Source organism: Megalops cyprinoides, chromosome 6, assembly GCF_013368585.1.
Source record: "Megalops cyprinoides isolate fMegCyp1 chromosome 6, fMegCyp1.pri, whole genome shotgun sequence".
Classification (NCBI taxonomy): Eukaryota; Metazoa; Chordata; class Actinopteri; order Elopiformes; family Megalopidae; genus Megalops; species Megalops cyprinoides.
Genome location: NC_050588.1, coordinates 10,545,001 through 10,670,219, shown reverse-complemented (window position 1 = coordinate 10,670,219; position 125,219 = coordinate 10,545,001). Strand labels below are relative to the sequence as shown.

Here is a 125,219-nt window from a genome sequence, read left to right as displayed (position 1 = left end):
ACAGGCTGTTTAGCTCTTTTAACAATGATTTCTAAGGACTGTTATAATTAGTAATCATGTCTGTTCTGAACAAATATTGAAGGCGCAATACATATTAATGCATAAGTCAAATCGCATCTTAGCAAGTGACTAAGAGCTCAACACTGATGAAGCACTTAGGCAAGTGAAAGGTGAACACAGGGGCTGTGGGGGGGACATTCAAAATGCAAATTTGCTTTCTTGCAACAAAATGCACAGATTGCAACCACAGAACAAATCGGCTTGATGGTAGTTTAACATCAGGCAAAACCCTTTTGGTACGTTGGCATTGAACATTTCAAGCAGTCCCTGGCTACTGACTTTCCATTACCCGCCGCAGCAGTGGACAGATGTTCAGTTCTGCTGAACGGCTCTCCAACTGCAATACAGCTCTTGATTGCTTGGCTGCATAAACACATAATATTTTTCCATAACCGAAGGTGACACGCATACAATGAAACGGTAATGAGATGTCAAAAACAGTTCCCCAAATGTATGATTTGTACATTTTTTTATCATTCCAGTCACGTCATTGCACTTTCAAAACTGGTGTGTATTAAGCTGAAATTTAACCAGTGGGGTTTTGTCAAGTTATCAAAGGCATACCCAGGCATGTAGGCTTTCATGGTGTATTAAAGTCACTGTGTGGTCACTGCAGAGTCCTGTTTTAAAAGACTGCAAGTGCAGTAAACCATGGCTTTGTCCATGGCCACAACACCTTGTTGGCTGTGTGTAAGCATAGCTAAATTTAAGATGGCGAAACATTTTCCGCATTCAACCCGCTGTCCTGAACTGTGTCTCTGTTCCCTGCAGAGGCCGTAGCAATCCCAGGGCAAAGAGACTGAGCATTCGTCGCGCTTGGGGTCGGATTACAGTCTTCTACCTCTCATGTGATCTGCTCCACACTGTCAGTGTTACAGCAGTGCTACCAAAGATGGTCGAAAAAAACAAGATACAGAGGCTTTGCTGTGGAGCACAGGGATTTCTGCCCCTCTGTTACGCACTCCCATGTTTCCCCACAATGCATCGCTCCGCCATTCGATTTTAGTTGCTAAACTGGAACTTTATAACAGCATGGTACTTGGGATTTGCGTATTTTGTAAAATACCTTACTCCTGTGTGAGAATTACAACAGATGTTGAAATGCTTTTTCACTCTGCGAATACTGCCGAAATTACAATCTCATCTTATGCCAGGTGTTATAGGCACACCCTCACAGCTGACAATGGTAGTGGGGTGCAAGCCAGTAATCTGACGTAAATCTAAAATATGATGCTCTTAGTAGACCGTAGCAGCCGTGATGTGTTCTCACTCCCTGAAAATTCATCGACCATAAGCAGTGTGCTTCCTCATTGTATCTACCAACACAAAGCACCACTTTGCAATTAGGTAATTCCCAGCTCAGATTTCCCATTTTGTTTTTAAGATTATGTGAAATTTTGACTCTGTCTGACCTTTACACAATAAAGACTGTTTTACAGTGTACTGTACTCTGCAACCACCGTGTTGGTCATTATTTACACATTAAATTTATGGCTCAAGGAAAATTCAATTTCAGTAACTGCAGTTCCTACTCATTAGGGTCTGTTCTGTGGTATCTGTCTTTTATACATTAATATTTACAGTTTTACATAAACTTATCAAAGTAGTCTGTATAAATAACAGTTGAGAGCATTTCACCATATATCAAAGCAAAACTGTTCTGCAGCAGACATGTCAAACCATGCACTCAAAATGTCATATCTAACAAACAGCACATCTCAAGCAGAGATAGAATATCTTACACAAGCAGAACAAGGAGACACACAACTAAGATGGTCTGACTTGTCTGAGGTCAAGAAATGCAGAAACATGGTAAAAAGTAATCACTGTTAAGTGAACAAGGTCAGCGTACCACACCAATGACATCAGCTACATATCTGTAGATGATTGCCTAGGATTCTATATTAATTTAATCAACCCTTAAAGAGTCTGGTATGACATCACCAATGATATGTAAGCCTTCTGCATACCACAAACATTTTCTCCTTCCAGCTGAACCCCAGAGCAGGCTTCCAAATGAGAACACCATATGGCATGTTGACCTCATTCACAGAACCAAAGTTGCCTTGGTATTTCCTTTCAGTTAGCATGCCACACCACAAGATATCAGGGGGTAGGCAGTGGGCCCCAGAGGGCCTTCTCCGTGTAAGTGTGTCTTCTCAACTTTTCTCTTTTTGACTGTAAATGAACAAATGAGCAGCCTTAGACTTAGTCCATCCAACACTCACAGGTCTGCTTGGTAAGTGCATTGAATAAAATCTAAAATGTATGTATAATACCACAGTAGTGTTGTCTGTCCAGATCACTACACGCTACCCGTAAATCATTGCAAAGAAATACCATTGGCCTTTATGGACTGCTTACAACTCAGGCAGCTTTATACAACACCCTGTCCGCATGAGGCTCCACACACCCTGGAGGGACCCCATATCTTGCAGAGTGTTGTGTCAGGGAAGCATCGAGTTTGCCCTTGAGAGCACTGGCTCCAGCTGGAGTCCTTCATGAAGGCTGAAGGTAGGCTGACACCAAGCTGTCAAACTGCATTTGGATTGTTTGGAAATAAACATAGTTCTGGCCCCTTTGCTGTTGAGGTTGGCTGTCTGTGCTGTGAACCACTTCTGTATAGGGCACAAGTGCACTAGCCTCAGGGGAGACACCTGGCCAACCATCACTATGAGGCCCAGAAGGCTCTGACACTGCCTCACCATCACCTGACTTTTCACAGTGATATAAGAAAGATCAAAGGAATAGCATGCATGGAGACTGAGTTCAGGACTAGGCCAAGAAAGCTAATTTTTTGCTGTTGAATAAGGTGATTTTTCTGTTCATTCCACTGTTGCCCTAAATTGTGAAGGTGTGAAGGCACTACTTCCATATAACTTCAGGTTCCAGGCTTCCAATGATGTGCAGACCAGCAGACTGTCGAGCCAGTTTGCAATTCAAATACTTTGGTAGTACTTTTACAAAATACACAGAGCTCCATATGGACATGAGAGAAAGTGTGAGTGACTGGAACAATGTTTCAGGTAGAAGTTAAGGCATTACACATTTAAGATGGGATGCAAATATCCAGCATAGAATAACTATTACCCACCCCCCCCCCTCCACACACACACACACACACACACAAACACAGTACAATTAGATCACTCTTTTCTCCATTAGAATTGTGATCTGTATGGGGAGGGTCAATGACTGAGAGCCATATTTCACCACAGTCAGAAGCATCTTGTGAATCCGGGGAGCTTTGTGTTAAACTGCAGTCTGGATGCCGCCTGCAGGAAAGGCATTGAGTGAACTGGCACCAGTGGAAAAGCTGGAAACCTGAGAAGGCCGAAGGCAGAGGCTGCAAACCGCCAGCATAGGGGAAACCCTGCAATGGTGCCAGCCTTACAAAAATGCCCAGAGGGTGCTGGGGTGGTCCTAGGCTAGTAATGTCTGGCCAAGACTTTGCTCAAGGACAACCCGTGGTTTCTCCTGCCATTCTTCTAAGATACAGCAATGACTCAGGACCTGCGTGGAGAGCAGGGGTTCACTTGGGGAGACAGAGAAGACCAGGGCCAGTCTCTCATCACATGGGTGAAGAGGTTACTGTTGCCTGAGTTCTGACAAAACCAAAATGCATGACACATCTGCATGACACACGTGCATTCTAATACATAACAGGAAGCAGTGTGGCTCCTGATAAGCGTCTAGCAAGAGTCTAACAAGCTGTCCTCACACAACAGCAAATCGCAGAATGACTCCCAACTATGAGGACTAGTTTGCTGGGTGTCTTGAGAAATTAATTTTCTCACAAAAATCAATCCTATTTGTTTTTTCTTTTCATTTTCTGTTTTTTTTTTGTTGTACTTCAAACAAGGGCTTGTGCAATTCACACATACTTACTAGGGTGCTGGACTTAAATTCAGAGATGGGTGTTAAATGTGTATTCTGTAGGAGGTACAACTTAATGACATCACATTCAATTGGCAAAAGCACACTGTTATAGTCATTGTAAATTGTTCATGCTAATATAGAGACATAATTACACAAAATACGACAAAATCTGCATTCACACTCCTGCAAAAGATTTGTGTAGACTGTGTCAAGTTGGAGGGTCTATGTCCCTAACTATGTGTTGACTACGTGTATTACATTTACATTTATTTATTTAGCAGACGCTTTTATCCAAAGCGACGTACAAAAGTGCATGCAGTAAGTATAGCGTGTATGTTTGTAGGGGGGGAGGAGGTTCAAATGTCTTTTCTCATCCTCTGACTTTGATATGCTGTATGCCCATGTTTCATTGCAAACAAAAAACATGGAGCACTTCCATTTTTTCAGCCTTCCACAACATAATAGCTGACATCTACTTGTTCGTAGTCAAAGTGGGATTTTGGCAAGTGTAATGTTTTGCCATTTCTCCATTGCAACTATATGGCAATCTCCTCACTGATGTGAGATGGTAGCAATGTTTTTCCCAAAAGTGTGAATAGATGGCAAATGCTGCCTAGCCCTCCATGTTCATGTCACTGTCTTTAACATGTCAACAGTATTACAGCAACACACAGTACAAAGACATTGTGTTGTTACTTCTGTCAGTGGTAACTTCTCCTAGATCACTGGCCCTTGGTCCTATTCAGTCTGAAGAGACACCACATTTGATTAAATGAAACTTTATCCTTTACTTTGCTATCACGCTGCAGCACAATGTGCAAGACAGATGTCAAAAACCAAACTTAGTACCATCCCTGATATTACAACATCCAATAACGTATGACCTATAGCTACAGTTTCTTGAAGAACGCTTCTTGATTCTCAAACGTAACAAGTCCTACAGTGGAAATGCATGTGGCTTTACCTGGTTCCCCCTCACGCCTGGGTATGCCACAGCATCTTAGTGGACAAGATGTAACAGGGCACCATCATTAACTGCCTGTGGGGGAAGCAATAAACAGCAAGAAAACTCGGAGCAAGAAGTTTCCCTCTTTTGTGTTAGGTTGTTATTGCCTGGGAAGAAAGCCACAGCTATTCGTGGACAATATCACATCACACAGAGAAAAGAGAACGATGCTGATACACAAGTCCAGGGTACTGTTAATGACATGGTAACACACGATAGATAGGCTGACACACTGTCCTGGGCAGTCACATTAATAAACGAAGCTGATCTTATGGGTGTGGCATCTTGACCTCGTGGCACGTAGACAAGTTGTCAATGTGAAATAGAAAACCTCTTTTTATTCTCTGCCGCAGTCGAATTGTCTTCAAACCCTGACCCAGAATCAGATATCACTTTTTACACAAAACGCTTGGGGTAGTGATGACGGGGGTAGGTCGGGGGATTCTGGATCTGCGCTTGGGGGGCACTGTCTACCCGGAGCCTTAACTGACCCGAACAGAGGCAGTCCCGGCCAATCAGAAAAATCAGCTGAGCTGCAGCCAATCACTGCTTCGGAGATGGTTTGCCAGAAGGCGTGGTTGTTCTAGAAACAACAACGGGCGTCCACAAATGAAATAAAAAAACGAAATCCCACGGCTCTTACTTGGTCATGGTAGACAATTTGCATTTGATAGATGCTGCAGAAAGCCAATGAAATGGCACAAAACATAAACACAGCCAATAGTTTTTCCGTGCTGGAAATCAAGGCGGTTTGAAGAGGCGCACCCCCTCTAAACGACTTTGCTCTGCATTTGGTGAGCATGATTATACCGCTCGGTGCTAAGGGAGCGGAATGTGTGATTGTGTCGCCAGGGGACGCGTTGTAGTGAGCAACAAAAAGGGATTCGTTTATGGACATTTAGCATTGCAGTGAACCGACGACGCACAATAAAATGAGTCTCTTGCACTGCTGCGCTATAGTTTTAGTGTTCCCTTTAGTGCTTGCTTCAGATTTTCAAGAGCGCGCGAGTCTCACGGGCAATGCACAACAAATATTTGTGAAGAACCCAAAATTAAGTAGTGTCCGTAATATCAAAGAGAGATCGCCGGAGAAGTTGCACGTCTCAGAAGGACACCACAAAGTTAACAGGAGAAGCGCCGATCCCGGAGGAGACGCATGCAAAGCTCTTCATGGATATGATTCGAGGCTAACCAACAACACACACACAGTAAGTACCATTACGGCCGCTCTTCCTACAGACTCGTCTTTCCAATGTCATATGCCGTGGCATTTCCAGTGCCCAAAATTGCAGTTAGTGTACAGTTACTATACATCAATATACAGCTTGGAAAATCATATAAAATAGTTCCTCTTTAGCATTTACAGATTTAGGACAAGCCTAAACCTATACATTGTGCAGCAATTTGTGATTGAATTTAATTGCAGATCACGTGCAAGAGTGAGTTTTTGTTGTTGTTGAGCAAAGGACGTGCTTTAGGTTGCTAACTTGCTTTAACTAAATCATTTGGTGGTTTTGCAAATAACCCCACATCATATTAGACGATGGGTTTTCAAGTTCCTGCTCTGCGACTTATGTTGCTTGTTCATTTCTGGCACCTCTCAGTTGTATTGAATGAAAACAATGACGTACTTCGTAGTTCATTTAACTCCTCAATTACACACCGCAGTGTTATTTATTTTGGTGTTTTCTACAATTTAATACCTTGTTAGCGCAGAATGGGTTGCTTTGCCCTTTTGGTATGCACCACTGACTCATTACCTATGGATGAGAGCTCTTCTGCAAACAGCCACGACCGGTAAACAGGTAATTGAGCAAAAGAATCAACAAGCGCTCGACCCGATGAGGTCAGTGATAAAACTGGTACTTAACTCAAGACCGCGCAGCTTTATTGATGTTAAGTTTTGCATCCCCGGTAACGGAGGTTCCACGGTAACGGAACAGAAGCTGTACGCGCTCGACGGTTATGCAGCTGCATAAGTTGATGTACCATAAGGATACCGTAAGGTTCTTCTGATGGCTTTCTCTCCCAACGTTGTCCCGCAGTAGGTGGAGTAGAATTCAAAACTTTGAACCCTTTTGTGAAACAGGGAGTGAATTTCTATTTCAAGCAGTTAATGTTATTTTCTTGTTGTTAATATCTACAATATCTGAAGAACAGCAAACCCGCATAGCGCCGTGGCTGTATGGTCCTTTTATTGTCTTTAATTCAGTTGCATGGCCCCATAGACTGCCAAGAAAGTGATCTCTTGTTTCTCGTAATGCGTTTGTGATGGATAGAGGAGGTCGCGTTTTATCATCTGTCCATTAGCGGTGCTCTGAACGCTGGGCCACGCAGCAGATTGCACTGAAGCAGCAGAAGGTTAATGCCAACAACTGTTTCTCCTTAAACATCCTCCACAGTCCATTTTAAATTTAGAGGAAGTGGTATGTTCAGCATATTTCTAGTGAGTTGGATCTTTTTTACCTCATGAACCCAGAGGTCAGTTGCAGTGTCAGAGCCATGCAGTAGTTGAGCCTTCCTCCAGCGTCTCCAGTCTGAGTTTCCTGGAACGCCTGGGGGCCCCCGTGTTTCGAATCTGTGTGTGTGGTTGGGGTGGGAAGTAGGTCAGGATTGCACAGGTCGTGATGTTGTGAAATATGGAGCACCTGGAACGGGGTTCCTGTTAGGAACAAGATGGCCTGTCCCATGCCAGGCTTGGGGAAGGGGCAGCTGAGAGAGCCACCCGTTCTGCGCCCCTGCTTCTCCACCAGTGAGAGAACTTCACGGGTTGCACTTTTAATGTTGCTGTCTGGGTCTCCAGATGGGAGATGAGAGGTTTGCCCACCCACCCGGTTTGTGAAGTTTGGCGCTTCTCATGTTGCTGTTCTGTGTCTGTGTCTACAGCAGCTTTCAAAGTAGCACTTAAGTGTGGGGAGAGTTCTACAAGTCAAGAGCTGTTCCTCATATGCTTACAGATCTGGCTGAAAGCTGTTCAAAAATGCAGTGGAGTCCTCTGAAAATGGGGCGGCGGTGTAGCATTGTGGTTACGGAGCAGGACTCGTGACCAAAAATTTGCTGGTTTGATTCCTTGCTGGGGCACTGCTGTTGTACCCTTGGGCAAGGTACCTAACCCCAAATTGCCTCATTAATTATCCAGCGGTGTAAATGGATAACATTGTAACTGATGTTAGTCTCTCTGGGTAAGAGTGTCTGCTAAATGCCAATAATGTAATGTAATGTAATGGAAAAACATCAGGAAAATGTCATGAGGGGGAAAAAAAAGTGCACGTATAGTTGACACCAAATCTTCGATTTCTGGAATGTGTTCATACAAACCATCTTCATCAGTTGTCCTGCAGCGTAAATATGAATGCAATTCTGCAGTTGTAAAAAGGTGGTGTATAATATCTGTTCATACTCTCTTCAAGGTTAAAGCTTGATCTAATTGTGATTGCAGTCCGTGTCTCAGGAGAGCAGCTGCAGTATTTGTGATGTCAGTGCCCCCATGCTGGGCCCATGTCTGTTCTAGTGAGAAAGGAAACTAGCCAGTCCTTTCAAAACAAGCTTAAAGGTCAGAGCCGCTGTAAAAGGGCACTGACCTCTTCTCCGCTTTTTTAGAACCATTTGGGCCTGTCAAACTTGGTCATATAAAATGCAGCCTTGCTGACCTTTTGCGTTTTTTATGGCGTACATTAATATCGCTGAAGTCGCTGTCAATAGAAGCAAGGCAGATAACTATTTTTATCTGCGTTGTTCTGGTGAAGTACTGAGCCCCCTTCTCTTGGGGGTTAATCCAGGTGAGGACCCCCCACACTCCAAAATTTTGGATGTGCACCTGAGTAGTTGGAGATCAGCACCATATCTACAGATTGGTGGCTCTATCATGTTACATGAGATTATGCCTCCTAAAATGGACTTTGACTTGTGTCTGTATGTCTTAGATTAGCTGTGTTTCGAGTGTCCATTGCTTCTCTCTCACAGTGCAGCTCTGTGGCATGTATTTAATGCATTGCTTTAAAGTCTGTATTTCAGTCAAATGAATTCACATTCATCCACTGTCTCTGGCAAGTACATGTATGAATTTAATGGACACCGAGTGTGTGAGAGAAACTTGATGTGGTGGATCAAAGGCTTCTTCATTTAGACTGCGGTCGCGTCAATTCCTGTGTTGATATTCCGTCCATAACCTCTCCACTGTCTCACTCGCTTCTAATGCCACTGCATTTTCAGAAACCCTCTTATTATTCACCATTTTTCCCTCTAGAGAGTCTTCAGATGGTATTTCCTTCATGTAACTGTGCGTTCAGATGCAGGGACGAAAACATTAATGCAGCCTGACTGATCCTGATGGTGTTTGGCATTCATCATATTGTGAATGGGATCGCTGTAGTTCGTGTCCCCTCGGTTGGATTCTGATTGCTTTAGCAAATAGGCAGCCACAGGTGACACCGCCACCCACAGTGTATATTCAACTGCGAAAGTTAATGCTGCTCCTGATAATGTCAGCATCTTGGATCCTGCTGGATGAAGGAGATACGGGGTGTGAATACATGCTCGGAGCTGGCCTGAAATGGGAGTCATTTCTGAAGCTGAATGTACTGGCTTACAAAGTAATAGTGAGGGTACCGTCTTGATGTACATCTGTGATGAGTTCACTCCTAGGGCATTTCAGAAACCATGGGGAGAGAGGGTTACGTCAGTTGTATTTAAAGCCTACTATTAGCTGATACCAGTGGCTGCTGACATGTCGATTATAAGCTCATTCTCTCCACCTGGGAATCGATTGTTACAAAATAAATAAATAAATAAATAAAAGCCGCGCGGCTGCCAATGAGAGAAGTGCCTCAAACCCAGATGACGTGTGGATCTTTGGATGGGGTCATGTGGTTCAAAGACAAGAGCTGCTCTCGTGTAGCGCCCCAGTGCACTGTAGCATGGTGTCATTCCCCTGCCCCCCACCCCCTGATTCCAAAAGGGGAAGCCCAGAAGAACAATAGGTTCGCTTGTTGACCCATTTTTGGGGACCATTCCTGGAGCTCCATAGCTGAGAGAGGAGTGCCGTCGAGAAAGGTGAAGCGTTCATCCATCGCGATGGGATGGAAATGACATTCTGAATAGCAGCTTGATCGGGTTACCGCCATGTGCTCCGTTTAACGTGTCGTGCTAATAGAGCAACACTTGTGTGAATTTGGTTACAACGTGGCGGACATAATTTTACGTTTTTTTTCTCTGGGCTTGACTGATGATGGACAGAATACATTTGTCTTCATTAGCTGGTGTCTGCTTTCTGTCATCCTTTCGCTGGTGGGATTTTGGAGTAGGCTCAGACATAAGGGAGCGATTAGGTATTGTCAGGGTGCTTTGGCAAGACCTCGACCGAATGCTTCTTCCATTGGTGCGCGAAACAGCAGGAATGTCAGAAATGGCATTCTGCAGCAGTCATAACCAGGATGGAAGCCGCCCGCACGCTGAAAAAAAACATTTTCTCGTTATGGTTATTTATCTTAGGAGGAGTGCAGCAGTAGGATATATTTTCCTAGTTTTTCATTCCTTAATAAGATTTCATGTCCTAATAAGATCTGTGTTTCTCAAGTTCAGGATTTATTTTCTAATGTTAAGAAGAAATATCTTCAGAATGGAGGTAAAAAGAAGATTTCAGAATTCATGCAATGCTGTAATGAAAGAAGATTTTTTTACTAAAACAAAATTGCTGAAGGTTGTCTGTTTCTGCAACACAAGTGTATTGGTCGATATAGCAATATTGGCAGCATTTCTAAAAAGTCAGGTCCCCTGACCTTTTAAACCTAGGCTACATTTTATGTATTGTGAAGGCAAAGACTGCACTGTTGGAGTGTGTAGTGCAATTAATTTGTATCCCATCACAATGTTACTTTATCAAGAGCAGAAGTTCAAGTGCTCCTTCTGTTGGTCTCTGTGATTGGTGCATTAGTCTAGGCCAGCCTTTGAAGAGACCGATTTCCCCATAGCTCTAACAAGTGATTACTCCTGAGAGCCACAGCGGCTTTTTTACAGTCTTATTGACATACTCTACATTTGCTGTTACCTCGGACAACGTAATAGCTTTTTCTTAAGATGTGCTCAGAACTTCTTCAAGGGCTTCTGCAACCATTTTTATTAATCACCCAATAATTATTTTTTCCTTAGGTTGCACATTCTGCCACTTCACCAGGTTACACATCGTGCTTTCCTTCTGATAACCATGTGCCTCAGCCCAAAGTACACAAGGCAAAGTTAAGATCAGCACAGTTTTTGTGTGTACACAATCCCAATCAATACACATCACCTCAGGCTTGCCTCTGCCCCAGAGGAAAAGAAAGAGGCTGACAGGAGTAAGTTTCCTTCCTGGTTGCTCTGTGACAGGGCAGACACCTGATGGGTGGGCACCAGTAATACTAGTTTTCTGACAGCCACCTGGGGAAATCATTAGTTCAGACTTTGCACATGATGGAACTTGCATTGCTGTGCAGATCTATACAAAAGCTTTATTTGCTAGCTTCTCAATTTCCAGACATGCACAACTACTTCCCCATGTTGGTTGGTGTGCAGTTACAAATTTTAAATAATTGAATGCGAGATCAAGATGTTAGGTGACTGAGAAGGCTTGGTGAATCATTTTTTTTAAGAATGACAGGGAAGATGTCAGACATTGTAGACAAAGGAATATTGAGTGGCATTTTGAACTGACATAAAAGACTGTCCTGTTTCTACCTCTCAAAACCAAGATTTAAAGGAATGGCTATTGTATGAACCAGTTAGTCCGAGAGAGTACCAAGCAATAAGGAGCAGGGTTTGTGAAACCTGTAGATTGGGTAGGGACTGTTAATATTGTGAGCGGATTTAAGGTACAGTGCAGTAGTTAAGCTGGAAGCTCATGCTCTTCTACAGAGCACTCTAGCACAGAGCAACTGGGAGAGACACAGGAAGACACAGGGCAGTGGGGGAGGTTAGATAATTGGATACTTTAATTGCAATACTGTTCGGTAATAAGGCAAACACCGTGTCAACCAAAGCAGAACAGCCGTGACAAACAAAATCATCTTTTAACACAAATAAAAACTCTGAGAAAAAGTACGTGGAGGGGAAGTGAGATGGTTCTCCTTGTGCCAAATTGGAATTTCTGACTCAGCTGGTTAACCACAGAAGTATTTATTCTGTGTCCAGATCTCCTTTCCCTGGAAGTAAAGAGTGGAGCCAAGGGCTCCTTCTGGCTTATGAGAATGTTCCGGAATCTTGGAGGAAGTGAGGGATAGTGCAGTTAGGGTCATAGTCAAAGCCCTGCATTCCATGCCCTTAGAATAAACCCACTCCCCCTTTGGTCAGACCAGACAGGACCAGAGGGTGATTGATTACCACACCGGTCACCATTGACACACCTCAAAATATTATTCATAAGTTATTCATGGGATTGATTTCGGTGTTCCAATCTAGGCAGCGTGCAGATAAAGGGCGAGCGCGTCTGCGCTGGCAAGGACAATGGAGCTCATTTATGTGTTATGTTCCCGCCGAGCATCAGATAAGGCCCTCAGAACCGCCTCCGCAAATCTGCCCTCTGGAATGTAAACTAGTCAGTCACTTGACCCACAGACACAACTCTGCCACGGCAGGGAGAACATTAATTCAGATATTTTGGGGGGCGCTTGCTTTCCTCTAAAATCTTTACTAATGCACCAACGTTTGCAAAAAAGTAAAAAAAAAAAAGTTTGAACATTTGCATTGGTTTGTCCTCTGCCCTCCTGCCCTGATCTCCAGCTTTTCTCAAACCAGAATGCTATGGCTGCATGCAAGACTTCACCAGTCACTATGTGACATGCACAGAGCAACCTGGCAAAATAAACAGCAAGGCAGTTGTGCCCACAGGAGATGCACAGGTTTCTGCTTTTAATTCCCACTCTTAACTTAATAACATAATGGGACCATTTAATTGGATGTAGACTTGAGTCACCTGTGCCATATGCCAGCTGAAAGGCACCTCTGAAGTGGCTTTCATGCTTGGTTCAGTTGGGGACATTTGAGGGGATAGAATAAGGTAAGGTATAAGGTATAATAAGGTATCACCAGAGCCTGCTCTCAGACCACAAGAAGCCGTGACTTTGCTGAATCCTATTTGGAATAATTTTGTTTGCTGTGCATTAGCTGTGGTCGTTGGTTGTATTTCTTTGAATGGGATTTGGCAGCAGGGCCAAATCAATCAGAGATAAATACCTTGACATAGAGGTCTCTGAATGTTTATGCTTGTTAAGCGCCGCTTCAATAAGTTGATCACATTCCTTGATCTAATGAGCAGTAGTCTGGTTTTCCTTGCACACGCTTTCATTTACACACAAAATAACTTCTGCCGAGTCTCATCTGCCGAGTGCAAATGAAATTTGGAACAATCATATTTTTGTGTTACGGAACCAAATGAGCCAAAATTAAAAACAAGTATTCTATTTCCTTCTTGTGTAGACTTGTGCAAGTGAACTGGATGTGAAATCCAAATGAAAGACATCAGTAGAGTTAATGATATTAAACATTCACTGCTACATGCACAGGGCCCATGTGATTAAGTGTGCACTATGCTACAGTCTGCTGAATTGACCTTGCAGCCCTCTGTTTCAGGAATGCTGAATTTTACATTAATGTTCATTTTCCATTCAGACGTGCCAGCATGTATTTGCGCAATGAAGACAAAGCAAATGGAAATGGAAAAAAAAGAATGATTCCAGGAATAATGGGGGAGCGGGGGGCTGTGCTTTTAAATCCCTGCTGTTGAATTTAGAAGATTTAGAGCAGAGGATATTCCAACGCAGCAGCTTTTGTGATCTGCTTATTGTGAGTAAATGCAGCTCGCTCCCCTGGTGCACAATAAGCACAGAGGAAAGTGCAAATTCATGTGAAATTGCACTTTTCCCCTGGTGCTCTCGGCAAGGTGATTCTCACCTGCGTTCAGTGCAGGGCGTGCCCGCACGGGAATCGGGTGAGGCAGTTCAAGCAGGACTAAATGGGCGGTTGTTTGAAAGCATGTTTGCTTGATTTAACCCCCTCCCCACCAAGCTCCTAAATGCCAAACGGCAAGGAATTGCTGGGAGTAAGTTTGTTAGTGCCCTGTGAACTGCTCTGTAATTCTCTCCTTCCAGCCTGGCAGTTACGAAAGCGGTTACCCCCTCATACCAACATCTTAAAGTGTTGCCAACCGAGGGATTGTGGGCATAAATTATAAAGTGTTACAAAGATGACATAATGCAGCAGCTAAGAAATTCTGCATGTCTGGGCTCCTGACAGGGCAGTCCCTTATCTTCCACATACTCGCACTCCGCTCACATGGTTCGGTGAATTCAGACCCGAGGATTTGCTGGAATAACTCCCGAGCAGAGGCTGACCTCTGCGGTCAGGTCACCTGGATAAACCGAGCCCCTGTGATGTAAAAGTGACGACTGGGAGCTGGAGTGTCTCTCGCCTCCCACCGCTCTGGCCAAAGCTTCTGGGTTAACTCTGTTTAGATGCCGTTCTAGCCTGCCAATTAAGGGTTGTACGGTAGCCATTTTTTGTCATCAGCTATGAATGTTATGCAATGTAACAGAGCTTTACTAACCTCTCTTGTGCATTGTGGTAATGTTTTTTTTTTTTTTTTGTGGGAATTGGACAAGGGATTTGCGTTGCGTACATTTTAGCCTTTTATACTGGATGAGATGTTCAGGGATGGTGTTTGGTTATATACCGAGCGCATTGGTTTTATAGCAAACCAAACCAAATCAGCAGGGAATGTTTTATACACCGTTACGTTTCAGAATCGACTTCATGCAGGATGGTCAGTTGCTTCCATCATCTTTATCACAGTGTTCATTGCAGACTGTGTGGCCTAATTAGTTTAGGCCAGCAGAGAATGCTACAAAAAGTTAGGCTGGGGAGCAGTTAAAAGAGAAACAATGTTTCTCTTTACTTCCAGGGAAAGGAGATCTGGACACAGAATAAATACTTCTGTGGTTAACCAGCTGAGTCAGAAATTCCAATTTGGCACAAGGAGAACCATCTCACTTCCCCTCCACATACTTTTTCTCAGAGTTTTTATTTGTGTTAAAAGATGATTTTGTTTGTCACGGCTGTTCTGCTTTGGTTGACAAGGCGTTTGCCTTATTACCGAACAGTATTGCAATTAAAGTGTCCAATTATCTAACTTCCCCCACTGCCCTGTGTCTTTCTGTGTCTCTCCGAGTTGCTCTGTGCTAGCGCGCTCAGACTTGCTTCCTGCTCACTTCTTTGCTTTGTTCAGTTTTTTTTTTGAGCTCTCTGCTGCAGTGTGAGCGGAGCACCGCTGGAGAATGAGCCAGATCTCGCCTGCGTTACCGCCTGCTAAACTGCAGCATTAAAGGTGTGAAAGTCGTGCTGTGAATGAGTACAAGCAGGACGGGCCTTTGGCAGCCTTCAGGCCTCCAGCTCCAGGCTGCAGACTCCAGGCTCCAGGCTCCTTGTTCTGGGCCTAGACGAAACAAGCGGGTGTCCTGCCAGGGGGAGAGAGAGGGAACAACCTAATCATTCTTGAGCCCAGAAGAACTGCTTGGTTTTCCCCTCATTCACATTCCCCAGACATGTCTCCCAGTCAGAACATGAAGTCCAGTACCTCTGAACCTCTGGAAAATGGGCGCTTCACTGGCATTCTTTGTGCTTTGAGTTTTTCATGTGCTTTGTGTGTGTATGTGTGTGTATGTGTGTGTATGTGTGTGTATGTGTGTGTATGTGTGTGTATGTGTGTGTGTGTGTGTGGGTGTGTGTGGGTGTGTGAGAGAAATATGCTGTAATATACATACTGTATATACTGTACACAAACTTAAAGTTAAGGGCTTCTAGTATATTATGGGCCCTTAACAAGTTTAGTTAATTCCTCACCTCTCCAGCTGCATTTCTCCTGCCACCATTTGTTGACCCACTCAGTCTGTGTCAGACTCCCAGAGGAGAACCTATACATTCTGCTCAACTCCTTAACCAAACATTTTTGAGCGGTAAAGGGCTAAGGAGGAAGTTGCCTCTCCCTAATAATTCTTGTCAGTCTGCCCACGCGAACTCGGTCGACTGCTTTGGGATTTGTCAGTGATAGCTTAATTTACTTCTAAAAGTGTGTACATTAACACTGCATAATAAAATAAACAAAAAGGGCTGAACCCAGCCCTCAGGCTTCCAGCCTGTATGTTAGAGCAGCTTAGTTGCCAGCAGAAAGTTCTGGAATCCAGTAGAAGGCAGCTGGGGATTGGAATTTTGGAATTTTTATGCTAGATTCTTCCTTTATCTGTTAGAAATGTCTGGTGTGGTCGGCGATGTTTGGGTGCTTTTTAGTTTTTGAGTTTTTGTTAGTACTGTTCGTGTTAATAACTTTGACCCCTTTACTTTACATAATATGTTATTTTTCATGATCCCCAAGCCTTTTTCTTGGCATATTTTGCTTTGCAGTGGTGTTGGATCAGGTAGGTTGATGTCAACACAAGGCATGTGGGTTGAGGGTTTTTTTTAGGTAAGATATTTGGCAAGGCTGTATCACAGTGGTAGAACATAACTGCCAAAATATTGCAGGCTTCTTGTTTTTCTGTTCTTTATATGGGCTTTGCACATTTTCCGTTGGCTTTCCAGGGAGCTATGATATTTATAGTTAGTTGGAATGTCCCCTCTTTCTCTCATGTTATGTCCTCGTAAGTATTCTGTAGCTCTTGGGCCAGGGCGTCTCAGAACTTTATTTTTTGAACATCCATTAAAGAGGAGAAAAGAATGGAAATTACTGATGTTATTTCGCTGTCATTGCCTGTGGGTGCAATATGGGCTGTCTGATGCTTTGAATGGGTGACATTTACATAGCTCCTCAACACCCATTCATTGAATTGATTTTCCAAAACCTGGGGTCCTTATCTTGGCAAAATACACCATTAATGTCTGCTCTTTATCCCCTAGCTGACAGGCAGAGTCACTTTTTTCAAATGTTTACTTACCCATGTTAACATGGAGACAAAAGGCTTGGTCACATGTAAGCTACCATTTCAGATATAGTAATCCCTTGCAAATCCATCCTTCATGTTGATAACATTGTGTAGATAAGGGGCTAATCTAATAATTCTTGGTCATGTGTGTATATTTCAAAATGTTCTTGCCTGTAATAAATGGTTGAATCTTTGAAGGGATATTTATCATGTCTGGTAAATAGCATTAACAAAATATACTGGTTATTAAAGAAGATGGTTCTCCCTGACGTTAATAAGTATCCTGTGTTGTTCCTTGCTAGTTCTGTGTTGTGAGATGTTAATCAGTAGCTATCTAGCCAAATAAGTATGTCAACTTTGTCTTCCCTTTTTTCATTGTCATCTAAGGCACCGAACTCTAAGAAATATGCATTAGGAAAGAAAATATGCATCACCTGACAAGATTAAAGCATTTAAGTTAAACTCTTTCCTGCATTTTTCCTTTCTTTAATCCTGGCTATCGTATTGATGATGAAAATCTGACTTCGCAGAAAACGTTTGACAGGCAGCCACAGGACTATTGGCTACGGCAGCGCTGTCGATCCCACACGGATGAGGTAATTGGGTCCCTTGCTTGTGCTGCACGTTTGCAATCACAGTGGCTAAGATGAGGGCCCAAAGTCCAAATGCTGCTGAATATCCCAGCAGAATTTTACGGCACACTCATTATTTAGCTGTGCCTCTGCACCATGCCTGTAAAGCGTAGAAGTAAAGTTTGAAGTAAGATTAGCCGTCTGCTGTTGAATTTTGGTATTTACCTGTAACATATTGTAGATTTAACTACCTAAAATACCTAAAGTAATTTTGGTGAAACTGTAACCTGATTTCAGCAGTGTGTTTTTGGGTGAGGCGGTTTAACTCCCCAATCAGGCTGAAAAGGATTGAGACAAGTATGAGGGGGGGGGGGGGGGGGGGGGGCGTTGGGCCAGGTGGGTGGTGGTGGTGGTGGTGGTGGTGGTGGTGGTGGGTGAGGGGTGCCATACAGGTACCTGAGATGAAGTGCTTAGAAAGGATTGTTAAAGTGGCTGAAGATGCATCCAGAGCCACGCTGTTTTCCGCTGGGTGCTTCTTTCTGCATCCCATGAATGGCGGGAAAATAAGTCGCTCCCTCTTCTCACGGAAATCGAAAATACAGATGGTCTCTTTGAATTCTGGATGTCGAAGGGTGTGTTTAATCCAAACCTAGCAAACGGGACCAGCTGGGAGCCTTCCGCCAGGCTCCAAAACAAATGATCTTTCTATCCGCTGAACTTTGACCATTTTGACAGGATTGGCTCAAGAGGTGAGGTGCAAATTTTAATTAGAAGTAGTCCCTCCCTACTTATAAATAACACAGATAATATTTGGTAATAAAAAATGTAAGAGTTCATATTGCGGAAATGAGGTTCTCTAATATGAACCCCAGGTTCCATGTGGGGGAAATGAAGGGTTTTGTTTGTGAATGAAAGATTGAGATCTCTTCTCTATGAGTTATTACATTTTCATTAAATGTCATCTAATGGAATGGGACCTTTATGAATAGTGTCTTCATCCGTCCAGTGCTGTCTGAGCGGGGTAAGAAACTAGCGCGAGGATTGTTATGCTTTTGCTTGTAGAGGAGGTCTGCATTTTTTCCTGAGCGCCTGTCCAATAAACACAGCAGAAACCTCTGAGATACATCCCCTCACTTTTCCATCACAGAGGCTGAAATTTACTCAGAAAACATTTTCTGTTCTCTTCATGTGGTCCAGTTCTGGTAGCATTCCAGCAAGAGGTAAAACCAAGAAAAGCACTCTAATGATGCATCTGGTGTTGTTTTTGTGTCTAGTGGAGAGGTCAGGAATTAGTTGACATTTGTTTGTTTGTTATTCTTTCTGAATATTCCTAGTTCTCATTTGGGTTTTGCGGAAGGAGGGGCAGTTAGGCATGTCACTTCACCTTCTGCTCTGGAGTCAATAGAGAAAGATTCAGAATATTTCTCTGTCTTTTGATCAGGCACTTGGTAATGTTCCGTTTCACTTAAAAGGCTTAAAGGCTCTGCTGACACACATCTTTTAACTGCATTTTTGGCCCGTTGGAGCTCAGAGTTTAACATGGCCCCAGATATCATTTAGCTGACAATGTGAGGGATAAACCTCTCCCTAATTAATCTTAAGCCTCAAGGGAGGCACCATTGATCACATTTTATATGGGGAACAGCATCTAAATGATGACTTTGTCATTTAGACATTGTTTATTTTTACATTATTCCCAGTCTAATTCCCAGTATAATGGATTTTTATTCACAAACCATAACAAGTTTGTTCTTTTGATGAATTGATCAGTCAAATTTAATGTTTTTAGTGATAAAAACATAGAGTCCCATCAGAGAAGGTTTTTGATTAAATTAAAGTTCACCCTTTGTGGCTTACTTATATTACTTAAACACTTTGAAAAGCTGTGCAGGTAGCCGTGTGAGGCTGCCAGTAAGAACAGCAGTCATCTGATAGTTGCCCGCTATGAATATTTTAGATTTTCCGCAGTCCGTTGACACCCTTTCTTCCCTGGTGAAGCCCCACAAGCAGGAAACAGGGTTCTGACTAACGGTATAGGCAGCGTGACTAGGAGCAGACGTTATTAAATTTCTCACAGATTTAATTATGCTGCAGCAAAGTACGTTCACTCACAGCCCCGACTTTATCTGTACACAGCCTGAAAAGGCTACTGTAGTCTTTCGAGTGTCAGTACACCCCAGCTGAACAGTCAGGGCTCTGACATGGCCACCTTGTTTATTTCATCCTGGGGAAAGGGGTGGGGTGCAGCGGGGCTGGATGTGTCCCCCCCCCCCTCCACCCTGGGGCTTTTGAAGTGGCGTAAAGAGAGTTTTGTATCCTGTGACTTGAAATGTGTGTTGTCAGGTTATGAGGTCATGTCCTGTGTAATTTAGTGTCCATTTAGTATTGTGTATCTACACTTCTTGGTTGCCAGACAAAACACTGGGTGTCGGCGGAAGGTTGTGTGTGGACTGTGGGTGGGGTGGACTCTAGCTCTGCCTCATTGCTGGGTGCTGGGATTCTCCCTCTTCTCCTGTTGTTACATGAGCAGCCATTGCTGGTTCCCTGCGGCTTATCTCGGTTATTGCCAGATGCTCCGAGGATGATGAGGGCAGAGTAACCAGGGTGAGACGAGGCCTGTAAGAGCAGGGGGAAAAAAAAAAAAAAATCTACAGAGACTGAGCTGTTATGGCACACGTTAGAATCCCCCCACAATTCCCCCCTTTTCTCCTTCTCAGTCATATGTTTTCATCTAAAGCGGGAACAAAACCTGCCAGTCTGGTCGGCTTGGCTCTGCCAGGGCTGTGGTAATGATTTCGCGGGGTTCTGCCAAGCGCCCCAAGTGGGTGTCAAACTGGATTAAAGCACAGACACGTTGAGCTCATCCCAACAGAATTTAGGGAACTGCAGGAAGGGGGTGGGGTGTGGGCGGAGGGTGAATAAGAGGAAGCCATGCAGTAGATTGGCACAGAAGCAGAGATCCCCCACCCTCCCCTTCCCCACCCCCCCCCACCTCGTTTTACTCTGCCCCGGAGCTGAAGTGTCTGTGTCAGCCTGTGCTTGGCAAGCCCGGGCTGGGTTGGCTGAGGAGTGGGTGTAGCGTTGGGTCACGTGACCCCACTGCGCGCCTCCCAATTTGCTGTATAAAAGGAGAGAGGGTGGCCAGCTCTTGGCTGCACCTTTGAAGAGCCTCGAAGTTTGTGCTCCGTCCATCCAGACTTGGAAGGGAATGTTTTGGAGCTGACGCATTTTCCGTAATTGAACGCAGGTGTGATGCGAAGCCTGTCGAAGGCGACATCCCGAAAGCCGCTGTCTCAGGCATGGGCACTTTTTTTTTTTTTTTTTTTTTTTCTTATTGGATTGGATCTGGTTGGCCGTGGTCGGTTCCCACACATGACACAATGCATTTGGAGAGATGGAGATTTCTGGAAATCTCACCGGTTTCCACAATTCGGTGCAGCTGGGAGGATTCCACTGGGTTGGACTGCCAGCATTACGAAAAGAACAAGTGGTGCCTTTGCAGCATCAGGGACAAACTCAGAGTCCAGGCTGGAAGCGGCTGTCGATCGGCATGCTTTTCTCCTCGGGAAAATAAATGAATGGCAGTGTTCTCTCCGACTGTACTGTGGCCAACAAGCCTGTTTCTCACTCTCCCACCCTCACATGAAGCAGAGCAGCAGAGGCTAACCTCTGGTGTGGGTTTTGTGTCATTCTTTGTGACTCTGTGTGGACGTTGTCCCTCCTTTCCACCCTCTCTTGCTAAAGTTTAGCAGAAGTGGCTTCCCACGTTGACACTGTCTGCGATCTGAAGCGGGGCTCAACAGCAGAAAAAGTGTGTGTGGGGTGGAGGGGGGGGGTGGCTTTGCAATTGTGCAAGAGGAGGGTAAGCCATTAGGGTTCTTTTCATCCACCCCTGGGACACCAACCTCTCTCTGCTGTCTTCGTGCTCTGGCAGCGTGTCAGGCAGCCAAAAATGTGGGTCACGCGCTGCGCCCCAGAGTGGTGCCACATTCTCTGTACATTCTCCGCCGCGTTGCGGGAACAGGGGAACTATGCACCCCCCGCGGGGAGCAAGAACATCTTTTCAGGCTTCAGTTATTCAGCTCGTACCCAACACAAACCAACCGCCTCCCCACAAAATCCCAGCTCCTGGACAGGGCCCCAGCCAGTGCTTTCTTTCTATAGCTCTACCTCCACTGACTCGCCTTCTCTGTCATTTAGACAGCCAAAGGCACGTCCACAGCAAAATGACCTGGGGTTGCTGTAGAGTGAAGCTGTAATATATGGCAGTATTGGCCAAACCCCAGGCCAGTGAAGCAGAAGCTGTTTATCCTGTGTAAAATACTACAGCCAGTATTTTTCAGTGTTTACTCATAGCATGGTTATGTTCATATATTGTCAGTAGGTCAAGCTAGAAAGCAAACAGATGTTTTGCATCCAGAGCTGTGCACAGGATCTGAACATATTTGGCATCATTTACTGCAGTTTGTTTTGTTATGATCTCTACAAAACAGCAATAACGAAAATCACAAACATGAAGATTTTTTCCTCTGTAATAGGCTTGCAAGCAGCTGTGCAAATTTAAGGAGTGATCTTGCTGAATTGGTGCGAAAAGATTGTGCCTCTGAAGGTGGTCTGGGATTCGCAGCAATTGTACAGTAAACGAGACTTGTCAAAAGGTCTTTAAGGTCATAAATTCACAGCAAACAAGTTCTGTGGTATGTTTTTTAAAAGAAAAACATAATAATTTTGCATCAGCTCCTCCCAAATCTTCAAACAAGTTTAAGAAGCCTGCCCTCTTTGAAAGCAGCAGCAGACACCCTGGAAAAAACTGTGGGTGAATGTGTTCATGCATGCTATATTCCTCAAAGGTGCTAAATGTCTGGGAATGTGTTTATGCACATGCACATGGACAGGTGCAGGAACGAAGAGAAAGAGCAGGAAGGAGAGAGAGAGAGAGGGGAAGTGAGAGAGTGAGCCAGAGATGAGAGAGGAGAAAGCTGACTCAATCAAATGCTTCTGCTCGGGGGCACTGCGAAGGCCGAAGGGTTTACAGAATGCAAACAAGACCAGCTTCGTTGCCGTAATGAGGTGTGAGTGCGTTCTGATGAGTGTCTTACCCGCCCCGGAGCGCTGGCTTAGCCGGATCACTTTCCTAGCGCCGAGTTATTTATGGTTCATATTAAAGTCCAGGAAGAACATTCCAGACAGGCTAAAAAAAAAAAAACTAGCTATTAAAAGAAGATTTGGTGCCTAATGATGTGGGAGGTATTACGGAGAGGAAAAGAAGAGCGGCTAATGCAGTATTCTTTTGGCATCGTCAGACCCAGTGCATTTACATTTGCAAGGTCTGCCGAGTTTCATTTCATCCAAAGCAAAGTCGGCCATCAATCAGGCCGAGCCCTCATTACCGTTTCGCTTGTGTCATTTGTTTGCATTATACTCCCTCTCCGAAACTGAAGCCGAAATACGTCTGCTCTTTGTAGAGATCCTCATTGATCTTATTTCATGCAACAGCCTTCACTTTTCTGCTGTATCCCCCCCCCCCCCCCCCCCCCCCCATGACATTTCAGGCTCATCTCAAAACAACTTTGCCGTGAATATTAATGCCTCCTCGCATTGTTTCTGACATTTTAACAGTGAAAAGTCTGTTGACGCTTTGTTTAAGAGGGGTGTAGAATCATTCTGCAAATTTGGTTGTGTAAGTGTCTTACAGGTTATGGTGAAGGAAAGATAAACTCAAAAATTAATGTATATCTACTGTGCATTTATTTTAAAATGATGAAGAATATCATTGGAGCATCTGAAATTTCAATCTTTATGCGCTTCTTAGTCTGAGTCTAGGTGGTATGTATCTAGATGTATCTAGAATATCTCAGTGAACATACATATTGGACACTCCCTGTACTTGTCCTTGTCTTCATGTGTCCCCATGCCACACTACAGCAAAGATCTTTAACTTCAGTTTAACAGCTTTTGGCATCTACGCCCGCTGTTCAGTAACTGCTGTCTGTGAATCCTGAAACGAGGCAAAGTTATTCCACAACAGAATCTCTCAGGGGGCTTTAATAATAGATTCTGTCAGCGGCTTGGTTTCCCTCCGAAGTGGTTTGAAAACGGCCTTCACGGGGAACGGAAATGCAGAAGGACTACAGGGTAGAGTGAGTCAGCGTTTCTGTCACTGTCTGGGGGGGGGTTTGGTTTTTGGCAGTGTGCGTTTTTTGGCACACATGATTTTACACATGGCACACTGGCCTACTGCGGGGCACCGTATCAGTCCAAACCCTGAGCGTACCCTGATATGGTTTAATGATGCCCGTACAGATAATTTTAGGCACTGAGCATGTTGGTATAATGCAGGGTGGCTTCAGTGGTTGAATATTGCAATAATCAAACACCACTTGTCTCCACCAGCTCTGTGTGTAACCCCAGGTGTCATGCTGTTGAAGTAATGACTCCCTCCGAAGAGGTCTGCGCTCACTCTCACTTTCTGAGGCAGGGGAATGAATGCTGATTCATTTTCTGTTTATTTATGCAGGGCTCATAAGCTCTCCTTCATGAATATTGATGAGAAAGAATGAAACTAGATTTTTTAGATTTTTTTTCAGATTTTTTTTTTGGTCAGTTAACAAGCATTTGAAACCTGATCCAGGGTATCCGTTAGTGATCTCATAATCGAATATTTGGTTGCTCCCCATGTTATTGGACTGAAACTGTCCCGATTGTCTGATCAAGGAGTTTGTGCAGATGTCTCTCACAAAGCAACCTCACGCAAAGCCCCCTCTCAAATCTTTGTCCTGGCCAATTCTATGCCGCTTGTGACAAGAGGAGTACGAACAAGATCTGCAGGCATTTCAGCCTCTCCAGAGACAATGCAAATCCCTGGCACTGTGTCCAAGACCAGTCGCTCAAACGACGGCCTGTCTCCCTGAGGCGGGCGACTGAGCGACCAATTCTCCCCGCAGGTCTTCCAGCGAGGAGTGCGCTGTGTCGTACCCGGTTCATGAATGGAAGCTGTGTGGTGATGGATGGGAACGGAGATGCTGAGCACGCTTTAAAGCCTCTCTTTGCTTTCCATTCACAGTATGTCTTCAATGACCTGAGTGGCTCGGTGTCACTGGCCTGGGTGGGGGACGGCACAGGGGTGAGTACTGCATTTTTTTTTGTTTGTTTTACATTGCATGTGATGTGTCACTTTCTTTTCCACCTGGCTGATGTCTAAAATTGAGAAAGGGGAGAGGTAAGGCAGCGCAACATTGGATTATCTTTTTTAACCCTTTCGCGCGTACGGTCAAAGGGGTGTGACCATTTTAGAGTGGTCCCTACAGCGTACGGTCAAACTGGTGTGATTAGAACACTAGATTAGAATGGCTATTTACAAGTGACGCAGCAAACATTTGTTCTAAACCCACTGCTTTTTCCACATAAAACGTTCCACAAATGCAATATGATTATTTGTTTTTCAATGCAGATTCACATAAGTTGCAGCATAACACAGTTCTGACTCCCAAATCAGAAAAATTCTAGCTAATGTTAGCTTTGAGGAAACAGCAATTTAACATTAGACAGCAAATGTGGTGGTGAAACGCTTAATAACGTGTGAGTTATTACAGTACTGAAATCCTGTGTTTCTGGGTGTGATTAAATATTTCAGTACATCAAATTTACTTGCTATTTGAGTCAACCAAGCAGCGCAGTTGCACTGATGTATCCACGGATAAAGCAAGCTTATTCATCCTGAAAATACTTCAAACAAAATAAGGTCAAAGGAGCAGTCTTACCCAAATTCTAGAACAGCAAGTGTGCACGAGCTGAAATAAGTCATGCTGGGGGAAAGGGTTAAACTGCATCCGAATGGATTGGCTGGATGACTGGCTAGCTCAAAATGACATTGATTGGAAGTCCAGAACATTAACAGATGCAGAATTCAAGAAGGATGGGTGATGACACAGGTATTGTTCAGTAAGACATGCTGGAAGCAGAGACCTTAGAGCAGAAGAAATTATGCAGTAATTAGTCTTTAATGCAGCTGCTTTTTATTGTTTTGGAATTAATTAAGCCCATCAAATCTGGGCTGGACTGTATTTCAGATATACATGCCAGCTTTTATGTCAGTTAAAATTTAAGATTAACCTCTCACTTAACATTTTTATCAATTTATCACCGTGTTATTTTCAGTGGTGAAGGATGCTGGATTAAGTTTGAAAACACCAGTACCACCAGCATTTCCAGAAATAAAATACAACAAAGAAATAATGCTACATGAACTAATGCACATTTCATATCATCGTAAAATAAGAAAAAAGGCACTGGAATGTGTAGGCTATAAATGATTTGAATTAACATTGTTGCTGTTGCATGTTATGTATTCAGAGTGTGCATAGTCAAATGTGTTGATCATGACCTATCTGGTAATGACTGAACTCTTTAGCTGCCCGTTACACACAACTTTTAGTAGCGGCCAATTTACCAAGCTTGTCACCACGACAGCGACAACCATGTAAAAGCATGGGCCAAGGAGTGTCTCCTTCATATGCACTAGTGCCTAATGCAACGACTTTTTACACTACAAGTGCCACCAGGAGGCAAATGCTGCTGTAAGGTAGGCACGTTGTTCTGGCTCTGAGTCCATAGGTACCCGTACGAGACGCCGGGTGCGGAGAGTGGAGCAAAGAGGGCGGCCCTTGCCGACCTACATTCCCCTATCTCTGGCAAAATTCAAGCAAATATGTTCTGCTGATGCTGGCTCATGGTCACTGTTGGGAAATGACACGGCTGATTTCAGACCTAGGGTGTAGGGCCCTGCCTGTGCTTAAATCGAGCTCCTTTACCATCTGAACCACTCGGCAGCCCATCATGACTGAAAACGCAAAGCTTTTCAAAGAGGAAATATTACTATAAAAACACAAATAACGCATATAATAGTTCCCTCAATTCTTCCCAGTTAAACTGCCATTTACTGTTTACATATTCTTCATATCTTCTGAGGTTGCTCAACGATCAAAGTTTTTGTTTCTTTCAAAATCGCCAACAGGAAGTACTGAACAGCAAATTGTGTGATTATGTTGAAATAGTGACATTTAAACAACAGACTAATGTATGTGTCAAGATAATTATCAAGAGGAATTTTTTCTGTTTTTAATGGTTGACTAAAGGTGTCACTGGGCTTAATGGATCCACAGGCTTAAGAATTACATTCACCATCATGAATCGAAATGGTAATCAGTGGCTACATCACCAACGCATATATTATGGTTTTTATGGGAACTCTATGTAGGGATGGGTATGTTATCATAGAAACAATTACCCTGATTAATGTTGGAGCACATCCCTGTCACATTCTTCCCTGTTCTGCCCTGTGTTGCCACTTCTTGGCTGATTAGAAGAAATTGTCTTGCTGCGTCTGAACACTTTGTTTTGGTGTTTTTACAGTTCCTTCTGTACTTAAGGTTGTGGCTTAGCTATTCAAAGAGGTGCAGATAATGGAGATTCACCCGGTTAATATCCCTATCCCTGTCAATGTCACATCTTTTTGAAGCTCTTGTCATGTCCCAATGGTTTCAGTTTCAGTGTAAGTTCAGAGCTTCAGTGGGTCTGAACTTACACTTCACAGACAGGACACAGAAAACTCGTCCTGTTTAAAAGCGCGTCTTCCCTCGTCGCTGCTAGAGGCCCCTCACGTACAGCATTCACCCCCGGTGGTCGGCAGAAGCGGCTGACGAGTGTCGCTCCAGAGCCAGCCTCCAACCTTTTCAAAGACAGCCTGTATGCGCCGCGGTCTCCTTCCCGGTGGGAGAAAATAGCAAATGCCTTCCTGCAGTGCAGGAACTCATCCCCCCCCCCCTCCCGCAGAGAAGCGCCAGTGTTTCCCAGGCTGTGAGTCTGACCCCTCGTTTTCAGGAATGCAGCCCCCACCGCTAACACCCCTGAGAGTGGAGCGAGAGCCGCAAAGGTGAGGCTCCGCGGGGCCGCTCTGTGGCTGTGTCTTACAGAAGGGGAGGGTGATGTTTGACGAGCGTGGCTTGCAAAGGAGAAGTCACACATGATGACTTGTAACCCTGCCTGTTAGTGCGTCGGTCCAGTCATCAGGGGTTGGCAGCTCACCACATCCGCCGTCCACTCCCAGTTCAGATCGCGGCCTTCTTCAGAAACTTGGCAGAAATATAAACAGAAAACGATAAGTACAAGATGCGGAAAAAGGCAAGCTGCTCTCAAAACTAAAAGAAGGAAACTAATAGAAAAGGAAGGCATCGATTGGAGACAATATAGAGGAGCTTCAGGTTTTGTAATAAACTGCTCTAGGCACAAAAAATTCCCTCTACCTACGCTCAGGTTATTGCGAGGTGTTTTGATATTAGTCCTCTTGGGGCAGTACAGAGGTATTGTGGGAAACCATTTCTTCAGACAACCACACACAGATCTGGTTGACAGTAGCTGAATCCAAAAGGAGAGAATCCAGGCATTAGGCTTTTTTTGTTAGTTTTTTTTTTTTTAACAAGTAATGACTTTGCTTTTGTTTAAGTGCTATTAGAGTGTGAAAAGGAATGCATTTAAGTGCATACTTCGAAAAGTATGAAGGCATTCTAAAGCACTCAGCTGCCCATTTCAGGCAATTTGCGGCTCGTTTCTACATTGAAGTTGCCCATTCTTGAGTTACATATTAAAATTCCACAGACTAGGTCGGGCTGAAAATTATGAGTTTGAGCAGTGCCCCTCACATGATGGTATGCGGTTCTCCACGGAGTAAATACTTGGAAGTGTGTGTCAGACAGAAGAAAGGGAGGGAATATGAGGCAAATGGAGAGAGAAGGCGCACCTCGGGCTCGGTGCGGCGGTTGAGCTTCGGCTCTGACTTGTGTGCGACCTTCGGCAGCAGCGCGGCTTGATTTTGATCCTAATTAAACGGCACAATTGTCATCTGGTCGGGCCCTGTGCCAGAAAACCAGCCGTGCCCAGCTTTTCTCTCTCTCTCTCTCTCTCTCTCACACACACACACACACACACACACACACACAGTCTCTCTCTCCCTCCCTCCCTCCCTCTCTTGCTCTCATTCCTCTGCTCTCTCGCTTTCTGTCAGAGAAGTTCTTGCCTCATCCACCCCCCCCGCCTTTCCATAGCTCTGTGCTCCTGCTGTTTCCTCCTGCAGGCAGATGGACCGGGGCAGGCAGACAGCTGTTCCACCCCCCAACTACTGCATCATCCCATCCTGAGATTGTGTGTGTGTGTGTGTGTGTGTGTGTGTGTGTGTGTGTGTGTGTGTGTGTGTGTGTGTGTGTGTGTGTGTGTGTGTGTGTGTGCGCGCGCGCGCGCGCGAGATATCAGGTTGTCCTAGCGCGTTGCTGTTAGCCAATGAGACTTGCCGCTGTAGATGATCAGAGATGCCCATCAGGGTCATGTATAATGTAAACAGCGATTAGAGCCCTTGCATAAAGAGAAGCTTAAACTGGGGCAGCGGGGTTGGTCGCCTCACACAGCGAGGCTCCATGTTTGGCCACCTTGACTCGGGGTCAGTGCATGGCAGCTGGGGCGGTGACCTCCTTCAGCTGACCTTCCATCAGTCTCTCTCTCTCTCCCTGCTCACGTAATCACTAATGCTTATTTTCTTCTCCACCGTTAAAGAAAAAAAGTCGGATGAATCCCAAGGAGACAAAAGAATGTGAGTCTTTAAGTTTGCCTGTTGGTCCTTGCTAACGTGTTCTCGAAACAGGTCGTGCTGGCCCTGACGACATTCCAGGTGCCCTTTTTCATGCTGAGGTTTGGCCAGTCCAAGCTGTACAGAAGGTGAGTGCCCGCCTGGTGTGGCTCTCAGCAGTCAGGGAGAGAATTCACTCTGAAATGTAATAGTAATAGTCACTCAATCAATATTTTCCTCACAGCTGAAATGCTTCATGGACAAATTGTGTTTGTCTTGCTAAAAAAAAAAGCAATGCACAAGTCATTGGGAATAGAATGAGAACATTGATGTAGTTGTCAAGTAGTTTCAGTTTGGTGCATCATGGAGTACGATTGATTGTTTTTCTTTTTCTTTTTGGGCCAGTTTGGCAGTATTGAAATCCATGTCTCATTTGTTTTTTCCTCTGTCAGTGAGAACTACGGGAAGTCTTTCCAGGATGTTACAAACCTTATCAACAACACCTTCATCCGCACTGAATATGGCATTGCCATCGGACCGGAGAATTCTGGGAAGGTGGGTGGAAGACCTGCTGGAGATCACTGTAACTGCCTTATTCTCTTTCCACACTTTTCAACGGAGCCAGGGTTTTAAAGGAAAGATGGTGTCTGAACAATGCTGCAGTGGTAGTCTGTATGACACAGCTATTTCTATACTTTGTATACAGAGTAACGCCCATGGCTATACATGCTGCGCTCCCTTGGTGTTGAGCTAAAGTAGGGATCCATAATTAGGCCTTATTATAGAGCCTTTGCAGTACAGAGAATGTCCTCATGCTGTTTAATGGAGAATCAGGGCCACAAGCTTGCTGCACTACAATGAATCTTTTGCACAGGAGGCTGTGTTGTGACAAAGGAGAGATGTATGTGTATGGGATTCAGAATGGGTGCGGTCGTGAATTGTACCCCCCGCCCCACAGGTGATCCTCACAGGCGACGTGTCGGGGAACAAGGGGTCCCGGATCTTCCGCTCGATGGATTTCGGGAACAGCTTCATGCACTCGGACCTGCCCTTCCACCCGCTGATGCAGATCAGCTACAACCCCCGCGACGCCAACGTGCTCCTGGTCATCAGCATCACGGTGAGAGAGAGAGAGAGCGAGGGCCCGTTCCCGCGCCTCCCACACCCGCGCCCACACGCTGCCGTCCAGATCACGCCCTCCCCCCACTCCTCAAAACCTCTGAATCACTCCTGTCAATGAGATGCCACTGCATCTGTGCTGCCCCCGCAACCCCCCCTCCCCCCATATAACTGTAGCCTTTGATCAAGGCAGCATAATGTACTTAACTATGCATTGATCGTGTTGAGAGCAGCTCAGATATTGTTTTTTTTTTTTTTATCTATCATGAGCACGTAGCTGAACGGCCTCAGAAGGCCTCTGGGTCTCTCTCTCTCTCTCTCACTCTTTCAGTATGACCTGTGGGTGTCCGTGGACTTTGGTGAAAACTGGAAGAAGATCCACGACATGGTGTGCCTGGTGAAATGGTAAGGCCGTGCGCCAACGCACTTTATGACCTTGGACAGAACGGCACGGGGGGGGCAGGAGGTCAATGTGATCCCAGGAGCTTTAGTGTACATCGAACACTAATCCTGCCATCAGCCACAAAACACAAACAAGAGCATATGCTCAGCTCCCTCAGGGGGGAAGAGCCAGGGGTCAGCTGCCTCGCTTATCAATGGACATCTGTCCACTTAATTTGGCAGGCAGGTGAAAAGGTCCTGTTTTTTTTTTTTTGTAGATTGCACTTGCTTGACACGCGCCCCCTAGTGGTCAAAAAGGCCTGCACTTTGTCATCTTTTTTTATATGGCTTATTATCCAAAGGCTGAACTTCAAACTTCCATCATAATTATTAACCTAACAGAATGTGATTGTATCTGCAGCTTCTAGGTGAATTTTCAACCCTAGTGTCATTTGTTATGCAAAAAAATTCACAAGGTCCTTTATGAAAGAAAATCAAGGAAATCAACAACTGCTATATTTCTGCCAGAAACTGCACTGCTGGTCCCCAGCATCCTTATTTGGTATTATTTCTCATAGCACGTAAATAGTTAAACCCTGTAAAGCCCCGCTGTAATCATTTACACACACATCCTAGCCTCCGGTAGGGTGTGATAGTAAACATTAAAGCCGCAGCAATTGCCTGAATGCTGCAGACCACGGCCTCTAACTGCACATTCAAACAATGTAGGTCGGATTCCGCAATCAGGTCATGTGTGCACTTTTAATGTGGTTAGTTCCAGGGGTTTTTGCTTGAACCGCTTTCAAAGTGCATATTTGTGTACTGTAGCTGTGCCTGGTTGCGCCAGATAAACTCCTTGCATGCATTTGAATAACAATGGTTCGAACAACGCCAAAGAAATGTTTGTCAAGGTCAGCCGTGTGTGGCTGTTTCATAAGGCGATTCTTTTTCCCAAACTTTCTCTGTTTAAAGTGCTTTTCTCTAAAAAAGAAAACATCACTTGTTCACATTACTTTCTAGTAGTACACACAGCAAAATACTTTAGTTCTGACGGTTTTGACTAAGTCCCTGATACAGTTCACCAAGTATTAATCCCAGACAAAGTGTTTGTTGGGATTTACTTGAACAAGCATGCACCAGCTAGATGACCCTGAAACAGGCTTGTTTGCAAAGGCTTACTTAGTAAACTAGAGCAGTTTCTCAGAGTTTCACGTCTTTTTTTTCCCCCCAGTGAAGAATGTTTGAAATAACACTCTAATCTCCACTCGTCAGACAATGAAGTCTGCACACTCCGAAGGCAGCTGCATCACTCTGAAAGCCCCACGAAAAAGATAAGAGAGACAACGGATCAAAAGGAGGCGGGCTCAGCCACGTCTCCTCTAAAGCATCTTTCCAGGGGATGTATCGCGTTGCGCTTATTTTAAGCTCCGGCTGACGGGTGAAGGCAGCCAGCGCAACCGCCGCTGCTGAGAGCAGAGGGTACTGTACCGCTGGGTAACCTCGGCTGAACCGTGCGAACGGATTCAGAAGCGGGGCCTGCCTCAAAATCCCTTTAAACATGGCTTTATAAGCCTCCTCGCATCACTGTCCGGTTACGCGACAGGCGCTCTTATCCTGACTTACAAAAAGTGCATGCCGTCGAGCTGGAGGGACATATAGCACACACAGAGCACAGGACAATCACTCAGTAATAATGAGTGATTGTCAATACCGAAGCGCTACGATAAATTTCAGCGAGCGCTCTGCGGTGATCCATAAAAGGAAAGATGTCACAGTTGGATAGAGGATCCGCAGCGCAATGCAGCGAGATGGGTCATTCTGCCCCGTTGAGGCCGGAACAGACTGGGGGGGGGGGGAGCACTGAGAGACACACCTCACGCAGCCATCCAGCACAAACACCACCCTGCAGCTTACATCTGGCAATATAACCTCTGGGGTCCTTATTTATAGAAGGGGACGCCCTCAGACACACCAGACTGCAAGGTGTTTGATCCAAGCTCATCAGAAGAGAGGGTCTTACTGCTACTGCTCAAACAGTTCTGAGCATAATGATTAGTTTAACAGCACGTCTGCAGATGCACCAAATGCAAACTGACAAGCAGAGTCTTGCATGCTCCAGCTGTGGTACAGCCTGGCGTGAAGCGAAATTTAGTGGCTGTATGAAGGTATAAGAGACTCAAGGTTTGAGAGTTTGAGTTTGATTTCTGCTCTCTTCAAAAAAGCTGTAACATCAATTGTAGGCCGCTTTTAAATCGGGCAGCAGTGAAGTGCAGCAATTCAGGAGCTGGGCATGTTAGCCAGAGGGTGCAGGCTTCCCAGTGGGGCACTGCGGTTGAGTACCTGTGTTGCCTCAGTAAACCTGCAGCTGAATGAGGGGGGCACATGTTGAAATGTAAGCTAAGTGGCCCTTGAAAGTGGCCTGAAGCTACTGTAAAAAATGAACTAAAAAAAGAGGTGAACTGGAAAGAGAGCAGGGCACCGATTTGACCACAAATGTACTGCTGTCTCACGTCTGCCTGTGTGTCTGCTTCCAGGGGCACGGACAACACCATCTTCTTCACCACCAACCCCAACGGATCCTGCAGTGAGTGACCCGTCAGTACTCATTAGTGACGCACGCATCTGAAGGCCCGGGGCACAGAACGTCACTAATGCTCCCCCCCCCCCTTCCTGTGTTGCATTGCCAGGTGACAGGGGCATGCTGGAGCTGAGGAAGACCTCGGACTACGGGCGGACCTTGAAGACTATCGGCACCAAGATCTACTCCTTCGGGCTGGGCGGGCGCTTCGTCTTCGCCTCTGTCATGACCGGCAAGGTAAGGGCGCATGGGTTAGATTGGGTGATTATGCATGACGTGAGCATGTGTAAGTGTGTGTCCGATATGACTAGGAATTCAGTAAACTGACTAGAACTGAACTAGCTGTGCCACATGGCTTTGGAGAGGGAGAATGTTATCTTGTTACATTATGTTTGTTATGGTTTAATGGAACAGATATGTGAGTGCATATCCCAAGGAACACCAGATATGATCTGAGTCACAACAGAAGAATGAGAGGGCTGTGTGTGCGTCTGTGTGCGTCTGTGTGCGTCTGTGTGCGTCTGTGTGCGTCTGTGTGTGTGTGTGTGTGTGTGTGTGTGTGTGTGTGTGAGAGAGATGTTAAAGTGTGACAGCAGGATTTCCAAGGGCACTGAAATCAGGTCCTGTTGTTGCCATGGTGTGGGAAGGCCCTAATTTTGTGAGGACTGCCACAGTATTGCTGGGAGAGACTAATTATGGTTCTAAGGCTGGGGACATCCTCATCCCAGGTAGAGTGCTGGGACATACAGTGACAAACATGTACTGAGTAGTCAGTCCCCTGACATCAAGAATTGGTTAGCTCAAACATTTTTTTCTAGGTTATTTTTGATAACAGGTTTTTCTCGGTTAGATTTGTTACTGTGATCTACATATGATGTGTATCAGGACATTGTGTGCATGCATGTGTATGTGTAACTGGTCCATGTGTGAATCTCCCAGGGTACCCTGCGCATGATCCACGTCTCGGTGGACCAGGGCGAGACATGGAACATGGCCCAGCTGCCCCCTGTGGGACACGAGCAGTTCTACTCCATCTTGGCGGCCAGTGATGACATGGTCTTCATGCATGTGGACGAGCCAGGCGGTCAGTGCCCCCTTAGCTCCCCCAGGGTGCCGGCAGAGCCCCTTTTCACTTTACCCGACACTACCAAGCACTTTGTCTGGGGGGGACGTGTCCGTTTAAAAAAGCCGTCCCTCAGTGTAATCCGAGATGCGAAATACAGTTCCTGCGAAATACAGTTCCTGTGAGGCAAACAACCAGCTGTAATGGATAGAACAGCAAGCTGGACGATGAATGGTACACTTTAATCAATACTTACGCATCTGTTCTAATGTTACAGACGATTTGCACATACATTATTTATGACTCACTGTGAAAATGAAGTGGGGGAAAGGCTGCTTCACGGTGGCACGTTGTGTACTGGAACTGATGTGTAAGTTCGCTCTGAGGTCTGAATGTGTCTGACCGTTGTGCTCTACGCCTCTGCCCGCAGACACGGGGTTCGGCACCATCTTCGTATCGGACGACCGCGGCACCGTCTACTCCAAGTCCCTGGAGCGCCACCTCTACACCACCACGGGGGGCGACACCGACTTCACCAATGTCACCTCGCTGCGGGGCGTCTACATGACCAGCGTCCTGGCCGAAGGTGAGGAGCAACGCACAGGCCCGAGAAGGGTGACTGGGACGAGGGCAATCTGCCTATTGGGGCGTCGGCCTACCTCTGTACATGACCGTGTCTGGACGCGTGTCAGCCACCTCCGGTCATATTGTTCCATCCGAAGCCTGAGACGGGGCCGAGTTACTGCAGCGTAACACTATCTCAGTTTAAGCCACGCGACTCTTTCCAGCACCGTCACGTTAGCACGTAGCAGGCGCAGAGCAACAGAGACGTCTGTGCCTCCGGCGGCACTTCTAATCTGCCAGCTGAGTAATGCAGGGCGCTGGTGAGAGTGCCGGGTGGGAGCGCCAGGCGAGAGAGCGCTGCAACGGCCGGGACGCCTGGCACGCACCGCGGGGCCGCGTCTCGGCCAAACCTCTGCTGGAAGGAGAAGGGTATCTATCTTCCGCTCCGCGGAGCGAGAGAGTTACAGATAGAGACAGGGAGACGGATAAAACAGTGGCCTCCAAATGCATTCATGCCCTCGGTACACTGTCACAGGGAGATTAATGGAGCAGAGAAATGCAAGTGTGCAAGCAGTGCTTTTACTGTGAGTAAATGACAATGTGTAGGGTAGTAATACTGTCAATGCTGTCTAGGGCAACAGGAAGAGGTTTTACGTGTTTTTCAAAATGCACAATGGTCACTTTGTTTTGAGCTTCCTCCTTTGTCTTAAAATTTGAGCACTTCCTTTACATTTTTTTTTCTTTGTTTTATTTTTTTTATTGTGAACTGCCCTCAGACTACAAACATCCTACTGAAATGAGGTTGGCGACCAGTCCAGAACATGCATATGGTGCGCCCTTCTTTTGTTGACTTGCATTATGGAAAGTAGTCCTCTTGCAAGTTGTTGAGATGCGATGTCTGGAAGATGCCAGTCTTTCTTGATTGAAGCCATTATCTCTAGTCGTTGACGTTGGGTAGAATTAGCCTCCCTGATTGCAAAGGACATACCACACCCCCCCACCTTATTCACACCATGGACGCTTAACACCTCACAATACTCTTACACCTATGGACTGGGATTTAGTATTTTGTATTCAACTACCCTCTCCTCTCCGGGTCTCTGTCATACAGAGTTTTCAAGTCCACTGTTTTGTTTTGGTTAGTGCAATAATTGAATTCAATAGTGCAATAATTTTTTGTGCAATAATTCATAGTGTGTATTTTTATATAGTGTGTATCGTGTGTATTATTCATAGTATGTACTTTTTATACAGGGTGTATATATTACTTATTTTTTATACTGCACTTTTTATTGCCTTTCTTTGCCTGTTTTTTTTTTCATAAAAGCTGACCCAGTGAGCTATGCACAAGAATTTCAGTGTACCTGAACAGTCCTGTACCTGTGTAAATGGCAATAAAATCTCTTGAATCTTGAACCATGCTGCAGCAGAAAAGCTGCCTTGTTATCTTACCTGGTGGAGGATACGCCATTCCACTCTCCTTGAATGTCATCATAACCCTGTGGTACAGTGGAGTTTGAAAAACACGCTGATATTTGTCAATATTATGTTTATTGGTGCAGATTCGGTAGTATCTAATCTGCATTTATATTTATACTGTGTGACGTCTTTTCAATGGTATTTCGTCACGCTTATCAAGGTTCTCGATTGTTCTGGAGGCCACTGGGCATAGAGAAACGAAGACAGACAGAAGTAGATGGTGAGAGACGGAAAGAAACGGAGGGACAGAATGAAATGGACAGAGAGAAACAAAGCAACAGAGAGAGACTAAACAAGGCAGACAGGGACAGAGGAATAGACAGACACCAAGAGGAAAGACAAAATGTGGCACACCCGGTCACAGGCTTGCCTGGGAGAGGAGGCGACCCCTTCTGCAACTGCAGTAGGTGGTACCGTGTGTCTTGCGTGTTTGCCGCGCGATCCCACCTGCGCTCTGTGTCCTGCAGACGGCTCGGCACAGACGGTCGTGACCTTTGACCAGGGCGGGGAGTGGAGGCGCCTGCAGAAGCCGAGGAACGGGAAGTGCGACTCTACAGCCAAACACCCCGAGACGGTAAGATGCTCGCCAAAAAGATGTCCAACTCACGTTAGACTGTAATATTTTAAGTGCAGATATGTTTACTGACCCACGTTCAATATGAAGTACTGTTGATATGTGATTTTGAACAGATATCACATGATGTTATTCATAATGGATGGTTACTGACTGACTGTGTTTTTATAGATACATAGCATTTAAATTTACACTGTGTAGCTTTATATAATACATTTTGTAGTGAGCTGGTACTGTGTGTGTGTGTGTGTGTGTGTGTGTGTGTGTGTGCGTGTGCATGTGTGTGCATGTGTGTGCCTGTGTGTGTATAGATCTGACAGCTGTACGTCAGCCTGATTTTGTGTGTGTGTGCGTCTGCATGTGGGTGCCCGAGTGTGTATGAATCAGACAGCTGTATGTCAGCCTGATTGTGTGTGTGTGTGTGTGTATGGATAAGACAGTCATACGTGTACGTACTTGCAATAGTGTCTCTGCCTGCTCCTCTCTACAGTGCAGCCTCCATATCCACGCCTCCTACAGCACCTCCATGAAGCTGAACGTCCCCATGCTGCCGCTGACTGAGCCCAACGCTGTGGGTCTCATCCTGGCCCACGGTAACCATAGAGCTGGCACTGCTGCGCCAGCCAATACCTCATGCACATCTCACCCCAGTCTCACACTCTTCTCAACCCTTAATATTTCCTGCAGTCATATGTGAAATCTGAATAATGCTGCGTATTTGTAGCACTGGGTCCCATGGGGTTTTGCTCATAATTTTGCTCAGCAAAATAAAGATTTGACTGTAACTTGAGCCTGAGCTCAGTCATCAGGAATTAGCTGGAGAGACTGAATATGCTATGTTTAGCTTCAGTTGAGTGCCTTGGCCTGCCTCTATACAGCCAAGCAAGTGAGGTAAAACAGGGCTTTGCAAGGCCTTTGTCTTCTTTCTTTGGCTGCGACTGAGGGAAACCACTCAATAAATGTTAGCGTCACTCGCTCCCTTGCTGTCTGAGTGAATAGCTCCTCTAAAGTAATGACATTACATTCTATCTCTGCATGGCAGAAGAACCAGTAAAGTAGCCACAGCCCTCTGTACAGTGTGCGTCTGACCTCTGGTCAGGGCGGTGTCCACTTCACTTGTGACTCCTTGCTCTCTGCACGTTCCAGGGAGTGTCGGTGACGCTGTCTCTGTGATGGCACCCGACGTGTATGTGTCCGATGACGGGGGCTACTCCTGGCTCCGAGCCCTCAAGGGCCCCCACCACTACGCCATTCTGGACTCAGGGGGGCTGCTGGTGGCAGTGGAACACACCCCCTCACAGCCTATCTCTCAGATCAAGTGAGTTGGACATGGAAGAACGGGGGTTGGGGGGGGGGGGGGGGTGGGAGGGTCTTGTGAGGTCCATGATACACACACGGTTTTTGTTCACACCCAACAAAGTATTGTGTTGCCAAACATTGCATTAAAAACCAATGTACTGTTTCAGTGCAGGAAAAAGGGACTGACAACCTCTAGCAAACCCTTAACTTTAAAATATGGCAACAATTTGAATGGATGAGCATGAACGCCTATTTACGCTACAGTAACAGCAGCTGTTCACATTATAATGACTAGTCATTGGGTATCAGTCATCTGACTCCTGATTAATCAGTAAAATATTTTTGACCTTATCTTGAAAATATGCAACACAAGAACAACTGTAAAAAAACTAAAATGGCATTCTCTTACAAAGGGGTCTACACTCTACATTTGGTTTACTGCCATCCGCTGCCATATAGAGCAAAGCACCATTAATTCCTCATATTACTGTTTCTTCCAAATATAAGTAATGGCAAGTATAAATTATCAATGCCTGCAGGGAAAGTGCAGGTTCAGTGGAATGAGAAAACCCTCATTGTGATAAACCTTTCAAGAGAAAATCCCGTCTCATCGGTGACCTATAAGTTCATTTTAAGTGGTGCTCTTCGGCTCATCCATGGCTGACTGTGTGTGTGTATGTGTGTGTGTGTGTGTATGTTAGTGTGTGTGAATCCGACTGCAGAATCAATAATTCAGTCTTCAGCACCATTCTCAAGATTGAGTTTAATTTCACCAGCATCCGCAGTGCCTTGGTGCCATTTCTCTGTGAGCGGCAGCACAGGGGGAGCGAATCTCCGCCTGCCTGGAGTAGAATGGGAGACCCACATCAAATAACAAGGTGGCTGTGGTGCAGTGCAATAGAGGACCTGCATGGGGGGTCCATTCCCCGTGGACCAGGTTAAAAACCTCTGCTTCTATTGATGGGAACAGAGTGACATTTTCAGATAAGTGGTTAAATTGAAGTCTGTACTGGTTGGTGGTCATTAGACACCTCTATCCACAAACAGAAGGAGGGGTCCAGGGTGATGGCAGGCACAGTCCGCTTTAAAGAACCGGTTGATGTGATTGTTTTGCTTGCTTTGCCGCTGTGTCCGCCGGCAGATTCTCCACGGACGAGGGGCAGTGCTGGCACGTCTTCAACTTCACCAACGACCCGCTCTTCTTCACGGGGCTGGCCTCGGAGCCCGGGGCCCGCTCCATGAATGTCAGCATCTGGGGCTACCGCGAGTCCCTCCTCAGCCAGTTCTGGGTGTCCATCACCATCGACTTCAAGGAGCTGCTCACCCGCGACTGTGAGTCAGGGAGAACCGGGGGAGGGGCAGTTAAATGGGGTGGTTAAGCATAGTGGTTAAGGAGCAGCACTTGTAACCGAAAGGTTGCCGGTTCGATTCACCACTGGGGCACTGCTGCTGTACCCTTGGGCAAGGTACTTTACCTCCAGTAAAAAGTTGTAAAAAAAAATATTGTAACCTATGTAAGTCCCTCTGGATAAGAGTGTCTGCTAAATGCCAATAATGTAATGTAATGGCTAAACTCTTGGAGGAGGTGGTGGGGGGAGGGGTCCAGCAGCCCTGAGAGGGAGTTAGAGAGAGTGCATGCCAGTTTCAAGAGCAAGTTCAACAAAACTCAATCAACAGAGCTACCCTCTTAGTAACAGCAGCCAGTGTGAGATGTGATGCCTTCGCACGAGCTTATTCAGTTTTGTCAGGTTCTGCAGTTCACTTCCTCTGATTGTTTTCGTCATATCCCTCTAATTTTGAAAATTTCCAAATAAGTTTTTTCTCATTTTTTATTTAACCTTTATGTTGCCAGAATTCCCATTGAAATAAAGTCTTTTACAAGGGAGACCTGGTCAAGAAGGCAGTTTGTGTGTTCCAAATATAGCTTTAAAACAGTTGTTATAACCGACTATAAGATGATAGCTAGTGTTGTAACCTAAAGGCAGGTACACTCTGCCTCTTCATAATCTCTGTTGTGGAGCTCTCTTTTCCTTGGACTTGGCTAATAATGTTCCAGATGTGTACAGGTCACACAGACTCTGTGCCCCCGGATCCACAAGTTGAAGCCATTTTCCATTCAGTTACGCTGACATTTATGTGGTAGACACTCTTACACAGGGCGCCTCACAAGAAGTGCATTCAGTAGGGTTACGTGATTGGCTGCACAGACACTGAATCATTGGTGGCATCCTTGAAATGCAGTGCCATTCTGATGCATGTGGCTGAACTTCTTGTTGCAGAGTGTACCTGAATGAAAAACTGGTGGCATGCTTTCCAAAACAATGACCTTTCTGCATAAGCTGGCCAGCATGAACATGTTGCGAATCCACCCCCTCAGATTTGAGCGGCCTGGCCTCTCTGTCTCCCCCTGCAGGCGGCGAGAACGACTATGTGCAGTGGCTGGCACACTCTGATGACATCAGCGACCCCAGCGACGGCTGCATGCTGGGCTACAAGGAGAAGTTCCTGCGGATGCGCAAGGACTCCGTGTGCTGGAACGGCCGCGACTACGTCGTCAACAAGGAGCCCACGCCGTGCCCCTGCACGCTGGACGACTTCCTGTGGTGGGGCCCTCCGCAACGCCCAACCCCCCGCACTCCTTTTGTCATGTGACACTGACGAATGGAAGCCATCTGTATGCAAAACCATAACGGCACATCAGAAATGAATTTCGCTGAGGTTCCCCATCTGTCACTGAATAGCGAGTGTTCATTTGTATGGATGCCAGCAGCAGGCCCCTTTTATCATACAGAGCCAAGATGGCCCTGTGTCTGTTGATGGCTTGACTGCTGTGTTTTGAACAGGCAGTCCTCAGGTTATGTATCACCTGGCGTATGTAAACTTGACTTTACACAAGCCCCCTTAAAATATAAAAATTTATAAATATTTTAAAAAATCTGAGATGCACAGCACGTATGGAATGAAATTGCCATTGTGAAAAAGGGTGTGGTATTAACATGAGGTTGGTAGGTGTTGGTAGGTGTTGGTAGGTGTTACTTATATAAATGTAACTTGGGGACCGTGTGTGTGTGTGTGTGTGTGTGTGTGTGTGTGTGTGTGTGTGTGTGTGTGTGTGTGTGTGTGTGTGTGTGAGTGCTTATATAAAATTCAGCTAGTGCAATACACTTGCCACATGTTCTTTGTTTGCATGATCAGTTATGCATAAACACTGTGTTTTCTGTAGTCATGGGAAGCACAGATTTGTTCTTTTTTTCTGTGGTTGTCATATGATACCTATTTTCGGGCCACTTTCTCAAGTGTTTGACGATTGGTTTTCCAGTGCTGACAGTCCAGAATACACATTCTAGGGTGATTTTGAACTCCCTTTGGTTATGCTGGTTGTACCCAAACACTCTCTCACAGTATCTGCCTCTCTCTCTTCTCTTCTCTCTCCGTTCCTCCTACAGTGATTTCGGGTACTACCGTGCGGAGAACAGCTCGGAGTGTGTGGAACAGCCTGACCTGAAGGGCCACGTCCTGGAGTTCTGTCTACATGGGAAGAAGGAGCAGCTGCAGACCAGCGGGTAACTCTCAAACCCCTCCCCCTCACCACATGTGTAACACGCACTCCTTTCCCCATCTCAGCTCCAGAGCAGCTGCGGACCACCAGGTAAGGCTCAAACTCCTCTGCTTGCCACGTGTGCTGTATTCTCGCCTGTACCTTTTAAGTGCAAAAGCGGCAGCAGACTAGTGTGCCCTTTTTTTTTTTTACTGTGAGTGTTACACTTTTGACAGTCCCCATTATCTTGAGAGGAGCCTTCTCTCTTCTGTTATACCTGAAAAATCCTGGCTCCAGAGTGCCACAGTATCTGGACAGCAGTGTGGTGTAGTGATAAGGCACTGGTTTTGTAACTCACTTGGCTGAAAGTCCCCGAGTAAATATTCTGCTGTATAAAATGGTTGATGTGTAAGCTATGTAAGTCACTCTGGGTAAGTGTGTCTGCAAAGCAAATAATGTCATCTGCCTGCTCTAATTCCAGCCAGGCACTTAACCACCTAATTTAACTAATAACTGTCATGACTGAACCAATTTACGACCCCCCCCCCCCATTTCTGACAGTGCTTGTGATAAGAGGTGGAAAAGCTGAAAACACATTCCTCCAGGATCACTCATTTCATGAATATGGAAATGTTGTATTTCTTAATAAAACTGCACAGCCACCCCACAGCAGCCTACAGCTGGTATGATGACCAACGTGACAACGTGTACAATACAACACAATACAGAGAGGCCGACCCTCATCTTGTGTTCCGTGTCTCCCAGCTACCGGAAGATTCCAGGAGACAAGTGTGAGGGAGGGACGATGCCGGAGCGCAAGGAGATCGACCTCAGCAAGAACTGCGTCAGTAACCTGCTGGGGCCAGAGCTGCTGGTGAGAGACTTGAGCTGATCGAATGACCGCTGTGGTGTGCTTCACCGCTACCCGCATTCAGCTCTGGGCTGTGCAGTCATAATGTACATAATGTACTGCCCTGCGTCGCTAGTCTGAGCTGTTCTATGAGCGTTTGCCCCGTGTACCAGTCTGGCCCAGAATATTCAAGGGTATACAGAACTAACGAGCAGTAACTCTCAGAAATCCTTTTTATTCCAGATACTGCATCAAGTTCTGATTTGAAAAGATGTTAGGTAAATTCTGTAGTCTGTTCCAACCCTGTGTACTGTAGGTCCTTGCTACTTTTCTCCTTACCTAATATTCCCTCCCTCTTCTGTCTCTCTGTCTCTCGCACTCCCTGGCAGACGGAGGCCCACTCTTTCAGTTCTGTACCCATTGTGGCGGTGGTCATCGCCATCCTGCTGATCAGCGTGGTGGCGGGCGTGGTCTTTGTCAAGAAATACGTCTGCGGTGGGAGGTCAGCTGCCTGGCCGCCTCATTTCGCTCTTTAAGTCGATCGGGCTTTCCCAACTCCGAGTCCTGTGGAAAATCAGGGCCCCATTTGACCAATCACATTGCATCCAAAAATGTCATATAACGTGGTGAAATTAATGGCCAAAATTTGTCATTTTTAAATGATGTCTGTTAATTAGTCAAAATAATTGTCAGGAAGTAATGGCAATTATCTGGTGTGTAATTAACAGTGTACATTGCTATCTAGTTGTATGACAGCAGTTCCCCCCAAACATTAATCTGGCTGTAATTTTGTAATTTTAGCAGAAGAAGAAGTAGAAGTAGTAGCAACAGCCATGGAGTCATTAGTCGTAGTACTAGTAGTAGTGGGAGTCATTATCCCGCTGTTATAACCATAGTAATCATCACTGGAACAATCATTGAAGGCCTTTCTTAAGAGGTGTTCCCGTGTTGTATGAATTTCTGTCCCTCAGATCTGTCTGTCCCCTGTCCTTCAGGTTCCTGGTGCACAGATACTCTGTGCTGCGACAGCACGCCGAGGCCAACGGGATCGAGGGGGTGGACGAGCTGGACAGCCATGCCGCAGAGCCCGGCAAGAGGGAATACCATGACGACTCTGATGAGGTACAGGCAGACTTCAGACTTCTCAGGTCATGTGCAGGAGATGCACACAGAACCACAAAGAGCATGCACGCACACATACACGCACTGCAAGGTTGTTTTCTCCGTTCTCTCCCTTTAGAATAGTCTGCAGATGACGTTGGACAGATAAGCATGTTGAAAATGTTGCAGAACTTTTTGCTGCTTTGCTACTGAGTTTTTTTTTTTTTTTTACACTACTTTGGACTGGAATTATATGAGATTTTGCACCGTCTCTGCATGCGAAGCCAGAGTTGGCTGATACTCTCCCCGCTTTATGCCAGCTAACCTCCTCTTGTGATGTCCACAATGCAGGACCTGCTGGAGTGAGAGCAAGAGAGTCAGAGAGACCAGCCACCACTTGGAGGGACAAACCGGGACGACCCCACCCCCCAAAACCACCCCACCGCCCCTTCAGAACCTCCCTGCAAACCATGCCCCCACCCCCGCGGTAACCAACTCTACAGCTGCTTTCTGTGCCTCCATCCTCTCTCGCCATGGAAACCTCTGGCAGCTCTACCTGTGGGGGGTGGGGGGGGTGAAGGACCACTGATCATTCTTACTGCTCTTACCACCACGATGTCTATCGATTTGTCTTAAAACTCTGGGAGAAAGAGACCCGGCCAGAAGGTGACAAAGCTGGGGAACAAGAGGAACGTGTTGACAGACTCTTGGGCCTGGCCGAGTGTTGTGCGGAGGGCGTCCTGAGGATCTCGCATCGAGCTTTTCTTCCACAGTTACCCCTTTTGAGCGAACGCAGAGAAGATGGCCAGCTGCACTTTTGTAAATACAGACTGGAGAAAGCGTGATGTCAGAGTGATGTTGATGTTGTATTGCAACTTGGCTGCGCTGTTGGCTTGCCGCTCTTGTCCAGAGTTGAAGCCCCATTCGGAGAAAGCCTTGAATGGAGGAATGGAATGGCATGGAATACAACAGAAAGCCACAGTGCTGGACATGGACTTTTCACACATTCAGAGTCTATATGATCTGCTGTAATTTAAGAAAAATAAATTGATACAATCATTGCTCTTTATTTTATTTTTAAAGGCTGAAAAATACAAAAAGCTAAATGGGGTTGTCCTGCTACAGCCGTCGATGTATATAAATGACAAAATAATTTCTGACCATGCTCTGATTTGGAAATTTAAAGAGATAGTCTAGAATTGATTCGCTCTTTTCTTTTCATTTGCTATTCTACATGCTGTGCTCCCCATGTAGGGCTGTGAATTCTGGGAAATGGTGACAGCTGTAAGCCCAAATAATAAGAGTAAATTGTTGGGGATGGAATACATATGTAGAATGTCTTAAGCAATAAAGTTATCAGATGCAATATTTTATTTATCACATTCCACTAAATAAGCTTCAGGTTGACCCAGATCTCAGTTCCAGTTACAGCCATGTTGTTGTATTCAAAGAAAATGATATTTAAAACCTACCACTGTCCAAGCTGCATTCACCCTCCTGTATTACTATTGCGCCAAAACCTGCTGAGGGAACTGGGACTGCAGCAACTGTACAACTGAACCGGGGTGCTGTCAGTGAGGATTCCAACTTTACAGAGATCAGATTCGGTCAACACCATTGAGCCTTCTGCTGCAGCAACCTGGAAAGAAACACAACATGTTGAGGATCACATTCATCATTTCTTGGCTTCAGTGCAGGTCTAACGGGACACTAAAATAGCCCTATATGAAAGATGCCTATCTTTTTCAGCACACTTAATCAGTGACCTGGCCTTGCAAGGAAAAAAAGCCACTGCATACTGTGAAATTTGAGGGCCTTCCCCAAAAGCACAAACTTTGTTAAAAAAAAAAAATAAATAATAACCAATTTTTCTGCTTTCTACTTTTTCCTGTTAACTGGATGCATTTTGCTTGGCTGAGACTGTAGGTACTCTACTACTTTGGGAACCCTACAGCTGAAAATTATTGTTGCAGGGAGGAATGTTTAAGCCATTGCACTTAACATATTTCACAAGCTAATTTTTACATCCACTCATCTGCATTACTTTGCTGGATGGATGGTTCATTATATCCTACTCATAGTAATGATGAGGACCATGCAAATGTGAGATATTATCCTTTAGTTAGCTAGCTAATGCTAACAGAAACAGTAGACACTAGCATGGTGCTGAAAGGGGCAGCAATATTCTAGAGTCTGAGAAGACAGTAGGCAGTGTCATCAGTCCCTCAATCCATTAAGTGAATAGAGAATCAGTGCAACAGAAATGGGGACGAAAATGTGAAGGAAATGTATCTTCTATACATGTCTGTAAGCACTACAGCAGGGGCCACTCATTTGTAGGAACAAGGGGTGCATACGTGTTCAAATGACTGCTCTGTGTGTAATAATTCAACTTAAATGTAACATCCAGGCGGTCTGGTCTCTGAAATGTAGTTTTGCAAATATGTGGTGCATAAGCTACCCGTTTAGAGAATGTTTAGCAGTTTGCGTAAAGCACAAGGAGCTGTCCGCTGTCGGTAAGGAAAAACAAAACCATATTGTGTCACACCTGTTTTGCTTACATTTGCTGATTCAGTTTTTTCTCCTAACACAGCCGGGTACGTTTTTTTTTTTTTTTTTTACCTTTTGGCGTTGAGACAATGCGTAGGAGCTTTTTCTTCTCTGTGGTATTTAACATGTAATGACTTACAGTACTTTAAATACTAGAGACCATATGCAATAGAGAGCATGTTTTTGAAAAGACTCCTTTCATATAGGTTTCTCTTTAATAGGTTTTGAGCTCTTGAATTTCCTCTGAACCAGGGCCATGTTCGATTTCTGTACTCAGCTTAAGGGTGTATATTTTGAAATTGGAATAACTGTAGACTAACTTCCAGTTCACAGGGTTGTCACAAGATCAAATGCATTGAAGATTTAAAGAAATGGGCATTCTATAAATATTATCTTTGGTTCAGTTATAAGTACATACTTTTGCTATGTTGCCGTTTTCCTATTAGAGCTGTGAAGCTGATCTGGTTTACCACTGGAGAACTAAGCTGAGCTTTGTGCGACTCCAAATGGTTTTGGTAAAAACTGACTGATACAAAACAACTGCAAACCATTGCTCCCTTTAGCAAGGTCATTTCTCTAAACTGAAGGGTTAAATCAATTTCACTGTTGGTCTGGCATGAAGATACACATCTGGGTGTGGACCATGCATGTCCAGTGTGTCAAGGTCAGAGTCAACCTATCATAGATGTCCAAGACAACGGAACTTACACTAACTGTAAAGACTGAATTTGACACCCTGATCTTGGCCACATTATACAGATGTACAGATGTATTTTGCCAATAGCTGACTTCCAGACCTCCCTCTCCCTAAAGGGGAATCTATCTCTAGACTTGCTTTGCTATCCTTTCCTTCTGAGCTCTGATGTAATGGAATTACAGTCAACAGCTGGTTAAAAATTCATGAGTCTCATTTCTTATTAAAATTGACGAACAATTCCATTGTGAGGTACGGCACAGCGGATGACACATTTTAGATTTTGTTTTTTCTTTTTCAAATCGCTGTATAAAGATTCAGTGTGGTGGCTATACAGTATATACATAAAGACTTCTAACTTTGTAATGCTATGTTTTATTCTGTATATTTGAAAAAAGAAAAACTACTGTGTGGTTTACAAATCTGCCTTCCACTCCTTTTGGAAGGCAGATTTTTTCTTTTCTTCATAATAAATATAGTAAAGTCAAAACTGATTGGAATTGTGTTGTTGGAATCTGAGACGTGTCAAAGAAGTGCATGTAACACTATTTATTCAGACAACACTTATCATTTCAGTTCTACACTTCAGAAAATACATGCAAATTATAAACACAGAGCATGTGTATAATAATTTAGAAAAATCTTTTGCAGCCCTCATTAATACGGGATGTTAAGTAGGGCTCTAAAATAATATAAAAATATGCATGATTAATTCTAACACCTACAGAACAGATTCGCCACCTTATTTACTGTTTATGTTGTAAGTGTGTCCCAGTTCACTGAGCACTGAGTTCACTGAGTTTTCTTGACACATGTATTCTGAGCTTATCAGTAGTTGTTCATAAACTGCTCTCTTGTGTATAGCCAAATTATAACTAACGTGTAGATTAATAGTGCTGTTTGCGGAACAGCTCTGATCCTGACCTGGCAGGTTCCCTTTTTGCTGTCCTTTCCGGACCACTTGTCCGAGCAGGGCGTTGGCGAGCTCCTCTATCGCGTGTGCCGAATTTCCACTGCTGTCCCAAGCTCTCCGCAACGGCATCCTGGAAAACAGGAGGTTGGCAGTGGGTAGGGCTATCACGCTGGGCTGTTTCCATGAAGTGCAGAAAGGGAAAATGCTGGGGAGGTGGCTAAGTTAGGTAACATGCTGTTTTAGCCCTAAAACACAGATGTCTCCCAGATTTGAGTTACTTTTGCATTAGCAATTGATTTACACCTGTAACACCTGGTGAGTTTGGTTCTTATCCAAGTATCAAATTAATGTTATGTATTAATAAATGAATACATTAAAGACTTAAGAACTGAAGCAGAACAGAAGCCAGCAGAACCTGTGACCCTCCAGCACTGGAACCTATGAAGTTACAAGTTTCCTACCAGCTCCACTGCTGCTGCCAGCCGTCAGCTGCCCCGCCCCCAGGCTCTGACTGAGCCAAGGGCCCTGGGTTTTATTGTTTGCAGGGAGCGATGGTACCTCCAAACAGCTGCAGACTACTTGAGTCCAATTTAGGATCTACAGGTTATGTCCATTTCCTAGTTTTTTCTAAAAAGCAACTTCAGAATCCACTAAAGAAATAGAAATTGGTCATGGAAAAGATCACCAGCATGTCAATATGATGGTTTAATATGTACAGATAGTGGACCATACAGTATGAGCAGCATATTAAGTTGCAAAAGAATGTATATGCAATGTTGTATGGTGCATTAAAGTAAAATGAATTCAGAGAAATAAAAAGTCTTACTTTTTTTAACCCTTTGTCACAAGGCTTACACTATGCACAACTATGGGCAACAATGCCTAAAATTTGGTGTGCCCTTGCTCGTCCAGAAGTGGGAGAAATAAAGATATGAGAATCAAGCAAGGCCGAACAGAATGATATGTAATTGTAGCCAGTAGGTGATTTGTTAATTTTTAACAGGGGGGATGGCAGATGCACATGCAGCACTCTCTCTGCTACTAACTAGGGTATGGAGAGGGGGGTGGCAGGTTAACAAGGGGGATGCATTTTGGTCATTTTGCTCACAAGGGAAATAGCATCCCCCCTCATATTGCCTACTGATTGTAGCTGTAGAATGGGCCACAGGTAAGGTGGTATATTTGTTACACATTTTTGTTATGGGTTGCACAGGTTGGCGGTGTGAGCACCTGAACCAGTGTTCAGACGGTGAATAGTACTCTGTGTATGTGCATTTGTGGTTCTGAGTACAGTATGGGAACATTAGTATGTGTGTGTGAAGGCAACCTGTCAGGAAGGTTAGCATTGCTCTTTCTGTTTGGTTCTGGATGAGCAGACCTGGAAAGTGGGTAGCATATATTGCAAATGTCCCTCTACCTCTAACTCTCCACCCTTCCCCAAGACAGGAGGATGAGATGAACATTGTGCCTAGCAAAACATAATGGAGAGAAAAGTTTTCATTAAACAATTTCCATACTGGAACCAGAGAGAACATCACTGGGAGCAATACATCAAATGAAACAAAACAATAATGGGATATAGCTGGACCTACATATTTAACTGGCCAACCAACACCAACATTCTCTCATGCTGACACTATATGCACAATGATAAAGTCAGCAGGGGGACTCTGCAAATCGCAGCTAGCAAGCATCTGAATTCATATTTTATATGATTTATAAATAGTTATGAATCTAAGTACAATTAACTCATGTTAGATACTATACATTTTCTACTATACAACTCTTAACTCATTGAAAGTGGTTGAATGCAAGGCAGCGAGTCAGCAAGCGGCAACGGGCGTTCAAAATTCAAGACAACAAAAAAAGTTACTTCTCGGTATGTCAACCAAACAACGGCACAGACGGCGCACGAAGACTGTGACTCGCGCCTGCGCAGTGCCGCGATGGGGGCGTGGGGAAACCTCTGGAGAAGACAAGGGGAGGGGAAACAACCGTCCTATTTGTTGGAGGTCTTCTCTCTGCGCCATTTTGTCCACACGCCTTGAGCACGGTGATTGGGTTTTGTGGATCGGTACTGGAGCCAATCAGAGGGGAATCGGGCGGCGGAGAAACGGTGAGAGGGAGCGCGGCTTGGAGGGGAAGGTAGCCGACAGCAGGGGATTGGTGTGTCATTGACCAACCAAATTACTAACGCCACAAAATGCAGGAATTAACAGTGTTTTTACACATACAAGACGCTCACTGATTTCGGCCGGTAGCAGGAGCGTAGCTGCTGTTGGTAACACATTGCAAGCTAAAATGGTCTGAAGCTACCCAAGGCGATCAGATTGTGGGGGATGTTTTCGCCTGCGTTTGGAAAGGCCTTGTGTGCTGGGTGGTGTAATGTAGCGAGGTAGCACACCTAAACAAACTACTAGCCGGCCAGTACTGTTGCTATCTGACCAACTGCCCTGTCTTGGGGGGAATAACTTACTGCTACATGGAAACAGTGGATAAATGTTGGCACTAGATAGCGATATAATTGTTGATTGGGTTGCTATGTAGGCTTAGCTAGTTTACCCGACGCAGGCCTCTGTTTATAGTTGATGTTACCAGCTAACGTTAGCTACTTTAGCTAACTAGCTGTAATACGCCGCGAAGGAACTCACCAGCCAGATGTCAGAAAAAAATAAGTTCCAATACATCTCTGATTATGGCCCTTTCCAGCTAGCCATTTCCCTGTAACTGGTTTATTAATTTAACTAGCTAACCTGTTTAATTCGAGCAAGACGAGGAATGAGCTAGTTAGGTCGTTGACCATTTCACTCTGGCCTGGTGGGCTAACTATCTTACCGCCTCTATTTAGGTAGACAGTAGGTAGTTTCCTTAATGTGACCATGGCGGCTTTTCCTCCTTTTCAGATTTAGCAGTGCACCGGAAAATTGCACATATTACCAAAATTCCTAGATTATAAATCGCAAACCAGCAACCAAAACCATACCCAGAGAGCAATTTATCTCGCACACCCATGTCTGTACACCGATATTAATACATAACTGCAAATCCGTATATGGAACGGGATTCGTTCTCTACCTACTTCTCTTAAATTTCCCGCATATCACCGCTGCATTATCTGAAACTAATTTAATTGAGCTGTCTAGATTAGACTGATCTATATTCGCTAACTTTTCCTCGCACCCTGAGATGCAGAAGTTAGCCAGCATCGGCGCTGGCCAAGGACGGTCTTTGTCTGAATGTTTCTTTGTTCTTACACGCTAGTATTCAGTAAGGACACCCATTACTACCTTGCATGTTACAGGTAAAGACAGTACAGTTAGCCCTGAAACATGCAGCCAACTTTACAAAAACGCTCAGATTAGCTAAAAAAGGCAGATAGCGACAGCGGGATTATTGTTAGCAGGCGCATCAGATACCGAATTTGCCTTTCATGTAGCCAGTTCATCCTAAAATATGGAAAGGTACCTATCTTTGCTCATTAGCCTAGCTTTCCAAACTAGTGTATCTGTTACAAATATACAACCTGCTTGAGATAACCTTGGTTATTTTGCTGTCTGCGCGATCTTGATCAGGTTCCAGATGTAGACTAAATTAGCTAACCCAACCAGCTAGTCATTTGCGTTGCGTAAACGTTTAGCTTCCTAAAATTAAAACCTCAAGTAATGAAACTTACTTTCCCTTAACATAGTATTATATTGCGGTCGTGTTACTGTAAAATATACAGATAGCCGGCGCTACCTGTAATAATTCATAATGTAGATGGTGTTTGTCACTGACTCAGTGACGGCGCACACTGGCCTGCTAGTGTGGGGCAGCTCAGAAAATGGCGTCCGGCGGTTGGTGTTTTTATCATGAAGCGAAATGCTAAATAGACTGCTAACGAATCAGACGGCCCTGCTTGTTTCTAGCGGGTGATACGATTCAGCAAATCATGTGATTTGTGATCGCAAAATTTGCATGTACTCTTTTTTTAAGAGCCACTTACCAGTTTACAGATTACTTTTGTCCTGATATCGGATCATTCTGTTCACTGTTTGCGGTGGCTAAAACTACCCTTCGGGCTAATAATCTGTAAGGTGTTCGGCGAACATTGTTGTATACAATGGTGCACTGTAGGACACCAAATTCTTGGGAAAATAATTGTGATCATATAATATTTTAGACTCATGTGTATCACATCACCTTATAACTACCCCGCCACAAAAGTATTTTTAAGTCAACTATCAGAATAGATCCCTTAAAATTAGTCGTATTAAGGCTGACTTGCCTCCTTGAATAGCTTACAAATTGTAAAAGGAGAAAATAAAAGATATAAACGACTTTAGTAGATCTTAGCAAATTCGTTGCTTCATCTAAATGCCTGTTTCCGCTGCAACAACAGGAAAGGCCATCACCAGTCTTATTCCCCAAAATGGATTGTGTCTGCAGGGAAATATTTCTAGAGTTTGAAGCCAGAGTTTTGAACTGCCAACTGTGATCTGGCCACTGCATACCGTTGTCAACTACTTAACACGTGGATTCGTTAATGGCAGATATTTCAGCTTCAGCACACACACACACACAAACCTTCACACAAGGTTACTGAAGTTAGCTTAGTATTGCATCCTCTTTCCATCTAGCGATGCCTCTGCCCTGTGTGAGTTTGACCCCCCCCCCCCATAGGTTTGCCAGCAGAGGGTTGTTCGTGTCACCTCTCACTAGACCCTGTCCCGTTTGTGCCCCCCAGATCAGCAGCAGCAGACTGAAGTGAGCTGAGGCAGACCACCACCATGGAGCAATACACCACCACCACCACCACTAGCGGGGAGCAGATCGTGGTGCAGGCTGCCAGCGGGCAGATTCAGCAGCAGGTGGGCCCAAGCACAAGGACAGCCTGAGAGCTCGCCTCTGAATGACGTGCTCCTTCCTGCCAGGGCTGAAACCTTTTCTGTCCCTTATACCAGGAGAGGATGGTTTTTGAATTGCTGTGTTTCTGATGATACATTTTTTGATTGGGGGGTGGCATGGGGGTGTGCTTTTTTGTGTGTGTCATTTTTGTCTGTCTGTCTGTGAGTGTATAAGTCTCGGGTTCAGCAGCAGTGGTAGGGAGAAGTATATTCTGCCTGTGTGTGCGTGGGAGAGACTGGGTAATTCCCTGTCTTTGGGTTTGCATGAATGTTGCGATAATGTGACTTTGTGAGTGTGTATGAGCGTGTATGTCTCATGGTCGATAACGCCAGCACTGCATTGTGTGTGTGTGTGTGTGTGTATGTGTGTGGGCGCGCGTTTGCAGAGTATGCATCTATGAGTGTGTTCCAGGGAGGGGCTTTGCGGCAGCAGCATAATGCGTGTGTGTGCGCGTGTGTTCCGGGGGAGGGGGGGGCTTAATAGCGCTGCGATGTGTGTGGGTGTATGCGTCTGTCTCTCGACGTCTGTTCCGGGGAGGGGCCCAGTGGCAGTGGCGGCGTGGTAATGGTGCGCTGTCTCCGGACGCAGGGCACCGTGACCGCGGTCCAGCTGCAGACCGAGGCGCAGGTGGCCCCCGCCTCGGGCCAGCAGGTTCAGACACTCCAGGTAGTGGTGTGACCCCCGAGGCCTGTCCTGTCCTGTCCCACTGCATGACCCCCACCCCCACCCCCCAACCTGTGCTTGCCCGTGTGCGACCCCAGCATGCCGGTGCAGACTGCCGCGCTGTCTCCCCAGCTACACAGCACATCTAACCTCTCGCCGCCAGCCCGTGAATGACCGCGAGGGACCGCTGGGTCAGAAGCGACCGCCTCTGGTTCTGTCCCGTCTCGTGCCGTGCGAGCCCCCCGTTGCCGCGTGAGGCCCGGTTATCCCAGCCCTGTGCATAGGAGACAACGTGTTTGATTATAGCAGTATTCCACTCCAAGCTGCACAGTCCCAGCCGGAGAGACTGTGCAGGAAGCTCAGGTCCCAAGACAGGATTCAGAGGCAACATTTTTGGGTCTTCAGTAGCAGTTTCTGTAGATAGACAGCACATACTGCTGTCTTAGGGACCAAAATGAATCTCTTTAATTCCTCTCATGAAATTCCAATTTCTTACTGCTAAGTGTTCATGTTGGATGCAGTCAATACAGCTTAACCGCATTGCATCTGTTTTATTAAGTGTAAATTTGATTTGAAATTTGTATTTTGAAACAGACTGGGTTGATTTGAATTTGTTTTGATCGCTTTAAGACAGGGTTATTTAAACAGCTGTGTTGCCTAAAGACCCCCAAAGGCAATTTTCTCAGCTACCAAAGGCAATTGGTGTTGTAGTTTTGAGTGAATCCGTATGTGCATCAATTCTAAAATAAAGGCAATGCTTTGCAGTTTATTAAAGCTCTTTACAGATGGAGGTTTTCCACAAGATGTGAAGGCCTTTATGCGTAACAAATCTGGCTGCAAATATTGGGCTCCGCACGATTCATGGCGTGGACTTCAAATTCTGCACGGCGGTTCTGATTCCCCAGTAGCCTGACTCATTCCGGCTCCTACACAGATCCCTCAGCGGCGTGGAGGAACGGCATGGGGAATGTGTCAGATGCGTGTCATTCGTCAGCCCCGAGGCGCCATCACACGCTTTCTGCGGGAGGTTGCATGAGGATGAAGTGTGAGAGCTTGTCGAGTGGGTGCCGTGGCCTGTCTGCGAGTGTTTGTTCTTCGCCGTCCCCTCACTCATGGCCCGTGTCACTCCGGCGCATGGCACTGTGCAACCGTCACATAGCGACGTTGTGACGGTCGACATCGCGTTTTGGCTGCGTAGGCTTTATCCTCCCGTCCCTTGCCCCCCCCCCCCCCCAACAGGGGCGTTTGTGCTCGAGCATGGGTACCCTCTTGTGTGGAGTCTGCAGCGTGTACGCTTGGCTGTGCCTGTTGTTCGCTCACGGCCCTGCTTCAGTGTCCCGTCGCCCCCCTGTGGCGGTGCGAGGTACTGCGCCCGGGTTACGCGGCTCAGTCCGCTAACCTGTCGCCCTCTCCCCTCCCGTTGCAGGTCCAGGGGCAGCCCCTGATGGTGCAGGTCAGCGGCGGGCAGCTCATCACCTCCTCCGGGCAGCCGATCATGGTGCAGGCCATGCCCGGGACCCAGGGGCAGACCATCATGCAGGTGCCAGTGTCTGGAGCACAGGGCCTGCAGCAGGTGAGGGAGATCTGTTCACTGTTCCGCTGGGTGCGGTGGTGATCACAAAGGTGTGCATCTGCGGCGATGATGTGTTTAAATTGAATGTGAACTGAATCTAGCACAGCCAAATGTGCTTAAAGTCACTGCGCAGGGTGTGTCTGGGCTTCCCAGACCTTGCAGTACGAACAGAACAATCAGTGACATTTTGTAGATTTTGGCAACATTTTAACAAAAGTTGTGCGTCAGGCAAACAATCACAGGAATTCCCCCCTCAAAGGCCACGGCGGTGCTGTACGCCTACCAGACACATCGGAGTAGCTTAACCATGTACCCCCTTCCCTCCCTGCCCCCAGATTCAGCTGGTGCAGCCAGGACAGATCCAGATCCAGGGGGGCCAGGCGCTGCAGGTGCAGGGGCAACAGGGCCAGACCCAGCAGATCATCATCCAGCAGCCCCAGACCGCTGTGACGGCCGGCCAGAACCAGGTCAGCCCCACCACGCGCCCAATACGGTCCACCTCACCCACCACACAGCCGTACTAATCATTAACTCTTTACAGCAGTCCAGTAATTGATTCGTACCACCAAGGCCTGCAAGCCCAGCAAACCCAGAGAGTGAAGTTAAAGTAAAGCCATTGTCATTACCTCCTGATGACTCCAGGGACCGGCATTTATTTAAATATTAGCAGCTTAACCACTCATGTGACAGAAGAAAGCACGTGGAGTCTGAACTCACTCCTACATCTACTCCTACTGTACTTGGAATGCTGAAACTGTTAGTGAAATGCTAGCACTGCTTTAATACCAGTGACAGGCTGATAGGGCTTCAGGGGTCTTGCCAGATTGAATCTTTATTTTCACATGGCGGTTTTCAGTAAGTGTTACTCTGGCCAAAATGGAATCTCCTTTAAACCCTGAACAGTACAGTCCTCAAATAAAAAAAAACAAACTCCAGAAATTGAAGCATGTTTTTGAGAAAATTTCATAAGGAGCTTATGTATGTTTGTAGCTGTGTGTGTAACTGTCTCAGGCGAGACTGCGTGTTTAATTTTTGCCTGTGTGTGTGTGTGTGGCTCTCCTGCAGGGCCAGCAGCAGATAACGGTGCAGGGCCAGCAGGTGGCTCAGACGGCAGAGGGACAGACCATAGTGTACCAGCCGGTCAATGCTGATGGCACCATCCTGCAGCAAGGTAGCGCCCTCGTTGCCAACACTCCAACACACATAACTTCCCTCACCATCAAACACTCCCATATAACGCACATATCTTCCTTCACTGTTCCCACACACACGCTCCTTCCATCGATGTCATGTGTGCTCCCCAACAGTTTCCCCATTCCACACACGCAGACCCTCCCTTCCTGTCTTGTTCTCTCTTTCTCTCTCTCTCTCTCTCACACACACACACACCTTCCCTTTCTCATTACCCCACACATACCTTTCCTCACTGTCAGCCAGGTGACTCACAGCCCTTCTCCCAAACCAGAAGGGCAATGTAGGCTTAACCCATCCCACAACTTGTGTAGGTAGTGCTGATGACTTTGTTTGTGTAGGCAGGACACTCTGCTTGTCTTAACGTAGAGGAGAGGGTACTGCAGTCTTTTTTTCTCTCAAATCATATGTACTAAGTGTACTATCAAGTGACCCTTTTCCCCCTTTAACGGCATGTTAAATGGGCTACACCTTTTTGCTGATTGGGTCAGAGGTTGATAAGCGCAGCCCCAACTCTCACAGCCAATAAGAGAGACACTCTTGCATGTATCTTTACTATCTTTATTACTCTCTTAAAGCGCTGCTAATGCTGGTCAGCATGGTGTCGAGCTCTATAAGTCCCCAGCAGGGTGGTCTGATGGAAGAACAGTGAAAATCAGTGATGTCACAATGGCAGCAGGCATTTTATGTTGAAGTCACAGTGTTGGCTATGGAGTGAGTGCTGGCATATGCCCACAGCAGGGCAGCTCACCACAGGCTCCGGCAGCCTTGCCAGGGCTCCCTCGGTTGGATCAGGTGGTCACCAGGACGCATGGTGCAAAGGTCCCTTACATTCCTGCCGTGTCGCTCCCACAGGAATGATCACCATCCCAGCGGCCAGCCTGGCGGGGGCCCAGATCGTGCAGGCGGGCTCCAACACCAGCACAACCAACAGCGGCCAGGGCACTGTGACCGTCACCCTGCCAGTGTCCGGCAACATGGTGAACGCTGGCGGGATGGTCATGGTAAGGCCCCCCTGCGAGGTACCCCACACCGCGCGTCCACACCAGACTGAGCACGGGAGCACAGGGAGGGGGACACGGGCCACCGCACAGCGTCCACAAGCTTTCCACACTGTTAAAACCATATCGGTGTTGGGAGATCATTATGGTGTAGTTGAGAGGGTTACTGTGGGAGTGTTCATGTGTTGTTATTCACTGAGGTGGGGCTACACTTATTCACTGCATTATTGGAAAGTTGCAACAGGAGAATCACCCCAGACTGACACAGAAACCATCTAGGTTTCATTTAATGAAATGAAACCCTCATGCTCTGAACTTATTTTCCCTAACTTTTTTTATCCTCCAAGGATTATAGATATCTATGAAAAATAAGAAATAACACTGTAGATTTGGGATGCATGTAATATTTTAATGGAAGCATTTTTTGTTTGAGTAAAACTAGTAGCACTGTGAACCGGCTGCAGTGACAGTCCTGCCGTTGGCAGCAGCGGCATTGCTGTGCCTGTCCCCGCCCCCGCCGCGGCGGCGCGTCTCTGACCTCTCGCCCCCCTGTTTCAGATGGTGCCGGGCAGCAGCACCGTGCCCACCATGCAGAGGATCCCCCTCCCGGGGGCGGAGATGCTGGAGGAGGAGCCGCTGTACGTCAACGCCAAGCAGTACAACCGCATCTTGAAGAGGAGGCAGGCCCGCGCCAAGCTGGAGGCCGAGGGCAAGATCCCCAAGGAGAGGAGGGTGAGCGTCTCCTCCCGGCCCCTGGGGGGGGGGGGGGGGGGGGGGGGGGGGGGGGGGGACTGGAGGTGGAATCACCTCTCTGTGCGAGTTGTGGTGGGCTCTGTCAAGCTTGCCACTTCACGGTTTTGGAAACTGGCATTATATCGAGCCTTAAATCAAAAGTTAAATTGGCATTAAATTTAGTTTGTGCTGGCGGTCTGATTGGGTTGAAGAAATGAGAGGAAAGCCGTTAATGGGCTCTGAAAAATGCTCCTGTTGCTGTTTGGTGGAGCTCTTGCAGGGGTTGCCGAGGCCAGTGGGGTTGACGTCATGTCTGGAGTGCCCCTCGGTGTAGGCTCTTGATCAGCTTTATTGCCTGTCTTAAAACTGTCAGGGTCAGAGTTGGCGAAGGGTACGCTAATCATGGATCAGCACTTAAAGAGCACTCTCCCCCAGGAACGCAGCGTCAAAGCGGCGTCATGGACGCACGTTTATAGAAACTTTCCTGACTCCGGCGTGTCGTACCTTCACGGTCGCTAGACGTTAATCTGTATGTCACTTTCAGGTCTAGGCTGTAGTTGTTTGAAGGTCCTTGAGACACAGTACGGCATTGCAGTCACAACACCTACAGATTCTGCGCAGGAGAGAAAGGCCCGCGTGGAGAGCAGGACGGGGTGTCGGTTCAGCCAGCACACCCGGGCTGCTGTTTTTACGCCCCCCTCTCTCTGAAAGAGCATAAACGGATTAAACGCGGCTGCGTCCCCGTCCGTGTGTGCGCAGGTGTCGTTTCCACCTGCGTCCGTGTCACACGTCTGTCTGCTGGTCTGTGTTGCTCAGCTCTCGGCGTACCTGCCCTCGCTTTAAACGCGAACAGGTCCGCTGGCTGCCACGAGCATCAAAACTGCTCCTTTTTTCAAAGCCTCCCTTGGTAACGAGCGTAATTCTGCCAGTGTGTGTTCTGCCTGTGCAGAAACATTGAAAAAAGGTTTAATTTTTTTTTTATTTTTGACCCATTGTAATGCCCTGTTCTGTCCTAGAGTTTCTGACCTTGAGATAACAACAGCTGAAATTCGCAGGCAATACGCAGGCGATACGCACGTCATGTTGTCGTAATTCTGACGGTCGACGCGCTGGATTCTGGAAAACTTCCACACGCTCAATGATGTTGATTTGTTGCTGTGCTCCTATGTTCAGATGCAAGATCAGTGTATCGTCACCCATTGCACCGTTTTCATGGACTGTTACAATCCAGAACTATAGGGCATCGTCTGTTGTCACCTCTCTCCTCTTAGTAACGGTATAGTTTCCATGCAGGAGCTCCATAAAGCGGAAACATGAAAGGACTCCTCAGTAAGCTCTGTAGCAGTGTATACGGTTTTCCTAATGTGATCAAAAACAATGCACAATTCTTGCTGAAATATATAAGGATTTTTATCAGTCCTCCACAAGTGGGCGCTGTTGGTTAACAGAGCCTGCAGCACACGCAGTGGACATCCGGAGTTGGATTCTCACATCTCCTCGCGCTAACCTTGAGCATGTCTCTGTCCCCAGAAATACCTGCACGAGTCTCGTCACCGCCACGCCATGCAGCGCAAGCGGGGCGACGGGGGCCGCTTCTTCTCGCCTAAGGAGAAGGAGGAAATGGCGCTGTCCATGCAGGTGAGGGGGCTGCAGGGGAACCTAAAGCAGGAGGCGACGTTTGAGGTAGCGGACCTCAGCTCTCATTGGCCACCCACGTCCGCCCCGCCCCTCGGGTAGCCGACAGCAGCTCTCACACCCCTCCTCCCCATACCGGGCTGCTGTATCCTGACACCAAAGCTCCATTTTAGTCCTTTACTCTCATGCTAAACCCCCACCAGGCTTTATGTTTTCTTGTCATGCTGACTACCTCCACTTATTATATGAGCTGCAATATGTTTATTTTTATACTTTTTTGTAAATTTAGTTCTTTTTTTGCTCAGAAATGTTTTTGTTGGAAGTACCAGATTAAGTTTAAGCCATGGTGAGTGACAGTCAGACTGGGGGCTGGGAAGGCTCTTAGCTGAACTGTTGTTGTCCGGGCCACCTTGTGCAGATGAACTCTGGAGACTCTAAACTCACAGCGTTGGTCAAAATGAAACCATGCACCGACACACCATTACAGAAGGAGGCCCGATCATTCTGGCCGGCACTCCCATGGAGCCTTATTGGCCTCCACTGGTCTCACAGTCCTTATTGGGTTGAGCGTTGGATTTACTAATTCAGTGCCAGATCAGAGTAGGGCAGAGCAGAGGTTTTGCTCAACTGTCTTCAGACCTGTGCCACTGAGACTCCCCAGTCCACAATTCTGCTCCTGCTGCTTGGAGTGTTTTTTGTAATCCTACCAAGCTTGTTTGCACATACATTTACAAATTTAATAGAGACCAAGCTGATAAAGCCAGTGTGTGGCAGTTCTATGCTGAGTCTCCTCACTCAGTTTCAGGAAATGAAGTGTTACCGACACTTTCACAGTGGCTTACTTGAGTTAGTCTAATGTCAGATGGCAAGTGCTAGGTGCTAGGTCAAAGAGAGACACCCCCAAAAACTAGGCTCAGACTTAAGTACAGTGTTGAGCACACTGCGATGGGAGCGAAGAGGCCTTACTGCTTTACTTGAGTCTGTGTGTCCTCCTAGAGCTGCCTGGCGCCTGGCTGAGCTTGTCACTGCTGATTTCCGTGCGTGTCTTGTGCCGCTTGTTGTGTAGCGCTCTCATGTTTACAGCTGGGGTCTGCTTAACCAGAGCTCTCAACTGCAATGTCATTCTGTGGCTACCCCCCTGAACCCTGTGTTTAAACGTATTGTTTTTTTTTTTTCTTCCCTATGTTGTGCTTACTGCCGCTGTCCTGTGACGTGCTTTGCTGTAAACCTCTCTCCTAACACTGTGTTCACTGAACAGATGCAAGGCTAAGGTAGAAGGGATGGTTCAAAGGTATTGTATGGATTTTTCACTATGAGTTCTAAGAGTAATCGGAGCACTTCAGAATATTTGCCGCAAATGGGTGTTTCAGTATTCACTGCCGTGCTGTGCTGCGGGTCACATGCAGACATGCACCCAAGCCATAATTCTAACTCTAATTATAACTTCTTGTGCAGTCGCCCTCGCGGAAACACAAGTGATATTAATATCGCTCATGCAACATTCACCCACCCATTAATTATACATTTGCGGCTATTATTTTAAAGTGTGACCACATAAACGCATTAATGCTGGGATGGAGGTGGGGAAAAGTGGTTTTTAGTGGGACAGGTATGCATAAGGGGATACTGGAGACCCATATTGGCCACACATACTGGGTAGAGAGAGAGAGGGGATTTTTTTCATTACTCAGCGTCTGTTTCATGTTTCCATCTTAATTACCCCACTGCTCTGTGTGCATGCTTTGTATTTTTCGTTAATTTTTTTTTGCTTTTTTTGGTCCACACCATCGCTGTACAGCTCCGCTTGCTCTCTGTCGTAGCTACTCATCGTCGTTTGTTACGCGTTTCAAGGACAAACGAATCCCATGTTTTTTGCTGTTTTAATCATGAATAAATGGATGAACAGTTTTTTAAAAAAATACATTGAGTGTCTCAGAACATTTGTGAGTTCCTTTTTGTTATGGCGAAACCACATATGACAAAATGATTTTTTGAAAAGAGAAACAACTACGAATGACATTGAAATTAGTATAACAAGTCTCCATTAAGCATTACTGTAATTGCATTGTCTCTATCAAATTACCCCTCCATCAAACCTTTGCCTTTATTTCAAAGGAGGCATTCAAATAAAATTAATTTGTCAACCACTTATGTCGTTGACAACCTTTCAAAGTTGGGTGTCTCCAAATGAACCAGAGACAATATAGAAACAAGAACTAGTTTCAGATGATTTCTCAAACTGCTCAGAGTCATGATATGTTGGGCAGAGATTTGAAGGGGAATGTTTTGAACACACACGCTCACACTCCAGTAATATAATGTATGAGGTTTAAAGTAACCAAAGCTAGCAAGCTCAGGTATTCAGACAAATCAAAGATCACCACTAAAAATCTTCATCTGCATGTAACACTGTCAGAAGGAATTGTAAACCTCACAATATAGGTCTCTGGCTTTTCAATATGTCGTACGATAGTTATGTGATATTACAATGTAAGCCTCCTGGTAAGACCAGGAATTGGCATCACTGTACAAATGTAGTGTTTTGTTCTGTGTTTATACAGTACATGTGACCACTTACCTCTTACCCCTCTGCCTCCCCCCCACTCACACCTAGACCCAGGACCAGGCGCAGACCGGAGAGGAGAACGTGGGCCAGATGATTCGCGTGTCGTAACACCAAGCCATCCCTGCGTGTGTATGTGTGTACGTGTGTTTGTTGGAGCTGCTGCAGGCATTGCGTCCAGCCCTGCATCTCAGCCACTCCCTCTTGGTTACCGGTCGCCAAGTGGTTCCAACCAGGGTCACCCCATTCAGAACTCAGAACTGTTCTTCTCAGGCTCCAATCTACCGGAGCCCAAGTCTCCAAGCCTGAGCGCAGAGCACACAGCACCTATGTCCTATGATCCTTTGTGTTACCGTGGAAAGTAATTGGCTATAATGGCAATAGCAAATTCTCAGTGAGATTAATATTAAGGGGACAAAAAGCAAACAAATGAAAAAGAAACATTTTTGCAAATTTCATATTTTAGTGTTTTTTTTTTTTAAACAATCTTTATGTAAACATTGGGCTTTGTATTACCGATTTTCTTACATAGAAAAAAAATACTAAGAAGCTTTAGCCATAGCTTTGTATATTTTTTGTTTTACTTTTTGTGTGCTAGGGTCAGGCGAAGCACTTAATCTGAATTCTGAACCCCAAAATGCTGACATCCTGAAATGTCAAAAGCCTGAGAACGAAAGGGACTTGGCTTTATGTGTGACTAGATGTGTGATCTCTTTAATTTCCCCTCAGTGTAAATGTAAATATCTGAATTCGATTGGCTAGATTTCACCACTGGATTTGCAGAACAAGATTTGATTGTGTTCAGCCAATGGAATTTCTTCAATAGAAATTTTTAATAACAATGGCAGACGTGTATTCTGTTACAAATTGCACTTCCCAATTCTATGCAGTACTGCAGCTTTTTAAAGTTCTTGGGAACTTGATCAATCCCTTAAAATCCCTTACTCTCCCAGACATCTTGTCTCATTATGTAGATGGTGAATGATGTCATACTGTGGCTTTGAACATGGGTCTTGCTGTTAAATAGTTTCTCTTTGTAAAATGCAACTTTATTTTCTTTTACATATTATGTTTCTTGTTGAATTAGTGAGGGGTTATGCATTCATGTTTAACAATTTGCTTTGATCTTTCATTTTAATCTTAGTGACACAAAATGCAGTTTTTTTGTGTAGAGCCTTTAGATAAGGGAAATTACGATTGCTATTGTATAAGACTAGAGCTACAGAGACTCCTGGAGTTCCCCCATCCCCCCTGACAGAAAGACACACACCCATTCGTGGAAAGTTTTCTGACAGTTGGGTTCTTATCCATATCAGTCCCTGCTGGTCCTCACTGTCAGGCGTTTTTTCACCTTGAGAACATTCCAACCAGCATTGTGTTCTCAAAAGTTCCTGTATGACGCATTGAGGCTAATCTAATGCAGAGAGAGCTCTAAACCCAGGGAACAATGGAATTCCACATGAAATGTCACCGTTTGTCCATGCCCTTTGCTGATCTGTTTTTAAGGAAACCGTTTCACTGCAGATTTAGTAGCAGTTGGTCTTTTTGCCTGACAGGCAGCCAGTCTTGGTCTTAATTGGATTGTGTTTTATTGGTTACACATCAATTTGTGATGGAAAGTAATAAGTAGGGAGTGATGGTACTGTTCTTTCACGTGTTGTACCTTTCTACCACATTCATCTCCATTCTGTCTGTGTAGGAAGCCTAAATTGTGAGGATTCCCACAATTGTCTTTTCTATAAAATCCTGTTCTGTTTGTAGTATTTATCTTTCGTTGGAAACACACACTACTTTTGAACCAGTCATGAGATGTCGAGTGTTTATTGCAGTAGTGTCCATTGTTGTACTCTGACTTAGATATTTGCAATACTTTTAAGGGCTGTTGCATGTGTACATTTTTACATTTCTTAGGAAGAGATGGCAGAGGGCAGATTTCTTTTTTGGGGGGGTAATTGTGTACATACAAACTTTTTATATATTGTATTTGTTTTTCTTCCTGCATGAATTATTTCAAAGTAGTTGAAGACTCTGTACATTATTCTAACATTAAACCGATAACCTTTTATTTTACATGTGTTTTGTATGTTGTCACCGAAACACATTATGGGTTTCCATAAACTAGCAAAGGTAGACTGTAATTGTGTTAATAAAATTTGAAGTTCGACACAAATGCGCTGTTTAGTAGCTGTCCATTTCATACACAAATATGTGCACGAGTGAACAGTGGACAAAGACTTGGTGCATTAAGTAGTTGCATGCATGTGAATGTGCTCATGGTGTATTTTATAGGAGCTTGCATTCTGTAATTATTTTGGAGCTAAATATACCTACAGATTTTTGGGGTAGCTTTTGGATAATATATGCTAAACCACAGATAACTCCTTGGTCTGACTCATTCAGTTGAATCCATTTGTAGATCGTGGCAAAGCTCCTCGATGATACACCGAATTTCTTACAGATAACGAACGGGAATTATACAACAGCCTGGATGATATTAATTTCTAGAGCGGGCAGTGTTCCAGCAGACGATTGACTGTTTAATTTTTCAGTCAATATTCTTCATAATATACCTAAGGAAAAAGGAATATGCCATCGGGTTTTCACGCACACATTACCAAAACCCCGTGCATCCACTTACTTTCACGGTCCTGACGAAAGCACAGGCACACGAGACTTGATCAAACGTACACATTTTTTCCTAAGTATGTAGATGTACTGAACCCTGTTCTTATTCACATTCACTCATAACAAAAGTACGGGTGCATTGCCACATTAACCTGAAGTATATTAGATCCTGTAATATCTGCTGAGCCTTGCAGGTCCTACCATACATGAATCACGAGAACCTGACCATGCACGTGCTTTCCTGTACTGCACAATGCAATGTTCAAAAACACACATCAGTGTGAAAATCAATTCACCTGAAACAAAAAGTTTGTCCTAACCCGTTATCGTGATAACGTCCGTGTCCATCTTACATCTGCGCATAAGGAAACGGAGACTACTGAGGTCCAATCACTGAAGAAATCTCAAGCGATTGTGCAAGACGGTATTACTGCAAAACATATCTGACCCGAAATGTTGCTTGAATATGACTTTACTTGAAGGGCCGCCCGCTTCTCCGCGCTGGCCAGGCACCGCCTACTCTCCGCCCACGCTTTCAGGTGACTGCCTAAGCAAACAAATCGCCTGCAGCTGGCTGCTCCGGGGGGGAACTGCGCAGTCCTACGCGGAGGAAACGGGGACGGCTCTTGGCAAGGCAGCAAGTGACAACGTTTCGTCGCCTGTCCTTACCTAATTGAACACGGTGCATGGAAGCAGTGCAAGCATATCGGCGCAAAGACGTATTTTATAGCTGCATGAGTTTTACCGTGAATCGCGAAGGCTAGCGATAAGTAGACGCCTCCGTCTCCAAGAAGCAGGAACAGGAGGAAGAAGTGACAACCCCGTGTACAGTGTGAAATTTCTTTTAGCTAACTGGTTAGCTAGTTTGCGCAGAATCGTCAGCTAGCTACTACAAGTTTATTGCGATGTCGGAGTCTGCGGGGGACGGGAAGCTGGAGATGAAACAGGCGAGTAAAGAAGTCAAGGAGAGCGAGAACGTGGCGGAGAAATACTCGGCGATGACAGTGAGCAAGAACAGCGACATGAGCATGGGAGAGCTGTCCTCCGCGTTCAACGCTGTCACCACTCACAAACCTGTCAAGAAGGTAGGAAGTGATTTACAAACGCGCCTGTCATTGCGGCTAAAACTACGAGCGCCAGCAGCACACCGATCGCTAGCCTAGCTAGCTTAATATTTTAAAAGCTACTTAAGAGTGCGTGCTAGTAGAATGCGTGACCGAAGCATGACATTGGAAGTCTCTGCGGTTTAAAACCCCGGCATAGGCATACCTTGCCGCATATTTTCTGAACTTACGGTAACTGGATACGTGCCTGTATACGTCGTTGCGTTCATTATACAGCTATCTAGCTAGTGTTCAAAAACAAATGTAACTCGACTAGCTATAGCGAGCTAAGTTATACATGTTATGCATCATAGCAGTCTAGCTAGCAAGTGTTGTTAGATATCTAGCCGAGTTACATGCTTTCCGTATCTTGACCTTGACTATCGACTGTACCTAGCTAGCTAGCTAATAAATCCTAGCTATAACTAGCAACGAAGCCAGGTGATCAGTGCGATATTCTTATGATATTTTTTTCTGTAAATAGGTAACCAGCTAATCAACAAGCTGTAGTGCACGGAATTATTGACAGATCAAATGAAGACTTGCCCATATTGTTTTGATCAACAGCCTGTTACTAAAAAACACTAGCCGGCAATCCAAGTTAATTTAAATATGTCAAAGAATTCTTCCTCTACCGTGGCGACATCTCTGAGGCTGTGGTTGTACCTGTGAGTGTGACCAAGGGTATTTTTAATGATGCACATTTCCGCACAGCTAATTTTTGTCTGATTGACACAAATTAGTATAGTACAACGTTACGTGTAACGTTTAAATTTTATCTGGTCTGAACTGATACGAACATTTGGTTGGAATGTGAAGTGCCGCAGCATACTAGGGAAATTATTCTCAGATCCTTGAACACACACCTTGGTCAGTATTTTAGGCATCATCGTAAATTACCTTCCGTAAGGATGCAGTTTCGGTGTCCCGCACGTGATTTGCACCCACTACCGCTCAGTTAAAGCAAAAGTCAATCAGTCGATCAATGCTTTACGTGTAGTACATTTCTCACTAGTTTAATCAATGACATTCCCGCCGCCACACGCTTCCTTGGATTTCCGAATCCAGTGTTTTTGAAGTTTGCCCCTCACGTGCAGTGCACGGCAAGCATGCAGCGCAAGGATTCTGAAGGTCAGATGCCGTTCAGGGGTGATACGGTCTGAGGTCCCCTCCCCTTTCAGGCTGTTTTCCCAGAGGTAGTATCACAAACTCCATAGTGTCCCCTTAACTTCGACAAACTATATCCACACGTTACAATGACAGGATGTCTTCTTCTCAGCTGTGTGTTCAGTTACCATTCTCTGTCAGCTAGTTCCACAAAGACCTCTTTAATGTGGAAAACACCTTAACTCATGCACGAGACATAGGTGTCCACTGTGATGGTGTATTCATTACCGCATCAGTGACCACTTTATTTTCCTAGCTGGCACGGATACGGTTTAGCAAACACAATACTCAACACTGTTGTCAGAGCCTGTAGTCAGGTGGCTGTCTGGCTCATGCACTGTGTGTTAGGAGACATTTTGACAGCTGTCCTCTGGTGGAGACTGGTGGGATTAATTGCTGGGGACAGGTTAGCCCCCCTGGCGACGAGAGAGGCGACCCCAGTCGTGCCCAACCCCCTGCCCTCGTAATGTCCCCTCAACATAAACATGTGGGAAAAGTTTCGAGGACTTTGTCGTGGCGGACAGGGAAGGAACGAGGTGTTGGACTGCCCCGACCCTTACAGTGGGCTTCGGCGCAGAGTGGGGTAACCATGCATGAAAAACATCCCTGTGTTGGCATTAGTAGAGGCGCTGCATTTTACCCCTGGGCTTGCAGCCCATGTCTCAGACACACACGTGTGCGCTCACGGCACTCAGACAGAGCTGGACGAAGTCACACAAAGTGGCGCATTGTGCTCCCCCTCACGCGGTCGCTGTGAGGAAACGGAGACGGCTTGTTTCGGTGGCTCTTCATTGTTGCTGCCTGTGAGGGGGTGCCAGGTTACCTGGTCACCGGATACTCTCAGCAGTGCCCGCTCAGCTCTGTGGGGCTCTCCTTTTTGTCCGTGTCCTTTCTTTCAATGCTCGCCCTCTTTCAGTCCTCTCTCTCGGTCCTCTTGGCAGTTCCGGATGAAACAGAGAGAAACGGTAGAGAAAGAAGTCATCGCAGGAACATCGTCGCTGAGTGTTTGTGCTGCTTTCTGTCTCTCTCTGCCTCTCTGTGTGTCTCTATGTCTGTCTCTCTCTCTCTCTCTCTCTCTCTCTCTCTCTCTCCCTATTTCTCTCTCTTTCTGCTCTTTGCAAGACACATTTGATTTGATTTATTTGACAGCATCAAGTTAAATCAATCATTTATTGACAAATCAATTTATTTGACAAATTTTTTCTGCAATGGCATCACAAAATTATTGTGCAGGTTTGTCTCCCTTCATGTCCATGTTTCACTGGGTTTTATCTTCCCCGTTTTGGTTCTTTATGCGGGTGAAAGACGGACACCATGTGTATTTTCTGCAGTAGTATCACTAGGTCTATGTCCCTCCCTTCTCTCTCTTTCTCTCCCTCTCTTGTTCTTAGATTTGGGCTTCTTAAGATAGAAGTTGTAGAGTTGGACCACTGCTTTCATATATTGTATTATACATGTTCAGATGCTTGTGTATGACATATAAGACCTGATGTGTCCCATATTGTACGTAACATACAGTCTATATTGTCTGTATGTAAATAATAAATTGTGTGATCACAGAATGAGTGAGCCCAGGCCATGCTGTTCACTGTATGGTACGTTTACTCCCTGAATCCTAATGAGCGTGCCCAGTGGGACTGAGTCCAGGCAGGCCGACCAGTGGACGCTGAGTCCCGGGTCGCTCTGAGCATGCCCAGAGTTCTCCTCAGATGGAGCTGTCACCGTGCCCGGTTTCTTGGCAACCGCTGAAGGGCTCTCGAGGAAAGAACGCGAGTAAATCTGCGCTGACAGAGCAAGGGAGGCATGGAGGCTGAGCGTGGCCAATAAGCCGTATGGTTAACACCGCGGTGGAATGCAGGCTCAGACGTTTTGGATTAAGATCTGTGTGGAGGACACCAGCTACTTTCCTCAGCTCCAACTCACCCCCCCCCCCCCTCCCCAGCAGCACAGCTTAATTCGCTGTGACCAGGGAAAGGCAAATGAACACATCAGTGAATTCCTCACATGCATTGAGTAAGGGCCAGAAATTAGATACAGAAACCTTAACCCACTACCCACTAAATCTATCTCTCCACTACTCCAATAGCGATAAGTGTCTGTCTGCCCTGAGAGACCCAGTGTGCTGTCTCTACTACTTAAGCAGGCCACAGTGCCATCAAGCAGGTAGGTCAAGGAGGCCTGGGCTTGGTCATGGTCCAGTTATCCAGATATGTTGCACGGCTAAAGCTACTGTGTAGATTAGAGCCAAGGCATCAGCTTAAAAAGAGTAATGACTGATGCCAAGCATGTGGGTGGGTATAAACACAACCCAATGCCCTCATTTTTATGTAATAACTATGTCATAACTATGAGATTGACAAGATTGAAAGGAGAGCTAAGTGTCTCTCCTGGAGGGTGAAGGCTCCAGAACAGGGTTCTGAGTTTGATTCAGTGTCCAAGAGCTCTTTGCCTCAGTGGTGCTTTCCCAGCCCAGAAAGAGTTAATGATCTCTGGAACCCCTCACCTAGGAGCGGAAGGTTGCCCCCCAGCCCCCTGCACCCACATAGGTTTGGAAGTAAATGGTCTGGCCCACCGCTGCCCATTTTTTGCATGGTAGCCAATCACCTCCATTAACCATGCTCTTTGTGTACCACTGACAAGCTGCCACCTGCTGGCTGCAGAGGTGAAGTGAAAGTCGTTTTGTCTCATGTCAGCAGCCTCAAATCCCTGTTTTAATGAACGCCGGTGCCTGTGATTTGTTTTCCAGTGGACCGTGAAGTGACCCAATTTCCAGTGCCACTGTATTAGGAAGTGATGTCACTGATGTACAGGCCTGTACAGAGGAGTGTGTTCATCCATACAGTTGTAAAGCACAAAGTGAATCTGTCAGTAAAGTAATGGTAGGATCCTCTGAGAGTTATTTACAATCCATTGTGTTTGGCTGCAATAAGCGTTGTGGCATAGCTGAAATTATTGTGTTGACCAAATAGCAATTGCAGGACAGTTTTGATGTACTCCCTCAGCAGATAACTGTCAACACAGAAAACATATTTGAACCACAGGATAAAGGCTGACCACAGTTTGACCGAGGTTTGACCTCAGTTTGACCGCAGGGGAAACCTGCTGTGCATCAATGTTCAGCAGCATTACTGATTACGCTGATCTTAAGTAAGGCTGATGCAGGCTTCAGTTGTGGAGCTTGTGCTCTGTAAATAAGTGTGTGTGTGGGGGGGGGGGTTAATGATGGTGAACGTGGCGTGCAGCCAAGCACGACTTGTGACAGTGTGTCACAGAAAGACTAACCACAGCTTCTCAGAACATAAAGGCATCATCGGGGGTGGCATAAACAGGACACCCTGGTATTTTTCCTCTCCATTTTCACCCCTGTTGTGCACATAGACCCCGACACAGGAACTCAGAAAGGAACGGGGAACCTGATGCATTTTACCTGGGGCATGTTTCTGTTGGCCATGGCTATAAACAATGTGTTAATATGATGTAGGTCTACACAGCATGCATTTTTTCTCTATAATGGAAACCATCAGGATAATATGGTACACTTAGAATTCATTTTAAATGCAGTATGTTACAGTATTTTTTATTCTCGCTAGTGTTTACTTTCATTGATGGTTACGAGGGTCCCCACCCATGTCACGGCTCAGGCAAGGACTCGGACGCAGACCACGGGAGCTTCAGGTTCCAAGCGGGTTTATTGCAAACGTCAGAATAAATAGTGAAATCAAAACAGGCAGGGTCGAGACCAGGAAGGCAGTCCGTGGGCAAAACCAGGGTCAGGAACAGGAGCAGGCAGGGTCAGGAGCCAGGTAGGCAGGAAATCAGGCAAATTGGGCCAGGCGGCAGGCAGAAACGAAGTCGAGGCACAGGCAGAGTCGAGATCGGGAACTCACAGACAGAAAACCGGCGGGGACGAAACAGGCGAGGAACACTGCTACGAACTAGCAACGAGACAGAGACAAGCAGGGAAGATATAGGGCTGGGCTGACGAGGTGATGGGAAGCAGGTGGGCAGGCAGGCAGTTGGCGGTGATCTGGCAATTAGGTGGGCGGGGACCGGGCGGAGAGAGCGGGGCAGGGCTGGAGCGCGAAGGAAAACAAAAGCACATGGACACACATAGACAGACAGGGGACAGCAACAGCTAGGGGGCAGGAGCACTGACAGTGTTGTTCAAGGAGTTCTGGGGTTAGCTGTACCCCATGCTGAAGACTCCTAGCTCATGCTCTGCGGTTTGCTGTAAAGACAGCATCGCTTTGAAAAGATGAATATTTTGGGACGTTTTCTGTGCTTTCACATGGACAGCGCCGCTCCTGTTATTGTGGATGGAAAGTCCTTTGTTGTGGGATGAATCATGCATCAAATCATTAAAATTCAGTTCTTTTTCACATTATAATTCTGACACTTTTTACAAAAAAAAGATCTGGCCTCAGAGTTTGTTGCATTAAATTTACATGGCATCTCATTACCAGCTGCAGAGTCTAAATCTAGAGATTGAGCTGCGTGCTGACTTCCTGAGGCCTGCTTCCTGTGAGGCTGCAGTTCTGCCGCTGAGGTTCCCGTTTCTAGGCTCTTGGCAGAAGCAATGATTTCTGCAAACGCAAAGAGAGACGTGACTCACTTCGAGGTACCCTCCTCTTCGGTGTCTTTCCGCACTAGAGATTGCCACTGGGGCATCCATCAAGTTCCCTTCCAAGTGTTTTGGACAAGGAAGTCGCTGTAACGGTTAAAAATGGAGTCATGTTACATAAGCCACGTACCAACTTCCAAAAAGAAAGACAAAATACATTTATGCACCTGTTTTCACTCAAAATGGAATAGGCTATGCTTTTCATATAAAAAATACAGTACATGACATTATTTTTGAGTTGTAAATGATGTATACTAAAGTGTACGTCTTGAATAAATCTTGAATTCAATTTTGTAGGAAAATATTGCATTTTACGTCACATAACTTTTCTGTGATGGTTCACAGGACATTTCTAATTCAGACTGTGGCCTTGGCTGGTTCCCCCCCAGCTATCCATCCCTGCTCCCAATGGCGGCTTGTCTTGATGTGAGTCATTCATTTCCCCTGATAGCACTAAAGTATAGGGCTGTAGCCGGTGCTGAGCGGGCGGTGGGGGAGATTGGATCCCGCCTTTGTACTGCGGTGGGAAAGGCTCTCCGCTCTCCGGAGATCCAGGGCCGCGTTGCCATGCTATCAATTAGGACCGCGGCCTTGTCTTTTCCAGGGGCGAAGTCCAGCTCGTTCCTCACAGGGGTGGAGGACGTTCTAGGGGGTCAGGCCCGGGAGGAATGCTGATTTGCTGCCTGGGTCACGGGGAGTGAGGAGACGTGGACATGCAGTGAATAAAGAGTAGATCTCCCCAACACCCCCCCCCCCCTTACCGCCCCTCTTCTCCTCCCACAACATGAGAGTGGCTCAGAGACTGCAGCTGCACATTGCTCTTTGAGCGGTGAATTAGGACAATAGACTCCACTTTCTGTCGCCCGTCTCCGCTCTGACCTCATGCTTACCTAACAGGCAGCAATCACGCGGGCTTTCAGCTCACAGCTTCAAATAAAAGCCTTTTACTGAATAACCCTTGAAATGTCATGTCGCCGCCCGGGTCCTCTGACAGGCAGTCTCCGCTGTGAGAAAACGGCTCGTGATTTGCCGCTCCGGGCCTCTTTGTTTCGAGGGGAAAAGCGAACCCGCAGGAACAGCGGGAGTGGATGTGTGCGCGTTACGCAAGGCGGAGGTGTAATTTCACCGAGTGTCAGGCGATTGCGCGGCCCGGTGTTGTTGCAGCAGGATCCCCCCCCACAGCACCGCGGCTGAAGTGGGCGAGCGGAGGAGCGTGGGAGCCGACCCCTCGGCTCGCGTGGGCACTCTCCAGCACCGCTCCGCGCTTCGCACTTCACCGGGCGGTTACGCAACGCAGCCACGGGGAGCCCGTCTCCGTTTCAGCCTCCCGGTTCGTTTGGTGAGGCAGGAGCGGGAAAGAGGAGAGGGAGGAGCTGCATGTTAGGCCCCGTCTCACCCCAGCCTCTGTACTAGAGCTGGGGAGCAGCAAATGCGATCCCTAAGCAACCACACTCTCCAGCCAAGGCTCTTTACTGCACTACATGTCACATAACGCACTGGGAGAGCAAACGGCAAATGGAGGATAGGGGCATCCCACACAGGTCATCTTAGTGACGCCTAGACCCTGGGCGAGTAGTGAGACGAGGGAACCCTTGCCAGCGAAACGCACCCTACCCCAGCAGAACGAAGCCTGTTGGGAGCCACTCAGGAGCTCCTGCGTTCAGCATATGTTTATTTTCATCCTTTTTGAATGAAGTAAATGTTGTTGTCTTGTGACAGGACCATGGCAAAAGGCTTTTTTTCTAGGAAAAAATAATTTGTATTTGTCTTTTTTTACACAAACAGTCAGGATTTTATGTTTCTGTTGGAGCGTAGAGTGAATTATGGTTTCTGCAGAAAGGCAGGTGTTTGAAAAGACATCCTTGGAAAAGTGTCTGGCTGCACCAAGCGCACATGATGTCAGCCCTGATTCTTTATATATGCTTTATTTTTCCAACTATGCACCTTTCCTGGGTTTTGAAGCATACTGTGTGCCTTTAAGAGCAGTGAATTAAGTGTACGTGGTTTAAAGCCTGATTGCCTACCTCCTCCTCTATCTACCTTTGTCACCCTTCCTCCCACCCTACCTTTCTCCCATCTCCAAATCTCTCTCTCCTCCTCTCCTTGCCTGTCAGCTATCCTGTGGCTCTCCCTGTATCTTTCCCTCCCACGTTCTCTTGATCCCTCTTCCATCTCTCTCTCGATCTCTATCGCTCTGTCCCACTCTGTGTCTCATCCTTTCTGTCGTTCTTCCTGCCGGTTTTCCTATATCACTCTGTCTCCCTCCCACATCCTCTCTTTCTCTCACCCCCATCTCTGTCTGTCTCTCTCCTTCTCTCTCAGCCCTACATTTCTCTCTCTCTCAGTCACTCATTCTCTCTCAGTCTCATCTCTCTCTTCTGTTCTCTCCCCTCAGTGGGTGTGGGGTTCCATTGAGTGCCCTGCATTCCTGACAGAGGGGCTCCTAGTAATGGCTGTTTTCTCAGGCCCCCCCCTGCAGGAATGTCAGAACCTCATTTTGTTCCCGCTGGGACGGGACAGTGGGAGACAGTGGGAAATCCAAGCGGGGCTGGCTTGAGTTTCTGCTTTTCTTCATGAAGTGCCAATCAGTTTGTCTGCAACTTGTGTAAACGGGCTTACCCCTATTTTGATGCACTCCAGGGCAAGGATTTTGTTTGAGTACAAAGACTTTATATAACCAGAAAGTATCAAAAGTCCGTCAGAGAGCCCAGGCAGAAATTGACTTTGATTATTTAGCTGGCAGTAAGTCTGTTTACTTGGATATCTCATTTTGGACCCCTGGAAGAGTGGAAGTGTCGAGTTTTGGTTCACATGGACCACAGCACCAGCACAGAGATCCAGTTTTCAGTTTTGCATGAGTACTGACTGCATTAATGGAGGAATAATGTATTTGTCCGATCCACGGAGACCCCACTTTATTACAAAACAAACAGCAGAACTATAGAATAACACATCTCTTCAGGAGCAACCAAATCTCTCTCTCTGTGACAGAAAAGGACTGTTCGTCCAGTGTACACACTGAAACAGACAGCCTCTATGGTCCTAAAGAACCTTTTTTCTTTCTCAACATCTCTTTACTGTGATGAATTCGATCTGTTTTTATATTCAATCAGTGCAGAGAGCAACATGCCTAAAGTAGGGCGTGATTGATGTAGGAATTCTGCAGTATGCCTTATGTTGCGCTAAGAACACTGACCCGACTGACCACCTTCACTTTAGACATTTATCTCGATTGGCCCTCTGGCTGAACCTGTCAGTCATGCCAGTACTGTGATGGACTGGTAGTCTAGGGCAGGATCGAGCACAGCTCATCTGTGGACAAAGGAGGCCAGGCCATCCACCAGGAAGTCCCACGAACTTTAGCCAGTGTCATAAAAGATGCCACTCCCACTTCACTCATCATGGGAAGTTGCAAAATGCCTTAATCTAGTGGTGCGCCGGGTACGACTGGGCCAACACCAGAGCCCCTCACTCCAGGGTGACTGACGTAGAACAGTGCATTGTTTTTCTGTCATCTACAAACTTAACTTCTTACTAATGAAAATTTCATGCTGGTGTGCTTAAAGTACACTCAGCGTTTCATTTGTAAGTCACGTTCCAATGCAACGTGCACGAAACGCAGTCGTGAAGCATGAGGTGATGTCAGTGTGGAAATAAATATTCATTGAACACCGCCTCCGGGACCATTGAGCTGTCAATAAACGGCATTATTTATGCATGTCGCATTCTAATTCTCGCATTCTAGAGCTATACACATAAGTTGACTTTTTTGTAGCATCTTTAAAACAATACATGTATAAGTTGGTGCAGAGAGATTTTGGGAAAAGATTGCCATGAGTTTGATGGCTGAGGAACAGTGAAATGCTGCAGTAAAGAATGAACGGTGTTCCAATGCGGTGGGATTGTCTAAGTTTAGGCCATGACTTTTCCCCGGTCCCTGCTTCTGTCAGTGAGTTGAATGAGGAGAGACTAGCTGCACCCCTAGATCCTCATAAACCTGTGAAACTGATGGGGAAAAAACAGAGGAAATGCCGAGCTATTGTGCTGTAAAAGGAATGTGGTAGAACCAGGGTTTTGACAGGGAAGCTATGAATGACCCGGAAAACCACATTCTTAGATGCCTTAGAAACAGGTGCAGGCAGAGACTACAGGGTGTTCAGGCACAAATGATACGTTCCCAGTGGGTATAATATAAAGACACTTCATAACTCAGCTGGACACACACTGTTAGTCTGGTGAATATTTTTTTTGGTAAAATAACCAGCTGTAACCAGCAATAACCATCTACTTAGGAACAGAGGAATTGCTGCAGACTGTGGAAAATGGAAAATGCACGAAGCAAAAATTAAACGCTATCTGGCACACGCTGTTTTAGTTGTTCCGCCAGCTGTTCAGCGCTGGCGGTCAGCTCGTTAGGCCGGCAGGGAGAGGTAAATGTCACACCTGCTATCAGGGGCTCGAAGCGACGCTCATCTCAACAGCGAGCGCCGGCAGGGCCGAAAGCGATCCTTTGTGTGCGGTCCGACGTTTGAGGATCAAGAGGAAAGCAGAGCTGAAAAATCACACCGCCGCTTTCCTCTGCTTGCGCGCGGCTCCCGTGGGCTTCGGACTCTTTGATTATCAATGCCTTTATTTTACAGCCTCTTGGAGCTGACGGGGAAAAAAGTCTGTGCTAGTCGCCAATAGTCTGTTTCAGTTGTTAACTGTGCTAAAATTAGACTGGTAAAATTAGTATCCCAGTGGGAATACAGATGCCTGTCTGTCGGTGCGGGCCTTTAAGATGCTAATAAGATGCATCTTATTTATTAGTTATGATTTCATTTTAAAATAATTTGCAAACCATACGCAGACTGGTATTTTCATAACACTTTTCATTTAGGTCTAAAGGAGTCTGTGGTAAAATGTAAATATATTCATTAAAAAGTAGCAGAAGTCCAAATGGACAAATGTCTGTTTTAGTTGAGTATATTGAGCATATTTTTAAAAACTGTTTGAAAGGTATTTCAAACTGTTGCTGTGGTTGTTTATTTAAATTCTACAACCAGCTGGCTACCTGTTTGTTGTTATGAAATATGTTAATACTTAATAAATAGTAACGCACTTATCAACTTATCTAATTGTATTAACAGCCCTTTAAATGAGATTAACTGTGACACTTTACTTAATCTTCCTGTGCTCCTTAAGGGCTTCCCAGGCTGGTGTTAATTTGAACTTCCTCATGACTTAATTTCCCCTTAAGGTAAAGAAATCATTTCCCTATGAGGACTATTTTTGTCAAATTGCTTTCAAGGCCTAACCCCAGCCTCAGAACAAACCATTTTATTCTGAATTTATTAGAAACACCTTCTTGTTTAAGTAACCCAAATTACAATAAAACAATTTTAACAGTGTAACTGTGTAACATATTTAATGATTAACGTGATTAACAATTAACATTAGTAACGAGTCAGAGGTTTGATTTAAGGCCAGTAATTCTTCCACGAAGTCCACACAGTATCAAGTGCCTTTTATATTAATAAAAGAAAAAACAAGTCTCAAGTGAGGGGGCTGTCACTTAAAAAGCACTTGCGATAAACAGAGACATTTTATGTCCTATTCAAACGTTCCCTCAGTTGCAGGTTCTTAAAATGAAATATTACCCTTCTTTATTAGTGTTCTTGTTGTTAAGTGTGATTCCAAGTGAAGCTTTCAGGTAAACTGAAAGGTCGTTGCCAACCAAAAAAAAAGCAGCCCCCGCGCTGGGCTAGGCTGAGGGTTAGGATTTAGGAAATGCCAGCAGATGAGCGGACGGCGGGTGTTGTGCACTTCAGGTTTGGCCCATAAAGCAATAACTGTGCGCAGCAACTCCCTGAGAGTCCGTGAGAGCCGGCCTTAGATCACGCCCGAGCCACAGCTGTGAAAGTTCGACAGAGGGAGAAGGCTGGGAATGCGTTCACATCCACGACAGTGGGGCTGCTTATTAAAAGAACAAACTCTCATTTAAAGCACGCACTGGACCCATCGTGTTCTGGAAACACAGTTGACTATCCCTTTAAAAAAAAGCATGGAATGCGACCTTTAGATTTCCTTTCAGTTGCGTTTGTGAGATGTGATACAAGCTCTTCAGTAGATTTGAGAGGAAATGATAAATCAGCTACTCTGACCATTTAATGACTGTACTTCTTACATCGTGGGCAGTGAGCAGCTCACTCATACAGCTCAGTTTTTCTTGCCGTGATTTAAAGGAATCAAGTTGTCCACCCGGGGCGAAGAACCTGCAGCCGTTGGGTTCAGTCCAGTGCTATAACCGGTAACCACAGTTTGAGAGGCGTGTGCATGTCCTGAATAGAACAATGCCCAGTCCTCGGTACCACTTGCCAGAATTGTCTGACACATGAAGATAGTCCTTTAGCATGGAAAATAGCTGTAGCACATTTCTCTGTGTCCCATCTGCTGGATATCTGAGTCAGTGGGCAGAACCTACTGCTGTTTAACTCATAACTCAACCAGTCAAACCTGTGGTGGTTAACACTAGCCCTCAGGTGTCCAATTTCTGTGAAATTCAGAGGCACCTCTCAGCAATTACTGCTGGGATAACTGGACTTGACCAGTTACCTGGTTAATAACCTGAGGAAAGATCAGAGATCACTGAGGTTCTCAGAGGCAGGAATCGCTCATCTTATGCAAACACGTGCGCACACACACGCTCTCCGAGCTAAACGTGAGAAGAAGGGAAGGAGGTTATTTGAGGAAACGAGATTCTCGTGCTGATCCCCTTGACGGTTGAAACGCTGTCAGGACTCACCGCTCGCACTCGGCGCTTGGGCTCCCCGCTCACTCGCTCACTCTGCTGACGGCGTTGTGGGTGAAACGTGTCACGGCTCCTGAGTGTTCGACCTCCGGGGGCGGGGGAAGGGGGGGGGGGGGGCCCCCAGTCGTTTTCGATAGCATGGAGCGAAAAATGGCAAAAAGCTGTGAAATGTGACATGTCCCCACAGACTCCTATGGAACATTTTTCGTTTATTTATTTTTTTCCCCTTCCAGAGCCGTCTCGCTATCCCGTAACTCTTTTAACCAGCCGTCTCCGTACACAGAATATCTCCATTCTACCTGTCAGCACACTGCCTGTGCATTTTCTGGATGTCGCCACTCCCCCCCCTCCCTCTCAAGGGATCCATCGTGGTTGTTTGGTAAAGGTAAAGATGTCACTCTCAGGGTCCGACTGCTCTCCCATTCCGCATGTTCGCACTTTTACGTCTGAGGGCGTGAGCCGTACTCGACCTCTGGCGCATCCAGGTTCGCGGGCGGTGTGTGCGAGGCCCGTGAGAACGGGATCTGCCCCTATCGGCCTGTTTTCCGCAACACCTGCGTGACGGATTGTCTGATTTGGGGATTAATGCGCCGTCACGGGAAGCGTCACTGAGACGGCCACCGCTCCGCTCTGCAGAGGGTGACCCACATGTCACGGACAGCACACGCCCTGTGTAAGGCATGCCAAGTCCTGTTCCCAGATAACACCCCAGCCCTGGAGACTTCTACTGCCACTGAAACACTTCATTCTGCTAATTACTGCCTTGGTTTAAAATACTTTCTCAGTCTTCCCAGTTCTGAGATTGTCTTTTAAATACCTGGAAAACCTTCTCGATTGTCAATACCTTCTGTGGCTGTGTGGCTATAGGAAAGATTGTGTCTGTCATTCACTCATTGGCTAGATAGACTGGTGGGGTGGGAAACCCAAAGTAAGGACAGCGAAATTGTTTACCACAATGTGGCAAAGTAATCCACCAACATGATGCACTGAAATCCCTGAGAAGATCTTGTTCTTTTTTATATTTCCCCCTCAAAACCATTGAAGATTACAGCCTGCATTTCTCCAGGTTTCATTACACGGTAGTGGGCAGGGTTCATACGTATATATATATATTTATCAAGAACAAAAACCAGGTTCTGTCATTGCTCAATGTTACAAGAAAAAAACTTACCACCCGCACAGGAAGCTGTAAACGGGGTCGAGTGCTCTAAAGGAGTGCAAATGCAGAAATAATGATATTACCACTTGTGTGCAGTAAAAATGTACAGTGCACTTGATTCAGAATCGATTAGTCTGCAGAGGTAGGCCATTCATCAGAACACCACAGAGCTTTTATTCTTCCATAATCTCATAAATTCATTTCTGTTTGATGCAAACGTTTGGATGGTATGCTGACATCGCAGATCACAAGATCATTTTTTGACAAGAATTATTTGTGTTGCTGCAATTAAAATGATTAAAACATTGCCCTGCGTTCGGACGTGGGATTCGATTCCCTAAAAACACCAAACCAGGTCATGTTCGGGCTGGGTTTCTTCACCAAGCTGCCACTTAGCACCTGCTTTCTTCCCACGGTTTCCGACCAACAGCTTGAGGATTATCCGAAAACGGTTTTATTTTCTGGCCATTTCTGTCAATAACAAGCCATGAAAAAAAAATCGCATGTGTGTTTTGATCTTTAATCCAGCTTTGTGAAAAGAAAAGACCGGAAAAGTGACATTTTTCACAGCATTTGCCCTTTGAATGGCCCGGCCCCGCCGTGCGGGGGAAGCGTCCGGTGAGCGTGCTCTGCGGTGGGGAAATTGGCCGGCAGGCGCAGGTATTAGCGGTGTGGGATTAAGTGGCTAATGACCCCGTGGCCAGCTCTAAACCTGTTCTTTTACACACAGTGTCCGCCTGCTAGCACCCTCCCACACCCACCTGCATCAGTGACTCTGCCAGGTCTTTTGAAGTGTGTGTGTGTGTGTGTGTGTGGGGGGGGGGGAGGTATTTGCCTGGAAGGGTGAGGGTGGGGTGTATTTTTAGACTGGAAGTTGATTCGGTGGGTGGGTGGAGGAGGGGGGAGGGTGGCGGCAGCGGAAGCCCTCTGATGCTTTTAGGCTTAACGGAAGCAGGATTTTTAATTCCCCTTTGAATCCTTTTCTGTCGGCGCGCCGCCCTCGAGCCCACGGGGCGGGCGGGCTCGGGGGCTCTGCCACACCGGCCAGATTAAGAGGGGGACGGGAGGTGCCGAAGGGGGGAACGGGGGCGTCCCGAAACGGTGCGAGAGAGCGCACAAGCCCCAAAGAGGCAGAGAGGGAGGGAGAGAGGGAGAGGGAGAGGGAGAGAGAGAGAGAGAGAGAGAGAGCATGAGTGAGCAGCGGTGTTGTAGGAAAGAGGGAGCAGAGAGGGGGCTGGTCAGGTGTCACAGCCCTCTTTCCCCCTGGCCTACAGATTACCATGATAACGCCTGCTGGATGTAAAAACACGCAGGAGAGGTGCTCCCGGGCTGGAGAGGCACAGAGCTGCAACAGGGAACCATGGCACAGAGGCAGGGCCGGGTGAGTGAGGCTGGCAGGGGAGCGAGGTGGGGGCGGGGTGGGGGGCCGTGGTGTGGGGGGCCACCGGGTGGGTTGGGGGGGGGGGGGGGGGGGGGGGGGACACGGGCACACATCGTGGTGAGGGACTTCGCCCGCTGTGGTTTTCGTGTGTGGCTGTGTTTTAGAAACCGGTTCCTTTAGCGCAGCACTCGGCTGGCTTTGTGTGTTCCCTGTGCGGTTTGACATTTGATTCAGACAACTTTTCACAGGCTGGATGTTTTAGGCAGCACGCTGCACAGCATGGCAGAAGGTCACTGCATTTCTTTTCATGTTCGTTGTATAGAACTGTGTAGTGAAAAGGCAGCTGGTCTGCAGTGCTGTCAGTATGGGGGGGGGGGGGGGTTGCTTACTTTATTCATCACATTTTTTTGCAGAGAGAAGAGTAACCTCTCTCCATAGTCAAGGTACTGAGGAGATTCTTTGCAGTTTTGTAGACTTTCTCTTGTATTATTCAGTAGGGAAAACTCTCTGCCTGCTTTCTGTTGGAGTGGCATGTCCACGTCTCTTGCTGTGCTCCTGTTACGCAGCTTTTCGTACAAACGTCTGGCGAACACAATATAACGTGGACAGGGGATGGCAGCACGGTTTGGACTTCAGCCTCACAAGGCAATGCCCGTAGGGATGTGCTTTTATAGCCAGGAGGGTAGTACACAGCGCACAGCATTGGTGGTGGGGTGGTGTGTGTAATTCTGAAGGTTAAGCAGTTTACCCTTAAGCCGAGTCAGAAGCTGATAAATCAGGTTCCAGAACATTGTCTGCTAAAATTTCCCAGCGGTTGGACTCCCCTCCTCTTGTGTTTATTAAAGATAAAAAAACAGGACTTTTAGGAGAGCCTGCCACACCCTTGAAAAGAATCAATTCCCGGTCTCCTTTGCGTGCATCAGAATGTAAGATTATCTGAAAGATTCAATATAACTCTGTGCCCGGTACATTGAATTGGTGAATAACTGCAGGAGGCAGCCAGAGTTTCTTTTTGTAAGGCGGTAATAGGATATCTCATTCTCATGCATGGCGTGAAGGAGAGGGGGCTGGCCGGTCACTGGGAGAGAGGGAAAGAGAGAGGGGGAGGGAGGAGGGAATAAGCGAGAGAGAGGAAGAGAGGGAAGGAGAAGGTGGGAGAGGGACAGAAGGTGGAAGAGAGAGGGAGAGGGAAGGAGTAAGCATGGAAGGGAAAGAGAGATGGGGCAGAGAGAAGAGAGACTGGGGTACAGAGAGAATTGAGAGAGACTGGGGAAGATAGAAGGTGAGAGAGAGTCATAAAAGACTGTGTACAGCATGCCTGGAGCCTGGGGATAGGACTCAAGTGAAGTCCTGATGTGAAACTACGCATCGGTGCCAAGCTAAAGCTCTTGGGTTAATGTATACCGCCAGGCTGCCAAAGCGTTTTGCAGGCACGGTGCCCTTTCTTTCGGACTGCAGCGTTCACACTTTGATTCCTCAAGTGCTGTGCATCAGAGCAAGGTGTTGAACAACAACACAGCTCTCAATCTCGCGCTTAGCAAAACTCCCAGCACTCACATAGAGCCAGCCAGGTCATCTGGCCTGTTAAATCTGTGGCTTGGGGAAAGGAGCGCTGCACCGAGATCAGGAGATGCATTCGAAAAATTTAATGACTTATTAATGAGCAGCCAGCCAGATGGTCAGCCCTGTGGAATCGGGGGAAGTGGAGAAGGACCCAAACTAGAGCATTGTGGGTAATTTTCAAGGTCTGCGTGTTCCCTAGAAAGATCCACACAAGGGGCTACGCACTTAAACTTGCCTCTCTGGCATTCAGTGTATTGCCGTAAATAATTCACACCAACCTTTTACTTGTGTACCTGGTGTCACAGGACAACAAAGAAGCTTGTACAAAATGTTGAAAATTGCACATCCTTAGTAGTTCTTGAATGCTGTACTTGCCTAGTTCACATCAGTACTTGTATCAGCTAGTATTTATAGTAAACAAAGACTTGATTCTGTGGAGTAAGCATGAACTTTTTCTGTGAACTGCCAGCTATGTGAATTGCTCATGGACAGATAAAGACAAGTTCACCCAGAATTCCCAGAGTCCCAAATCTACAGTGTACAAAGAAAGAACTGCAGCTTTCGTGGAATAATATTAAATGTGCAGAGGAATGTTAGTTAAGAGGGTAGTCTGAAAGTGTTGACGGTAAGTTGACGAATGTCCAGGTATTTGGTTAATCGTTAATGGCTGGACAGCATAAGGGTTTAAAAGAATGATAAACATTTTCAGAAAGGAAAAAAAAGTTGTGCTTTTCCTCCCAGCCTTCAGAAGTTAAAATTCGTACTCAAATCCCTAATGTAACTTACCAAGGTTATCCATGAGGCCTCATTATTTCACTTTTAGCCACAAAATACACAGAAGGCAGGGGTGAGTGGGTGTTTGACTGACGTAACTCTTGTTAGCGTGAACACAATACTACTGCAGGTGTCTAGTGTGCAGCGCTCCGAAGACCATGCACCTGCACTTGCCGGTGCGTCCACCCCCTCCCTCACCCGAGAGACTGCGCCGAGTCCATTTGTATCAGATTAAACTGCCTTTTCAAATCTGATTTCTTGACACTGGTCAAACCAAACAGCTCATTCGGGGGAATCAGCCTTAGGAGGCAGGGCTTGTGCCGGGAGTGTGCATTTCGATAACACTAATGGGGAGGGTGAAGCTACAGTTTGGTCCCTTAAAAAAATGGAGAGATTATCTCCGAGCTGAAAATTCCCCCTTTCTTTTTAGTAGAATATGGCATAGACTGGGACTTAAGGAAATAAGGAAATAAGAACACTTCCAAAGCTATGGTTTGTTTGCTCAATTTTATCCATGCTTCTGAAGGGCCTTAAATTCAGCAATATTTTTAGTGTCGTGCCGTTGATAAATTACCCTGGAAATACACTCACAACTTTAGAATGTTGTGAGTGATATTTGAAGAGATTTATGTTTGAATTGCAGAACTTCAGTTGTAAAAGACTACTTTTGAAATGGGCTGATGGAAAAAGCTTCTAGCAGCCCTTGTTGACAGGCAGTGTTTATGCAATTGTTGTGTGATCGTTTCAGATTAGTCCCCATCCTGGCATCCGACCACTTTTTCACAGCGACGGAGCCTGCTTGACATTTTAGTCGAATCCAGACTAACCCTCAGATTACTGCAGAGCCTCGGGCTAATTGCGCTCTCAGGAACTGCAAACCCCTGCTGTGGCAGGGCCGTGGAACCTCTGACATTTGCTTCAAACCAACAAGCTGGTTTCCATTTAACCCCACTCAGCTGCGTTTTAACGCAGCGGTCGTTTCCTCAATTCTGCTGAACAGGCAGCATTTCCACTTGTGTTAGCTCACATTTAGCACGGATGATCCATTTGTATGGACCGGCCTCTCACTGTAGCAGGTCATGTAAAGCGCCTTGATGTGAGGCAGTGCAAAGGGCACAAAGGGCAGTGCCCCACCTGGGAGCTGAACCTGCAACCCTTTAAATTGTAACCCCGCTGTACCACGCGCTGCCACCGTGCACGTGGCTCCCTGATGCACTCTGCTCTATTTCTGTCTGTTTAGTCTGTCATTTCTCCAGAGCCCGTGTATGTGTGTGTGTGTGTGCGTGTGTGTCTGTGTGTCTGTGTGTCTGGTCAGCTGTCTGGCCCCCGCTGCAGCTGTTTTCCAGTAAACACATTTAAGTCGTTCACAGCCCCACTGTCTAAACTTCGGGGGCCCGCAGTGCTCCAGGCCAGGCTTGTGGAGAGCAAGGAAATGAAAATGATGGGAGTCCAAGTCCCTTACACAGGAACTCCAAATCCATCCCTCACTTCATACACAACTCACAAGTATGACACTGCCGGATATACCCTCATTCAGAATATTATTATTCTGTACAGGCACTCTCTGACCTTTATGAAAATGGCGCATGTGCCTAGTGAAATAGCCATAGCACATGCTGATTATGACATATAGTAAATGGGTCTAAGGGTTGTAAGACCTCGTACGTGCTTGGATCCTATGGAGGCACAGCTAATGCAAAGTGTCTGTAAACAGAGGCGTGCAAAACATTTTCGTAAAGCAGTGCTGGAAATGAAAAGCTGTTACGCTTTTTTAAACTAGAGGATCAAAATCAAGGACAGCACAGATAGAGTTTAGGCTTGCCCTGAGCTCAGCAGTGTCCAGGTTGAATGAAAACAGGTGAATCATATATATGAAAAGCTATCACCATTGTTGGAGGTTTAAATGGACCACAGAAACTTTTGTATTTCCCCTGCCAGACCGTTAGAACTGAGTGCTGGGTTTCATGTTCACATGAAGGCCATGGTTTGTGTAGAGAGTATTCATATAAATGGGACTGTACACACGGCATTCTTTCCTGTTTGAATGAAGCAGTTCTGCGGATGGAATGTTTGCCTCAACAATGCAGGGCGAGGAAATGGATTTATTCTTTGGTATGCACCCACCTTGCACTGCACCACATCTCAGTATGGTGGTGGTTTGTTTCCGGTCAGAAAGTGAGGTACTTGGTATCAGTGTGGAAGCATTGGCTGCTGTGAATTCCGGTTCAATCTTGCACTATGACCCCATCAGAGCAGCTCAGAGAGAAGGAGGCCTTTACCCGACAGTGACGGATGTATGAGGTATTCTCACAGATGAAAACCTTCTCATATTGAACTGAAGTCAAAATCATCCCCTCAATCTACCACGTCAATGCAAAACAACTGAAGGTTTTATTGAGAGGTTGTGTTATTAAAGACAACATAAATGGTTACACTTTGGAGGACAAGGATTTGCTTTGTGGTTCTAACAAAGTAGTGTCTAACAGAGACACTCATACCGTGCATGGGACGTGACTGAAGTTCGGCGCCCAATTTGTGAGCAACCATTAGTGAAAGTCAGCATTAATCAGGACTTTTAAAAATCGGGATTAAAAGTATCTAACCAAGCGCTGGCCAGGATTGAAATCAAGTCCTTTAATGTACTGAGCTAAAGGTAGCACTTACACAGTAAGTCTTTGTTTGGCTCTTAACAAATAAAAACTCATGGTTTTTAACTTTTAACTAACACGTCACCACGTTATGTCAGTCCTTCCCATGGTCCCCCATGTTGAATTTAACAGGTTCATCTCCATACAAATGGCTTTAATGATTGGCTGGACCGTCCCACACACCTCTGCAATAAGGTCTTCAACTGGGCAGGGCAGAGTGTTTTCAGGTTGCCGTGCGACAGACGTCTGGGCCCGTGGTGCTGTGGGGTAGAGTTGCGTAAGATCTCCAGGAGCTAATCGGCTTACAGGGGACGGTTAATATTTTTAGGGATGCGAACATAAGCGGCTGTTTGGCAAAACGCTAATACCCACAACAACAGCTCTACTATGTCCTGGCTCCCAGGCTTTCTCATTCATTAGTTCATTTGAGGTCCCTCTTTGCTGGCGTTGGAGGAGGTTACTGAAAGTTTAAGGAAAACAACTCACAGTTTATGAATAATAGCCCAGATTGTTGAGGCAATTTATGCCATGTGTGTTCCTTGCTGAAATCTCGTTTCACACAGAAATGATAATAACCCCTCCAGTAGTGACAGCTGGCAAGCTACAAACAGTAGATGCGGAAAACAGCTGGTTTTATGTTAAAAGCCACCTCTGATATAATCGAAAAGATTTAATGTAAGCCAATATCCATTTTGCAATTAACATCAGTTATTTGCTCAACGGCACCGTAGTTCTGAAACGTCAGACCCAATGAAGTGAAAAGGAATGAGCTGTGGATGGGCGGAGACCTTGATAATCGTGCAGACCAGTCAAAAATGGATTCAGGACAATTATCAGGTTGAAGGGAAGTTGTCTGGCTGCTACTAGTTTCCGATCTGGTTAATGGAATGTTTCCTGCCATGGATTAGAAGAGTCTTCCTGTTGTTTCTCTCTCTCTCTCTCTCTCTCTCTCTCTGGTTTAGCGTGCACTAATCCAGGTGCTTTGCTCAGACCTGCAGCAGTGCCATAGCGCTGCCTTAGCCCGTGCCCTTTAATTGATCTCATTTAAACCCTTCTGTTCGTCCTTTTACTTTCAAAACCTCAGAGTGACTGCCGGGAAAGAAGTGTGGGGCACATTGACTTGATAGTCTCTTGCCTTGCTTCATATTCTAGTTCAGACTGTACAGTACATGTATATATTTCAAATTCAGCTGACTCATTTGTGCTCTTAATTAACGAGGCTATTCATATCTCACATCCTGATTAATATTGCCGGTGTTCTATATTTTGGCGCTTGATGAAGAGATGAATAATAAATCTTGTATCTAGGAAATCCTGGATTCTATGCGATCTCGCTTTCAGGGCCTGAGAACAGCATACATTTCGTACAAGCAGGCTTATTCTGAACATCAGCGAGAACCAACCGAAGAGCTTCAATAATTCATGGCAGGAGAAAGAGAGGGTATTAAAAATAGAAGACAGCAAACTGCCTCCATATTTCACGTGCGGACGCGCGGGTTTAAGCGCAAAACGAGCGGAGCGAACCCGGAGCCTCTCCTCTCCCGAGTTGAATGCGAATAGGAGGGAATGTATGAGGCGTTTGAGTAAGCAGTTTGGACAGAAAAGCGCGCCTTCCCACAGGGCACTGAACCGGAGAGCCAGAAATAGACTTCCAAGACGCTGCTCCCTAAGAGAGGAAAGCCACAGCCTTCAGCCCCCCGGTAGATGAGATGAGACCTCCCCGCGGAGGGATGAAGGAGTAATTGTGATTCCCGCTCCCTTCTTTTTTTAAACAACTTGTAACATATAATGTGTCTGAAATCCTAAAATCCTTTTTGAATTGGGTAGCCGTCTACAGTGAGCGCAATAATCCATGCTGTTGTTGTTCTCATAGGCGCCGTTGACCTTACAGTTGAGGGCAAGTTTTTTTCCCCGTTCAAAGAACAGCTGTCTTTTTGGTAAATACACATTCTATTTTCGGTCCGTTGAAAAAATAAAATGAAAAGAGAAAGAGGACACTCTTTCCTTAGCACGATTCCCCCATACTCCAGTGAAGGCAGTGTGCAGCATGCCTGGGGAAGCATCCACAGTGCAACACTTTCATAACATAGTGGTGCTTAACAAACAGAAGATATTAAGACAATAAAACATCAGCTGTTTTCTGCTGCAGGGTGAATGCAGTGTAGTCTGCAGTCCAGAGCTACTGAGCCGTTTACATGAATTAAACATTCAGAGTATGTTTCATGTGACTATTTTGTGAAAGCTGTTCATTTTGGTCCCAGTGATTTTGCTTGTGCACACGACTATTTTGGGTCGTTTGATCTGTCAATCACTTACAGCTGAAAACATGTCCTCCCTTTTGGTCTCACTGTGGGCGTGTCACTCTGGTCTCGTTGTGGGTGTGTCACTCTTGTCTCATCATGAGTGTGTCCCTCATCTGTCCACAGCAAATCCAGTTTGTGGAGGACAAGCAGGAGTTCAGCAGGTTCCCCACCAAGGCGGGGCGCCGGTCCCTGTCCCGCTCCATCTCCCAGTCCTCCACAGACAGCTATAGCTCAGGTATGTAAACCCTATCACCCCTACCCCCATAATTCAGACACAGATTTTGCATGTTTCTGACTTCCAGCTGTTCACTCATTTCACTCATGGGTTTCCATGTTATTTCCCTGTTAAAAGACTCATAGTGTGCTGGTGTCAGCAGGAGTCAAGGGCATTGCTGGGCTTTTTGTGTGAAAGTGACTAAAGTGACCTGGATAGTCTGTGACCCCTCAATATTTCCCTCCAACACTGCCTCCACACTGACACTTTTTTCCATTGACTGATTTCACTGTATGTTTAACTAACATGTAACATCTGATACTGTTTTGGAGCTTTAAGATGAATTTCTGGTTGTTGAGTCTATTGCTCGCGTAGGACAAGCTAGCTGGCTTATGATAAAGTCACACTTTACTCCACCCTACACAACTTGACAACGCTATCATTTCATGTACTTGAGAGAGGGCTGTTTGTTCCACCATCATCTAGAGGGCAGCGGTGCGGCAGAGTGGGCGTTGTGTAGGATGCACAGTTTACAGCATTACAAGTAACCTTGCATAAGGACACTTGCAACGCAGCGATACAGGCAAACAACAAAAAAAACACGAAATGGCTCTTAGTGCTGGAAGTATGAAGTGTGGCTGTGTTTAAACTGAATCTGAATGATAACGCTTCCCCACCTACACACACCCCCTACAGCTGCCTCCTACACTGACAGCTCGGATGATGAGACCTCCCCCAGGGACAAGACCCAGGTCAACTCCAAGGGCACCAGTGATTTCTGCGTGAAGAACATCAAGCAGGCAGAGTTCGGCCGCCGTGAGATCGAGATCGCTGAGCAAGGTGCGTGGTGGTGGGTTGAATAAGGGCGTGTAAGGGTGTGCGTGTGTGTGTGTGTGTGTGTGTGTGGGTTAGCTCTCTCCGAGCTACTCCGAGGGTCAGCGGTTTGAGACCACTGCACAGCTTCATGGCACATCCCCAGGGTTGAAATGACACATTGTTTCAAAACTGAAACTGTAGTGGGCACAGCAGTGCCTTTCCAACTAAAGGTGTAGATTGTTTGGTGTTTTGTTTGCCTCTTTGAATCCTGTGTGCCGTGTGTGTGTGTGTGTGTGTGTGTGTGTGTGTGTGTGTGTGTGTGTGTGTGTTTGTGTGCATGAATGCGTGCGGGTGAGTGCATGCCTGTTTATATGTGTGTGTAATGTTTCACTGACCTTCTCCGGAGGTCATTGGGTCATACCCTCTGCAACAGCTCCAGTCCTCCCCCCAGAACCCTCAGGAGCCCAGCAGCCGGCCCTGTACTCCTGTGCCGGAGTAATGGAGCCTAATCTGGGACATGTGGAGATAGAGCGACAGAAACACATACAGAAAAACGCTGTCTTGTTGCTCAGTAGAGCAGATTGCTGGAAGGCTACAGTGCCAGAGGGGTGCGTTTCATCAGACCTGCAATGCAGACGCAAACACATAAATCCCACAGGTCCCCAGAAGCCCGTTCTCCACCTGCCGTACTCTCCAAAGTGTAATTGCGCTCAGTTTGACACTGACAGATATGCATCTGTGGAGAGAAAGAAAGGCGTAAATAAGGAAACTGCTCGATAAAGGGCACCTAGCGGATTGTTTCAGAATGGAATACCCAAGGGAAGCTGTTTGGATGCACCAAGGATTTATAAAGGATCTGTGAGGGCCATTTATCTGTGCGCTTGCTAGGTCCAAGTAAAATATCTCTGTATGAAAAATGTACTCCACGGAGCGTGTTTTTTTTACATAAACGTTTTCCTTTCAAACTCCAGTTAGCTACACACTCAGATATGAATTTTAGTGGATACTAATGATTGCTTTTGTTTTGTTTTGGGAAACCACCCCAGGTGTCCCTTGGCGGGTGTGGGCCGCGGCGTGCGCTGATGCAGGTTCGCACAGGCCATCTGATCCTTCTGCAGCAAGACAGCCCTCTGCGTCGGTTTCGAAGGCCATAAATTAGCACGGCATCTAATTCACACGCTCTCACCGATGCGGGCTGGCTCGCACTAATCAGTGCTAAATGTTCAAATGAGTCACATCAGCTGCGGGGCGCAGCGATGCCCTGCCCAGGTCCTGCCAGCTAATACCTGCGCAGGGGTTCCGGGGTTCGCCGCTGTTCTCCTGTGGTGCAGGACAAAGGGGCAGACTCCTGCCTAATGGCCTCCGCCATAATGTGCAGCCTAACGAACGCTGGCTCATTTCACTGCCTTGGCAGCCTGTGTGGTTTATGATTGTAGATGGCAGCTACTCCCCAGCTCATGCTTTTTTAGGATATTCTTCTTTGCATTCTCGAGGGTTTAGTTGATACGTGACAGAAACTTTTTTTGCAGCAGGCGCCGGCCGGTATTTGATGTTGGCCTTGACATCGGGCCTTGACGAATGGCAGTGTATTTGTACAGTTTTTTAAAAATGAATTGTACATCCAGGCACCGCACAGGGTCGTGAAGCTGCTACGGTACAGCGTTAGCCCTGTAACACGTTTGGGCTCCTCACGTTGAGGCCTTTGCTACCTTTGCTACACTGTGCCCGTGGCGACCTGCCGCAGGAGATATGACACACATCCTTTGACCTTGACCGGTGCCAGCCCCGGTTGGGCCAAAACAAAAGTCCCGTCTCTAATCGGGGAGATAAGGTGTTGCGGAACACGGCGTGATGTTGACACCGAACACACGGCATTCTGATGCCACCCCGCCACTGAACCCACCGCAAGAACCGCGTCAGACCTAATCGCCGCATCCCCGATAGCCTAAATTACAAGACTCCCACCCCGCTTGACAGATTCGATGCGAGGAGTCAGCCGAGGTTATTTTCAGCCCACTTCCTGGATGTGTTCCGCCTAAATGTTCCCTGACTTCAACACAGTTGCGAAAATTTGGTCCCTTGCCAAGTTCCCAGCACAAGTGGGTGTAATGCGGTTGATAGACAGGGTGAGTGGGAAGCTGAGAGGGAGGTAGTCAGTGCTGTAAATGCTCATAGGCTCATGGAGTGTGCTCAGTGGGGCAAGCTAAGCTAAGCGAGTGTCCTCAGTGCTGTGAGTGGGCGGTGAGTGTTCCGTGGTCTTCTGTGCTTGGAGAATGTAACACAGCAGCAGTTAATACTGAGGATAGGAAGCAGCCCATCTCTGTTATGCCATCCTGTATCAACAAGCCATAAGCTTACTTTGCCCAGTGCTTGTTTTTTACTCTCCTCTACCCACCCCCTCCCCTCCCAAAACTCCCTCATCCACCTGCTATTGCTTTGGGGAGTGTAATTTCCTGCTTGCTTGTTTTCTTTGGGTTTGGTATTACCTCTGGTTCAGGGCTGCTCAGTTCAGGTCCCGGAGGGTCACAGTTCAGCAGGTTTTCTTGCTCTCTTTTTAAATCGCTAACAGTCTCAGGTTTGTGGAAGGGAGAAACTAAATTGTCTCTATCAATGCCCTGATTGGCTGAATCAGGGCCAGTCAGGTTAAGCGCCTGGCTGGGGTGAAGGTCTGCACACAGCTGACTTGAACAGCTCTGCTCTAGTTTTCACCCCTCACTACAGTTAGGCGTCTGACTACAGCCGAATACAGTGTCTTACAGAGTTGCTAAACCATGAAAACAGCACAATGACTACTGAGAAAAGCAAGCAATAATAATTAAGTCACAGCAATGGTACGAACAACAGTAGTAATAATATTAATGACTTTGGCAACAGTAATGGCAACTAAACTCTTATAAGGACAATTTGATGCCCTATTTTCAGCTCCAGTTGTCCATTAACTGTCCCTCCGGCTTTGGAATGCTGCCACATACTATGCTGTGAGCAAGTATGTGTGAGTCTCCCCTCGTGAGAGAAGCAATTTTTCTTTCTCAGGCATTTCTTTGAATTGGGGGACGGATAACTTAAATTTGGTAAAATGATGATGCCTTGGTTTGGGGGGGTTTGTCACATTGTAGGAGAAAGAGGAGTTCTGTCACCAGCACAGCCATCTAAAAAGTGACCCCATGGCCGTTGTTCTTCTGGCAACTGTAAATTTCCATAATGGCCGTTCCCTGTGGAGAGGTTGTGGTCACTGAGCCTGCGCTTGGCCAGGATCTGGCTCTGCTTTGTATCTCTGACAACAGTATCTGAGTGAGTGGTCATTTGTCAGGGCCCAGTGACACTCAAGTTTGCTTTGTATTTTAGCTTCTCTGTCCCGGTATTCCAAACAGGAGTTTGTGGTTTGTTTAATAAATTGGTTTATTTGCATTAGTGTTTTGTTAGCAGAGCTGCTCTCAGCCTGGTGTGCTATACTGAGTTAGTAAAGGTTATTTGGTTAGTAAGCCTCAGGACCGGTTGACTGAAGGGACTAGACTCCTTTGGGTTTTACTGCTTTCTCTCCATCTCTCTCCCTCACTCTCTTGGGAAAAGTGCAAGTCTGATGGGGCTTTTTGGATCTTTGTTTCACCAATGGAAGCATGCTGAAGTGAAAGGGGCCATTATGTTTGACTGTGCTGATTTTGCTTTTGTTGGGTGTATGTAAGTGTGTGTTTGTTTTTCATTATTATTTGGATATCTTGTTTTCAGTTTTTTTTTTTTTGTTTGTTTCTCCTCCCTGTTCATTAACACTCTTTGCGATAGCCATCCAGTGAAGAGCTCTTAAAAGTCAAGTCTCCCTCCCACAGATATGTCCGCGCTGATCTCCCTCAGGAAGAGAGCCCAGGGGGAGAAGCCATTAGCCGGGGCCAAGATCGTGGGCTGCACTCACATCACAGCCCAGACTGCTGTAAGTCCGCCGCGGAACGCCTCTCAGCTCCATTCTGCTGTTCCGCTGCCATTCTGCATCGAGAAAATATACATCTATCTGCGGCTGGTGCACCTTTCAGTTTCCGTTTTGTGCTCAGAACACGCCGTCAGTGTGTGCTGTTAGCGGCATGGGTTAATTTTAGGGTCAGTTTTCATCATTTGCTGCACTTTCTTTTTAAATGCTTTGAATGTGTGGATGCAGCTGATGTCTGATTGTGTGAAAACACTGAATATTGAGTCCATATCAGCCGCTCTTTCGACATTGTTTATCCATTCTGTGGAACCTCAGTGTGGTTTGCCCTGAGTAAAGAATTTAAGTAAACATTACTCTACAGTTTGTTACACATCGCAAGTTCTTTTGCACAAAGTAGTAAAAAATGTTGAACATGAAATGAGAAGAAAAACAGGGACACTCGGTCGACGTCCTTACGCAAATGAAGGACAGAACGCATTCTGGTCGGATTGGACAGAAGCCTACGTCTGTCCATCTGTGTCTCGGTCTGATCGTCCATCTGTCTGTCTGCAGGTCCTGATCGAGACGCTGGTAGCTCTTGGCGCTCAGTGTCGCTGGACGGCCTGTAATATCTACTCCACCCAGAACGAGGTGGCTGCCGCCCTGTCTGAGGCAGGTAAGGGACCAATCGCCAAAAGCCCTGTTGTTTCCAATCTGATGGAGAAAAAGCTCAACAGTTTAACAGCCAGTGGGTCTGTGTCAGTGGTTTGAACGTTATTTGCAATGTTTTATGAAAGCCTGTTGAATGGTGCTGCACTGTCTTTCCTCTTGAATTCGTTGTGTGCTTTTTAAAATGTCAAAGTGTCCATTAAAAATTCTGCTTATTGTCAGGCCCCCAAAATGCCGGTTTGGCTGAGATTTCAGTAAATTACATCACAAAGTTGAACACGCTCCATCGGCGTTTTCCAGAGACAGACTGTGTGTTTCCTGAGCAGTTAACTCTTTGCTGTCCACAGCCTGTTTGGAATCATTGGATTTGAAACATATTGTATGAAAAACCCCTAATGAATTAGCATAGCCCTGTTTTTCTGCCTTCTTAATTTTTTTTTTTTTACAAAAAATAAAATCTGATTTAACTTATTCTAGTATAATTTGCCACAGCTTACTATATAATTGCCAGATTCATATAAAATAATAAAATACAAATTTATCAGAATGTAGCAGGATTTTGACAGAGCCTCACCAGCCAACCAGCCTTACTGCTGGTTCTGACCAGGCCTTGCTGGAGTGCAGTTTGTCCGGTGGCGCGAGTCGACGGGTAGCGTGAAATCGCGGAGTGGTGCGATCACCGCCGTCCCTGTCGCGTCTTCTACACTGATTGGATCCTGTGGGGCCCGTTTATCACCCGTGCGTTTACAGCGCTGTTCTGAAAAGGAGCCTTGGAGAGGCCTGGAGAGAGAGAGAGAGTGCCCGTGAGGGCCTTGTGCGCTGCGGTGTCTCTGCAGCGCTGCGCTAATGTAATAAGAGCTGTCCGCTCTGGCTTTGGCGGCGCGTGACAGAACAGGGCTGGCGTGCGCAGACAGAGCCTCTAAAAGCACTCTCTGTCATTCTTGTCACAAAACCGAGGGCAGTCATTTTGATAATGGGCGCCTTTACATAAGCCCAATTTCCCATGCACAGTTTCCGAAGGCTGATCTTTCTCTGCATCAGTTTCCAATAAAAATGTTTTAGGGGCGCTGATATTAAGGTTGATGAAGTGGGTGGGGGGCGGGGGGGAGGCATGTTGCATCAGTTGGAGGCAAGTGCATCAGTCTTTTCACCAGTCTGAGGAGAAACTGTCCCAGAAGCCTAATGCAATGCCTCCTAAACCCTCCTAAACTCCTCAAACTTCAAACAGCAGAGAAGCCATGTTCCCCCTTCACCGGAGATATAGAGAGGAGCATTCCTCACCCTGCCTTGTCTTGAAACTGAAGCGTTTGGTTGCGTAACTGTAATACCTGAAGGCACAGAGGAGGGTTTGTTCGGCCCGGCGTGATTTGTTTGGACAGTTGCACGAGCCCAGATGCCTGGTCCTAAGCCGCTGGTCATGATATTAATACGGCTTTAGCGCAGATTAAATGGAAATGGAGTACATTGTGTTCGACCGTGAGCGGTCTTTTGTAGAACGGTGGTATCTCCACAAATGAGGCCGGTGTAATGTGACATCTTCATAGATTAAGGATGAAGTCTTAGAGGGCTTAATAAGATTTTTCCATGCAGTTGTAATCTTAGGATGATCTCTTCCTTATTTCTGAAGGCTGAAGGCAGAAACTTGCTAGTGTTTGAGGTGGTATTTTGCTTGTCTGGTTTCATTCGTGACCAGCTGTTTCAAAGATTGTTCCTCGTTCCCTGCGCTTGTGGCAAACTGCCTGGCACTGACTATTACTTTACTAGGCAACAATAAATGACAACAGTAACTACCATGTGGAGCTTTTGTATGATTCTATGACCACAATGACAAAAGGTCATGTTCAGAGCCACAGCTGTACATCCAGTACTTGACTTCAGTTGCTCTGGTAAAGATCCAGCTTTGTAAATAGGATATTGAGAATGATTACACAGAAAAATAACAGAAATATGAAAACGCCCCGATAGTGGAAATGAAATACCAAAAAGGTCATATTTATTATGTTGAATAGAAACATTTATCGGTGCATGTGTCTAGTGGAGGTGGATGGATGTACTGCAGGATTCTGGGTAACAGGGTGTGTGATGGCGGTCCCACAGGGGTGTCCGTTTTCGCCTGGAAGGGGGAGTCAGAGGACGACTTCTGGTGGTGCATCGACCGCTGTGTCAACATGGAGGGCTGGCAGCCCAACATGGTACGATTCACACTCTCTCTCCCTCTCTCATACCCTCATAACACAATGTCTGCAATCCATACACTGATGCTGGAGTTGCGTGTGTCCGTGGCTGCAGTTGTCATCATACTGTCTTTTTGATCATTTGAGCAATCCTTTGTCCAAATTCCCAACTCCACCACTGGTCTCTATAGCCATTTCAGTGCTGACCATTGTTACGAAACCATGTTCATCCATTTTTGTAATGGCTTACAACCTAGACCAAGGTTTGATATATCAACAGGGAAATTCAACCACTGAATCACTGACTAATGTGATAATGGGCTGATTCTACTGTATATAATTCGCAAGATGAATCACAATTTACAAGTTTGAAATAAAACTGTCAAGGATGTTTACGTGACGCACTGCTCTTTATACCCCAGCTTTAACCCTGGTGTCATTGCATTGTAAAGATGCCGCTGCACCACGTGTCTCTTGTAGAGTTTGACTTGGGTTACGGTTGCTCTGTTCTCACCAGATCCTTGACGACGGCGGGGACCTGACCCACTGGGTGTACAAGAAGTATCCCAACGTCTTCAAGAAGATCCGGGGCATCGTGGAGGAGAGCGTCACAGGGGTGCACAGGTGATTTTTTGGACAGAAAATAAGACCAAAATGAGAGAACCTAATATGGTGTTGGCAGCGAGTCTATGGCTACAGTGTGCAGAGAATCCATAGGTGTGCAATTAAGCAGTGAGGTCTTACAGCAACATAGCTACAGTCCAGTGGGTGTGCCTGGGATCACAGACAGATTCGGAGGAGTGGATTTGAGCCCCCGAGGCCTTACAGCTATCACGTTTCATACAGTATTGTTCAGAGTAGACAGTAAGTTACTGATTGTTTACATAAATAGCAATCAGCTATACAGACCACTACATTCAGTCTTTTGCTCCTGGTTTCTGTTCAGCTGTTATTTACAGTGACCCTTTGTTGGATTGTCATAAGTGCAGCTACAGACAAAGTAATATAATTAGTCTTGCTGGCAAAAGGTAGTTCTCATGTCTCACTTCCTGTTCACCTGTCAATCACCTTGACTTTTCATTGCTTTTCAGCCATTGCTTCACACCCATGAACAGTGTAGCAATCATAAGATTGCAGAACCATTTGAGATGGTGAATAGAATACTTTTGAACTGAACCGTTTGGGTGTGATTGGATCTGCATCTGAGGATTTCTCAGAGGGACTGGTTTGCATTAGAGTCTAAGAATGTGTCTTTCATTTGCTCAAAACTGGACGAGGTGGTTTCACCTCAGGTCAAGTATACAGTGAGATGCACCAAGCGCCCAACCACCTCAGGCCCTAGACAGGGAGAGAATGAAGGAACTGACCTCCCTCTGTACTCTACACTAATGTGCATTCACAGGTTGTACCAGCTGTCCAAGGCCGGGAAGCTTTGTGTCCCAGCCATGAATGTCAACGACTCTGTCACCAAGCAGAAGTTTGACAACCTCTACTGCTGTAGGGAGTCCATCCTGGACGGGTGAGGGAATGTGGAGTCTCATTTGCGGCCAAAATGTACCATCCGCCGTCACCAACAAGACGCATGCAGATCACACCTAATCAGAGTAGAGCCGTCAGTCTACCCAAGTAGAGTTGTAATAAAAAAAATAACATGCAATGTCAAATAGAAAGACTGGTTAGATGAGTTCTTCAGATTGTTACACCTTTTATGGTTGGCAGATTATTTTAACAAACATCAATGTTTAACAGACATTTTGAAAGAAGAGAGAAAGCCTTTGAGTAAAGGACTACAGCAACAAGGATTTGTTTGTCTTGCTAGTGTCAGTAACTGTGCTATTTTCTGTAACAGTCCACATTTTTTTCTTACAAAGGACATTTGCAGAGTACTAAGGAAGGCATTTGAAAAGACTTACACTTCCTCATGAACATTTTAGATATTTTCTTCTAAATGTAATCTTCTAATTCTAAGTTCCACTGCACTGGATTCATTTCACACTGTACAGAGGGGATACCATTGGTCTCATTTTCTCAACCTGCTAATGACATGGTTACTGTGTCTATATTATAGCATTGATTTGCTGCTGAAGTGCTCATGTGTGAATTTTATCATGTTTGCATCAGTCAAGGCACTGTCCTCTGATTGTCATTTCTCGTCCCTCCTCTAGTTTGAAGAGGACCACTGACGTGATGTTTGGCGGAAAGCAAGTGGTGGTTTGCGGTTATGGAGAGGTGAGGGGATTTTATCTGTCCCAGCTCAGATTATTGGGTGGACTACTTTTAATCCTAGACTCTTACTGGTGTTGAACCTGTAAGAGTCAAACCCAAATCAAATCCGTTATAGGGGAAAAAACCCTCTCCCTGTGCCTTTATGATTCAGTCACTTGGGAGACAGTCTTATCCAGAGGGACTCACAAAACAGTGGCAGAAAAGAGCATCTAATACAGTTGCATGACTAGCAGTATATAGAGAAAAAGCCAGACCACATCCGAACATGTGGAAATCTGTCACACAGCACAGTAATAACCAGTGCCAATAGCCATGTGGAAAAATGACACACTGATATAATAACACAGTGCAAGGATAACCCCCATCATTCCCTGCTCCTTGTTGAGTCTGCTGTGGTTGGTGCCGCAGGTGGGAAAAGGTTGCTGCGCAGCCCTGAAGGCCCTGGGTGCCATCGTCTACATCACGGAGATCGACCCCATCTGCGCTCTGCAGGCCTGGTAAGCAACAGGAAGGAGGAAGTGCCCTGCAAGACACACACGATGAGGAAACACCTGTCTGACAGGAAGTAGACTGTATCACCTCTCCTTTAGGGGAAAAGTGTTCAGGTCCCTCCCTAGTTGAATATCCTCAAAAGTCACATGTTTCCAGTGTGTTTCAGCCTGTGCTGGCTCAAGTGTATTGAGTCATGGTTTAGTCGGTATTCAGTGATAACTCAATATAAATATAAATCCTTAGTAGTAACTCAGCCTCTGTCTGTGTAAAAAAAAATATATATATATATAATAATGGAGATTTCAGTAAGAATTTTTGAGACATTGTAGTGCTCTCCATATTTATTTATACACCTGAATAAATTGGGATGAAGTGAAAAATATTGTACAACTTTTTCTGCTCTTATATGTATTACACTATGATGTTTATTATACTGTCATCTGAGTAGCATTGCACAGAGCAGTCACAACTATGTATTATTGTTCACAACTTATTTATTCAGGTATATGAATAAATATGAAAGACACTGTGTAAATTAAACACATTCAGGGTAAGCATCCCTCTCTAGAGAGCTTGTTACTTAGTTCTCTCCATCAAGATCTCTGTAAAAACTGCACCTGGACTAATCAAGCGTAATAAGGGACCCAGTTTGTTTAAGGTTCCAGTGCAGACCTCTGAGTGGTCCCTGTGCAACCCTCAGAGGCGGCCCTTTAAAATAATCATGTACAGAAGCATTACCTCTTAGGGAAGCTCCTTGATGGTTTGGTCATTAACCCCTCCTCTGCTCTCCCACAGCATGGACGGTTTCAGAGTGGTCAAGCTGAACGAGGTCATTCGCCAGGTGGACGTCATCATCACCTGCACAGGTAATCCCGCAACTCCCAGAGGCGGACCGCGGCGGCTTTCATAATCACTTAAAAGGCCCGTTTGATCCCAATGGATGCGTGCTTTGCAGCCCCCCCCCTGGCCAAAACAGCGGGCAGAATCAATGTTTGGATTAAATGCAGCGCCTAATCACTCTCAAAATGGCACGGCGTTGTTTGTTTTCATGCCACCGTTTTGCCGCCCTTTCCCGGGCCTGTGCGAGTGGGGACGCGTAAGCGGCTTAAAGTTCACTCTCAGAAAGGACCAAATATTTGACTCAGGGTGAAAGGAGGACTGAGGTTTCTCTGCCGTTGGCCCACAGGGAATAAAAACGTGGTGACCAGGGACCAGCTGGACCGGATGAAGAACGGCTGCATCGTGTGTAACATGGGCCACTCCAACACCGAGATCGATGTGGTGAGGGGATGTTTCCCTTGTAGATGTCCTCAAATAGACCACCTTTAGTGTGATGTACGAAGCGCTGAGTCTGTGAGATGTGGCCTCTAAAGAGTGGTGTGTGTGTGCATGTGTGTGTGTGTTTGAAGTGTCTCTGTGATTGAGAGATCTTAAGAGGCATGTGTCTGTGACAGCCCTCATTGAATGTGAGCATCTGGGGTGTGTGTGTATATGTGTGTGTATATGTGTGTGTGTATGTGTGTGTGTGTGTGTGTGTGTGTGTGTGTGTGTGTGTGTGTGTATGTGTGTGTGTGTGTGTGTGTGTGTGTGTGTGTGTAAGACAGGTGCCTCAGTGTGTGTATGCATGCTCTTTTGTATGGAGGTGTGTCAGTTTGTGAGTGTACCTCTCTTTTCATACATGCATGCATGCTGTCTGTATGTCATCATTCTGCTCTTATCCTCCTGACCTCCCTGACCCCTCCCTCCAGGCCAGTCTGCGGACCCCAGAGCTCACCTGGGAGAGGGTGCGCTCGCAGGTTGACCACGTCATCTGGCCGGATGGCAAGAGGGTGGTCCTGCTGGCAGAGGTATGAAAGCCCCCCCTTAAAATCTCTTACAAGAGAGAAGAGTGCTCACAAGAGAGAAGAGTGCAACCACACATTGCCTAAACATGTACCTACATTCTACATGGCCCAGCACATTTTATTTTGGGAATTGAAACAACTGTCTAATTAAGGGTCATGTTTGAAACAGCACAACGTGGTGGTCTCTTGCAGAGGGTTTCAGTTATAATGTGATTGTGTGCTTTTTTTTAGTAAATATTAAATTAACTCATTGGTATAGTTTTAGCTGTAATCAAAATTAGTTCTATTAAAAACAGTTGATTAAAAATAGTGCACAAACACAGTATTAAAGACATGGGAATGGCTGTTAAAGAAATCTCTGAAAGCTTCCACGCGTACACACCTTGAGCAACCAAGGTTTAAGTAGTAGAAAGATGGACACATTCCCCAGGGTGTAAGTGCTGTGCATAACAGAGGCTGCATTCACGTTGCATTGGTGTACAGTATGTCGCCATGACAGTTTCTCTCCCACAGGGTCGTCTTCTGAACCTGAGTTGCTCCACCGTGCCCACGTTCGTCCTGTCAATCACAGCCACAACACAGGTGAGTTGGCCACGCCCCCTCCGTTTGCTCCTGACGAATAGAAGGCCATCTGATGGCACCAGGCCCCTTCCCTTCTTTCCTGGTCGCAGCCGTTCCGTTGGCTGATAAGGGGGATGTCCTTGACCTGGAAACAGCAGAGATTCTAATAATAAAAACGCCTGGGGAAACCGATATTGAGGGCTTGTCAGAAACCAGCATGTCTCGTTGGGATAACCGGCAGACGGAACACACCGGAAATAGCCAGAATGAGAATCTTTCCTGTGTGCCTGGACGCGTCCTTTTGGCCACCGATTTGGTCCCGGTCCTGGCCCAAGCACGGGTCACTCACAGGACACGACAGGAGCACAGTGTGTTGGTAAATGCCCTGTGCTATGAACAGGAAATGTGTCAGGATGGCAGTGTGGTGTAGTAGTAAGGAGCAGGGCTTATAATCAAAAGGATGGTTTGATTCCCTGCTGGGGCATTGCTGTTGTACCCTTGGACAAGGTACATAATTCATAATTGCCTCAGAAGAAATCCAGCTGTATAAATGGATGAAATTGTCTGCTAAGTGACAGTAATACAATGTAATGTAGGACGGATCAATGGATCCGCTAAACCAGTAAAAATTGAAGGGTAGTACAGGCTACAGTTATAGAAAGGAGGAAGTGAGAAAAGGGCCTGATGAGCTTTCTCCCAGTAATGCCAGCACTCTGTGAAGTTGGCGGGGGGGGGAAGGTGGGCATGGGTCCCAGTGCTGTGGAGCAGATGTTGTTGTCACCTGGTGGAGTGTGTTTAAATCCAGCCTACACTTCAAAGTGAAGGAGCTCCTAAGTGCCCTGTTAAGAGGTACCAGTGGGCTGCTAACTGGCTCTGTTCTAGGTGTTTCCATTCTAGAATTCTCTGTAAGTGTTGGCCCTGCCTCCAGCTCTGTCTGGTAAATTCCTGTAACTAAAGCACTTCTCAGGGTTCCCACATCCTCATCTGAATTCACACAGCAGCTGACTTCTGTCATACACAAAGTTAAAGATTGAGGTGCTACAACTAAACTTATAGTTTATTCTTCTGGGTTTTACCAAATTGGCCTCTCAAATGTGATGATAGTTGCTCCTCTCACTGCTTTGGCAGTGAAATTCTGTGAGGAGGCATTTCAAAACAGCTGTAAATACTTTGTTATAATGTATGTTCTCTACATTGTATCAATGTCTGTGCATTTGTGATGTGGCACTCCATGTCAGCATTTTCGTAGCGCGTATCTAAAACGCTTCACTTGTTATTCCTTGTTCAAAAAATACACTGCTCAAGGAATGTGGTTGTGAGCACCACAAGTACTACAGATTGAGTTTTTCCTTTTTAGGACTCAATTCTTCCTCTTGGACACAATTGCAGAATATTTAGGGGAGCGCAGCAGAAGTAGAAAAGAGGATTTGGGGGTTGTGTTCTCTGTGATATCTTTTCACAGGGGAAAGCGCGTGGGGGATGCGTTCCTGAGATCCTCACAAACGGGGAAATCTGCAAAGGCTGCACTGCAGCGATAATGGACTTATGGATATTTGTTCCCAACGCAAAGAAGCCCATGTTTAATGTAATGTAATAATGCAATAAACGGTGTAATGTGTGACAGTGCAGGCATTGACGCAGAAGCACTGTGATGTGGGGATAGGAAGTAGGGCTTGGTGCGACTGTTCAAAACCACAAAGAGCAAATCTGTGACCTCGCCTTTGTAAATATGCAGTGAAGTCCACAGGGTTGATAATGCTCTGTCTCTGCAGGCCCTGGCTCTTATCGAGCTCTACAATGCGCCAGAGGGACGCTATAAGCAGGACGTCTATCTGCTGCCCAAAAAGATGGGTAAGGCCTTGCTCTGTTCGAAATCTCATAGATTTATCTAATTGCCTGAAGAGTTTGGGTTCTTTTGTAGCCCTGTACTTTTGTTATGTTGCATAATTATGTAGCCACTGCAGACTGCAGAAACTGACATAATCTGTTGAGGAGTGACACCTAGTGTTTTCATATAGGATTGCATTTTTCACACTGAGAATGGCAGGCTGTTGGTGATGTTGATTTGAAAGGAGGCATTTTTGTTTATTTTTCTTTGTGAAAAGAAATAAGGTTTATTTTTCTGGAATGTGTGTGTTTGCGTGTGTGTGTGTGCGTGTGCGTGCGTGTGTTTGCGTGTGTGTGTTTGCGTGTGTGCTACAGATGAGTACGTCGCCAGCTTGCACCTGCCCACCTTTGATGCCCATCTGACAGAGCTGTCAGATGAGCAGGCCAAGTACCTGGGCCTGAACAAGAATGGACCCTTCAAGCCCAACTACTACAGGTACCAGTGTTGAAATGGCCACTTACATATCACAAGAACTTTGAGGGTTTAACAGTTACTTTCACACTAAGGACTGATTTACCTCCAGCCATTGCAAAGTGTCTGCTAATACTGTCTGTCAGCTGTATGGCAGTTTTATATCAGCACTAAGGCTCTATGACTGTGTATGAAAAACTAAACGTACAGTGTATTTACACAGGATTTATCCACATATTGAGTGGAATTTGAGCAAACGTATTGTTACAAGGGTTATAGGAAGTAAAGGAAAGACTTTTCAATCATGCAAGATACAGTTGTGTAATCCACTTCCTGTTTTTTGTATTCACAGATACTAATTTTTGCAAATGGACCACAATGCCATGCCACACTCCAGACAGGGAGAAAGCCTGGACTACCCTGAGAGAGTACTTTTTTATGAGATACTTCCTAATAGAAATGATAATTTTAGGAAAAAAAGCTAATTCCCTAGAGCTGAATATCTTATCTGTTTCACTTGCGCTTTTGTAAATGAAGTAAATGGCCTTCAGTTTGTCAGACAAGTTACCGCGTACATGCGCACACCCTCACCCCTGACACCCCTGCAGTCAAACTGACGTGTACAGCCACCGCGATTAGCAAACGTCAGTCACGCGCTAAACCTCAGCCTCCCTCTCTCCTTCTCCTCCAGATTTCTGTTTTTTTACTAATCTTCCCGCTTCTCTTTGAATTTTTTTAATCTTACAAAGGTGATTATTTGCTAACAGTCCCGAAGAGGTGCCAAATGATAGGGGGTAGCGTGGGGGGTGGGGTCGTGATTAGATAATTTGCTTTCTGCTTTTGAAGTCTGCACTTTCATCTCCAAAAATACATTCCATGGGTTGCTGGGGGTGGGGTGCCAGTCTGGGAACGGCACCTTCGATCACAAACCTTGTACGTTCTCCAAAATGTTCCATTCCAAAGCTTATTTACCAAAATTAGACAACTTTTCACCTTGTTGGTCTGTGGATTCATCTACATGGGTAATCTCTTCCTTACAGTTCCGTAGGCTGTATAAAATGCTGGTCCATCAAGAATACAGATGAGCACATCTTAATTGTTTGATCAGTTCTCTGCATTTCTCAGTGAACTGATCCTAGACTGATCAGTCGTGTTTAAGCAAAAGAATGTGTTAAGAAGCACCAGGGAGAAAAAGTGCTGAAATACTTTGTATGTACAAAATACTTAGTCAAGTGGAGGCTTGTTTCCACCCAGGGATAGCCTGCTCCAGGCAACCACTGAAGTACATCTAAAAAAAGTTGCCTCATATGTGCTTTTCATTTTCCATGATCTTCTGGTTACTACAGTTCCAAACCAGGAATACAAGTAAATTCCTTTTGCATAGCAGTAAGAGCCATTTCAGATTTTACTGGTGCCGGCTCTCAGAAAAGATTATACTGATGTAATGAGTATAAAGCCAATATACACAAAACCATCAGGTCTCATGGTTCATACTAAGGCAATAAATATGAAAAAACACCAGCAAATGGCGTTGGCTCTTAAAGTGTAGCCGGTAGGACCTGGAGCGGCTCAGACAGTTATGCAGTGGGAGTTTTACAGTTGGCCGTTTCTGATCGGAAGAGCAGTGTTAGAGCTGGAACTGCCGTTCTCCAGGCACCACCCCTAGGAAGCCTCTATGTAGTGATGCTGTCTGTTATAGGTTAATAGACCGAAATGTATTGTAAATTTTTAAGTACAGTGTATACTCCTAATCATCGCAGAGAATGTTTTTTATGTCTTAGTTGTGAATTTTCCTTGCCCTTAATGTTCTGAATCACCGTGCTGTCCTTCAACGGGTCCCGTGCGTCCAAACCCACCTGTGTTTGTCTGCCACACTATGAAGACTTGTCTCGCATACATAACGCATGCTTGCTTTAAGTATTGTTTAAAGATGAAAATATACAAAAACATATATATTTTAGTCCTTTTATGTTTATTGCTGTGAATGGATTTTGGGGGGAATGATTGATGTTGTACATTCAGACACAGAAGTTCAGAAGTAAGGAGAAAGTGAGTTTTGTGAAAGGGAGAGTGAGACTGCTCTCTCTGTGAAGGCAGAGCTGGGGCCCACAACCCATTCTGGGGTAAAAAGAACCGCTGGGCTAGCTGGCAGCCAGTGACCTAACAGCACTAAGACCCGTGAGCTGTTATCCACAGCACAGCTACTCAGCTGCAGGATCAAGTCGATTGTAGTTCTGTTGTAGAAGTGTCAGCTTATGTTTCTGGACTGGTTTAATTTCCTCAGACTGTGAGGGGATTTAGTGAGACTCTCTTGGTCTGGTGAAATTTAAAGATGCCTGTGGGTGGTTTCAAGATATGAAAGTCGACACTTTATAGTGATCTTGACACATATGTCTGCTTGATGCGTGAAATTCATTCTGTGTCCTTTGCAAAACAAAAAAAAAGCAATATGTTGATGTGTGAACATAAGCTCAGGACTAGTTTTTGGTCGGACAAACATTGTGACCAAAGATGGTGGATCGTCAAGGTATGTCACTTGCATTTAATTTCATCATAAATAATCAATAATCAATTAATGTATCAAGTTATTTGTTAGTGCATGCTTGCATTTGTATTGTCTCAAAGCACTAGACTAAGTGTTCCTTTCCCAGCCATGAAAAAGAAAACACACTGGTACAGAAATATGTGAAAGCCTGCAGTTTAAAATATCCATCAGTTTGCTACAGAAGTCACAAGGCTGCTTGATAACTGGGGGGATGGCCACCATTGGTGGATTATTGTAGCCGACAGGTGGGGTCCTCCCATCCAGCAGTGGCTTGGGGAGGAACATCACATTTCATGTCACATTTTACTCTGGTGTGGCTAACCCTACAGAACCACACCCAGTGGCATACCTTGTAATAATCTGCCCTCTATGGACTGATTGCTGGACAGGCTATTGGGGAGCCCAACCAAAGACTAACCCTGAATTTGTTCTCTGAAGTACTTGCACTATAGGCTTGTTTTTCATTTTTAAGCACCAGCTGGATGTACCAGATGTCACGTTCTCTAATGAAGATGCACACACTCGCCCCCACTGCCAGCCGCTCCAGTCTACCTGTGTAAAACAGACACTGTGGAAATGTATTTCGCTGACCTCCCTGTGAAGAAAACATCAGCTCTCAGTTATGAGTCCATCCGTTTGTCAGACGAGACATTGTCGTTGCATTTAGGTGATGTCACCAAGGTCAGGAGTCAAAGTGACTGTGCCTTCTGAGTCACGTGCTGTCAGTGCATCCATATGGTGTCAGTGAATCGCAGACTTTTCTGTTGAAAGCAGTCTGCCCAATGTTGTAATCTAGCAACAACATTACTCTGTACACTTTAGAGTTATAACCGCACCCGATTCTGCTGTTGATTTTGTGATCCTCTGAGACACCCAAGCGTCATCCACATATCATTGTGAATTATTGTCCCTTGCAAAGTACTTCAGCATTCATGCTTGTTTGACTTTGGGGGGGGTTGTTTACTCTTTTCTCTCAATGTCTAAGACCCACGACCTGCCACTGATTCTGTCAGATGTGGCAGTTACATTTTTTCTCTTGATCTTGTGAAAGATCCATGACAAAAATGACATGAAGTGATTCAGAATCCTCCCTCATGCCTTGAAGTGCACTGACTGGATGGCGATGGCAAGCCTATGATGCCAGGATGATGCCGATTAAACCATTCCCCCTGTGACCTATGACAGATAGCCATTTACACACACACACACACACACACACACATACACACAAACAACCGCGTATGATCAGGTTTTTAAAAATGACTATTTTAACTGCATAAGTCTACCAGTTACGATCACAGCGGTATTCTGGGGTCAAAGACTGTCCACTGTCTGCCCAGTGCGTGCACCGCTATTGCGAGGGAGACCTGATGGAAATGTTACCCTTTATTTACCTAAGCAACTATCACTGTGACGCATGACAAGGGGTTGCCTTGTGTCATCATTTTGCTAAACTTCCTTTTTACCTGAGGATTTTCGTACAAATTAGTGGAGCCTTCCTCCTGAAATAATGGCTTTGATGTCAATGCGCTCCTTTCTTTTGAAATACCTACTCTTAATATATCATTTGAATGAATACTTGCAGGCCTGACAGAAGCACATGCTGCACATAGCTAAATTAATATCACATAAGCCATTTTGTAATTATAGCTTTAATTCTTTGCTCTCTGTTGATTGATCACTGCTGGCTGGAATCTCTGAAATAAACTTTTGTGTTTGAAATTGCTGAATGTTTTTTTACCCCTTACGCAAATTTTAAGCAAAACACTAATTGAATGCCAAACCACACACAACTTCCCTGTATCGTTCTAAGGCATTACTAAATTATATTTCCATTACTTTATTTGTAACAGTGAAAATGAGAGGGATCTTCACTATTACACTGGCATAGGAAGATCCTATCTTGCCAAAGCATTCAATATGTTAGTCACAGCAGAATGCTCTAATCATTTAGAGGCAAATCATTGCAGCCAGGTTACACTTAATGAGGAGTTCACATTGTTTTTTTGATTCAGTATTCAATGAAGTTCAAATGTATATTGATCCTGCATGCATTATTTTTGTCATAAAATTGAAGTAGAGACAATAAATATTTTTAATAATATGCAGGGATGTACATAAAAGTACAGACCCCTTTCTTGTATGATCTTCAGACAACAGCAATCATGTCAGTCTCAGTACTTAATGAGTGTCCTCTGCCTACATTGTCATGTAGACATTGCATGAGGCAAAACAGCTAAATGGACATTACATGAGAATTTGCACACATGCAAATTCTCTCAGTGAATACTTTGCCAAAAGGGTCTGCTTTTAATTCTGTTTCCAAACAGCAGAATCACTACCATGCACAAACAGTACATTGCAGTACAAGTTTTTAACCATGATTCTTTGTGTTTGTAAGTGATCAGAGATATTTCCACTGTAAAATGGGCCCTTTTCAACAGGATTTTGTATTTTTCCTCCATTTACTCCAATGAAGCTGTAAGCACTGACTGCCACTGACTCACATCATGGACTGAAGTGGGGAAGTCAGGTTTAGAGTGCTCAGTCACGCATGTGGAGCCTTATAACTCATTCTGGACAAGTGTCTGTCAGCATTGGCTAATAGGTTTAGAAATATTGTGTGATGTGGGAGAGAGTGCTATTGGCAACGATTTCTAATGAATTGAAATCTCTCAAAATGTAATTGGTAAAAATTTTTACAGCTTCTTTTATAGTTGCACAATATATAATGTGTGGGGTTGCTGCTAGTTTTGGAGATGTGATAGTATTATATGGTTGGTGTGGGGTAATGGAAGCTGTCATTCAAGATAGCTGTCATTCAACGATAGTTTCAATCCAGAGTTACAGTACAAGTACTTAAATCACACAAATGAACACGCATGCCCAGCTATACACAAACATGAGTGTATAAAAACAAGCATATAAATGCCCATGGGCCAGTCACACAGGGTTAAAATCACCAAAATCAGGGATTGTCATCTGCTATAGATACGACCAGGATATACTAAAGATTAGGAGATACTTGGGCGTAGTTGGGTGGCAGCTAAGTATTCAGATAGGAAGGACACATATTCACTACTGTGAGCTTGTAACCGATCTCAAACTGAAGCGCTGTTCGTCTAAACAAAAACAAGAAGCAGCAGTTACAACCGCCATATTAGTATTATCGTCATTTTTAAATCCTCATTTAAAGAACTACCCAGGCTGTTCACTTCAAAAGACTAAGCCATATCAAACGCAATTGCGCATGCGCAAACACCTTTCTACGACGCATTCTTGTCCTCGAAAACTCGTGATATTTCACTACACCGAAGGCATGTGAAGAGAGAGGGAGAGATTCTCGCGAGAATTTATGAATGCCAATGTAGGTGTGATTCAAAGATGGACGTTGGTGGCGGAGGAGGGTTGATTATCAATAATAAACAGAGAGCAATGTTACCCACCAAAAGCAGAGGCGAATTCATCCGCAACCAGAGGAAAGACTCGGAGGTAGGAAGGCAATTGTACTTTGTATGATACCCGTTCACTTGGTAAAAACATCTTATAAAAAGTGATATTTCAACATTAGGTACTACTGTCTGTTGGCTAGGTAGCCAGCTAGTTCACTAGGTGGCTAGTTTTTTCTGTGCTGTTGTACTAAGTTAGGCTTGAGAACTAACTTACATTGGTGGTTAAGTAATTAACGTTATCACACTAACTAGTCGTCATTGACCTAACAAGCTGCCTAAGTACTGAATGCATTCGTTTGATGTTTACCAGCTACGTTGTAACTAGCTAGCTATCTTACATTCGTTGTATTTTGTGTAATAGCTTGCTATAGAAACACTTACCATTACAGTTTACAATTACGCTAAAGCCAGCTAGCCAGACTGTTACTGAGTCTAGCAGCAGCTAGCTACTGCTAGCTAACTGGCTACTGTAGATGATTTTGGATCGCAGAGTAGAGTCAGAAGATTGACATCACAGCTGAACGACAGCGGGTGTGAAGTGGGTTACTCGGCGTTAGCCAGGTGGCTAGCTCGCTGTCGCTAGCCACCCCACCCCACCCCAGTTTTTCCATTTGGCTATTCACCGTTAATCGATAACTAGTCGTAGAATAAATTGTCTATTTTTGTCACTGTACATGTAGCAGTTGTGTCGAAGTAATGTTGTTTTGGGTAAGATAGCTAGCTAACGTAGCCACTTGGCTAACGTTAGCTCTTCAGCCAAAGATAGACCTTGCAGTAGATAATTGTTAACTGTTCTATGTACTATTGCAACTCCACCTTGTTTGACCTCCATTTACTAAATCTTCTGGAGGATGCCTCTTATGTCCCACGATTATTGGCATTATATGAGAAATCCCTGGTTAGAAGGGCAAAGTCTAAAATCTACCGAGGGTGGTAGCTAAAGACATCCCGCAGCGAAATACGACGCAACTGAATTGTGTCTCTCAGCGTCACCTCACAGAGTTCAGTATTTGCAAATGCACAGGTCTCCGACCCCGATGTGAACAAGTCTTTTCTGTTGTGTCCCAGGGGTTCTCAGAATCTCCCGACCTGGAGTTTGAATATGCAGACACAGACAAATGGGCTGCTGAGCTCTCAGGTGAGAATCCGCTTCCAAATACACTGTTGCTAAGTTACGTATTATTTCCGGATTTATAATTGAGTAAACTGCTAAGAGCTGCAGCAGGTCTCAGTAAGGTCCTACATGAGATTAGGGAGGCTTGTCAAACTGATTGTCAGAGGTTGGAAAGAAAAATCTTATGATTGTTGCTCTTTATTTCTGTTTGGTTGTCCATACTCTTATTTGAAGCTCTGCCCATAATGTCCATGATAGCCTACACGCAAGGGACCACCCATGGCAATTATTATAAATTGGAAGTTTAAAATAGATGCCCTCTCTATGTTTTGCAGTGCAAGTTGTCTGTAGTTGCTAAATGATACCTCACATTTCCTTCTCAGAGCTGTACAGTTACACGGAGGGACCAGAGTTTCTTCTCAACAGAAAGTGCTTTGCTGAAGACTTCAGAACTCATGGTATGCACTTGAATGAACACCCCTTTCTTGCTTGCGTTGTCTAGGGATCCTCTTTGTCTTATGGGTAATTGGCATTGACACACGGACAGTGTAGTTGTGAGTTGGGTTCCTTAATCCTCGATCAAGTAAGGTTTTGCATACGAAACTGAAAAGTTTTTAACTGTAATCATGTTTCTCATGTTATTCAAAACTAGTATATACGCAGTAAGTTGATATATATTGTAAGCTGTTTCATATTCTGCCTGCATTAAATTTTGAGTTTTGACAAAGATAGCGGTCTGTAGTAGACATGAGAGCATGTGTGTAAACGGGTGTTGTTGTCAAATGATGGTCCTGAGAGAGAAAAGCTGTCACATCTACATGGATGTCACAGTTAGTTTAAGAAGCATTTGTTTTGTCTTTGCTGAGTATTGGGTCATTATTTCTTTTTATTGCCGTATGTCCTGTGTTCAGTGGTTTGATGAAAGCTCAGAGCCAGTGATAGATGTCTTTGGACATTGTCGGGACGTTGAATGGGCGTTGTACGTACGCTCTGACAGGCCACGCTCTGTTCTTGGCTTGTGCTCTGTTCCAGTGACGGATAAGAAGTGGGCGGAGCTGGATGCCGCACAGCACCGGGCTCACGCCATGAGGTTGCTGGACGGGCTGGAGGTGACGGCGCGGGAGAAGAGGCTGAAGGTGGCCCGGGCCATCCTCTACATGGCACAGGGTACGGCAGGGGAGGCCGAGTGCGTGTGGGACCTCCCTGCGCGCAGAACCGTACCGCTCAACACTGCCACGTTACACTGATGGCCTTAGAAAAACCGAGGATGAAGTGTTAAAATTCTGCCTTTCTTCTCATTAAATTAGAATTATGCATTAATATGCGGTCTCTGTCATTGGAAGTAGAATTCCACAGACAGTAAGGTTAATGTTATTATCATTTGAACTTTAAATTACAGGCACCTTTGGGGAGTGTAGCTCGGAGGCTGAGGTGCAGCACTGGATGAGGTACAACATCTTCCTGCTGCTGGAGGTGGGAACCTTTTCGGCCCTGGTGGAGCTGCTCAACATGGAGATCGAGTAAGAAGGGGCACGGTCAAATTAACACTGGGTGTGGCTGTATGAGGGTCATTTGGAGCTGCCTCACACAGTGCTAAATTTGGGGCCAGTGTCGTCGTGCTTGTATTTACAAGGATTAGGTCTTTGCAGAACCTGTGAAGATTCACTGATCCCATTGGTTTCTAGGTTAACAGTGGGTATCTATGGCGAGAGTCAACCATCCAGATAATGTAAAGGTGGAGTGTGCACAGAATTGAAGGGATATAGCTTTGTGCGTATGTTGTCTGTCTTAATGCTGATGGGTATGTCCGGTGTCCATGCCAAACATGGATTTAACGGCCAGGCAGTCAAGAAAGAGAATCAATATCTCGGGGAGCATTTTTTTTTCCCCCACAGTTTAATTGAGATGCTGATGTCTCATGCCCAGCCATCTGGCTGAAGGCCTGCTGTCAACTGGCTGAGATGAAAGGCAGTGATGTGTTTCCTGGGCGGGTTGCCATTTGCAAGGCGTCAGTGTCTGCAAGTAGATTCACAAGTGTGCAGTGTTAATCTGATGAAGGTGTTCGCTTTAGTTTTAGCGCTCAGCTTGGTTCGATGAAAAGCAGCAATGGTGATTAGCTCTGGCAGATCCAGTGATGCGGTTATGGGATCTAATCAAGAGCGGATGTGGACCCAGTGTCTGGAGTTAATTCTGTCTCTAACCAGACATCGCAGTGTTTACTGTGTGCCTCCACAGATCGTTATAATGAGCCTGCCTCAGTCTCTCTCTCTCTCTCTCTCTCTTCCTCCCATAGCAACAGTGCTGCCTGCAGCAGTGCGGTCAGAAAGCCAGCCATCTCCCTGGCTGACAGCACAGACCTCAGGTGAGAGCAGCGGGAGACACTGAAGAATCCCCACGCTGTCATTCAGCATCGCAAGGAAAAGATCTGTGACAGCACTCCCTGCATAATTCAGCCAGGCCCAGATCCAGTGCTCAGTGTCCATTGATTTAGCGTAGCTGCCACTTTGTGGATGTTTGAAGGGCCAAGATTGCGTTGTCCTTGACCCATTTCATCCTCAGCCCTGATGGCTGGTTCCTCAGGGGCTTGAATCCTCCGTCAGGCTGCCATTTGTTTTAAGTAATGACAGTAAATCCACTTGTCCTAAGCTCACCTTCCATTTAAAGTTTAGCTCTCCTTGCTGTTTAATTGAATACCATAGTTTTTTGCCAGCTATATCATTTCCATTTACGCAGCTAGATATTTTACTGAAACAATTCAGATTAAGCACACTGCCAAAGGCAGCTATGTGCTGTCTGTGTACAGGCTGTGCAAGTGCTCAACCTCCTTGAGTTGCATTATCTCTCTTCCACTTGGCTAGAATGTAGTTGGTTGGTCTGCTGAGCATGCCCAGTTGTGGCGGTGTATGACCTGTTGTTCTGTGCTGGGACAGGGTGCTGCTCAACATCATGTACCTCATGGTGGAGACCATCCAGCAGGAGGACCCGGCTGACACGCCAGAGTGGAGGGCCGCACGAGAGACCTTCAAGACTGAGCTAGGTACGTGGGGAGGAGCCGGGGGGGTGTGGGCTGTGAGCATCTGCTGGGCTGCACTGGAGCAGGAGTCATGAGTGTGTTAAATGCAAAGAGTGTGAATATCTTCAATGGGAAGAGTAGTGGCTTTGTACGTCTTTGGACTGCTGGTGTGAGAAAACTTGGCTGAAGGCAATCTAAAGGGTAGACCTTGTTTTTCTAATGTAGTTATTCCACTCTCTGAAAAGGACCAAGGCACTCTCCTCTTTCCATTACTAGTTTTTATGTAATTATATAGGTGATTAAAAGCAGGCCAGACCAGCATGTTTTGGTTTTATAGGATGCTCCTCAGGGTGTTACTTGACACAGGAGCCATATTCAAACACCTTCTTATCAGTTATACCAGCTCTAACAAGAAGCATGAACGGATGAAATGGAATTGCATGAAAACAGATATGATGTATGTGTGAGTGTGTATGTGTGTGCCAGATTGCATTGTGTACTTCAGCTCCGATGTTTGCGCGTCTGTTGTTCAGGCTGTTTGTGTGTTTTTTGGGTGTTATGCAGACCATTCATTCACCACTGTTAAAGCTGTGTGTGTGTGTGTGTGTGTGTGTGTGCGTGTGTGTGTGTGTGTGTGTGTGTGTGTGTGTGTGTGTGTGTGTGTGTGTGTGTGCTCCCTCAGGGTCTCCTCTGTACAACAACGAGCCCATCTCCGTCATGCTCTTCGGCATGGTGACCAAGTTCTGCAGCGGTCACGCCCCCCACTTCCCCATGAAGAAGGTCCTGCTGCTGCTCTGGAAGAGCATTCTGGTGAGAGGAGGGGGATCACTGCTCATCACTGCTCATTAGTGTGGGTGACACATAAGAATAACAGTGGCAGATGCATGATGTCATTTGTACATTCAGACTCTTTGCATAATCTGTGAAAGAAGCTGCAATATGTTGTATTTTGCCCAGAAGTTACCTTTTTAAAGAAAAGAATGAGATTTCATTGATAACTAAACTGTACCTACATGTTGGGAAGGAACAATAATCAGGCTTTCATGGAGCCATGAGCTGTGCTAGATGTGTTTGTAGTATAATATAGTGGTATGTGGTATAATGTGCTATGTTTGTTAGTTTAACTAATGTAAGATATGTCAGACTTAACCTCATCAGAGGATACATCCCGTCTGCCTGTAATACCTGAACCTAGACCTCATTGGGGTTCAGTAGCTCAGGCTGAGAGTTAGCGCAGCGGTGCGTGCGCTGTGCACAGCGGTGCGTGCGCTGTGCACAGCGCCGCAGATTTTTTATTTTACAACGTGCCTCCCCCCTTCTGCCTGTCAGTTCACGCTGGGCGGGTTCGAGCAGCTCCAGAACATCAAGGTGCGGAAGCGGGAGGAGCTGGGCCTGCCCCCCCTGCCGGAGGACAGCATCAGGGTGATCCGCAGCATGAGGGCGGCCTCGCCTCCGGCCTCCGCCTCCGACCTCATTGAGCAGCAGCAGAAACGGGCCCGCCGCGAGCACAAGGTAAACGCCCACCCTGGAGCTCCGGGGGCAGTGTGGAACCGAATATGTCGTCCTCTCTGGCCGTCATTCGCAAGGCCGCTGTAGTACATGAGTTCAGAATTTACATGGAAATGCATGTTATTTTGGGTTCTTTCTATGAAATAGAACAAAGATCTAATCTGATTAATTGATGTTGGTGGTAGCAAGGTAATGGGGAGTTCACTTCAAAGTTTTGTTATAGAAATTGGGTTACAGAGTACTCAGATGTGCTATTTTAGCTGCTCTTTACACAAAACCTGTATTTAATATAATATTTTAAAAATGTAGTCAGTGGTTAAGCCCATGAACATTCATAGCAAGAGAGAGAATCCACATGTCTGAAAACTACCGTAAGCAGTTTTCAGTTGTTAGGGTATGCAGGTTCACAGTAAAGCTTGTTCTGTTGCATGCTGCTAATGTTTAGGTGCTGCAACAGAGAGACCGTACCCCCGCTCACAGCATTAAATGCACTCAGAAGATCAGGGTGTGACGCTATGTTTTTACTCGATTTCCCCCATCCCCCTTCCTCAGGCCCTGATCAAACAGGACAACCTGGATGCCTTCAACGAGAAGGACCCCTACAAAACCGACGACCCCCGCGAGGATGAGGACGACAATGACGACAATGACAACAGCCTGGAGGCTGAGACCTTCCCCCTGGAGCGGGACGAGGTCATGCCCCCGCCCATCCCGCACCCCCCCTCGGAGAGGGTGTCCTTCCCCAAGGGCCTGCCATGGGCCCCCAAAGTCAGGTGCGAGGCTGGAAAATGCCCACATGCAGGCTAAAGAGTCTCATAGTAATGCTACTCAGCCTTCATCAGTCATGGTGTTCATTTAAATATTAACTCACCTGTATGCTGTTTGGCCCTATTGGCCCTGTATTAATCTAGTCAATCGGACTCATTATAATCTTACAAATGTGAAGAGTAAGTAACTGCAAGTTAAGCAGTTTGCTGGGTTTTTTTGCTGTAGTATAACTTGCTTTAATCAAATAAACATATTCTTGTAAAGTAGTAGTCCTACCGTAATAAACAGGACTATTTGTGGTCTTTTTTTAATTTAATTTTCTTGCAGAGAGAAGGACATAGAAAATTTCCTTGAATCCAGCAGAAGCAAGTTTATCGGTTATACGCTTGGAAAGTAAGTTTCCTTGTATGGCTTGATTGTTTCGTGTGATTAGAGTAACTGATAAAAGATTTATCTCTGGATTTACAGCCAAAATACCTGCAGTCACTCCCCTGATGGGCTAAAGGTCTCCTCCCTGTACATGCAGTGCAAATATATTGTACAGTACAGTCTGGGTAAAATGTTCTCCTGACATTTGAAAATAGGTGACCCATGACTTCAAGTTGGCATTATTATAGAAGAATGTGTATGTGTTCAACTGGGAATGAGCTGAACAATCACAAGACAGCCCTGTGAAGATCTGAGAGTTAGCGTTTTGTATTATTGATTTATATGCTGCAGGGTTGATTGTATGTACAATGCACACCTATGTCTTGGGATTGTTGGTTCTATTTGTAGAGCAATGGTCTAGATTTAACAGTCTGTTCCTGTACTGCAGTGACACAGATACGGTTGTGGGCCTGCCCAGACCAATCCATGAAAGCATCAAAACCCTGAAACAGGTACTGAACAACATGGATGTGTTTTGTGTGCTTCCTCTGACCTCAGTCTCGATTGCACGGCTGCCACATATTACATGTTGTTGCAATAAACTGAGACTGTATTCCTGTCATTTTAGCACAAGTACGTGTCCATAGCAGAAATTCAGATCGCTAAGGAGGAGGAGTACCAGAAGACTCCACTGTCTGGGGTGAGTGGAATAAAATCCATGCCTAATCCAAAGGCGTCAGTCAAACAGTGAAATGTGTGTGGTTTCCAGGTCTCCTTCATGTGTATAAGCGTCGGTCATCAGTTTGTGTGCGTGTGTGTGTTAACAGGGGGAAGAGGAAGTGGAGATGTGTGCCACAGAGCTGCTGTACCAGGGTATCCTTCCCAGCCTGCCTCAGTACATGGTGAGTCAGGGCCCCCTGCTCTTACAGCAGTAACTCTGCTGAACCAGATTAAACCACACATCCCAGCCCTGGTTGTAAAAGTCTGACCTTTCTTAAATCCAAAATTGAGTGTAATCTGAGGACATTGCAGAAGATATGAAACTTAGGCGACTGAGTGCTCTGACCAAGCTGCTACCTGCTTTAGAGGTTAAGGACTATGATTCATTTATGGAATAGACACAGTGATTCACTATACAACCATTAGAGTGTTCATTTGTTTTTGTTTTTTTTAATCAGTGTTCAGTTGCTTATTAGTTATCCAATAAAGGAAGAAGAGTCCAGTTTTATTCTTTGTCGTTAGTGTTCATGAAGGAGAGCCTGAGAACAGATAATTCATCTGTATTTTTAATTTTTCTTCGTGAAACTGACTGAATGCAAATCTTTTTGCAGTGAGTCATTATTTATCAAGAAGAACTGGAGTTTGATTACATTATTATCATTTAGGAGACGCTCTTATCCGGAGCAACTTACATAGGTTACAATATTTACATGTTACTCATTTATACAGCTGGATATTTACTGTGGCACTTGTGGGTGAAGTGCCTTGCCCATGGGTACAGCGGCAGTGCCCCAGCAGGGAATCAAACCAGCAACCTTCTGTATACCAGCCCTTCTCCTTTACCACTATGCTGCACTGCTGCCCCAGTACCATTTAAAGCTGGAGGAGAATGAAAAGCAGTGTTTGAATAATCGATCCTTACAGTCATGGAATGTTAGGGTATTAGATTCCTCTACATGAGTGTCCCTGTACCTTTTCCAAACGTCAGACTCTCTCTCCTTCTTTGCTCCAGATTGCTCTGTTGAAGATCCTGCTGGCTGCTGCCCCGACCTCTAAGGCCAAGACGGACTCCATAAACATCCTGGCGGACGTCCTGCCCGAGGAGATGCCGTAAGTCTCCCGCCGCCACTCCGGACGTGCCGCGCGCCGGAAGGTTCCGACACACTGAGGCGCCGCAGTGCAAACTGATCTCCGGCCCTGTCTCCCCAGGACCACTGTGCTGCAGAGCATGAAGCTGGGGGTGGACGTGAACCGCCACAAGGAGATCATCGTCAAGGCCATCTCCGCCATCCTGCTGCTGCTACTCAAGCATTTCAAACTCAACCATGTCTACCAGGTACTGCCAATCTCACCATCGCACGTACCCTCTCAGGTCAGCCACACCCACTTGACCCGAGACAGTGACCTGATCTCACCCTCACAGTCACCAAATTTCAGTGAAGATCGGCAGGGGAAAAAGTATCTACTACTCTTCCCATCTTCAAAATGGCTGCCATCACTTACATTTGTTTTTGGGTACCTCTCCCCCAGTTTGAGTACATGGCTCAGCACTTGGTCTTCGCCAACTGTATCCCATTGATTCTCAAGTTCTTCAACCAAAACATCATGTCCTACATCACAGCCAAGAACAGGTAGGTTTACGTGCCCCACCCGCACAGCATCTGGCACCTCATCAGCCGTAAAGAGCGTGTGCTTTTTGGTCAGGGGAGTGGTTTGAACTGATAAGTGGTACATCTGTCTGTCTCCCTTCAGCATCTCTGTGCTGGACTTCCCTTACTGTGTGGTGCATGAGCTGCCCGAACTCACTGCTGAGAGCCTGGTAAGATACAGAGACAGGCAGTGCACTAGTTTTTTGCTAGAGTTGTCCAAGGACTTAAAAGCTAGTTTTTGTATCATGGTTGAGCTTCTTTGTAGGAATTTTGTACTTTGAGGAACTGCCTTTCTAAAGTCATAAACCAGTGCTGTGTGTGGAAAGAAACGGTCTGTAAAGTCAGTTCAGGAATAATACTTTCAACAGCACCCATCGTGCAATACCACCATTTTTGTTTTTCTGTGCGTTACACAGGAGGCTGGTGACAACAACCAGTTCTGCTGGAGGAACCTTTTCTCTTGCATCAACCTGTTGAGGATCCTCAACAAGCTGACCAAGTGGAAGCACTCCAGGACCATGGTGAGAGGTCACACTGCGTCAGGCATCATTAACCCCATTGTAGCACACATTGAATTTTATCACCATAGACCTTATGGTTGGCTCAGATAAGTCACATGAAAGGTATACCCATTTTGGGGTTTACTTACTACCTCTTTCCAACAATATACTCCTCTCTCAGGATTTAGGTCTTTTTTTAGTATTTTTTTAGTAGTTTAGTTTTAGTTATTTTTTTTAGTAGTTTTTTAGTATTGAGGAAGTGCTATCAAGACCAGTATCCATGGGTTACAATTTTAAGCCATCTCAGTTCATGATGTATTGAAGGAGTTGAGACGATTTAGTCTGTTCGTGTCTCTTCTCAGATGCTGGTGGTTTTCAAGTCAGCTCCCATCCTGAAGAGGGCGCTGAAAGTCAAGCAGGCCATGATGCAGCTCTACGTACTGAAGCTGCTAAAGGTGCAGACCAAGTACCTGGGCCGGCAGTGGAGGAAGAGCAACATGAAGACCATGTCGGCCATCTACCAGAAGGTGCGGCATCGCCTCAATGACGACTGGGCCTACGGCAACGGTGAGTCACCGAGCAGCAGTCGCCAACCTGTCAGAGTCACAGTCACCACCTTTACTCCATCACCCAGCCCTGCAGGGGTTGGATGGTGTTCCCGGTGAGACGTCCCGAACAGTAACGCTCCCTGTTCCCTGGCAGCAGACCTGGATGCTCGGCCCTGGGACTTCCAGGCGGAGGAGTGCGCCCTGCGGGCCAACATCGAGCGCTTCAACAGCCGCCGCTACGACAAGAGCCAGAGCAACCCGGACTTCGTGCCCGTGGACAACTGCCTGCAGAGCGTCCTGGGCCAGCGCGTGGAGCTGCCCGAGGACTTCCAGATGAACTACGACCTCTGGCTGGAACGCGAGGTCTTCTCCAAGCCCATCTCCTGGGAGGAGCTGCTGCAGTGAGCGGGGGAGGAGGAGGAGGAGGCGGGCGGGCCCAGGCTAACCCGCGGGCTCCGCCCGCCTCTTCTCCCGCCCGCCTGTGGGCCAGCCCCCCAGCAGTCGCATCTCCACTCGCGGGCTCACCGTCAGCGATCGGCGGACCCGGGCCCACCCTGTACCGCTTCATCTTCCATCCGTGAGCCAGGGCCGCACCCACCGAGCCGCATCCACACAGCATTACACTCATCCGTCTGTGAACCACGTCTCGGCATCGTCCGCGCAGCTCTGTCCTCTTCTGTAAAAAACTAGTCCCCACCCTGCTACCGCACACTTTCACCAGGACCAGACCCCCCCCCCCCCACCATTTCTACCTCTCCTCTCCCTTTGGACCTCGAACTGCTTCATTCCCCATGGACCGGTGCTCCGAACGGTGGCTGTCACAGTAAGCCCAAACCCATGACCCTGCACTCTCCTGTCACCCTCTCTCTGTCTGGACCACAGCTGAACTGACACTACAGTCCTCTGCACCCTCCTCCTCAAGGGACCACTTAGAATCCAGTGTTGTCTGTGCCTGTGTGTACATTTATCCCAGTTGGTATCCTTTGTTTTGGTGACCAGGTCATGGTGCTTCTTTCCGCTAGAAGCACGCTCCGTTCCCCTTTCCTCCTGAGTGCTGCTGCGTTGGTGTGAAGCCACTCAGCCTTAGAGTGATGGAACAGGGACCATTGGCCCCCTGTGACCCAGCAGACCTGGCCGTCCCGTGTGATTTCAGCGCTGTTCTCCCACAAAACCTGACCATACGCAGTCCATGAATTCAGATACAAACATGGTGGTTCAACCACCGGGGACCATTACTAGTCTTAACACATTTGACTTGAGTGAAAATCAGCCTTTGCTCCGGCAGTAGCTGCTGACTGCAGAACCGCAGCGGGGCCGCTCAATCTGATCACAGGAGGAAAACTTCCTCCTTAATGTTTGTTAATGTGAAACCCCTCTACTAAATTAGGTAGTTTGATATCTAAAATTAAAGAAAAAAAAAAAACTTTGTCGTCTAGGACCATGTTAAGAGAAATATTGGAGAAACCGCCTTTACTAATTTAGGTTGCTGAGAATTGTTTGTAGACGATTTATGGAATTTTATGACTATGGCAATGATGGCACAGTTTTGCGGAGTAGACAGATCCACATAGGCTCAGTTGGCCAGGTGTATGTGAAAAATTCATTGCGGTCCAGGTGATCGACACTGGGGAAGCACACTAGGTGGAGATTTTAACTCTACATCAGGGGGTCTCAAACTCAATTTTACCGGGAGCAAATGTCAAACATTACATTCTCTGGCAGGGTCAGTGACATCATGGCAGTAGGAGAGAGAAATAACTGTCACAGATGTGAGGTGACAGAGATGATATTGATTTAGACGTTGCGGTGACATTGATTTAACTTGATTTGCAAACTATTGCAAAGTAGCCTACTTTAGGACTTAGTTAACCATATGAAGCTGTTAAATATACGGTTTTATTAATACAACAGTTACCCGGCCCCGTGATGTAACATTTTGTTAAATTGATGTATTTTATGATTTGATCTTTTACTTTGTAATGTGACTTTGCAACACTGAGTGAACATGTAGGACAGGACCACAGCAGGCTAATTGACATAATGGCAGAGTAACACCTTCTGATGCGGTCATAGCTCTGTAGTGGAGAACTGCAGATGCAGTCAGGGACTGTATCAGGATCAGTGACACATTCACAGTGCTGAGATCAGATGTCGATCGGTAATGACTATCGGAAGAACAAAGTGGACCGGACACATTTTAGTTCTTGCCACGACTGAGTGGCCTGCTAGAGTCTGCGAATAGCTCCTGGGGCTGGGTTTGGAGACCCCTTGACGAGTTTAGGGGGTGATGTTGCCCATCTGAAAGGATGCTACAGAGTGGTCTTGTTTTTTTAGCTTTCATTTTTTCACTACTGTGTAGGGTCTTCTATTTATGCTTTCAGAGAGAGGCCCTTCTTACAGTACATCTCTGACCTGCTTCGGGAAAAAAAAACATGCTGTTTGAGTAAGAGTGTAAAAAAAACAAGTGTCTTATTTATCATGGCTTACGTCAGTCTATTTTTCATTGTTTCACCTCTTTATATATAAACACCTTATTAAATAAATGTTTTTTTCTCTTGAACGTGTCTGTGTTAGTATTTACTTGCACATTGTGATCCAGCTCTCTTTCTGTGAAGGAGGACCATGTACAACGTGATAGTGTGTAATGTCATACAAATCAAGCATCAAGCTGTGGTGATCAGAGGGGAAAAAAGGAAATTACGACACAAAAAGCAAAAATGATAACCTAACACCGGTTGGTAGCTGAAATTGATGGGAAAAAACTGCAGTTATCTTTCCTGTGGTGTGGCGCAGACCCCCAGACACCGTCTTACCTCAATCTGCCAATCATTTGGACTTCCTGTGAAAAAAAATGCATTGAAGCCTTTAGCTTCCTGAACCATCAGGGTGACTTGGAGAAACACCAAGGGTGTAAGTTCAGGAAAATCGAATAATCACCAGAAATGAAAGCTCAAGGGAATGTCAGAAATGATATGTAGCGTAAGTACACTTAACATCAGTGTAGTGCTGAAACTACAATGCCATAACCAATCTTCGGTGTGCTGGTATACACAGCTCAGGAACACTTGAGGCTGAGAGACTTGAGGTAAAACTGCTACTGTCAGTAGGGGCCCCTGACAATTAACAAGTGCTACTGCATGACTGTGGAATAAGGGAGGAATGAGGTGACTACACCTTTGTCCCACTGTTCTTCCCTTGCAGCCTGAGGAGAATGGACTGAGGACGGAGAGAGGTAGGGCTCAGTGTACACTCTCAGGGGTATGTGACTGTGTGACTCGTGTGCAGTTATACAAGTCTGACTCAAATACTCATACACAGCAATCCATATGTTGCATATTTATTCCACTGAAGCTTTCAAGTAACCAGTAAATATCGTACAAACCAAAGACTTTTAAGGGGTGGGGTGGACACCTCCCCAAGAAGGCGTATGTAAACCCTGGGTTCTCCGGGGACTCTCTGAGGAGAATACTGGTGGAGTGTCAGGGTGAGCCTGTGTGTAATTGTTGATGTTCACTTTGAAATGGTATCTGAATGAAAGTTCAACGGGATGTGGTTTTATGTTTGCGCAAACTGTCTCTGCAGAAGTGATCAGTGAAGGTATTCTAAAAGTCGTTAATATAATCTGAAGCTGAAATAAAATCAGGAGTAAAATAAAGCAAAAAGCTTCATTCCCAAGCTTTATAACGACTCCTGTCTGTTCTGGCATTTTGGCTTTGTCCCAGCACCACTCCTCACGTACCTCCCATAAAACAGGAAGCGTCAGTTTCCTCACACCCACTTTCGGCGAAACAGAAACGAAACTTACCTGCCGCTCGCAGTTCAAATAAAAACAAAAGTGCCCGCCAGTTTCTTGCCAGTTTCTCGAAGTCAGCAAAATGGCACAGTCCACCATCTCAGTGGACCAGGATGAGTACAGCTGTCCGATCTGCCTGGATGTACTGAAGGATCCAGTGACCATTCTCTGTGGGCATAGTTACTGCATGAGCTGTATTAAGAATTGCTGGGACAAGAACGATCCTGTCGGAGACTACAGCTGCCCCCAGTGCCAACGGACCTTCCGCCCCAGACCCCCGCTGTTCAAGAACGTCATGCTGGCGGATATGATCGACAAGATGAAACGGACAGGACCCGGGATCGTGGCGTGTGATGTTTGCCCCGGGGCCGCTCAGAGAGCTGCCAAATCCTGCCTGGCGTGTGTGGCGTCCTACTGCGAGACCCACCTCCGCCCACACCACGAATCCCCCGCTCTGCAGAAGCACAAGCTGATCGACGCCACAGGGAAGCTGCAGGAGATGGTTTGCCCTCTGCACGGGAAGCTGCTGGAGGTGTACTGCCGCACTGACCGGCGCTGCGTCTGCCTGCTCTGTGTGATGGACGAGCACAAGCATCACGACACCGTCTCCGCCGTGACGGAGTGGACCGAGAAGCAGGTTAGTCTCGCAGCCTGTTTGAAAGTGAGAACAAACTGGTCATACGTGCATGACTCATGCTGAAACTGGATGGTTGTGCTGACTAACACACATCCATCCAGCTAAACGTACTCTTCAGGAAACTGCTCATATCTAGCTTCAGGATAGTATGAAAGAGGTAATTCCAGCGTGTTATGATTACATATACACTTAACAGCAGTTAGTCATTCTAGTTGTTAATTATTCACTGAAATTGATTTTGAACATGTCCATACAATGATGTGAAAAAGCTCTAAAGCAAAATGTATTTGTCTCCAGAAAGAGGTGGCTGCAGAGCAAAGGATATCTCAGCAGAAGATCCAGCAAAGAGAGAAGGAACTGCAGAATGTGAGACAAGCAGTGGAATCACTTTCAGTAGGTACCACACAGAGGAGGAGGAAACAGCTAGCACCGCTGAAAGCTATATCACAGGCCTATTAGGGCTCTCTTTCTTCTGCTGTCAAGTGGTTTTCCACTAGGCTTTGCTTTAGAGACCAGGCTGTTTGGCTCTTGGCTGGTCATGGTATGATGTGACAGTACATCACACCTTTCTTTCTGTGTGCCCTCTGACAGCGTACAGCACAGACAGCAGTGGGCGACAGCGAAAAGGCCTTTAGCGATCTAGTCTGCCTTTTTAAGAGACGGTGCTCCAAGGTGAAAGAGCTTATTAGAGATCAGGAGAGGGCTGTCACCTGTTGGGCTGGAGGCCTCCTGGAGGGACTGGAGCAGGAGATAACTGACCTGAGGATGAGAGATGCTGAGCTGGAGCGACTGTCACACACAGAGGATCACATCCACTTTCTCCAGGTGACAGGGCAGGCCCTTTACTAATACGATATATCTGCAATATAAGAAGGCAACTGCCTCTTGCATAGATCTCTCCCCCAGAGTAATTGCAAGCCTCTCACCAATACACACTGGAGCCCTTTTTCTGTATTCTTAAGCATTCATGCCTGTATTTCTGGCTTTCATTCTGTCTCTCAAGTGTTGGCAGCCTCCCTGTGCCCGTCCTGGATCTAGCGATCCTCCATGCGTTAACGTGGGTCCGCACCTCTCCTTTGAGTCTGTGAGCAGAGCCGTCTCCGAGCTGAAGAAGCGGGTGGAGAAAGTGTGCGAAGAGGAGTTCATCAGGATCTTAAAAGAAGGTTAGAAAAGATAGACAGATAGATAGATAGATAGATAGATAGAGTAGATAGAGTTCTTTATTTATCCCAAAGGAGAAATTCCAGTGTTACA

The 125,219-nt window shown here is 45.9% G+C and overlaps 5 protein-coding genes across 10 annotated transcripts in view; all 5 read left to right on the top strand.

Annotated features, from left to right (window-relative positions):
* Window positions 1–5,745: 5,745 nt before the first annotated feature.
* On the top strand, window positions 5,746–47,187 carry sort1a (sortilin 1a). Of its 2 annotated transcripts, XM_036530967.1 has the most exons (20): window positions 5,746–6,153; window positions 24,523–24,582; window positions 29,149–29,222; window positions 29,526–29,628; window positions 30,032–30,193; window positions 30,524–30,597; window positions 33,108–33,157; window positions 33,261–33,388; window positions 34,091–34,235; window positions 34,645–34,800; window positions 36,725–36,831; window positions 37,322–37,424; window positions 37,978–38,149; window positions 39,272–39,462; window positions 40,544–40,733; window positions 41,577–41,693; window positions 42,434–42,542; window positions 42,908–43,020; window positions 43,514–43,640; window positions 43,971–47,187. In XM_036530967.1, exons 1-20 carry the CDS (start codon window positions 5,878–5,880, stop codon window positions 43,983–43,985), a joined length of 2,472 nt encoding a protein of 823 aa, XP_036386860.1. In that variant the 5' UTR covers window positions 5,746–5,877; the 3' UTR covers window positions 43,986–47,187. The 2 variants fall into 2 exon arrangements, with proteins under 2 accessions (XP_036386860.1, XP_036386861.1); XM_036530968.1 differs by lacking the exon at window positions 42,908–43,020.
* A 2,563-nt stretch (window positions 47,188–49,750) lies between these two features.
* On the top strand, window positions 49,751–62,928 carry nfya (nuclear transcription factor Y, alpha). Of its 3 annotated transcripts, none has more exons than XM_036530982.1 (10): window positions 49,751–49,892; window positions 52,503–52,626; window positions 53,252–53,329; window positions 54,753–54,899; window positions 55,235–55,366; window positions 55,965–56,070; window positions 56,946–57,094; window positions 57,650–57,823; window positions 59,354–59,461; window positions 62,073–62,928. In XM_036530982.1, exons 2-10 carry the CDS (start codon window positions 52,546–52,548, stop codon window positions 62,130–62,132), a joined length of 1,035 nt encoding a protein of 344 aa, XP_036386875.1. In that variant the 5' UTR covers window positions 49,751–49,892; window positions 52,503–52,545; the 3' UTR covers window positions 62,133–62,928. The 3 variants fall into 3 exon arrangements, with proteins under 3 accessions (XP_036386875.1, XP_036386874.1, XP_036386876.1); XM_036530981.1 differs by having other exon boundaries at window positions 53,252–53,332; XM_036530983.1 differs by lacking the exon at window positions 53,252–53,329.
* A 2,288-nt stretch (window positions 62,929–65,216) lies between these two features.
* Window positions 65,217–104,845, top strand: LOC118779088 (S-adenosylhomocysteine hydrolase-like protein 1). 2 transcript variants are annotated; one of them, XM_036530972.1, is made up of 17 exons: window positions 65,217–65,731; window positions 88,279–88,390; window positions 89,066–89,209; window positions 93,010–93,110; window positions 93,657–93,759; window positions 95,850–95,944; window positions 96,444–96,550; window positions 97,329–97,445; window positions 98,092–98,155; window positions 98,561–98,649; window positions 99,440–99,510; window positions 99,831–99,925; window positions 100,393–100,491; window positions 101,002–101,070; window positions 102,822–102,900; window positions 103,252–103,372; window positions 103,701–104,845. In XM_036530972.1, the coding sequence occupies exons 1-17, from the start codon at window positions 65,552–65,554 to the stop codon at window positions 103,705–103,707; spliced, it is 1,653 nt and encodes a 550-aa protein (XP_036386865.1). In that variant the 5' UTR covers window positions 65,217–65,551; the 3' UTR covers window positions 103,708–104,845. The 2 variants fall into 2 exon arrangements, with proteins under 2 accessions (XP_036386865.1, XP_036386866.1); XM_036530973.1 differs by lacking the exon at window positions 65,217–65,731 and adding an exon at window positions 80,654–80,867.
* A 4,408-nt stretch (window positions 104,846–109,253) lies between these two features.
* On the top strand, window positions 109,254–122,030 carry strip1 (striatin interacting protein 1). Of its 2 annotated transcripts, none has more exons than XM_036530969.1 (21): window positions 109,254–109,385; window positions 110,414–110,483; window positions 110,843–110,917; window positions 111,492–111,626; window positions 111,859–111,979; window positions 112,753–112,821; window positions 113,390–113,496; window positions 114,155–114,282; window positions 114,802–114,984; window positions 115,534–115,754; window positions 116,077–116,142; window positions 116,567–116,630; window positions 116,747–116,818; window positions 116,946–117,020; window positions 117,851–117,948; window positions 118,048–118,174; window positions 118,369–118,469; window positions 118,591–118,657; window positions 118,904–119,008; window positions 119,350–119,554; window positions 119,690–122,030. In XM_036530969.1, exons 1-21 carry the CDS (start codon window positions 109,278–109,280, stop codon window positions 119,938–119,940), a joined length of 2,448 nt encoding a protein of 815 aa, XP_036386862.1. In that variant the 5' UTR covers window positions 109,254–109,277; the 3' UTR covers window positions 119,941–122,030. The 2 variants fall into 2 exon arrangements, with proteins under 2 accessions (XP_036386862.1, XP_036386863.1); XM_036530970.1 differs by having other exon boundaries at window positions 119,693–122,029.
* A 1,360-nt stretch (window positions 122,031–123,390) lies between these two features.
* The window catches only part of LOC118778945 (tripartite motif-containing protein 16-like), a 6,812-nt gene continuing 4,983 nt past the window's right edge, over window positions 123,391–125,219 (top strand). Inside the window, exons 1-4 of the mRNA XM_036530746.1 lie at window positions 123,391–123,965; window positions 124,263–124,358; window positions 124,557–124,790; window positions 125,047–125,128. Of these exons, the coding sequence (XP_036386639.1) occupies window positions 123,411–123,965; window positions 124,263–124,358; window positions 124,557–124,790; window positions 125,047–125,128 (967 nt within the window). The 5' untranslated portion in view covers window positions 123,391–123,410. The remainder of the gene's footprint in view (window positions 123,966–124,262; window positions 124,359–124,556; window positions 124,791–125,046; window positions 125,129–125,219) is intronic.

Bases quoted from the DNA above. Each gene is read 5' to 3' on its own strand.
- LOC118779088 (XM_036530972.1), top strand. From the start codon at position 65,552: ATGTCGGAGTCTGCGGGGGACGGGAAGCTGGAGATGAAACAGGCGAGT. The intron at 93,760-95,849 runs GTAAGGGACCAA...GCGGTCCCACAG, and splicing joins TGCCGCCCTGTCTGAGGCAG to GGGTGTCCGTTTTCGCCTGG. The intron at 101,071-102,821 runs GTGAGTTGGCCA...CTGTCTCTGCAG, and splicing joins CAATCACAGCCACAACACAG to GCCCTGGCTCTTATCGAGCT.
- strip1 (XM_036530969.1), top strand. From the start codon at position 109,278: ATGGACGTTGGTGGCGGAGGAGGGTTGATTATCAATAATAAACAGAGA. The intron at 112,822-113,389 runs GTGAGAGCAGCG...GTGCTGGGACAG, and splicing joins GCTGACAGCACAGACCTCAG to GGTGCTGCTCAACATCATGT. The intron at 116,143-116,566 runs GTAAGTTTCCTT...CCTGTACTGCAG, and splicing joins ATCGGTTATACGCTTGGAAA to TGACACAGATACGGTTGTGG.
- sort1a (XM_036530967.1), top strand. From the start codon at position 5,878: ATGAGTCTCTTGCACTGCTGCGCTATAGTTTTAGTGTTCCCTTTAGTG. The intron at 29,629-30,031 runs GTGGGTGGAAGA...CCCGCCCCACAG, and splicing joins GACCGGAGAATTCTGGGAAG to GTGATCCTCACAGGCGACGT. The intron at 43,021-43,513 runs GTCAGCTGCCTG...CCTGTCCTTCAG, and splicing joins AAATACGTCTGCGGTGGGAG to GTTCCTGGTGCACAGATACT.
- nfya (XM_036530981.1), top strand. From the start codon at position 52,546: ATGGAGCAATACACCACCACCACCACCACTAGCGGGGAGCAGATCGTG. The intron at 57,095-57,649 runs GTAAGGCCCCCC...CCCCTGTTTCAG, and splicing joins ACGCTGGCGGGATGGTCATG to ATGGTGCCGGGCAGCAGCAC. The intron at 57,824-59,353 runs GTGAGCGTCTCC...CTCTGTCCCCAG, and splicing joins AGATCCCCAAGGAGAGGAGG to AAATACCTGCACGAGTCTCG.